The sequence below is a fragment of the Anopheles nili genome, chromosome X, assembly GCF_943737925.1.
Source record: "Anopheles nili chromosome X, idAnoNiliSN_F5_01, whole genome shotgun sequence".
Lineage (NCBI taxonomy): Eukaryota > Metazoa > Arthropoda > Insecta > Diptera > Culicidae > Anopheles > Anopheles nili.
In genome coordinates this window covers 5,912,698-6,035,856 of record NC_071293.1, presented here as the reverse complement: position 1 = coordinate 6,035,856, position 123,159 = coordinate 5,912,698, and the positions used below count along the sequence as shown (strand labels likewise).

Below are 123,159 nucleotides of genomic sequence, written 5' to 3'. Positions count from 1 at the left end.
CGTGCAGGCCAGACGTCGAAGGGCTGGTTGACAGGAGATAAAATCGTTACCAGAACAAGCAACGCACGAGAAACGTAGGCGAGGGTGTGATGATAATGTACGATGCAGTTGTCGAGCACCATGGAGGTATGGTACGAAAATACCTCCCCAGGGGGCGCTCGAGAGCCGGCCGGGTTCACAATGGCGTTCTTCTTGGTACGCTGGAATTTGTCCTGCCCGTGATGCCACCCTTTTGACGCTAACATGCTGTCCTGCTCGAAGGGATGGCCATGACGATGTGTTCTCTCACCTTCTGCTTGTTGAGGAACAATCGATCGGCACATGGGACCGGAACGTTTTGCAGTTTGCCTGCGGCATGTTAGCTCTTAGGTGCACGCGCCATTGCAGGGGTTGTCAACATGTGTGTGGCTTTGAGTGGCCGTTCGTCATACTTTCACCGACGTTGAGCAGCCCTGAAAGGGTGAGAATCAGGGCGGCTGCATGAGGAGTCCGCTTACCATAGCGCCCCGAGATAAGGACCGCGTGTTAATGTGGCTGTGTGCAACACCCGCGAACCAGAGCATAGAATGTGCCGTGTTGCGGGTTTGTTATCAAAACTCGGCAATTTCCAGTTGCACGGAAAGGTTGGGACCCTAGGAAGCCTTAGATTAATTTGTTGAGTCAACAACGCCACCAGTGACTGAGAGTCCGTGCTCAGTGGATGCTGTGACGTGCCGCCGGCACTACTACAGCAGCACGAGTTGGCATGACTTCTACACCAATCAATCAGCGAGCGGTGACGCTGTAATCTCGCTGTTCTGATCAGAAATCAGTGGCAATGCAACCGATCACAAGCCGGTTAGCAGCAGCCGTCTCGTCCTGTACGCAAACACGACGTACGAGTGATGTTTACGCGTTTGAATTGCTTCTAGATTGAGCACGAGTTGCCAGCGGCACGGCCATTGCAAATCAGGGTCACACTCAATGAGCGACTCGCCAGTAAACAACCGAATGTCGGTCGTGTTATTTCCCGCCACAAAACGCACCACACCGTGGTGGTAGTACAGCCTGCACAGTGCGCATTGAACGATCGAAGCACGATGTACGAATTGTCAAAAGGCCACAGAATGGTGCTGTCGTTGCTGCTGGTGTCCGCGTTCATCTCACTCACATCGGCGACCCTCGTAGCGTCCGAGCAGAACAATAGCACATCCATTCAAGACAGGCTTAGTGCACTCGAGAACAGGTAAGTGAAGGTGTACCGCCCAGTAGCTCTTCTATCAACTCACCCATTCTGCTCGCATTCTTCTGCTTGCAGAATAACACTCCGAGATGAGGAGCTCGCTAAAATGCTTCAATTGTTACTTGCGAATCAGAAAGAGATCCTACGGCTTCTTCAACAGCCAGATCCATGTGTGGAGACTTCGTATGCCACAGACGGTACACAAAAGTTGAGTGGATGGCGCAGACCCGCGTGTCTACGTGAGCCCAGATCGAATAACACACAGTTAACAAGAGGTTCACCGGTATCATCAGATGGTGTGACGCATCCGGTTGCGTCCGCTTACCAAGATGTCCGAGCGACAGATGATCAACCACGCAGCTGTCGCGAAATACCTGACGGAATGTCAGGTGAGGAGACGATCTACCCAAGCAGCGGTCCTGCTGGTCCAGGTGAACCAATCGAGGTGTACTGTGATCAGGACTTCGAGGACGGCGGTTGGATCGTTATCCAGAACCGTTTTGATGGGTTCGTCAACTTCAACCGTAGCTGGGAGAAGTACCGGGATGGGTTTGGTGACATCGGCACCGAGTACTGGCTGGGATTGGACGAGATCCATCGGTTGACGGTAGCAGTACCTCACGAGATCGCCTTCGTCGCAGAATCCTTCCGAGGTGAACGGCGCTGGGCTAGGTATAGCTTGTTTGAGATCGGAGGTGAAACGGACCGTTATCGACTGCAGAAGCTCGGTGTCTACTCAGGCACGCTTGGAGATGAGTTCACCTACAACCGAGGTATGGAGTTCTCGACCTACGACCAAGACCACGATCAGTACGCCGATGTGAACTGTGCGCTTCGAACAGCTGCAGGTTGGTGGCATCGAAGCTGTACCCGTATCAATCTAAACGGCATGTATGGGAACGAATCCGGTGTTCGGTTCGCGTACTGGCTCGATTGGCTACACCTGCAGGGGCTCAAGCGCACTCGCATCATGATCCGGGAGATCAAAAAACGCCGCAAGTGAGCGAAACGTCAAAATAAACCTCTACTGCTGCTGAGAACCAATCAGACACCACGATCAATCAATGGCAGCTAGCTGGACGAACGTGCCGAAAGAAACCCGCATACATCTTCGGAAGCTCGCCTTTAACCCTAAGCAACCCTATCTTCATCTCCAAAACCACCTACAAAGCCACAACAGCGCTATAACAACCGCGCTCAGAACACAGCGAAAAAACAGAGCTGTCATATTTGTTATGCTCTAATTATTTTGCCCCACACCCCGAGTCGCTCCGCGAACCTCTCATTCCACGCTCACGCCCCATACCAGAGGAGTTGCGCTTGTTTTGGAGTGCACTGTCAAGCACATCCGCTTGTTTTCTCGCCTTAACCCCGGTGCCACAGGGGATACGAGCGGCTCGAGGGTGACGTTTGGGTGTGTTGACCCGTTCGCACGTCCCCGCGGCTCGAACACGCACACGAACGCGAACATGCAGGATAACTTGTTGAATGACTACCACCAAGCTATCCACCACCAAAACCTTTGTTAATTCCTTAAGGAGGTCGTTGAGAAGTACGTGGCTGTTCGCATGCGACAATACTTCTGGCGGCGAAATCATCGGCAAAAGAGATTGCTGGTAGAGGGGATTTAAAGAAAAATGCCCAGAACCACGAGACGCTGCAAATATGCTTTCGTGCAACAAACAACACGCCAAACAAACAATAAAGGCCCCAAGTGAGATGTTATGCTGTTGACGTACGCGAGTTCATGCACTTTGCCCGAGCTGATATGAGAGAAGCATCCGTGATGGAGTCCAAAACAATGTGTTCCCTACTAAATAAAAATGTTTTCTGTTTGTAAAATGCTTATAAGCTCGAGTGCAATATATTATTATTATGCAATGAAGTGAAGCTGTCAAACTATTATGGATGCCATATTGAATTTATCGAGCCCTAAAGTCAAGATCATAAATCAAATAATGTAGATTCCAACGTGGAGTCAAAGCACAGAGTCAAAACACACGTGAAACCCAACCTACCAGCCATAATTAACAGATTCGCACTCGTGCGTAACCCCACAATCTCTCGTGCGCTTCATTTACGCTCAGTGCTGGGATCAAGACCTTCTCGTACACCTATCAAAGCTCTCCTGCAGGTAAGTTATGGTAATCCGTTGACCAACGCCGACCATCCGCTCGGTAGAATCCTTCGTGAAGCCATATTAATTCATTCGCCTTAACCATCGTTTTCATCCTTTTCTCTATCTCTCTCACACACACACGCACACTCGTTGCGTTTATTCTTGTAAATCTAGGGGCTGATTACTTCCTCCACATCGCATGTTCCGCAACAGTCTGACGGGTTTTACCCGCGTGTGTGCGCTATCACCTTCCCACGGGTCGTGCGTTTGCACACGCATCGCGCAAAATGACTTCATGCAAAATTAATTTTCATTGTAATTGGAAATTTTATTAAAACACAAACGCCCTGCTTCCACGCGCCGGCAAACAGCGAGTGTGGGAATGGTTCGCAGGAACATCCCACCAGCTGCGGGAACGTCTGGTTTGTTTGCTTGCCTCGATGTGCGCTCGTGTTCTGCTTGTTAACCAGGCTTGGGTTGAAAAGGACTTGCCACTTGCGCACACCCTTGCCAGGAAGGCCAAGCTGCAGTGGAAGCGGGACGAAATCGAATGTAAAATGCAAATGCACAAAAGCCGCCCGCCCCTTTTTTGCCTTTCGTTGGTGGCTTTGTTTAACGACGCACCACAATGCACGCGGGGCAGTGCAACAACACCCACACCCGCACACGAAGCAGATGCGAAAAGGAGTAATGGAGGAAAAAAAAAAGCAAACAATCGTACGTGGCGAAAGGCTCGTGCGATGGATGTGCGCCTGAAGGTAGGCAAACCCGCACAACGGCACGGATTCAAGCTCACTCTGCACAGAATCGGGGGCAGGATTGAGCCTGGAACGGGTTTTCTCGTGTATCTCGGATCGCTCCATGTGTGTGCGTGTGTGTGTGTGTGTTTGGGTGAGATGGGAGAAGGGTGGCGATAATTACGACAAAAGGGCTGGCGAGAAAAGACGCCCCCTGACGGTGCGTTCTCTTGAGGGCGAGTTCTTGCGTGGAACCGAAGGCGCTCTGCGAAACGCCATGGTTGATAATTGAATGCCTTGCGCCCAGCTGGAATCTCCTCGGGTGGTGTGTGCATGGGTGTGTGTGTGTGCAGCTGCAGCTGTGCCGGAAAATGCGACCGAAGAACACAGCGGGTTTCGGGTAAAAGGACTGGAGCCGTTTGTTTGCCAAACTGACCATGGCGACAGGAGCCATGGTGGCAAACACCACACAAGCGCAAAAGGGATAAGCCGCCCGTTATCAGCTTCGAAACCCAACGGACCGAAAGGGACACACACACACAGCCTCACAAATGCCCAGGCCAGAATCGGGCTTTTGCTAATTCACTCGTAATAAATCACTTCGCCAGCGTCACCAACTCAACACGCAACTGGCACCGACACCGACACGTGTTTGGGCAGGTAGGAAGAGAGGAGGTGTAATGGGAGCTTTTCACTCACCCCACCCCACCCCCTCTGTCTCTTTGGGAGGAGATGGAAAAGCAGCGACAGGACACCATTTGCCCGATGGCCATCGAAAGCTAATTATTGTTCGCCGAGTAAGCTCGTCCAGTGGCGTACACGAGGAAGGTATAGAGGGTGAGCGGGGGAGGGAAGGTGTCCTTTTTCATCCCGTCCCTCTCCCTTTACCCCCTCCCCCTCCTCCCTGGTCACCCTCCATCGATTTACTACCTTGCAGGACCTTGCTCCCACTGCAGCTCTCCATCACAAATCAATCGATTGATGGCCGTAGATTTATTTGGCTCTACTCCTTGCAGGCTTCACCGCACCCGTGCATTAACATCGAGAAGGAGGGGTAGTTCCCCCCCCCCTCTCCTCTCCTCTCAACCTCCACTTTCCATCGCTCCTACCGAAAGTAGCGGCAGGAAATCGATCGAACGTCACTCGACGGAAACACGCCGTGGGCTCAACGGCCACTTGAGATACTGATAGACTAATGAGACCGATAATCTTGTCCCCAAACATGGACACGAAGCGAGGGTGGAAAGGAGGGTTGGTGCGAGGACGAACACTGTTGCACGTGAGTCACATTGAAAGCGGAGACCAACGCCGGGAGACTATGAATAACTATTGCCTCGACGGTCTTTGATTGGAGTTCGTGAGCTTTCAAGAAAGACAGCTCGCTAACGGACGCCATTTTACACGCGTAGTTGTGTGAGCTAATGTGAAGCTTCATCTACTCTGAGGCTGCTTACACCGATTCCCAACTCTCACCCGCTCCGGGGATGATTCCTTCATTAACATCCCTTTAATATCACAAAACAATAACTACACGAATCGCCCACCAATATGGCGCCCGCTTTTACGCGAAGCTTAATTTCAAGATGAACGATTTATGCAAATGCAGCGTAATAATCTGCACCCCGCTCGCAGCCCACCCCAACACCGCTCCTCCCTGCGTCAGGGCATCTCTGTGAGATGTAATTAAAATTTCCCACCAAAACTTTCCCTTCTCGAGGACGTGCTCCCTCTGCTGCGAAGGCGTTCGTTTTTGCACCCACGAGAGTAAGCCGTTTGGCACCCTTTTGGGCACCCGGAAAACGGTGACGGAAACTCTACCGTCGGCAAACATTTGCCCAACTAACACACCCCTGCCCCGCCAATGGCAGCGTGACGTCACCGTTCCTGCAGCTGCAGGTCCTGTGCGGTTTTCTGGCGAAAGTTTCTTTCCGCAAAAGTTCGCCTCCCAGGACAAACGCCTTGCAACGGCGTGGCAATCGAGATCGATTGGGAAGGAGGGGGGGAGGGGGAGGGTGAGTGGGTGGTGTTAAATATTTGCACCCCCGACACCTTTCCACCGCGCGACCCGCTGCTCCTTCACCTGAGTGGGGTTTTTCCTTTCGCGAGTCGGCTAGAAGCTCACAAAAGGACCCGTTTAAGAGCGGACAAAAACGATGCTGGGTGGATGGTGCAGAAAGGAAGCATAGGAAAAAAAAGATGCACCGTTTGGTGGACTAAGGGACGGGGGGGGGGGGGGAGGGCAAAAAGGGGTCAGTGAAAGGTCAGCGCAAGGGCAGGCCGAGAAGCGGATGCGCAACCAATACGCAGTTAATAGGAAATTAAATATTTATCTGCACGAAAACGAAATGGATCCAATTTGTTGGATCGCCTATCAGCCACCCCTATTCCTCTATTTTCCCCCTCCACCGTTAAGCTCATCGTGCTGGCTTTTTTCCCGGAACCCCTTTGCATTTCATTTCCACTCCGTCTCCACGGCCGGTTGTCATTGTTCTTTCTCTCTCTCACTGTCGTTCTCTCTGAAACCCCGAGAAAGGACTCATTCGAGGGAAAGCGCATTTTTTCCGTGCACCAAAATCCCCCCTCCCCCCCCCCCCCCCCCTCTCGTCTCTTCCACCACCGGAGGGTCCTTCGCCTGGGGTCATCAAAAAGGATAGTTAATTGCTGACGACCTGCGGGGCCTTTCCCGGGAGGCGCGTCATCTCCCACCACCCGATCACCGGCGACGGACAGATAATTCCATTTGCGCGGGTTTTTCCCGATTCCCATCCACCCTCAGTTTTCCACCCCCCCCCCCCCTGCAACCCGAACCGTACCATCCGAAACGAGGAAAAGCCCGACGAAGAGTGTGCCGAAATCCGAATCGGAAACGGGATCGACATAAATAACGTTGACCCGACGGGCAAACGAGCATCGATACCTCCCGGGGACCTTTCGTTTTTCCTTCCCTTCCCTTCGACAGGCTCAGTGACATAAAAACCGAGCTCCTTTCGATAGTATCGGGATCCTTTGATGGTGGCAGAAACGCTCCCGAGCCCATTTCAGCATTGGCATGGGGGCGCGAAAAGAAAGTGAAATAACGAAACAAAAAAGACACACACACACACACACACAGGCGCGCGAGCCGGCCAAAAGATGCCGAGACACTACATCAAGGTGCCGAAGTGGATGTCGTATATGTAAATAACTTTTTCTCGCCTCATAAATAAGTCCTGGCCCGGGGTTTCCGGTCGCTCGGTCCGGCACGAAAGTTGGCTTTTGATTCGATCACTTTCGGTCTCTACCACTCTCTCTCTCTCTTTCAGGATCTAGCCTAAAAGGACTTGTTGAGAGCAGCAGGACCCAAGAACCAGGGGTTGGACAAAACGATAGCTTTGGGGTGGGGGAAAAAATAATAATAAAAGCGGAAATGAGGGAAAAAGCGAACCAAAAAAAGGAAAGGGATTCGCTTTTCGGAGCACAAAAACAAATTGCCATCAACCTTGGGTGGAGTTGAGGGTGGATGAGGTTTAGCAGGAGGCGAGCAAGGACGAAACCCCGGAAAACCGCACGCAATGGAAAAGCGGCACCAGAATAGGAAGGAAATGGACAGGAATGGCTTTCCCGATTGGGGAAATTCGAACGCGTTCAGCTTTTCGATCGCCTACAAGGGAAAGCGTTTCTCCGTGCGTCCCTTCGCTTCTTCCCCCCTCCTCCTGAGACCGTAGTCACACAGTGAGGACGGCTGCTGTCCCCTTATCGATGGTAATTTTTCAATCGCCTTCGCCGACAGCTGATAAATAGGACCGAACGGTACCGATCCCGGTCCCAAAAGGCACCACTCGGTTAGGTTGCAGTTGGAAGAAAAACGTAGGAGTAAAAGGAACCTCAAGAGGAGAGGAAAAAGGGGTTGTCGGGGAGGGATTGAAATGGAAAATCCGCCAAGAGACGTGACCGTGAGTGACGTGCCAAATCAGGCACCCGCTTCGGGGACGATTCTTGAGTCGATTTGCCCAAATTGAATCCCGATAGACAATGCCGAGTTCGGTCTGGTGGTGGCCATTATTTTGAATTTTCCCATTGCGGAAGCGTTTTGTTAATCGTAGGCAGGCAGCCGCCGTGTTGCGAGATCCTTCGCCCCTAGAACAGGGGCGCAGTTGAGTGCTTAAACGAAACCGCTCGCAAAAAAGGGCAGACATCCTGGGGCGGAAGTTCGCAAACAAATAGCGAAAGATACCGTCACTAACGAACGCAAAGATGGGCGAAAATAGGGAACCTCGGAAGCCCTCACGCTTGATTAGGGCGAGCTGGCTGCCGGTGGTAATAGAATCATCGCTCGATCGCCGGGAAAAGTTGAACCCGGCTGCAAATCGATAATGTTTACACTTTTGCGAGCTGTTGACACGCGAGAAGTTCCCGCGTGAGGGTGTTATTGAATTGAAAATTGGGCAAGAACATGTGCGCGGAAAGTTTTCTGCCAACCGTGCGCAAAAAGCCACCCCCCCAACGTTCTGTTAGAACGAACTTTGGGCGAACTTCCGCGTGAATGTATGCAACATTGAAAGTTTTTGCTACTCCCCTAGCCAAAGTCGGTATGTTTTAGGGTGCCATTTTATTCGCTCTAATGCTTCTTTATCCATGGCTCTGCGTTGCTTTTTGCACCATACATTCCGCGCGCAAGGTTGCAACTGATACGCGTCCAATTTGATGTTGCAAAAATATACTTTCGATTCACGTTAACACTTCCACCCAAATGCTCGCAAATTTGCTAGACTAAAATCGCATGAACGGCATTTTTACGAGAGACTCCTCCACGAGATGCCCAGGAGGATCGAATTTTCTATCGAGGGTGCTAAAAATAAACCAATAAATCATCGCAAAACAGCAGAAAATAGACTCCTGCCATCTACTGGGCCGCATAAAATGTTGTCGTGATTGATTCTCCACACTTAAGAAAGGTTCATGAATATAAAATTAAAACGAACGATTCAATACGCTCAAAAGTTGAAAAATACACACCCACACGGTGGATGTTTCTACATGCGAAATGTTTGATCAAAAATACATCCACCAACGCTAACTTCGTTCCGGAGACAATGAAACTTTTTTGTTCGCATTCGATTTCATGCGTTCCATTTGATATGTGCTTTCGAGCGTGAGAGCAAATTGGAACCCGGCGCGGTGCGAATGGAAATAACTTTCCCGCACAGATAGCCTTTCCCCGTTCGGGATCCTTTAATTGCTCGGTAAAATGCGATACTATCCCTTGCACGCGTTGCGAGTATGCGTGCGTTCAGCACATCGGGCACGGAAATGCTAACGTGTGAAATCACATTTCCTAAGCTCGGTGCACGCCAAACAATGAGCGGGAGGATATTCGGAATAAACAAAACGCTATGGAAGGGCGAAAAACGGACGTTGTGGGAAAGCTGGGCTGCACGCCTCGCTGGCCAATTTATCCTTTTTAGCTGGGTGTGGGGGTTGGCCTTCGTCAGCCTTCTTAACCTTCGCTCTGGTCGCTTGGCAGCACGGTAAATACAATCATTAACGAGCAATTGAGCCTCTCGGTCGAGCCTTGTGGAAGGATGAATTTACCAGGGCGTGCGTAATAGAGCTGTTTATATTTTCGGTCACCCTGTCCGGACCGGTACGTTGTTTAAAAATATCCCATTGTTACCAGTGGTTTTCCCACGAAGCATAAAAACAGGCCACACAAGCGTGAACAAGAGCAACTACTCAAAGCAACACAAATCCGTCATTCATATTTGAATAGAATTTGGACCAAACTCTTCCAATATCACACATTTTGTGATTTTTATTTTGAGTTTTTTATACAATATTATCTTTATCGGTATTCAAATAATATCTGTATTTGTACACCAGTTTGGGGAAAATATCTTACAATACTTTTTTCCAATTTCAGTATCGGATTTGACTTCCGCAAACACTCCATCTCAAATAATCTCACCCTCTAAAGACACTTCTCTACCGAAGTAACACACGCCAGCAGTTAATTTACACCACCATCCAAACCAACACGAATGGGGCGAAGAAAATCAACACCAAAATGAAGAAGCGAACAAAAAGTAGGAGCTAAATCTTGATTTGATTTCAAGATGGCATCGGACACCGAATCCGGGTGTCCGTTTGTGACGCTTGCGTTCTTTTTTCTATTTGTTCGCTCGGGTGGAATTTCACCCCATTTGCGCTGATGATGGGTAGATAAAGCAAGGCCCTAAGCTGGCGGAGAGTGCAGCTCGTAAGAAAACGCGTAAGAAAAGCAGAAGAAAAGCGCATGCAAACGGACTCCACAAAACGTGCCGGATAATCCAGCTGCGCCGTTAAAACGGTCTTTTAACCAAACGCACTTTTAGGCCAACGACCAGTCAATAATAGCTCAATGTTCGTCTCGCAAACGGGGTGGGTTTTTCCGCTCATTTTCTCTCCACCATTTTACGACCAACCCTCCACGGGCGCTGCCCATTTCCGAGGCCCATTTCCGGGTCAATTTAGCCCGTGCCGGCGGGCGGCCTTCGGAATTGGTCCGAGATTAGCCACCCGATTCGGAACCGCTCAAATAGCCACGGGCTGCAAGGTGGAAGGATGCGCCCTACAAGGGTTGATGACGGAGACGGGGGGGAGGGTGGAATTTCCCACGCACCACATCTCAGCATCTCGTCCCCTCCCGAAATGTCAAGGTGACGGTCGCAGGGATTTCCACTCGACTCGAGGACGGAAAAATCAATACTCCGCTTCGCTTTCCCGAGCCGGTGTTGCAGCTTGGCTGGAGGCGAAAGTTTCCCGTGCGATGCGGTAACCCGTTTTTCCTGCCCATCCAGCTGAAGATGGATCGCCCGAGCTGTGCGACGTCACGGGAGATGGCTTTTCCTGCCCCTTTTAGATCACGCTTTATCGCCAGCGCTCCGTTTTTCCGAGCTCCTCCGTCGGCTGATTAGCGGTGGTTGGTTGGTGGTTGCGGGAGAGGCGGCTAGCACAAAATCGTAATCCTCTTAGTGTACGCGAGAAGGAGAGAATGACCGAGAGAGAGAGAGAGAGAGAGAGGGTGTGTGTGTAAAAGAAAGCGAGAAAGGTAGTTAAAATCGATAACATCTTGCGTGATTCGTTCGAGTTTGGGCGAAAGGATCGCGAACGGGAAAAAGGGATGGAAAGCACCAAGGCAAGTGTTTTGCACCCCTTTCCTACCTCCCCTTTCGTAGTCCCAACCCTTCGGCGATGATAAAAGAAAGTGGAATGCGACGCCAACGCGGGCTGGTCCCGTTGAATGAACGCTGGAAATAATTAAACTCCTTTCCGGTGCCTCCTTCCGGACCCGGCAATCGATTTTCGCTTTTCCTCCCTCACATATAACGGGGAAGGGGTGGCCGGTTGTGGTGAAGGACGCGCTCACTTTAAAGAAGCCCTTCCAGCACCCAATTCTCGCTCGGTTTTCCCGGCATTTTCCCTCGAGTTTCGCAACGGGAGCATCCATTGCGGAGCCCAAATTGCTCGTGCTTCGGGGCAGTGGATGTTGGTGCTGGTAGACGCGCATTTACACACTCTCTGCTGTGCAACCACCGCCCCCGTCCTCTTCTCTAGCAACCCCGCGAACCCACCCACTGACTGGCGGTGGTTCCACACAAGAGCACATTAATATTCCACCGGCGGCGCGGCGTTTCGTGTGGGAAGCGGTCCAAGCGCTTACATTCTTAAATACGCACTTAGTTAGGTGGGTTACTATACCGCATTCGGAAATGAGCACTGATGAAATAGCGGCCATACTTTGCGGGAGTGTGGGACCGGATCTGGCACGTCGTTGAAGCACGGGGCTCGCAATCTGGCTGCCTGTTGACTGCGTTGTCAATGTTACAAGCATTGGTGTACGTAAGTGTTGTGTTGAAAGGAAATCAACATGAGCGTCACAACGACTTATTCAACTTCATTTTACCTTTATGCATTTTAGTTGAGTCCAAATAGTTGAACAAAATGTGAAAAATTAATGAAGTGGATTTTTGCAAAAATATTTTTTAATTATTTTATTATTATTTTATTTAAAAGTAAATGTAATAAGCTTTTCATGAACAACTCATAAAAATTTTGATAGCGAAATAGAACCCGCCCGTAAGTTGTGTGCAGGTAAAGTTTTCCCGTCAAGAATGACGGCACATTGACGAAGGCTAATTTTGCTGCCAAAAACCGGCCTTTTCTATCCAAATTTCAACCTGAAGATGACACATCATCACGTCACGGTGCTAGTGGGGGACTTATTTTCGGGCATGATCAAACGCGAATCCCATCCATCATTCGGTGGACTTGCTCTAAAATGAAACGATGGAGACGCCTGGTCATTCATCGCGGATGGAGACGCCCAGTCGTTTATCTCGCAATGGAGACGCCTGGTCGTTCTCGCTCAACCGACGAAGCGATGAGTCGGCAGCGCCTCTAGCCCTCACCCTCGCAAACCCCTACGTTTCATTTTCCGGCTTTTCACGCGCACTAAAGCACGAGCCGCGCCGTTCTAGCCGTTCAGGTGGAAAATTCCTCCGCACAACCGTGGTGGGCATCGATGCACGTCGGCATCCGAAGCACGCTCTTCTCGCCGGTTGGCGCATTCCCCGTGACTTCAAGGTCTGTGCCGATTAAATGCCACTCGCCGGAAGTTCTAGCCCAAACCCCAGTGAGCCAGCTCAGCGGGACATTCCTCCAGCGGGGGCCCTTTCGCTTGCTCATTCGATATTAGTTCTCTTATCCGCGCTACAGCCACCTCCTCCACGGGCTTCATTCACAACCGTTCGAAACAGTATGGCGGCCAGTCGGGGGCATGAACAATTCGCACAGAATTTGGACCTCAAGGCTTCGGGAAAAAGGAACTTGTCCGGTGGCCCTAAGGGAAGGGCAAATAAATACCCGATCTCGCTCGTATTCTCGCTCAATTCGAAGTTGTTTCAGCTAGTGGATTGAGGAGCAGCGTCCAAAAAGGTGCACCATTTGCGCTCGCGATCCCCCAAGGCTCCGCTCAACGCAAAGATGGCGAATGAGCCGGGTAAGGTTGCTGCGTAAGCGTAATAGAACCATCGGAGCGCTGTCGGGCGCGCTGTTCGAAGTATGGACTGTTTTTATTTACTTCCCAAACTTGTTAACAGAGGCACGGAAAGGAAAACAAAAACAATCGTTTTTCCCTCAAACCGGGTTTTTTGTTTTGCTTCTTCAAACAACAAAAATAAAACGATGGCTCATCGGCCAGCACCGGCCCGACATTAGAGCCAAGCGGAAAGACAAACACATGCCCGAGCGCGAGCCAACCAAAAGCCCGAAAGGCCCAACGACGGTGCAGCATAAATATGTATACATTAGACGGGGCCTGCTGCCTGCGAATGGGTTGCGCCACATTTACATCTCGTTTAGGGCCGGCGGGCCCAAAAATTTACATCTACTCTACCAAACCCTCGGCCATTCCGTTGCGCCGGCCGACTTCTGCCCAGCGCAAGAGTGGCGCTTCCGGTTCCGTAGCCCGAGAGTTGGCATAAATTGGAAAATAAAATAAAACACGCCCCGGTGCGGCTTTATTAGACCCGCAAAGAGGGGACGCTAGGTGGTGAAGCAAGCTGGAAGGAAGGCATCAAGAGACGTGCTGGCTGATGGAGAAGGCACAAGAGCTTTCCGACTACGTTCGTTAACTTCTTTTCAACGTCGCTCTCTTCTTGATGCGTGTTTAAAAATTTGTGCTTCTGTTTTCATTTTTTTTTCTTTTAGTTTTTTAGCTGGAATCAGGATCTTCTGGCCGCCCTTTTTTCTCTACGCTCCATTTTCGGCATAATTTTCCATTGATTGGACAGCTCGCGTTGCCTGCTGCATAAATCCCCGTCGGCCATGTTGGCAGAAACCGCACGAGACTTTTTTTGGGGTATCCGCAAGGGTGAAGTTTTTTCGAGGGTCTCTAGCGGGATTCTAAACGATTCTCGAGCTCGCGCCTAAAAGCTGAAGTTTGATTCATGTGTCGGTGGAGAAAAATCATGTGAAAAAGCTAGCTATGACAGAGGAAAAGCAACCCCTCGCATGTAAAAACGTGTTTCTAAATTTCTATTTTAAATATAAATAATCAACCCTCTGTTAAACACTTACTCAAAGACTGGTTTTAAGGTTATGGAAGGGCTTTAGAACGTATACTATTTTGTTAATTTTATTTCATCCCTACTCTGCATAAAATCCATAGATCAATTGATCAAAAGTGGTTTGCAGCTATGCGCTATACCAATCGTTACTTTTGGATGATCGATTTTATCAATTTTGGGCTTAAATTCCAATCAACTATCGTTGCATCGAAACCGATTGCCAGTGAGTTCCATCACAAGTCCCAGTACAGGACGCTCTTCTTTGATACATTGCCTCCCTTTATCCTATTACTATTTGTTGGAAACGAATCATTCTACCCACTCGGTCGTGCTCTGCCACATGCCACATTTTTACTTCTGCAACCGCATCATGTATCGCCTGCCATCGCATGAGGGAAAGCTTCACATTATTACACCCTTCGCATCGTTGCGGTAAGTTCCCTCATCACCCAACCCAGGGCGAATGATTGCAATTCAATTTCACCGAAATCAAAATGCAAATATGCAAGCGAAATGGATGGAAATTGAACGAAATCGGTTGTAGAGGCGCGATAGGAAATCGAGCTTGCAGGAAAAACGCACCACAGGCACAGCGTTTCGTTTTCCATCCCTCTTTTTTGCTACCACCCTTTCGATCGGTACACACACACACATATCTGCACGGTGCGAACCGCGGACCGGATGATAGGGAGAGAAAATTCACCAAACCCTACGCCACTGCAACTGTGCATGGAATGGCTTTGAGTGTGGCAAGAAAGCGAGCGAACGAAAAAAAAAATCGAGCGAACGCAAATAAAATGCACATGCCTCGATGCCAACGCAAGCCTCGAACAAAGGGAAATATTTTCCCGGGAATGAGATTGAAAAATGAGGTTTCACTAGCGTCGGACGCTGGCTCGTTCGCTGGCGTGCCGATGTGATGGTTGATTTCATTAGCACCGGCAGACTAGCGTTTCGAACGAGGACATGCGCCTCAGGTGCTGGTTGCAAACTCCATTACCGTGGCGAGAGTGCAGCCTGCATCCGGGGAAATTTGTCCCACTCGCAGGCCTGCCGGATAATGGGCGAAATGGACGAGCTGGACGTCTAGATGGTTTCCGGTTGCACAGTGGGTTGGTAGTGATGAGTTTATAGGTAGTTAAGCACATCATATTTATCAAAAAATTACTGCGACAAACAATATGAAAATTCAAGTCAAAAAACAATATTAAAATTCAAGTAAAAGAAAAAAACTATCAAGTCTGACAGTGAGTAAACAGGTTTAGCAGCTGTAAAACAATAGCTACATAAGACTCAAAAACACTACAATAACTGATTAAGAAATTGTAGGTCGTAAAACAAACAAAGTATATAAAATCACTATTTAATTCACCGAAAATACTTCAGCTATCGGTTATCACCTCTAATGAACCAGCTACTAATGAAGTGTCAAATCGGTAACTACGATAAATGTCAAACAATCTCGTTAACTCAAAACCCATCAGGCTGAGCTCATGAAGAAAACACATACACATTTATTTCCAGCGAAAACGCTCCAACAGCTGACAATAAATAATCTGATCTGACAGGTTGCCAAATAGTAGTCACGTTAAAAGTCGAAACAACCAACTGACAGTTTCATCAAGCATCATAATCAGCCGCACAATGTCAGCGCACATTTACGAAACATTATTTTGCTCCAGCTTCATTCCACGCCCGTTGTCCAGCCACCCGGCCCAAAAAAACCGGAAGCCACCCGAAAGTGACAGGAAGCGAACGGTAATGCGGAAAATCACGAGCACTTTTGCTCTCTCGCAACGCGCACCGTACGTTGGCGTTGATGAAGCGCCCGGAAAAGTTGTGAACCATCCCTCCCACGGTGCAACCGAAAGTCCAGCCACCGGTGGCACCTGCTACCTTGGGGACACAAAATGACATTAATTTTCCAACCCCAAACCCGGCCAGCACGGGCAGCGCCAAATAATGGGGTGCCGAACGGAAAATGGTCGCCCGCGTTGCGAGAAAACGGCAAGGGAAAATTGTGTCCATCGTGCCCGGGTTTCCATCACACGCTCACTGGGGCTTGTGGTAAAATTTGAGCAACCACCGGCTGGGGCTGATTACAGGTGCGTTTTTCATTTCGCCGCCAGCTTTCAGAATCAACCGGCCGCGAATCGCTTGCGCATTTGGGTCGCATTTCGCATCGATTAGCAAACGTGTCAAGTGGCCCGCTCTAATTGCTTCAGGGGTTGATACATTCAATTATGCTAAAATGCGACGCCCCGAGCCGATGCCGATGCTCTGTGTGGCGCGTTTCACCGAAAGGGAGTTGGGAATTGGAAAAATCGCCCACTCAGCTATGGCTCGAGCCTAATTGGTGTTGGTGCATGCAAAGACTTAATAGGAATTCGCTGCTGTGAATGGATTCGTTTGAAGTGTTACAGCAACGCAACGATGATGGAGTTAGACAACCTTTTTGCTATGGTTCACGGTGTTATTCATTTTGCATTCAATAATTCGAAAATACATGAAAATTCCACAAACATTTAAATGTGACTTTGAACCAAAAAACACAAAGTATCATTTCGAAATAATTAATTCATCATTCTTCACAAGAACAAACATTTTGCTAGTTTTCATAAATCATTATTTTAGGTCTCCTTTCTCCAAGGACCTTTCTCCGTTTACATCCCCATAAATGATACTCCTAACTTCAACCCTATTTGTTTGCTTGATCAAAACTACTCCAAAAACTACATCAAACTAAGCCCCGCTTTCTCCGTTCTAACACATTCTGACGTTGTGCGAGGGCTACTACGATGGTCCGGTCTCAAATATCTGCATGTAATGGAGCTTATTATGATCATTATCATTCCCATTACCATCATCATCATGAGCTTGCGGTAAACACCCGCTCTAAATCGCTGCCATTAGCGTCATTTAATGCTGGGCTATATATTTCAGCTCTCTATCTTAATTTGATTGTACGTGATTTTTTGTTTGCTGTTTTGGTTTCATTTATGCATCCACCCTTCTTCTAAGCCATCCATCTCGGACTGCTGCTTCGCTACCAAAAGCGTTTACTTCTAATACAGCCGTTGACTCTTTGACACCGGTGGAAAGTGTTTGCGATGAATATTATCGCCTCTCGAGTGGCAGCGATTTATTTGATTCAATTAACAAACGAAGCCACCAGAACAAGCGTACTAACCGTTGTGTTGACGATCCTTCATCCCATGACACGCAAGGATACAAAATCGAGCAACTACGCGACGGCTACCGAAATGGTGATGGATTTTTCTCCATCGATCCACTTCCACAAATCGCAGGTCCCAAATTGTCACACGCCTAGTCTGCTCACCAAATCAGCTTACGGTCCCTTAAGAACAGCTGCCGGCGAGGTCAATTAAAATCGGCTTGCCAGTGTGCGTCGCTAGAGGGTGTCGCCACCACCCCCCAAGAACGAGCCACGCGGAAAAGGGCGAGCATTCGCACCCCGGGATGAGACGTTTGTGAATGCCGGTCCCATTTTCGTCTTGTTCTATCACGCGCTTAATGCTGCTCGCTGGATCGCTTTCCTTTCAAGCTGCCCTGTGCGCGTGTGAGTGGTTCTGAATGTCGCGAGCTTTTCCACCGAAGGGAGGGGAGATGAAGCTCGCGCGATTTGGCGACGGGTGGGTGTATAATTCAATTTCGGGCCACTCTCGCCGGCTCGCAATCACGCTTTCTTTTATGCTCGCGAGGAAGCCAACGCCAACAACGGCGGCACATGAATCCGCACGATGCCGGCACAAGACACAATGCTCCCGCGAAATGATCGATCGAGGAAGCTCGGTGGCAGTAGATTTCAAGCTAGGAGCGCTAAAAAAAGGACATTCTGCAGACCTTATTGCTTGAAATGGGCTCCGTACGAGCAACTCAGGATATGGCAAATTAATGGGGATTTTTCTTTCGCCATCGGAAGAAAGCAAGTTTAAATTTAATTCACTTTTACCCAACATTACCTTTTTCCCAATTAGAAAAAAAGCTAAAAACCTGAGAAGGAAATTAAATTTCCCAAAAAACAGCACACGAAAAAGTAAAGTATATTGATTGAAATGAAAAAATAAAGAGTAATTGAACATATAGTTTCGCAAGGATATAACAACTAAATCACTCAAAACCACCAGTAGAAAACAGACACGAAAATAAAATCCCAAAAATGTTGCAAACTATTAGCTCTGACGAGTGCTGTTTTTCCTGCAGCAGCAAGACACAAAGCAAAGAATCAAAAATTTGCCCACTCACGGTGAGCTGGCGAAAGAAACATGACGTAAATTGTATTTCCCACCACGCTCGACCAACAAGTGACGATTTTCCCTGCCCAGCGTTCAAGCCACCATTCGCCAGCCTTTTCACCGCCTCTACATGCGAACGTGTCGACGGCAGAAACGATACAAATAAGCCAAATTGAACACGTCCACCAATCAGACCGGCCAGGAGTTGATTACTCGATCGTCGCTTGTTTCCGTTCCATCCTTTTCCGTTCCGTTTATGTTTTCATTTTATTTTATTTTTTCTATCCAACCCCTCCCATCAAGTCGTTATGATTTCTACAGCCCCGTTTGGCTAATCGAACTGCCGTAAGTGATGGAAAAATAAATGGAAAGCTCAAACAGGTACCCAAGCCTCGGAAAAGCGAAGAAATTGACCGCGCTTACGCTGACACGCGATAATGTTCGAATCCCGTGCTTGATCCCGGGCCACGGAACCGGTTTGCTCGAGTTCATAAATTATTTACCGCTCACCGGAATCGAGGAAACAAACGAGATAAAAAAAAAGCACAAACCACCACGACCAATCGGCCACCGGGCGATCGTAAAAAGGCAGGTGTGGTGGTACTTCACGATGAAAAAACATCGCGGTAAGAAAATGTGCGGCACCGACTGTCAAACGGTTCGGGCTGCCTGACAGCTCGGCCCCGAAGCGAGGGAAAATGAATTACACGTAATTAATGGTAAAATATGATCATCATTAAAAATAATTATTTCCCCATTGAGGATTTCCGCCCGCTTCGTTCCGTGGCCGAATGGAATGCCGACGGCGAGTGGGAAAATAAATAATGAAAGTGAACCCACACACACACACACGCGCGCGGGCGCCGGGAAAAAGGCCCGCCTTCCGGGCTCAGTGGGTGGCAGGTGGGAAATGATGCCGGATTTATTCGTACGGACGATTTTCGCCGAACCGCAGGACACGCGAAAGACGTGTCGCGGCAATGACTTCATGCATCATGCCGGCTTTCCATAAATCTTTTCACGCTCCGCTCGTGGGGGGGGTGGTTTGTTTTCCATCTTGTGGGAATGATCAAACGGGCGGACGATGAAAACAACGCTAGACCGAACAGGCTTTCGTTTGTCGAACATTCGGGATGGGAGCTATTTAGATATCTATCGCACCTGAAGACTGATTTGTTCTTGTAAAGAAATAAAAGAACAACTCAAGAGATTTGAGAGGAAGCCGATTTATTTTACGTTGGTAGGTATTTTGAAACGTACAAACGCATGAAAAAATGTCTCCATAAAAAACCTTAATTTAATACAAAAACAATATCATTTTATTTATTTTTTTGAACATCAGGCTTTCAATAAAATGTCCAATAAATGTTCGTTGAAGAATTAAGCACAACGAAAAACTTATTTTCGCTTAATTTAAATTTAAACTGTTTTACATCTCTCCAGCGCCTTTTGTAATGCATTAATATGTCATCTATAGCAACAAGTACATCTATAAAATGCTATAAAAATATGTTCTTTGAATGTATATTAAATAAGAGCTAAATTATGAATTTAAAATAAATAACGAAACTCATCATGAAGGAACAGATTTCAATGTATTCAGAAATATTACCAGCAAAATCAGGAACCCAGCGTAACAACACGAGGAAATTCAAAACATTCTCTTAAATCCACACACACATTCGCTCCTACACATACAAAAACACCCCTACAAGCGCTGCAAATAACACCGCACTCCTATAAATTAGCCCACAGCAAAAATAGTAGCCCCACGTGTGCTGAAATCGACCATCGGGTCTGGCGAATAAAATTCACCACTCGCGCGGTTTGCCATCCGCTCGAGGCGTTCGTGGTGCCGATTTGGAAATCGTAATGCACATGTAACGTTACTTCAATGTCCCCTCACCGACCCACCGACCTTTTCCTTGCCCCCCCCCCCCCCCCAGTGCATCTACCGGCGCTGGGAAAATCTGCTTCCAATTTGTCAGCCGGCCGCCCGGGACGTTCCCGGCGCAACTTTTTCCGCTGACATCGGTTATATTTATGCTTTAGCCTCCCTTGCTCTTTTTTGCCCAACCCCCACAGAGAGCACACATTACTCACACACTCACACGCATACACACACACACGTACGGAGCGACGGGTACTATGCGCCAGCTGGGGCGATCAAAAAACGAAATAAAAGCAACATGTTTAAAGGAAAAACAAAACGGGAACAGAAAAAGACACTCCAGAACAGTTTAAACGGGCGCATAAACTGCTGACGTTACGGTGGATGGGGGCTAGAGAGGGGTGAAAGGAGGGTGAAGAAGAGGAGGACCAGAGGGGGGGGGGGGCAGAAATTAAACTCGGAATTGAAATGGACGCCAAACGCGGCGAAAACCCCAAGCGAGGATGAAACCGAGAGCGCGAGGAAAAAGGCGAGCCAAAATCCGAGCACTGTTGTGAAAAGAAAAAGGACAGCAAATAGGGTAGAGGGTCAGGCCAGCGAGGGGGGGGAGGAGAGGGTGGAGGGAGGTTGAAAAGCGAGGCGCAGAAAAATGGAAACCCGGCACAAGACCGAGCGCCATGTGCAGCACACATTGGAAAGTTGGTGAAACGCGGCCCATGATATGCCGCGCTTTTCCACGCGGGAAAACCGAGCGCTGGTGAGCCGTGTGGGGTGGCAAGTGGGGGGCTGAGCCCGGGCGCAATATAAAGTAATATCAGCAGGACCTCAAACCCTCCAACCGGACGCTCAAACCGGCGGACTCGCGCATTCCTCGGATCCGTACCACACCGGGAAATGGCGTGGGGTGGCGGCTGGGTGACGTTATTTTATTTTACTTTACTCCACTGTTTTTTCTTCCTCCTTTTGTTCCTTTTTGGCTCCATTCCATTCTCGTCCTGTTGCTGTGGCCCCGACGGGTGCGGGATGCGCACAAATTGCAAAAACCACGCTGTGACACCGCGTAAAAGTGCGAACCTCCATTATGGCGTTCGAGAGTGGGTTAGTGGGGTAAGGGGGCGAGAGGGTTGGGTAGGGAGACGCGCGTGTGGAAAACAGAAAAAAAAGTGGACAAGCGAAAGAAGGGCACTCCTCCTTCATTAGGGGCACATTAATTTCCTCCGGGTGTTGAGTGGCGGCGGGAAAATGCTCATTGCCTGGACCAAGTGTCAGTTGTTGAATTGCGCCAGTCAATTTATACGTTACGTTCTTGATTTGTCCTGGCGGTGTGAAGGGTTTCCCTTTAGTAGCACGAAAACGAAGCTGGTGGGCTTAAAAAAACGTCATTAAGCTTTAAAAAAAATGGGAACTTATTTGTGAATATTGTTTTAGTATGATTGATACATCTCTACTGGGAAGAGAGAAATTAGAGGAGATTTCAGTACTCAGCTGATCTCTACTTCTTTACAATCAAAGTTACTTAAGAAGAGTTGATATGAAAGCCCATAAGAGCATCTATCTTTTGTAATCCAAGGACGTTTCTTTTACACGACGACCCTGAATAAAAATTTGTCTGGAAACCCTGCGACGACCTCACTTTCCAGTGTCAAGCACAAAAATAAAGAAAAACTGCATCGCATCGAGAAGAAAGAGCAAATGGAATGAATGACGCGGGCTCAAGATGGAAACCGGACACCGCCAGAGTTGGTCGTTCGAGGAAAAAGATAGACCCTCGAAACCTGCCGCTGACAGACAGGGTGTCGCGCGGTGGTGGGTGGATCGTTTTATTTAATTCAAGGCGCAGCGCGATGAAGCGCGATAATGAAATCGCAATGTAACCCAATCTGCGCGATCCCACCATTAGAGCGAGCGATTCGTTACCCTTCTGTTACGACCCTGCTGGGCTCCTATTCTTCTGCCATCAGCGTCTTGCTATCAGTCGGAAAATGGGAAATAAATAAATCCCGTCGCACATCCGAGGGTGCTTTAGAAAGTCAACGGCGAGCTGGAATCGATCGGAACCGGTAAATAAGGGGTAGTTTCACCGGTCAACATCCGACACATCAGAACAGGTCACTTAGCGGAGGCGATCGTTGCGAGGCGTATCCTGGCAGTCGACCGGAGGACGAACGAAAAAAAAAAACCTCTCCACCGAGCAAACACTTCTCCAAATCGATATAAAGGGTTCCTTTTGGTCCCCGAGGAGTGAGCAAAGACGCGTCGTTAACGCAGTGACATTTTTTTTTCCATTCCAGCAAGCGGAAAAGCGGCTATTTGCATTGGTTTGTTTCATCGCAAACTCGGCATCTGGTTCGGGATTGTTTATTTGTTGTTGCTTGTTTTTTTTTTTCTTTTTTTTTTGTTGAGTCCGATCCTTGAGAGGCTGCTTTGCTTTGCGAAAAAAGAGGCGAAAAACGACTTTTCCGAGTCGCCTAGGGACGTCGCCGTGATTGTACACTTCAACAAGCACTTGGAGCGGAAGAACACGAAAACACGCACGCACAAACAAGCGCTTGACGGAACGCAAACGAGCGCGTTTCGGCAGTGCGAAGTGGCGTTTGGTTTTTTTTTTCGACCGGAGGAAGACGCGTCTTCCTGTGCCTGAGTTCACGCAATCAGCTCAACAAACCTCTACTGGGGAGATTCAGAACAGTCAAGGAACGTAGCAAACAGCTTCTACTTCGCTAGAACTTCTCGACTACCTTAAGACGGGCCTACTTCGAAAACGGTAAATTGGAGTACTTCAAAGGAACAAAGAACATTTAACTGGAACAGAGAACATTTCCAAGGGTCGGCGAATATTCGCTAAAACACTTCCAATAAAACCGCTCGCCAATTGAGGAGACTCAAAAAAAAGTAAATGAAACACTCGTATGCCATCAACATCTTTGTTTTGCATAATAGAATTCTATTTGTGTCAAATTCGTCTAATCAATTCAAAAAAATACAAAAAAAAGCTTTGAATGTAAAATTTAAGCTTAAAGGTACTTCAGTATACCAAAGGTTTGTAAAACACCAATACTTCGAATTTTGTGGTGCCTTTGAAAGGTGCCTGCTATAGTAAAAGTAATAGTAATGGGAGCCTGCTGTTGAGTTTTGATTTGTCTACTATTAGTCTAACTCTCTAGCTGTGACTTTACAATTCCTGCCTGATTTTAATATAATCGTACATGGAATTTAAAAGCTATCGTTGGAAATGAGAATCGTATTTTACAGCATGAGCCATCACAGCCGATCAGAAACGCGCCATACTCGAAACCAAACACGCGATCTCGATCTTCACGTAGGACTTCAACTCCCAGGTGCAGTTTCTTGCAGATTACTTTCAAGAGAAATAAGAACCAAAAAAAACGAAAAGAAAAAGTCTGCTTGCCGGAGAAGAGCTCTCTGGCTGCTATAACTGGTTAGATTGAATTTATATTCAGAGGAAAGCATAAAAAATCAATAAAAATGCAATTATAAGGTCTTCTAAGTTCTGGATGAACGTAAACTTTCGTATGAGCATCATCATATTAGCTTCAAATATCCACGACCTTTGCGCCAAGCGTATACGTTACGCCATACCACGGTTTTACCACGTGCCTCAAAAAATCGGACCTGACACAAACGGTCAGTAGTCCGTTTACCCCGGGGTTCGACGACAACAACGACTCCACGATACCTACTGCAGTTGTGGTTGTCCTTCTTGATCCGATCGCGCACCTCCGGTTCTATGAACTTCTCATGCTTAGATCCTTTCTCGGCGGTCAAAGCAGGCCTCAGCAGATACTCCGGATCCGAGACGGCCGCAACCGTGGCTTGCTGTGCTGCCCGCGCCGCTCGATTGCACTCATACGATGAGATCTCGTCCTCGAACTCCGACACCACAAACACCCACTTCGGAATTTCGAACCGAATCAATCCAAGCAGGTCCCGCACGTAGTCAAACTCGTCCACGAACGTTTGATAGAGCTTGTTGCCAAATCGGCTGGACAACTTCACCTCCAATCGCCACTCCTGCTGCTGCTCGATGGTCGGTGTTGCTGATGGCGTTCCTGTAGATACTGTGGACATTGTTCCCGAACCGGTCGAGGTGAGAGCTTTTCCTTGGGTTGTGGTTCCAGACCCTAGCGCTGGAACACCTCCAGTACTACTGCCGCTAGATGCGGTAGGTCCAGCTGCTGGAGGTGGTTGCGCTCCGAGCTGTGAAGGTTTTGTACTGATGAACGAGTCGTACAACCGACCCAGGATCATGAGCCGCGTGTGCCGGCACGACTCCCGCACGAGGTTCTGCTTCGTCAGCTTGAGAGCAGCCGTCACATACTCGCGAACCTGCGTCTTCTGCTTCTGGATCACGTGGTACCGCGTGGGGTTCTCGAGTTTTGTCTCCACCTGCAGCACCTTCTTCGGTAGCTCGATGTCGATGTTCTCGAGTGGCAATCGGACGGAAAGAACCGGCGGTTCAGGTGAGGTGACCATCGAACGAGGGCTTGATTCACTGTTCTTGAGCTGCTCGCGGAGCAACTGCTGTTTGAGCTGTGTCCGAGAGGAGATGTTGAGCTGCGGGAAGCGGGTCCTTCACGGAGGGCAGTAAAAGAAGCGTCGTGAGGGCACGTGCCAGCAGGCGTTAGTAGAGAAGCACAACCCATCACCATCGCGCAGATACGGACAACCGTGAACTTACTGATCAAACACCGACACGGTCGATGAGCGCAGGTCACGCACGATGTTGACATCACGCGACTTATCCAGCAGCGAGAACGCATCCTCCTCATACCGGCTGCAGTCGACATCGACCAGTATCCGCTCGAAGTTGTCCATTTTTGTGGCACAGCACTCGTTACGTTTGCTTTTAAGTTCGTTTCTAGAAACACCACCGTACTACACTGACTAACGAGCGTTACGTCGCAGACATTGCACTTTCCGCTAGAGGTTTCGGTAGGCTTCGCGGAGTTGAAGAGATAAATGGGAAAAACAGTTTACACAGAGTTTCGCTCTTCAAAGGTAGGTGTCAGTAAGCTAGTTGTCAGTGACAGATGACGGACGTAGATACTGGCAAACGTGATCCATTTCAGAGGAGAAAAATTACCACCACCGATATAGGAATGACACCAAGGTCAGACAAAACGAATGGATAAAGCAATCGAATCACCTGATTCGTGTGCAGACATCTCTGTGGAATTACTACCAAAACCAAGGTATCGTTTCTCCAAACATCTCTCACACGTGTTCCAAGATGTCTCGAACAGCCAACTCTCGCAGCGAACAGTAGCTGATGGTCCCAGAATCAGCTGATTAATAATGCGAGACCCGAAAAACGCCACCTTTCCCGAGTAACGCAAAGAGATTCTGACAACCCGAGCCCGAGATGACAATTGATGACAAAGCCAATCGAGTTGGACAGATGTGGTAACACCCACTGGCGTCGGGATGCGGCTCAAAATAGACGAACAAATATCACCCCAAGCCGGCAACCGGGACCAAGGATCAAGAACAAGGCAAACCATTAACCTAAGCCGCCATATTCGTCATTCGTGAGCCTTTCGCTCATCCGTAATCGACATCCCGCAGAGGACGGCTAGTGAAGGGAGTGGCGAAACCGAACGCGGGTCCTCACCCCCTGGGAAAACCCCGGGAAAACCCGGGTCGGCAAAATTGGCTCCTCCAATGCCACGCGTGGACGTGGATTTGTATCGTCCCGTCGGCTGGTCCTGTCAGCTTTTCCAGCAATCGGTAATCACATAATCGCACTCCGGTTTACTCACACGCACGCACACACACCACCACCACCACCATCGGAAATCATCTCCGAAGGCGTATAAAGGGCGAGAGGACGACAGAAAAGTGATTCGAAGTGTCTTTCCGAAGCGCCGCGGCCAAAATCGACCGCCAGAATGATGATCGGTTGTGCCTTTTTCGACACATCTGCACACGATGCAACGCGGTGTGTGTGTGTGTGTGTGTGTGTGTGCGTCAGTGCGGGTGTGATTGTCGTGTGCGTGCGTTGCGTTGAGGTGAAGCCCCATCGATGGCCGACGGGTGACAAAATGGAGGCAATGGCGATGGTGGAAGAATTTGGAACACCATCGAAATCATTTCACACAATTCCGCTGTCGGTAGTGTGGCTTCAGAAAGGAGAAGTAAAAAAGGAAAAAAAGCAAGCACGCAAAAAAAAGGAAAAGTACGTACAATGGTTCACCGAGATGGCGTATTATTCTTTCGCTAACACACGATTTCACATTGGCCCCCAGGGAAAGGCGCCATCATTCACCCCTGGTAATGTGCTTCGATTCGATTTTCCCGTTCTGCTGGGAAAATCGAGTTGAGAAGGAAGGAATCCTTCTCGTCCTTGGTGCTGTATGTCTGGATTGAGTTATGTCTTCAACTCTTCAGCATCTGTTTCCTCGTTGTTGTAACTTTTTATTAGGTTATGAATGTTTTTATGTGTGTTTTATACCTTCTTTTCATATCTTCTTTAAAACTTTATTCTCTTACATCCTTAGTCATTTTTTAGTAGTTATCATTTACTTTTACGGTTAATAAAAAGGATACAAATTTTCCGCTATTTTCCACAACTTGATCTTTCTTTTTCACATTGTCCTGGCCAATACACACATGCTTCATCTTTTATTCTCTTAATTTCTGTTCTTTTTACAAACATTCTCATACGTTGTTGTCTTTCCTTCTTTCTTTTTTTACTGTGCTCGATTAACCACTCCAATATCTCATTCATTGCATGCTCTTCTCGCCTCTCCCAGCGCACTCCCACGTGTTCCACACCTCGCACCAATCTCGACCCACCAGCGTGTGTTATTTGTGGCTCACTTTTGTTTGCGCAAGGTTTTCGGTTTCGTTCACCGGCCCCGCAATAATCCATCGAGACCGTAAGCATCCCTCCCGAGTGTCCTGGCTCCATTTGCTTCATTTTCGATTCACCCGCTTCCCCCGAAAACGTCGCCCGAAAGTGACATCCCACCAGATGTCGACAAAAGCAGCGGCACAAATGCGGCGGAGGAAACAAGCAGCCGAACCGGCTGCAAAGGCAAAAAAAGGCTCCGGTCCGATTTTCCCAACCAAAAGCACTCCTGCTGTCGTTCGCTTCAATTCTCAATCATCATTCGTCAATCCCGCTGGGAGACTGGGACACGGCAAGCGAGATAACGCGACCGAGAGAGAGAGAGGGAGCGAGCGAGAAGGGTACGTGTTTTGTTCTACGGGTTGGAATTCTGACCAGGAGCTTGCTTTTTAAGGGTGGAAAACGCCAGCAAAGGAAGCTTACAACAGGAGGCAGAAAAAAAAGGGAAACAAATTGGAACGCCAACGATGGACGACCACACAATGCCGTCGAGCGTACGCTTTGTTTCCTTTCCATTTCGGGAGTTTTTCATTTTTCCCGACCTCGTCCTTTCCGGCACGAGCTCGGCCCAATTGATCGGACAATATCATCAAGCTGGTGTGTGTGTGTGTGTGTGTGTGTGGAGGTGAGGTTTTTCTTTTTCGAGAAAGCCCTCCATTCTGGGTTCCAATCCGGGCAGCGCACATGCCCACCGGTGGGCAGCCAATCATACAATGGGAAACGTGCTTCTTCCCTCACTGCTACCTCACCCTACCCTCCTCCTTCTTCCATCCCTACCGCTCGTTTCTAGCCCCTCGAGCGGCGAGTGACATGGTTCGGGAAAACCGATCCGAGAAAAACACGGCCCACTAATCAGCGGATCGAAGCGGATTTCGTGTCCGTAGCTCGCCACCGGTGAGACATTCCCGAAAGGGCGCGCCCTCCCCCCCGGAAGGAAGCCAACCTCCGTGGGGAGGATCGTCCCGGGAAAGGGGGATTTCCCAGGGATTTTCCCAGCCTCCAGCGGCTTCATCGAGCGCAACGAAAAGCCTGCAATAAAAATAAGCTTAAAGGTGCGCGATGGTAGGAGCCACATTACGCCCCCCCATTTTATGCCCCCGCACCCTCTCCCATCCTCGTCCGATTCTCGACAGCCCCATCCCCCCTGCTCCCCGTTCCAAATACCCGGTTCCCGCGACGATCCGCGGAATGTGGCTTTTGAGGCTTTTTGATGGTTATTGATTTTCGCCGCTCGGTGCCGGCCAATGTCGGGTCGCGAACATGCACACCCCTCTTGCTTCCCCATCCATTCACCCCCCCCCCCCCCGAACCCCTTCTGACCGCAATCGGCGCAGCTTTCGGACCGGGTGGTTGTTTGCGAGCCAAAGTTCGCGCAACTTTTCCAAACCCACCCTCAAGACGCTGGTGTGTGGGTTGGAAAAGTGACGTTTCCCTGCTCCGCTATCGCAACCGAGGCCAGCCCTTCGTCCGTGCCTGATCGACTGGAGGGGATGGGAGTATTTTTTTTCTTTCTCCTTCATCCCCTATTATGCGGCAACGGAAAAGTTGCCAACGAAGGAGACGTGCTAACCCCTTTTTCCACCCTAGGTAGGCTTAACGCGACCAGCACAGGCCCGGTCTATATTGGAATTGTTTCGAGGATTTCACCCCCCACCCCCCCACCCCCGCCTCTTCCACCGCCGCATTTCCATCGCCGTCCTTTCGTGGCGTCTTATCACGCCAGCACCATACCACACGGTCGTCCCCGTTTTCCTTCGCCGGGACGTGTTTTGTTTTCCACCGAGAGAGCGCCCCCTCCACCTCCACCACACCCTCCCCCTCTCCCTCCCCACCCCTCTCCACCAGAGCATAATCACTCCCCCACGAAAAACATCGGCCACTCCGGTCGCGGCCGATAACGATGACATAACTTTAAACCCCACCGTCGCGTCCATCACCACCCTCGGGCTGGGCTGGTGGGAAAAGAAGCGGGGAAAGGAAGGCAGCCGCAAGTTCAAAATTGCACCACCACCAGTACCTGTCCCAGGGATGCAGATGATGAGAGACGTTCAGCTCCCGCTGGGGCTTCCCTTTTCGTTCGCATGAACGCAATCTCACCCGCTGGCAGCGGTGGCGAAAGGAGATGGGCGTGGGTGGACGCAAAATTGGCTTCATTTCCCCCCCCCCCTCGCAAGCAGGGGGCAACGACCTGGCGGCGGGGTGGAACTTTCTCGCAACATAATTCACACGCGCACGAGGGTTTCTGTTCACCGAAACACCGTCATCCCAAGGGCAGAAGACGCCAGCGTTCGTCACCGGCTTGCCGCCTCGTCAGTAGCCCGTAATTTCATCCGACGGTGTTGTTTGTATGCGTGACCGTGTGCGTGTGTGTATGCGAGAGCCTCATGCCTGTAAAAACGCGTGCGGCTTTCGGGCCACATAAACTCCTAATAGAGTCTCCCGTGGTGCGCTTCTCCCATTCTACGCTCCGAGCATTTATGAGGCGAAACACGGCTTTTGGGGCACGATATTTTCACCCACCCAACGCACACACGCACACTCAATCCCAGCACCGGAAGCCCGCACCCTTGGACGTGCTGCGGGAAAATCGTGGCTCATAATTTCCCCTTTTTCGCAAACCATTTTTTTTTTCTTGCTTCGACCATTTTTTTTTCCTTTTAAATGTAACGAAAGATAGAGAGCGAGAGAGAGAGAGAGAGGGTGAAATTGGAAGACAGCACGAAAAGAGGAAGAGGGAAAAGTAAACCTCACCTCATCCCACCCACCATCCTTCGTCTCGCATTCCCCGACGATGGTTTGTGGAACATATTTCCATTATCCGACCGATTGACCGAACCGGATGCGGGAAATCGGAAGCTGGGAAAACCCCGCCAGCGAAAAGCTACACCGAGCTGTTGCCCGGTAAGCCGTTTGATTTCCCAAACCTCTCCCCCCCCCCCCCCTCCCCCAAAACCTCTTCCAACACCAGCTTGCTGTCCACTTGCATGCCGACCTTCGACGGGTTTGAAACAACACGTACGAAAAATAAACCATGGCAAAATATTACACACCAAGCTTAGTGTGTTTGCTCCTAACCCTCAGCCAGGCGTGGACGGTGGGGTCATGAGGGGGAGAGGGGGAAGAGCAAAAAGAAAAAAAAGAAAAAGAAAACAACATGGCCACCATAGCAACCCGAAGCTCGCAAAAACCAAGAGTCGCGGCTTAAGCAATGCAATTTACGTGCATTTCATTGGCACAACCAAACGTAGGGAAACCCAAGTGTAAGTGTGTGTGTGTGTGTGTAGAGAGAGAGGTCAGGTGAGGAGCGAGCAATAACCAGCCCCATGATGTATAGCGGATAGCTGCAGGCGTTGTGCGCGTACGTGAGCACCATTACAAGCACCCGCTAACCTTTGGAAGGCTCAAATCGGCACGTGCGGTGTTGGCACTATTCCAAACTCCGGTTCTACGCTTTTCCGAAGGGTTTTCCCAGCGAGCTTTCAGAAGCTGGGGTTGTGGTTAATTTTACACTTCACTGGGCGCGTGCCACCGACGACTGTTTGATTCGTAATTAGCACCGGATTGGGGTTCTTTCGTTTTTTTTTTGCTCAACTCCCGCAGCATTTCAGCAAATAACCCACTGCTAAGAGCTTTTTGGCGGTGCTGGCAGGGTGTCTGCTTTCTAGCATGCAACAACAAGACCCATCGTCTGGTCAATCACTTACACGGCAAGTCGGGAATATTCTCATCAAACGGGTTTTCATGCGGGCTTCGTCCCATGATGGCCGGTTTGCTGATAGACGTTTCTTCCATGTCTCCCTCGGGACCTATTCTGCACGCCCTCAGCAAGCAGAGGCTTTGAGCAGGGGCGCTTTTCATCTCCGGGAAATTCTGGGAAGTAATGACCGGCTGCTGGGAGACGCTTGTGAAATCCACTGTGAGATGCTCTTTCGGCAGAACTGATTTGATGCGATTTTTGGCAGTGCAATGGCCGTGAGTGCTTCTTTACTGGTCTAGAACCCCCATGAGAAGGTTTCATCGATAGTACATGTGAAACAAAAGTCTTTAAGCGAAGATAAGGGAGTCAGTAACCCGAGACACACTCTCATGTGATTCGAGAAACGTGAATCTCCAGCAAAGGTTTTTGTGTAAAATGATCTGCTTTGATGGATTTCTGAATGTAGATTAAAGAATTTCTTATAGTGTTAGGCGTTTCTAGGTTATAAAAGACTGAAAAGAGCATCAAAGCTCATTCACCTGGCACATATTCTCCCTAAATTAAGGACACGTGTGTTTAGACATCGAATTTAAGCTTTGGCAGGTAACTGATACTACAGTTTCTGATGGACACTTGACGTATTTGCTTAATTTATAGAAGATCTCGCATCATAACCTCATCATGTCAAGTACATTCTCACACCTGTTGGTTTAGCATCCATACAGTCTCATTTGAATTCGATTCCCAAACCCCCACATTGACTCAATTTATCTTCCAATCTAAACGCCCTAAATTGACAGCTGTGTAAGCTAAAGATGTCAAACTAATCAAATCGGAACAAAAGCACATGTAACCGTTAGCCGTTAAGCTTCTTTTTTTTGTTAGCTAATATTTCCTGGCTTTGTAATGAGTGCGCTTCGTTTTGCTCTTCCCTCCACCAACGAGCTGCGTGCTCAGTCAAACACAGCCAAGACATCAGTGGCTTCGACACAATGACAAGCCACTTCCGTTCGAGGAGCCTTCCAATCGAGTGCTTTTCGGACGCTTCAGCCAACAGCAGCCATCTTTCGCCCCATCGAATCGAGCACCCCGTTGTGCGATTTGGATTTGAATGACACGTCCTTTTCCCTTTTTCTTTTGTATTTTACTTTCTCCCTTCGCATCAGGACACTCGACTCGCAAACGGAGAGCCCGAAATCAACAGCACTCTGGGACCGTGCGGCAGCGCTTACGTGGCACAAAAATTCGTAAGTATCTTATTTTTTATTCATCGCCCAAAGGAAAACCCCCCGGTCTCGGAGAGCATCGAGGACGTATCTTGCCGAGCGCGAATTGGCCTCTTTTGTCCTTGCACGGGGCTTCACGAAAGGACGAAACCCTGCTTACGGCTGAACGCGCCAAAAGAAATAAAGTGCGTGCATTTGCACGGGAATTTCCACCGGGTGGGCCTGCTAGCCGTGTCGCGGAGCCAGAGGAAAAAGCCAGAGGAAAAACCGAAACCAAAACTGCACACACGCACACATACAGACGCGGTGAAAAGCCCCCGTACAGCGCCACGAAAAAAGGGTCTCACGAATTGCGAATAAATTAAACAAAAACAAGCGCCCGTACCGTGGGCGGGAAAACCCCGGGAGTTGGTAAACAATTTCCCGCAGCAAACCACCCCCACGGCCGCAACCTGCCCTTCCGAAACCACCCTGCGAACACGAAGGGTGGGGGGAAGGGGGCGAAAAAGTGTAAATTTTTCAGTGGCATTTACGCTTCAATTGAACAATTTTCCCGCCCACGCGTCGAAATCGGGACGAATGCCGCGCTCGAGAGCTAGGCCCGGATATTTGCATCGCGTTTTCGGGAGGTTTTTCCCCTCTCTTTTCGGGTTTTTCTTTATGTACATTTTTTTTTTCGTCTTTGCCCAAGAAACACGCCTAGCCGCCGCAGCTGGAAAACAAACGAAAGCGACGCTGCAAGTAAAACAAAAGCAGAAATCCACGAAATTACCGTCGGCGGGACACGGCAAACGGCAAACAACGGAGAGTAAAATTCAATTTCGAGAATTTCGTTACCATTAGCGAAGCAGGGGAGAGGGAGTGCGGCGGATTCGGACCCCGAAACACGGGTTTGGCAGAACCGCACGCGGGCCGGATGTCCGGGTTTTCTTGCTTGCCTTCACATTTCAGTAATAAAACTTTTTTTTTGCAAATATTAAATAAATCACGGAGGAATTGCGAAGTGAAATACGTCTTGGGCTCGAACTCATCTTGCTCAGCTCTTGAGCGAGAGGCAGACCCGAGCTGCTGTTAACTACGTAATTTTTGTGACCTTTTAGGACGGGCATATTTGTGACAAAATATAGGCATTCGCATATGCGAATGAGAAATTGATAGTGGGAGAATATTAGAAGATTTTCACAAGCGTTGATTGCTGCAAAGTTTGCAAATCGTAGCTTACAAACAACAAAAATGAGTGAACAAAAATATACATTTATACGTGTTTAACATAATATACTTTTCTTAAAATTATTTTTAAAAAACATTATTAGTCTACAGAAATTTTGTGACAAATTTTAATCATATAATTTATCAATACACATTTTGTATCACATTATGTAAAACTTAAAAAATTGTAAATATGCTTAAATCTTTGAACTTTATTGCAAAAAGAATCAATGCAAACAGAACTCAATGATAGTAAAAACAATCCAAAACAGTAAAAAAAAGAATGACAAACGAATGGTAAAGTATCTCGAGTACCAAACAGACATAATTCACAAGAGACTCTCATCTCCCTACATAAAAGAGACGCGCTGTCACGATGTCACCGCCGGATCGAGTAGAAAATACCCACCGAATAATGGCATCCAGGTGAAGGACGGATGTGAAAAAGCGCTCGAAAAATCAATCTCATAAATATCCCACCCAAATGGGAAAAAGCCCGTGGAAAACCTCCGGCAGGTGCGCACCTTTTGAAGAAAACCCCGATTCCGGAAGCTGCAAAACAATCCCGACCAGTGAGTGCACTGAGCATCGATGTTGTGGTTACTGTTCCGATCAGAAGTCACCAGACTTCTCTCTCTCTCTCTTATTCTCTCCCTTTCTCTCTTTCAACACCTACTAAACGATATTTTCCTCTTCACCGGAAAAACCGCGAAGCCACAAATCATTCCGAGTCGCTTGCTCAAGGTGGCGCAATATTCGATTTCAATTTCGATCGCCTGGAAAGTAATGGAAAACTTAAAGAAAAACCAACAACCGCCTCGCCGGGGATCGGAACCCCCCCCCCTTCCCCCCACGCCGGACAGGTTTCGAGAGCAGGTGTGAATAAAAATTCACTTAACCTAGACGACCCAGGACGCGGTGCCGAAAGATGTCCTTCCCGGTTTGTCACGCTCGCCACGTAGCGAACGATGAGGTCAGTGATGATGGTGATGGGTTATAATAATTTTGCCCATTTGCTGTTGCGTGGATAATAAAATTTACGACAATGAAGATCACCTATACACCCAAGGAGTGCCTACCATCGTGCCAGAGTGTCTATATACAATGGCTTGGCGTGAAGCTGCACGGAAGGATATCGTGAGATGGGAAGCAAATGAGAGAGAAAGAGGCAGATAAGATGAAGCACGAGAGAGAGAGAGAGAGTGCCAAGCAAAGTCGTGGTCATAAATAAAGCTTCATCTTCGAACATGCGCCTGCATCGCACAGTGGATATAGCACTCTAGGACATGCCGAAAATATAATCCATTCGTTAATGTTGAAAAATTCTAAAAAATGTAAATTTAATTTTCAAAAAAATAACCATGCATAAGTCTGTGCTAACAAAGATTTTACAAGGCTTACTTTAGACATACTTTGTGTATACTTCGCCCCGTCTCTTCTCAGTCCTGATTTTGATAAACTTTGAGCTTTTCTCGGAAAATCTACAGCTTCTCAGAAATTCAAACAAGCTCTTTGAGGTCTATAATTGTCATAATATTATTCCTGAACCCTCGTTCGAATGTATCACAAATTGTTGATATTAAAGGCAAGCAGACAACATTATTGATTACGATTCCAACCATCAAAGTGCCATCCATTTCTCGACTTTCGAGATCACATCCTTTTTATGACGAAACATAAAACCACCCGCGTGCACTTCAAAGACCGCAGCAACACGGCACTCGTTAGAAGAAAAAAAAACACGCGAAGTATGATAATTCATTTTAAAACCCCCTCACCAAACAAACATTGACCATTTCCCGATCGGCTCCATCCGTCTCTTCGACGTCACGCTACCGTTCCGCGTGCTCGCAAGCTTCTCGGAAACGAATCCTTCAATTGACGTTTCCGAACGCTTTTCCTCCTCTCGATTGCCGCCAGCCCACTGTGCCACCCTCGGGCATCAGCGCACCTCCCACTTCCAAAGCGCGTCCGTTAGCTTCGGCTCGTCGGTGTTGGGGACGTGACGCCGCTAGGAGCGAACGCTGGGGAGATTTATGCATTGACATAAATTTTTATGACAAATCACTCCCAGTTGATGACCGGGCGAAATATCAACAACAACAAAATGTAAAAGAAAACAGCAGCCCAGCCCGAAGGATCTACGGCTTTGGGGTGGTTATTTTTTCTCTCTCTCTCTCTCTCTCTCTCCTGTGTTTTCCTTCTGTATTTTCGCCAACCAGGCAAGGCAAAAGCGTAAAGAAATGCTCGTATATACACGCTCGGGTCCCGGTCGGGGGTGGGTTTGATTTAAATATACATGCGCCCGCGCCATGCATCCTTGCGAGCTTATATTGTCGCAGGCTGCCACCAGGGAAGGCCCGCTGACGTGGGATTTTTATGCATCAACGCAGCGGCCTCTCATGGGCACGATTTGCACAATTTCGTTTGATTGTTTTAGCGTTTGACCTTTGCGCCGTGCCCCTGTCCCGGTTGGGTTTGGCGTATCGCTTACGGTGGATATATGCACATATATTTTAATGCCGCCTGCTTTTTGCTGAATCATTTAATAGTGCGTTTGATTATTGCTAATGTTGCGGTAGGAAAACACACACATGTAACACACGAAAATGGCTGTATTAACCGAGTTACCTTTAAGCGTGAGATAAAAAAATGTAAGTTCCTTTTTCTTGTCGCCGGAAAAATAGGTGCTCTGAAAAATATGAAAGAGATAAAATGGATGTCAAATTAAATTAAATTAAAACAATTTTAAGCCCTTCTAGAGCTATAACAGCAAGCTGCTATGAAGTAAGGGGAAATGTACTCAAAACAAAACATTATTGAAGTATAAAATAACTTTCTTTGCATTCTAATTATTTATCATTGAGAAATTTTAAACTTACAAAATTTATAATGAAGAAATGTACTCGTATAGACTGAAACCATTGATTTTATTTCATCATTTATTTCATCCTACATCACAAAGAGAAGATACACCTTTATAACAGGCAATCTATGCATTACTTTAGATAACAAACAACCACTAAAGCTAATTTCTCGGAAAAACTGTTCGAACTTCACGCTGAACAAACTTCTGGATTAAACTGTTTTCAGTTTCAGCGCTGCAGAAAAGTTATCCATTGGAGAGAAAATACATAAAAAATACAACTCGGCTGCGAACCAACTTTTAAGCCAGATATGACGGCAACGGTGCTTCTACCAAGCGCACCTAGACGCGGTCCCCTTGAGATAGAATAAAAACAGCGACGAGAAAAACCGAAACCTCTCCAACTAAACGGCGATCCATTTTCATCCACTCGTGACGAAATACCCTGCCGCGAAGGGGGGAAGGGGGGAGAGCGAAGAGCTCGTCCACCACCCACCCAGAGCATAAATCATGCTCATCCCGAAAAGTTCACCCGGTTGTTGCTCCGGTTAGTCGATCGATTGTTCAAGCGGATGGAAATATATTTCCACCTAAAAAGCAGCACCTTCTCAGCTCTCAAAAATCTTCAGCTACCTGATGGAGCCTCAACCAGGCCCAAGAAAGCTAGTGACGGTACAACGCTAGCCTGCGTGCTGTCGGAAAATTCACCCGGGGAAAATTGGCACTGATCGGTACAAAAGAAATTTAGGCGAAAGAAAAAAATAAAGCCAAAGCACGCTGGAGCATCTTGAGATGGAGGCCGAAAAAAAAGGTATATAAACCACCCCACGGATGGGGGCGGGTGCTGTCACGATGGCAAATTAGCAATCATTTTTGCCAACTGTTGCTGCGACCAACAACGGCACGCCGGCGCGCTCTGAGCGTAGGAAAAGCGCGCGGGGTTGAAATGAAAAATGAGCCGCCAAAAATTCGCATCCAAAAACATCACCCACCCGGGAGGCTTTCGGCCTGTTGGAAAGGCACCCTTAACCGGGGGAAAACTGGCACACTTGCTGCGAGGAAAAACGCTGGCCGGATCAGGGAAAGCCCTTTTCTCTCTTCTTGCTACGCTAGCATTTCCTTGCTGGTGCTTCGATTTTTGGGCTCTCGCCGGAGCGCGCAACAACCAAGCGACGAGACATTTGACACACTCATTAATCATGCAAATTTTCGACTTACGATGAAATATTTTTCCACCCTTCACGCCCGGGGAAAAGCCCGGCACGAGCGGGCTCAATCAAGTGAGCGAGAACCGGCGTGCCATTTCCAACCCGATCAAACCGGACATAATTCGAGCCGTTATTTGTTCAAGCGTAAGCGAATTAACCGACCGCGAGCTGATGCAATAAAAGGTGCTCGATCGTAGCGCAGTTTCTCACCGAGATCTGGCCTTCGATCGTTTCAAACCCACGCTTCGATTGCCACGCGGATTCATGGATTAAAATACGCTCATAAATCGTCAGCGGAATTGCGCTCGGACAGAGAAATGGATTTGTGGTGGTCGGTTTCCAAAAAATAAATAATGTTAAAATTCCAATCGACCACAAAGGAACGCCACCTTGCCAAACGAACCGGAAAAGCGCTTTCGGTGGGGTGGGCTGGGAAAACTCACACGTTTAGCCCCGCGCTCGAACGCGGGGCTTGAATTTATTTATATTTTTAGATGATAAATTCCACGGAGAGAAGTGAACTGACAGGCGGGTTGCTATCGCTGAAAGGGAAAAATTCACACCGCGAGCGGAAAAACGTCGATGGAGATGTTTTATACCGGTGTAGATTGATTGCAGAATTCATTCCTTTAAAAAATAATAGAAAACAACGCCTGTCAATCCTATAGGGCTAGCCCTTTCGGCACGGATCGCTTATCACCGAAACGTTCGATTTTCACGATCACGATGATTTTCCGACGCCACCCACCCTAGTGAGCCGTTCCGCCACGGTCGGCTGTCGGAATCGGGATAATCTTATCTGGTAATTGAATTTCACCCCAAAACCCAACCACCTGGTGCAAGGCTGGGCCGAATGGGCGTCTACTCGCATCAGGCTCACATTTTCCGGCCTCGAACAAACCAAACGCTCGCCTCGGAAAAGGTCACTGCAATCGGGCCCCGAAAGCGAATCCTTCCTCGGTTTATTATCCTCCTTCTTTTCTGTTTCTTTTCTTTTTTCTTTTGCTCGTGCTTCCCAATCTTAGCGACTTCTTTCTTTCCACGCAGCATTTCATGGCGAGCTTGGGATTTTTCGTGTGCTCATATCTTCACGGTGAGGTTTCCTTCATTTTTTTTCTCCTTCTTCGCTTTTCGCCTCTGCAACCGCTATTAGCACCCTTTCGCTGCCCTCTGGGAAGGGTCAGGGCTTGAGTTATTACTCCCATCCACCCAAAAAGGAAGGTTGGTTTCAATTTCCAGCGCGCTCGAAATTTATGCCGAATCCGATAGAAACTTCCTTCCGGCGGGCGCGCGCGCGCGCGAAGGGCAAACAATTTAATTATGAGCAATCTTTCCCGCACCTCGGCGTGGTGCCCTTTTACCCCCGGGGGGTGTGAAGGAGGCACGCGCCTTTCCCCCACCCAGTGCCAATCGATGGAAAACCCTCACCCGACCTAATCGTTTCGTAAATTGAGCGCACCGGTAGAAGGCGCTCGTTGCACCCGAACTGTGCGAATGCGCGAGTTTGAACTGGATGTAGATCTAATTAAAAGTTTTGCTACCTTGGACGAAATGCAAATACCACCCGAGGGAAGAGGGATGGGAGGGCGTGCACACTCCAGGAAAAATGCTCGCGTACGTTGGCTTTTCGCGGGAAATGGCTGGATGGAAATCTCGGCCAGTGCAGCCTAGGGCTGGAATTGGGATGGTGGTTTAATTACAAGTTTATCAGCTAGCCGATCCAGTTCGCGCGCCTTGGAGGTGCTGATGTTGAAGACTTCACTCAAATAGGGCGTTAAAGGAGGAGAACTTGAGCTTCTGGGAAGGTATTGCAGCAGGATGGTCCACACTGCAAGAACACCCGGGAAACCGGAGAGCTTCTAGTGCGAGGATGTCCAGAAAGTCTCGAGAATCTGAATGATTCTTATTTAACCATTCATTAGCTTTTACTTCTTGTATACGTTCTCGTGATGCTTGGATGGTCTACAATAAAAACTGGGAGACGATCATATCTTAGTCTAGGAACTGTGGCAATATTAGTTCCAGTTGCACAGAAGTTATAGTATTTCTAGGCAAAGTTTACGACATTATCGAAAAATGGCTCGGGCTTAGACAGAACTAATTATTGGCGTTTTGAGTTTTAGAAGAAAATTCCTTTTTTTATATTACGGTGTCCTTCCCGATGAATATAGCCATCACTGATCCTAGTGAGGTTTACCAGATTAATGTGCAAATACTCTGAAATAAACCATGTTTAATTAAAAACATGGCAGTTAACAAGCTAATGAGTGTTTCGTAAGTACGTGCGCAAAGCACTCACAGATGTGCTGTGGCCCAGAAAGGCTAATTGATGAGGATTTCATCACCATTTACAACACTTAACATTATGATTTTATTGCACGAGGCGCAAAACCGTCACGCAAAAACGGCATGTTAACGATAGTTCGCAACTATATTTCGCTAAACCCCACACACCCCCTCCAAACCACCGGGCGGAAAAAAGGGGGTTCGCTTTTCTTCCGTGGGAAAGTAGAATTCACAACCCGTACGCGACCCCAAGCAGCGTGGAACCGTGAACCCAAGCTTCCGAAACCTGAAACCTCAAAAAGCCGCCCTGAAACTGCTGGTGCGTGCTAGTAATCCACACACACACACCCACACATGGGCGCCATTTTTCCCGGGAGCGCAAATGGCTACCCCCACGGGTGGGTGGAAAAAGTTCGAAAAGGTAAGCTTCAGCCACCGGATGTCCTGCAGAAGGTTTACAGTCCCGGGATGGCTCCGGACATCCGGGGTATCTGTTCGTTCTCTCTTTATTGCTCTTATTCACTCCTACACACACACACACACACACACACACACACACACACTCGGGGAGCAGCGAGATCAAAGCGGACAGGTTATCTGAAGTGGAGGATTGCGGAAGATGCGCCCCGGTTGGGACATAAATTATCCATGTAGGTCAACATTACCATCATGCCTGGAGATGGTGTAACCTTAAGACGAGCTTGACGTGCTTTGGGTGTGCCTCACAGCAGGGTTAGCTGTTCAGCACTCAAGGGCAGTGGTGGGATGAAGAAAAAGAAGAGGAACAAACCCACTCAAAGGATGCATCCTCCGGTGGGCTTTAATTACACTCCACGGTTGAGCTGCAATAGAAGGGAGCAAATTAGTTCACACATTCGTTGAACACTTCTGGAGGTGAGTTATGTCTGAAGACAACGCTTCCATGATGGCGCATTTATTCCACAAAATAATTTGCTTAACTCACAGCTCAAAATTAACCCGTAACGTGTATTGGTTCCAGCTATTCGAGTGTTTTTCCAAAGCAAGAAATTCCCACAAAAACCCCCAACAGGGTCTGCTGAGTCAACCGATGTTGTGTTTTTCTCCGCCTCTCAAGCTTCCCACACGCACCGAGCTTCTAAATTACCTGCTCGCACCTAAATATCCCTTCCGCACGAAGGATCAACACATGCCGGGTCGACAGCCCTTCCAGAGCTGTGGAGATTTGCACATCTCGCGATCGATATTTCCTCCGATTCGCAGCTTAGATAGCCTCCGCTTTTCCGAGGGCAAACCTCCACCCCTAAGGTGGGTTGGAAATGAGGGTGAGGCGAAAAACCCGAGCCAGGATTGACAATAATTAAGTGCCAAGTGGTTCGAGGCTGCCAGCCTGAGACCGGTGATGGATGATTAACCCACGGATTAGTTCAGATTTGGGTTGGGTTCCTGGGAATGGCGCCGAGGATAGGCTGCAGCAGAGCAAACGGAAGCAAAGCGGGGAATAAACGGGGCCTCATTTCACCCAGCCTCCGATGCGAGTGGGAGCAGCAAAATGTGGCACAATATTGGTTTTAAATTAATGTTTCCATTCCCTGCCATTCGCCGCGCAGGTGTACTCAGTTCAGAGTTGTGCGGCTTCCTTTTCCGCGCCGAAAGGACGACAGAGCGTCAGAAACCCGTCGCCGGTGGTGAAGTGAAGCGAAAAATTGACATTTTATTGCCATTATCAACTGCCAGCCGCAGATGCGTACCGGGCAGGTTCACCCGGATAGGCGTTTTCGTTCGCCTGCTGAACTCTGCGCCTTGCTGGTTGCCCGCTTCGGGTCACTTTTAAACCCAAGAAACCCTCAATCGGGCCTGGCTCACCGGTGAAAGCGAAACCAGTATCGATTTTAGGTGTCTTCAAGCAAGCGGGAAAGGAAAAACGGCCCGTGCCCAAGATGAGACCTTTGATGGGTGAAATCCACCAACCGAACGGTGGCAGAGTAATTAGAATTTTATAAGCTTTCCACCGGGTTCAACTCAGACACGCAGGGGGTAATTTATTTTCACTTAGCCCCGGTACCAGGGGCTGTACGGTTAATAAAACATTTTACGACCACGGAAGGTGTCGGGTTTGTGTTTTTCATTGCTACTTTCCCAGCTTCCTGGGTTATCCCCCACGCACCAGGGTTTTCTGCGGTTTGTACGCGTGTGTGTGTGTGTGTGTGTATGTGCAAAAAAAACCAAAGGGCCAATGCAACCTCCCAAAATGGCGCTACCAACCTCGCAAGTGAGCACTCGGAGTTATGACAACTCAATTCATCTCCATCACGAGACGCAGTCCCCTTTCCCGGGCGGCAAATGGAGTTCAATATTGATTTGTTCCCCCAATACGTATGTGTGTGTGTGTGAGGGGGTGTGCTTTCCAACCCTCCCACAGTGGCACGAAAAAACCGGGGACCCATACGGCGGAAGTTCAAGCCCTTCTGCGTCATGCCGAAACCGGGAGCGAACAGTTTTCCGAATGCGCGACACGTTTCCGGGGCGAAGAAGGAAAATGAAAACGAAAAAAAAAGAAGCTGAACATGAGCATGTTGTCGCCGATGTTGCAGGGTTTCACATTATGTTGTAGCTGGTAAGCCGCGTAGGGTTTGTGCTTTTTTGTACGCGCGAGGTGAATATGATTAATGGAGCGGATTGGTTTTCTTTTTTTTTTTTGCGAATCGCAAACTGGACACGTCCAGGACCGGGTTGAGTATGCGATTAATTCACGCTTTCGCACGGGATTTCTCCCACCCCCGGGCATGGGTAGGGTTCTTATCGCTTACACAATATCTGCTTAAGCAATTATCACCCCAAGGAGTGAGTATAATGGGTGTAATCGGTAACAATGGGAACAGCAAGAAGGTTGGTGGTATTTCCAAGCGGCTTGTTTCAGAATGCTAAATATAGCGATCATCACGCCAATGTTTGGGAGCGTGCCGTGTTGCCGAAAGACAACAGCCCCATAAAAGGTGATGGCCAGCGTGGAAATTTGAGCTACACAGAATTTGCCCTCCAAAATCCCACGAAGGTAGCCTGTGGAAAACCCTGCAAACAGCTTTTCTTTTTGCAACGGGACCACGCCAACTGCGGGAAAGTTACACCAAAAAAGAGTGAAAGAGAGAACGAGGGAAAGAAGCAACAAAAAAAATGAAGAGGCACAGGAAAAAAGTTAGCTAGCTTCTCAATTTGCCGACTCAATTTAGCCCCACGGTTTAGACCTGGGGCAACGTCAATGAAACATGTTTGACTTTACGAGCGACATTGCTAGCAAACCGATTCACTCACAGGATGCCCTTCACGCGGGCTACGCTCAGTACCGTGGCCCGGTATCATCTGTTGAATTATTCAACGTTCCTTCGAGCGACCACGAAATGTTCCTACCGTTGCCCGGGCATACGTGCACACGTGTCGAGATGAAATATACACACCGGCGGAAGAGGCGAATAAAAAAGAGGCATTTGCCTGGATGGATGGGGAGAAAATCGCTCCAGGAGATGGCTCACTTTTTTTTGGCATATTTTTTAATGTTTTTTTATTTTGCAAAGAACCTTACGCAAGGTAAATGATATATCTGCTTTTAAAGTGCTACTATTATTGGTTTAATAATGTTATGCGTAACAAGTGCGGTTTTGAGCACACTTCAAACACTCTTGGTCACTTGGTCCTTTTAAATCTGCGCTTCTAAGGAAACTCCACCAGTGCAATATATTTAGAGCTCTAAATCAAACATCTTCACCTCCGCGACATAAACTCTATACCTACTGATGTTCAAACTAGTCATCGAAAAACTAGATACAGATAAAAAAAGGTGATACGTTCCATTAAGAGCACTGAAAGTTAACCCTCCTACAGCACATTACATCGTAACGGAAAACATGTGTGAAAACAGAGATTCAACAGCTGGAGGTGATCATTAGATGAGCTTGCCATACGCTAAAACCATTTCCCCCACCCCGACTAGCCAGTGACCAAATCGCTAGCGGTTTAGAGAGGTTATGTTTAATCCAGCATGGTTGGCAGCACAATCGCTATCTCCCTGCACTGTGTGCGCTATCTACCCACTCTCTACCGAACGGTAGACAATTTCCGATAAGTGTCAAACAGATTGCTCTCGAACGCAGGAGCAGCAATCGTTGTGGCTTTGAAATACGACCTTATCATGGTTTGAAAAACGAACCGAAACGTCACCGCGGGTTATCGCGGGTAAGAAAGAGAGAGTCATTCCCCACGCGTTTTTTTTACATCCAAACGGTTTGTGACCGGGTTGTAAATGGAGCCGGATGAGCAGAAGGCGCCTGCTGGCGTCTTTTACGATTTGTGGGGATTTTTAGTTTTATTTTTCACGTTATCCAAAACGTGTTCGTCTACCATGCGGTGATTTACAACCCAATCCCTGGCTCTCTTACTCTCTCTCTCTCTCGGTCTCTCTCTCGCTTGCTCTATCATAAACATTTGCTAATTCCAAGACTGACGTCATCTCTCGATCGCCTGATAAAAAAAAGCCACAAAGCAGCGTGCGAGAGATGAGACTGTTGTTTGCAAGCGGTAGATCAAACTTGATCATACTCATCCTTGATCGCTCCACCAACACACGCACGTGGTAGCATATACGCTCCGACTCACGCCGCTGGAATGTGATAACCAAACGGGCGGATGTGAGCCAAATGGAGATTAAGTGGATGAGTAAACGGGCAAATAAATAAATGCACAATCTCGCGGAAATGGCGCGAGCGAGTGGATGAAAAAAAAGAACGGAAAGAAATCCCAAACAAACCCCGGTGATGTAAGCGGTCTCGTGTGGCTGGTGTATTTAAGATAGAACCACAGCTTCCGTTTGCGCAGGTCCACAAGGATTTGGTATTGCCCTGTGACACACGCCTGTCAATCTCGCCGCACATACACATCTGCCAGCTCAAGCAGTGCGCAGATTCGTACAGCATTTTCTGGGGCATTTGTGGACGCCAAACTGCGATTACGAAACACCTTATCTACGAGCTCCCAACACCGAGCGATGGCTGACTCACCTTGCACACACACGCGCACTGCACACGATGGTACGAAAGACACGCCTGACTGCAGCTTCGGTCAATGTTGAACTGAGTACCGAAAACGAATCAAACAAACACCTATCCCGCACACCTGGATTTACACCGCTGTCAAGTGTATGAGGGTTGATCGAGCACTAGCACTGATCGTCGCACTGATCTTCTAAACGACCGGGTTAAGAGATGATCCAACTAACACTGGGAACCCGCCGATGGCTCGCACGCACGCGCTAATGGCGGTGTATGCGAGGATCGCAATAGTACGCTGGTATCGTGCCGTTGGACCGACGTTCGGCTGGGTTTGGCTCGAAAGTTTGCTGATCATATGACCTGGTCAGCTGATGCGCCGGTTAAAAAGGGATGGCACGTTGTTTGTTATCGTTGGGCTTTGTGCTACGCGTATTTTTAATGCTTCGCGCGGCCGCTATGCTTCCTTGCGATGATATCTCATGTTGTGATGTCACTTACGTTAGGCGTCGCACTAACAGTTTGATCAAATGCTCTGCCGATCGTGTTCTGCCGCATAAAATTATATTTCTCCATTTGGGTTTTATTAGTTCAAACATATCGCGAGAGCCTTTTTTGATGCAGCGGGAAGGTCTTAAAAGGATGTTATCTATAAAAGATGCTTATGATGCTGAAAAGATACATATGTTTCCGTGTTTGATTACTTTTATAGTGAGTTTTTAGAAAACTCGATAGCATCATACGTAGGGTAATTTTTGTTCCATACATTTCATTCTATTAATTTTGATTCATTTCTAATCACAGATGGAATTGGTGTTCATTTACATTTTATTTTATCCATAGCGCCTTGGTTTATAACACACCTCACCAGTTCAATAATTCAGTTCATCACTAACAGTAGCCAGTTTGGTATCCTTTAGGATTCCCACCTTTATCCTACCCTTACACTCGGGTGCGTTGGATTATTTTTTTTTACAGCAACACCAATTCCAGGGCGCGGTGTCGGCTGTTTGAAAAGAACATAGGAATTTCATTATATCTTAACAAAGAACGGGGGGTAACAACTAATAGAAAAAAACGAAACTATCTTCACACAAAAATAGATCAAATGTAGCTCTGTCGCAGACTGTCACTAAAATAGACGGTAAGCGAGTGCAACGCTTCCAGAAGCGCGACAAGCATCAGCGATAGCGAGAGTGAGGCGAGTTTCTGGCCATCGGATCGCATCTCAGTACCCACGACACCGGCCACCGGAAGGACACCCAACGCTGCCGGTTCCATACCGCACGCCACACGCCCAAAGCTCGCCGACTGGAGCTCGCATTCCGTGAGAAGTTTAGAGCTCCACAGCTCGCGTACGAATGACGCACGCGGTTTCGAGCGGCACCGGCCAAAGAGATTGAGATCAGTGTCGCTGTACGATCGGTTTCGGAAGCCAATCGCAGCCCGCTGCCTGCTGTCCTTGCTGCGACTAAAGCTTCTGCTATGTGGAGGGATACTTGTGGGTTGTTCCGGACTGCCGAGCTCGTCGTAATCGCTGATGGTAGTGAATCACGAGATAACGGCCACGGTTGGCTCACTGATGACTGGCTCGTACGAGCGTGATGATTCAATTTCGAGCAGTATAAGCTGCAAAAGGGAAGAAAGCGAATGCGTGAAGTAAAAAGAATGCGTGGGTGATAATGGGATAGGAGCGGAAACCTACCGGCGGGTGGTCGAACTGCATCGTGCGGAACTCGTCCGTGAACGTGAGCACATAAAAGCAAAACGCAGTAGCCACGATCCATTCCGATATCGAGCTGGCCACGTGATATTCCCAACCACCATCCGAAGGGTACCATTTGCGTGGATCCGTGCCACGGAAGAGAACGTGCGATATAATGCCGGTAACGGCGACAATGATGAAAAACACGGTGCATATCACCGAGAGGGCCATGCGTAGATTGGCTTTCTGCATTGAGCCCATGTATGGCTGGATGTAGTACGAGATGTACGACTGAATCCAGAAGTACACCGTGCCGAGCCCAAAGCTGAGAAACGCCCCGACATAGTGCACGATGCGGACATTCGTCTCCTGGAAATTACCCACGATGCTAATACCGAAACAGGAACCGATGCCAATCCAGAAACCGATGCCACTGTACCGTCCTAGCGCCTGCCGGACGTCACTGTGTCGATAGGATAGCTCTTGAATCTGCCGGTAGCGCACGTATATCGTTATTCCAACTGTGAATGAAAAATATCCCACCGTTTGGGTGAATAAATGCCTCGTTCACCTTCCATTTAATGTTGTTACTTACGCAGCACGCATCCCATGTTGATGAATTGCCCAAAAACGCAACTCTCGGGTGAATATGTGGCCGCATCGCTGATGTACGGTACGGTTGGAACTACATGACCCTGCAGCACTGCAGCTATGTATCTGTATGCCCCGCAAGGAGCGTGAAAACATCATTGTGCCTTAAATACGTCGCAATTTCCCTGCAACACCTGGTACTTACGTGCCAATGAAGGTGAAATTGAAGAGCAAAAACACACAAATCGGAAGCAAATAAAGCTTGGACATGTTGCGCAAAGGACGCGAGTGGTGCAGGATGAACACAAACAAAGAAAAAATGACCCGTGGAGTTGATTGCCGCACACGGTTGGCGTTTGCAAGACTAAGTGAACACTCCGTTACTTGTGCACTCTAGCAATGCGGCTCGCAAACGTGCACTGCCTCATTGCCAATCGACCAGCAGCTTCAACTATCGGTGGAAACCCATTGTGTACGCAATGGGAATCACACCCGAGCGATGCATATGAATAGCTTGCGCTTGATGAAGCCAATCACTCGTTCAGCTTGACCGCACGGGGAGCTGTGACGCAAAATGCACTTTTTGGTTCGTATGACTTATCGGTGGCTAGCCGCTGACATGGACAAATACCGTGTGGTTAGTGCGCGGTCGCGTCATCTGCACCGGTTTTAACCTTTTCGCCAATGAGTCGAGCGATGTTGGCCGTTTTGAGATATATATTTCGATTAGATACTACAAACGTCAAAACATTATGCACCCCATCGAGCACCTACCGTGGCAAACGTCAAGTAGGGACAGCTAGCGCTTAATAAAATGTACAAACGTTTACAAAGAAATATTATCAACAAAATAAATTTTCTTGAAAAGAAAAACATACGATGAATCAAGTTCAAATCATGCACATAGATAAATTTTTTTTTGGAGAATTTCAAAACGGGCAATGAGAATGACAATACAATTCGTCGATTCGTCAATTCGTCGATTCGTCGATTCGTCGATGTATTTGATTTTGACAGCGCTTCGAACTGATCGATGTACTTTCCATTTTTAAATCACGTACTCACTGCACCGAATTTTCATTACTCACTGAACTTTGAAGAACATATTACTCAGTTCACGGTACTGCAAGCATTTTCAGAAGAACTACTGTTAGGGAAACCTCAGTATAGCTACTGTTATCAAAATTCAAGGTATTAAATTCAAAATCAACTTAAAACTAAATTCAAAACTAAGGTATTTCAAAATCAACTTAAAGCAGCTACTACAGGTAATATATTTTTCGGATACCCATTTTCAACATGATGGTTTAACAGTCTATTATCTTTTTTTATGTTGTATGTCTCATATACAGAAACACTATGGTATTCTACAAATTTATGTGTATGATTGAGAAAAATGATTTTGAAGGTGCCAGACAAATAATGCATGAGAATCCAGGCGATATGATACATATGATCTGTACACCTCTATGGCTGCCTTATCCGATCTTGTATTTGCCAGTGGTGCGTGGATGCAGAGAGTTAACTTATGAAATTATGAAATTCCTGCAAACTGCTGAGTCCCACGACCTGTCGGATTATCATAGAAGAAATAAACCCCTCGATATTGCTCTCATTGATCACGAAGCCAATGGGTTAGGTTGTCCCAAGGGTAATACAGTGCTCCATTTAGCAGCAGAATACGGACATCTTGATATTATCGCGGATTTACTGGAATTCTGGGAATGCAAGATATTGCCCAACGCTGAAGGAAAATATCCACATGAAGTAATTTGCAAATATGTGTCTGACGATAAAAAAAACGAACAAAAAATAAGTGCCATGTCGGATCTACTTAATCGAACAACTCTTGTACCACTTTTGCGATACAAGAATAATATGTTACCTGCAGTTGTCGGTGAGCCCATATTTCGCAATGATATGTTGAAATATTATGGACCAGACACTCTACCATCTGACTGGGAACTAAAAGCATTTATGTTAGCAGATCCAAACACGGCAGATCGCTTATACAATCGCTGGAAAAGTACCTCGGAGAATCCTTCTCTGGATAAACATCTATTCTCCTATATCGTACTGAAGGAGCCGAGCAAGGCCGATCCGCATGTTGAAGAACAGTGGCGGCAGGATGATCCAGAACGCTTCATACGGTTGACTGACGCAACAAAGGGCCTTGAGACAGTTGGGCGCTTACTTGTTAAAGGCGAAAAAGCCAGTTGGTATGAATATTGGGAGTTTTGTGATGGTTTCTGTGAACTTACTAAAACGAACAGCTTAAGACAATTGGAAATTTTTTTCAAACATCGAATCGAGCAAGCTGTTGAAGCCAACAGACAAAATCCCAAACAGATCCCTAAAACAACAGAATACTCTCAGGACTCAACTATTGACAGCATTACAGAAAATCTTATACCTGTACTATCTGAAACTAATCAGCATATTTTGAATGCCCTGGAGAAATTAGAGATTAAAAAACGAATCGAGAAAGCAAACTCCCAAGCTGTTGATGGAAATGTCAGTAAAAAAGCTCCGAATGATCACTCTGAAGCAACAACATCATACTTTCTAACACCTGTCAGCTCGATAGATCAGCTTATAGCTGCAACTAAACCATGCATCTTAACTAAGGAATTTTGGAATGCCCAGATGAGAGTGGAGATTAAACGTCGATTCAAGCAAGAAAAAGCCCAAGCTGTTGAGGACGCCAAAGCAAACTCACCCATACCACCTGTCTGGTGTATAGTAGAGCTTATCGATCGAACTAAACCATCTAACATGGATACGGACATTTGGAATGCCCTGGACGGACTTGAGTTTAAACAATCCGAATATCCGAACATATATTTATGGCATAATACGATGAAGCGGCTAAAGCCAATTTTCTGCAAACTTCGAAAGCTGGAAAATATCTGTTTATTGGAGCTGTGGAAATGCATTTATGCTCACTCGATAAATCCTGGATCTACCGATTTGACAATTTTGGACGATTTTTTCAAAATCCGAATCGAGCAAACATTTCGCAACGAAATCGCAAATTTGAAAGATCCAAAAGCATTAACCACGCTACCACGTGACATCACGATCGTTGAGTTTATAAATGAAACTAAACCATCTTACGACGATGTGGACATTTGGCATTGCTTTCTCGGCTATGAGATTGACCAAATCCGCTATCCACATATTTATTTATGGAAATCAGTTATGGACAATTTTATGTCAAACCCTTATTTTACTACCATATAACGATTCATTAGTTCACCAACTTATACTTCAAAATTGAATCCTACCTTCGGTTTGGCATATGATAATTCAAAATTTTCAGCATAAAACATATTGAGATGCCGTTTTGTTTTAACATATTAAATAATTTGTTAATTAACACAGCATATTTAATAAAAAATAACTCTTGAAACATTCGCTTCTCTTTTTCATTTTTATTATAAGTCCTTTAATCTAGCCAAAGATTCAGTTGAGGTTGTAAGCGCTTTATTTTATTCAAATTTAAAGATAGTTTAGATTGATACACTCCTTCTGATTAAAATTACATCAAACAATCCTAATTAACACTACTTTCAATTTTATCAAAGCATTGATCCGGCCGCCAATATCTATGAACTACAAAGGGTGAAAAAGTGTATATACGCGTTGTCAAATTTGCCATTAAAATTTTATGAAATATTAATGATTCGTTGCAAATCGATATCAACCCAAAACAATCATCTCTGCTACCGTTTCAACTTGTTTATGAACGTTATATTAACGGTTGATGCTAAGAATGCTAAATCTTGTAGCCAACATGCATTTAAGAAGAGCTGATAATTAATAGATCCCACTCATATTATTTGCATTGCTTAACACTTAAACCATTATACACTTCGCATGCATCTACTGCACCTAAAATCAACACAATGAACAACGAACAACCATTCGGAGAATGTGTCTTAAACATAACGCTTTTTTTGAACACTTACTGAGGCTAAGTGTTCACTTTTCTATATGATAAGTAATAGAACAAATACTAGCGTAGTATATGAATGTATGAGCGATCATACAGAGGAGATGCGCGTGAATGATTTGCATAACAGTCGAAGATCGATCTTCAACTAGATGATCGTCTAAATTCTTCCGTAGCACCGAATCCTAGCCGACAGGTGTACCGATGGCTTATGAAGTCGTATTAGAGCTCGCTCTCGGCAGCTTAACGTACTTGCCATGTGGACACTGATGCAGATCGGCTTTGACGCAGTCCGAATGCAGCCGCTGCTATTTTGTCGCGATGCAATTCTTGGCTATCGGTGGTAGCGATGTTGTACCGTGTCCTCCTGCTCCACCGGTTGATCCACCAGCTGGTACCGTGTGATGGTGATGATGATGATGCTGATGCGCTTGCTGCTGATGGTGATGATGGTGCTGCTGATGTTGCTGCTGCTGCTGCTGTTGCATGCACTTGTTATGGCGGCAGATCTCCTTCCGCAAATCGGCCAACTTCTTTTCCATCTCCTTCTTACGCTGCAGTAGGGTTAAAGCATAGACAATTGCATTTTGGACATTGTCCGGTTAAGAAAACTTCTGGAACAACCTGCAATCAGGCACAGATAATCATCCTCACCGCAACTTCATGCTCCAGCTTGTCTTGGACGATGTGGATCTTTTTCCGCAGGTCCATGATGCCACGCACGAGATGGTCAGCAGTGCTTTTCATGTTTGCCTGGGAGGTATCAGGAGAGTACCTTACGGTTAGTAACCAAGACAAATGCGGTGTGATGACTATACTACCATAATTTTCAGTTTTTCTGGGGAATGCGGCAGACAACTTGGTGCGTCGCCTTTAAGTGGGCAGTTTTCTGGCAACCGTGCCAGGCAGGGACGACGTCGGCGGCATCCTTCCAGATGCCAGGTGACATGCTCGATTTGGTGCTGCAACTTTGCTTTCTCTCGACAGAGGGCTTCTCCCTTCGCTTGCAGCTCAGCTAGCTGCTTTTTGCGTACCTCATCGAACTATCGGCGGGGTGTCAAAGAGCAAATAGGCGGTACACGTTATTAGCAGCGTTATTTGATATAACGGCAGGTGAGTTAAACACATACACTACGTACCTTCGCCCGGCGGTGTGCCTCTTCCTCCTGCATCTCCTTAAACTTGAGCGCTAGATTTTTGTAATTCGATTCTATTTCGTGTCGCTCCTTCAGCACGTTATTGATCGCCTGGAGAACATTGATTTCTAAAATGAACCAGCAAGCGATAAAATTCATCTTAATTATACTCAGAAAAAAATACAACTCAAGTGTGACATATTTTCATGCTATATGAAACAGCTTATGGCGTTAAGTTTAGCTTTAGTGTATGATAGTTTGATTCATAGTTTATCTCAAAAATGAAGCATATTTGAAGTTACTCTATCCTTTTTATGTAATTTATAGGAAATGCATGGAACTTTTCTTTTCAATTCAAGCAATATAATTCATATAACAAAAGTTTATATGATCTTTGGCCATGCCTTAAGAATATAATATAATAGAATCGATTTTTAAATCCATTGAAACTCTAATAAAGTAATCAAGATTGCTTTAGAGGCTTAGAACGAAACGATCATTATCTTAACATGGCTTCAAATGTGTTCAAGATGCGAAATCATTTGTTTTGTTGATAACAATCACTTGTGTTGATAACAACCATATTGATATACGATCATTAAAAATTCCTAAAAAAGCAATTGAAACAACAATTTTGCCAATATTAAAGTTAATAAAACGTTTAGCGTGCCACGGATAATTTCGATTGTGTGCTTTACCGTTTGTCATTGACCTATAGCAATTGCTATGATAGTAACCCAGATCTGTGACATCCATGTCCCAATTTCCGCTCAAATTCATAAGCCAGCCCCACGCCTACAGCTCGGCTTCTACATCCTCAGACGGAATAGCATTGGTTATTTTTAGGTCATAGCCCTCTTCACAAAAGGAATCCTTTCTCACATCTATAGAGAGTAGTCGCTGGCTCAATGGCTGCTTTGTCATGCAGAATAGTCTGTTCTGTAGTTTTTTTCTTTCCTCTTCCTAGCCGAGGTTCCTGCTCCTGACGAAACACGTAGCGCGTATGACACAGGGGAAACAATCAACAACCCCAACCTTTGGCGCTTTCCAAGCCATTTATTTCCTCAACATTGTTACTCAACGGCTTATTGACCTCGTAACCTTATTTCTTACCTCCCGTTTGGCAAAAAAAAATTACAAACGGTTTTGGAAATGCATTTACGCGAGGGTATACGTCAAGATAATCAAGATGGCTGAGAAGGATAAAAACTTTCTAATGTCTGCTGGAGTGATTTAATCAAGATTATCAGAATAAATTTCCCATTCCCCAGTAGTTTACACAAATAGCGGATATCTCCGCATAACAAAAAGCTTATAGGAGGCGCTTCGAATTCCAAGTAGCTTTGTCTCTGTGCGGAAAAACTTCCTAGTTTATGATCCTCCACGAACAGGAACGAGAATGCGATAGTGGTACGTGAATAAAATACTACAATCTTTCGTAGCAGCGACACGAAAGCGCGACACGGTGGGGAGCTTGAGGGAATGTTTGTTCAAACATTTCATTCCTTGCCCGATCTCAAGCCACAACCGTACGTATGGCTTGGTTGGTCCCAGCTCCCATCATTTCCGGGATGCCCCTGGAGGTTTGTTGGATCAATGACAAAAGGCAATAGATTTAACTAAGGCAACACACTGCTGCTGCATGAGCTTTACTGCGACAAAACTGGGACAGAAAGGCAGAAAAAAAGCTCAAAACACAATTACTCCTTAAATGGGAAAAAAATAATAATACAAAAGTCTGGAAAAGTCGCCCTTTAACAGTACAACATTTCTTATTTCCTCATCATCTACGAATACTTTTTTATGGAGAATTTGGCAAAATACATGGGGAAAAAATAAGTTTAACTAACAACAATTTTACTTACTCTCTTCATTTTTGCTGATACGTTCCTTGATTTCGTCCAGATTTGCGGGTGATAGCATGTCGTGATGTACTTCCAAATTGACCGTCGTGCGTTTGGATAGGTTTTGAAGATCCCACGATCAATGCGGGCCAAATGATTCCTTAACCCAACATCTACAAGCTCTTGTCTAGTAATCCAACGGAATGCGAGTTAAAAGAAATCGGGTTGATAGATGATCATCTGTATTCCCATAATTTTGAATGTGGTTTTCAAATTCTCCCCGGGATCACTTCAACTGATTGCACTTTATACGAATCAACTTGCACTTTGGGGCTCTAGACACCATCTGCCCCCAAAGAAAGCAAATAAGCTCCACTCGATGTTCTCCGTGGTAACTCCAACGTCTGCTGCCAAGTTTCGGCTCAAGCGCTCCACACAGACTGAACGAGCTGAGGCAGTAGTTGGATGTGGACTGGCTGAAACTGAGTTCAAAAGCAGCACAAAACTGCTGGTGAATAAATGCAATCGTGTCATGGCGATGGCGGAAAGCTAGATTCGTGGCCTGTTGGGATGTGCCGGTAGAAGGGGTAGATTGTTTACATTCGTTGCTGGGAAAGCCCACCCCATACGCTAGGACAAAGAAATTCAGCGGGAACGACGCAATGCTGGGAAAACGGTGCAAGGCGCAATGATAGAACTTGGTTGTACCTAATACATTGATACAGTCCATCGAAGAAGATGTGCAGGCACGTGGTGTAGAATCTTTGAACATCTGTGCCGATTGTGGACGCCTCAAAGCTAAACTTTGGTTTACTATAATTTGTGCTTAAATTGAGTTTGAATTTGCATGAAAATCAAAATCGAAGAAGCAGTGAAAAGGATAGGAAATTACATGGAAAAGCTGAGCAATGTGCAAATGTGCGCTACGGAACAAAAAATCACAAAAACGCACCCTGAAATGTGTATCGTGGTTAGTTTTTTAAACGGTCTGAAATTGGTGAAATTATAAACTACTTTTTTGCTACTTTTATATATATATATTTTTTTTTTAACATGAATTTGCTTTAAGAAAATTCAAGCTAATGACAAGGATATCTACATACAGTTCGAAATGCGCTTTAGGGTGAAAATTTCCTAATGTTACTATTAACTCAACATGACTACAATTGATTGTAATTTATACCATTTAAAGCATGCTCCTTTTTGATGCGTTAAGCGTCAAATCTTGTAGCAAACATCTTTATCATAAGCAGCTGTTTAATACGTGTATATCAATTTCGCGAATGATAATAGAAATAATTATTCGAATTTATAACCATTCTTCTACATGCGCATGCGTTTAATATCTATTGCTTTTATTAACTTTCGGTTTTGCTTTGCAAATTTCACTGTCTTTAGTTCATTTTTTTGTATTGTGTAAGGTATATCGTTTAACAATTCCCATAAACCTTTCGTACAACATTCGTAAAAGCAGTAGTATCCGTTAATCAAAATGATAACTGTTTGGACGAATGTGAGAAGCCTGATATGATGCTAAATAAAATAAATTGCTTATCAAAAGCTTTTTTTTTTCTAACCAGTTTCATTATTAGTTGATTTTTTAATGTATTCTAAAGCACTAGAATATTATACAACCAATGTTACTCGAGACACGATACGTAATATTTATAAGCTCCACTCAGTCTTGGTAATATCGTATATTCCTATCGAACCAGTTGTAACTTCACCGGAGGCTCGTCCTGGTTTAAACGGATCCAGTTACCGTTCTGGCAACTGTTTTAGCATGGTAGACAATGTTCACCGTTTCGCGTCAGAACCATCCATCGCTGATGGTTCAAGCTGTAATTTTAACCCTCGACCTACGATGCCCTCGATCAATAGAACCCACGTCCCTATATTCTGACCAGGTTAAGAAATAAAACAACATTGTATGCAAATAAACCATTGTGGTTCAAATGGAACTGACCATCAATGATTTTTAAGCTACTCTTTAAAATTATTCTCTGGTGAAAATACAATTTAAATCTGTTTACTTTTAAATTTGTTAGGATTGTAAATGATTGAAAAAGTAAAAAATTCTTGCATGTTAATAAAGTAGAGTGTAATTATTACAAGATGCCTAAACTATTTATTCCAATAATTATCGGGCTTTCTGACGAAAAATCCACTTCAAATGGCTAATCCTTACAAATTAGAGATAATGCATCCTATGTTCCCATTTGCTATAATATCGCTGTTACAATATGATGGCTTTCACTATAACTTCTTGGTATGTGATTCATGGCACAATAGATGAACGATAGTACGCTTTAGGGGTACATAAAAACTTTCAATACATAGAAAGCCCTAACAACACAGATCGTTCAAAGGAGGTTGAGCCATTTAAAATGGTGAAGATGTGATCTAAGTTCTCGCAGTTGATTAAACTTTCTTTGCTCGAGATCCCAAATCGCAGGATTTAGCCTACTTTCATTGATCTTGTCCCATCTCCAGTAGCTTCCCTATACCCTAACCCCACCAGCAATCCCGAACCGCACGTTTATACTTCTTCTATGGACCGATGACAATGGTGTCAGTGCGGATAATCAAACATTTGACGGCATATTTACTTCGGGCTTATCGGTCTGGCCTCGAACGACCGTGCGGTCTCCAGGGGCAGTGGATTAGACCAAAAACCCCTACGGGCAGCTCTCTGAAGCACAGAAGCTAATGACACGGTTCTGGTTTGCCGCTCCAGGACCCCACGACCCTTGCACGTGGCTCTCCTCCCCGAAAAAAACAAAAACCCTCATGGAGATAATTAGTTCTCAGCGCGCGAAGGTGAGTGCAAATCGATAACCCAAAGATCATGCCACCGGTGGAGAACTGCAACCGGACGTGGATGGTTAGGATAGAAACAGGGAGCCCCATTTCAAAGTACTTGCCGCCCAAGTGCCTAAAGGCCGATACATACACGTGGTCGCACGTATGCACGTCATAAGTCTGCAAGAATCCATGCAACTGCCGTTCCGAGAATCGTTCATGCGTTTTTCCTACCTTTGTTTTTTTTCCCCCCCGCAAGCTGTCACACCCACACACCTTTTCCAGCGGAAAAGCCATTCGCCATTTGCCGTTTATGTTTCGTTTCTTTTTTGGTGTCATTCCAACGCTACACCCAAAGCCCCATTTTCGAGCCTGCTTCACAATCGAGCAGCTTTCGCACACGGTTGCTCGTATCCCCATATCCCCGTCGTGCTCGGTTGAGAGCGTTCGGATTTCGGGTATACTAATTAATCTGACACCATCGGCTTAGCAGACTGATCCCTTTCCCGCATCGCTCTCCCTAGCGGTGCTCACGCGTCGAGACAATCGGAGGGAGTTCGGGATTTGGATTTATGTGTCTTTCCCTCCTGTTTGCTCACCAAAAGTGCCCATAGCGAATTGGTTTTAGGGGTGAGGGAGCCCGACCACGGCAGTATCGGAATACAGACCAATGGTGCCGGTGAAGTACGATGCGTGCGCAAATAAACCACTCAGCGGCGAGGCCAACCGGGTACCGACGAACTTTAGGTCACCTTAGTCGCTGGCTGTTCGACCTCGCCAACGGTTCATCGTTTACGTGCCCGTGGGAGCTGTCATCCGGCACCGAACAACGGATCGGGCACTCGCTGATTATCTCGGGCTGAGCTCCGCCGGTTAGTCGACAAATTAGATCAAGCTCAAGTGCTCGCTGGAGTGGTTGGAGGCATTGATTAGCTGGACTCGAGTGCGCGCGAGAGCGAGAGAAAGCAAGCTGAAGAGTGCAGAACAACGGCCCCCAGGGAAAGCGCTTCTGGGAAGAGATAATACAATATATTGATCCTCGCGTGCGCGCCTGTCACTATCGGTTGCGGTTGTCATCCCTTGGGGAGGCTCTAAACAGCTACCAAGTGGGTGATGATAAGCCTTAGCCATACGACGGCGCAACATCCCGGGAACTCTGCAACGGCTAACAATCAACGACAATTGAAGAAAGTATGTGATGCATTATTTTGCGCGAAAATACGTTCGTAAATTTGTTCGAGTTATTGTTCAGTGTAACGGTCTCTAACGGCTTCATATAAAGCAGTATTAATAACGAACGAACGCTAAAACACCGTCCATCGTTAGCAAACAGTGCAATCACATTTCCTCCATCGAAAGTGCAATAAAACATTACAATAAGCAATCAACTCCGACCCTCAACCCAATCTGCAGCCGGCTTAGCGAAACCAGTTTTATTCGGTACCGGTGAAAGCTCAACGATACAACCATGCTGGATGCGCTGAAATTCTTCCTCTTCGTCATTCTACTGCTGGTGACGATCATGCTTAATCAACACGTAACCTCCAAACGATCCGCCGAGCTCGATCTCGAGCTGCTGTGGCAGATACAGGATACGAAAGGAGGTGAGTGTGCACCATATGGTAGCTGTATGGGTGCAGTGAAAGTTGGCTATAACATGCAACTGATAGAGAAAGTTCATGCTGAAGCTTTCTGCTTTTTTATATGTCCTTTATTATACTTTTAGTGTATATTATACCGAATCAGACTGTTCCTTCCGGTGTGTACACGGCCCTGGAGCAGAGCATGATCATTGGATCGTTGTTGGAAGAGTATAACGATGTCAACACCAGCTGGGTTGGCGAGACTGATTGGATTTACCGGACGAATCTCTCATGTGGGTTTGAGATAAAATGAGATTTTTTGAGAATTGAACTAACCACAAAAATAAACCCTTCTCGGGGGGTACAAAATACTCCACCAGGTCTCGCGGAAGACTACCAGTACGTATTGCTGACATTCCATGGAGTAGATACATTCGCAAGTATACATCTCGGCAACCAGCTGCTCGGTACAACGGAGAACATGTTCCTGCGCTATCGATTCGATGTTAAAAACCTGGTAGATTAAGAGCTAGCTCAATCAAACCACCCTCGTGCGCGACCTACTACTGCTATTGTTCTACTTCCAGTGCGATGGCAGTACCCACGAGCTGAGGCTCCAATTCCGTTCACCTGTCGTGGAAGCACGGGATCGAGCACTAGGTCGAAAGCTCCCTATCGTACCCGAGTGTCCCCCGCTGGTGTACCACGGCCAGTGCCACGTAAACCTTATTCGAAAAATGCAAGCCAGCTTCGCCTGGGACTGGGGATTATCTGCACCGTCCATGGGCATATGGAAACCTGTCAAGCTGGAGTACTACAGTTCTGCGCTGATCCGGGATCTAACGGTGGCAATCAGCGAGTCAGACGATGTCGGTGGTGAACGATGGTCAGTGATGGTAGGCGTTCATCTCGAGACCGGACTGAGCAGTGCCCGTATCAACGGAATCTTAACGTTTAAGATCATGTACTAGTATCGTTCCCTAAGCCTCAGGTACACCTTCACTCCTATAAGCTTTACTCGTTTCCTTTTGGATAATGCCTTTTTTCCAGAGGAGTACCATTAGCAGATGAAACCGAGCAGACGCTTTCCATCGCGAACTCGACGGATGAAAGCGGTGAGCTGATGGTCGAACATCGGCTTACAGTACACAGAAGCTCAGTCGAGCGTTGGTGGCCAAATGGATACGGTAAGCAGGCACTCTACAGCCTGTACGTTCGCTGGGAAGATGCGGCCGTGAATGGCGTTAAGCTGAGAAACCCGGACACGATGATCTCAGAGAAGGTGATTCGCATCGGATTTCGGACGATACAACTCAGCCAGGAGCGTACGGCAGATGGATTGATGTTCTACTTCAAAGTTAACGACGTGCCAATGTTCGCTAAGGGCTCCAACTGGATTCCTTCTTCAGTGCTACCCGAGCGTTCGTATGACGTGAACTATGGTAAGGTTCCCGCGTGTGAAATTGAGCAATTGCTTTAGAATTACTTAACCTTATACATCTTCTGGTTTACCGCATTTGTTGAACAGTTAAGTTCCTGTTGTATGCTGCCCGAGATGCTCACATGAACATGCTGCGTGTGTGGGGAGGTGGACTGTACGAGAGTGACCACTTCTATCGTATGGCGGACGAGCTGGGTCTGCTTATATGGCACGATCTAATGTTTGCCTGCTCGATGTACCCAACGGATAAGGACTTCCTGCGTACGGTACAGGACGAGGTTCGGCAGAATGTGCGTCGCATTCAACACCACCCGAGTGTGGCCGTATGGGCCACGAACAACGAAAACGAGGTGGCACTTCGCCAGAACTGGTACAAAACGGAAGCAAACTTCAGCACCTACTTGGCGCAGTACGTCGAGCTGTACGTCCACACAATCCTGCCGGTGGTGGAAGCGAACGATCGGTGGCGTACGGTTTTGTTATCTTCACCATCGAACGGAAACCAGTCCGTCAAGGAGCGGTATGTGGCTACAAACCCGCAGGATCCGCTCTATGGTGATGGTACGCAAAAAAATCGTCTCTTACGTTTACACCTCTTATTTCGTCACTCAACCGACTCTTTGTTCTTACTTTCAGTGCACTATTACAATTACTTCCTGGATGGGTGGAATGCGGCCCAGTACCGTGGTGGTCGGTTCGTGTCTGAGTACGGGTTTCAATCATTCCCGGCCTTCACCAGTTGGCCGGAAGCACGCAGTTACGGGCACAAAGAGCTTGGCCAGTTGATCAACCATCGTCAGCACAGCCCTCTAGGCAACACGCCCATCCTCACGATGATAAGCTACAACCTACCGATGCCCTCCAACCAAACAGCCGATAGCTACTGGCCTGAGCTGATCTACCTCAGCCAACTGTCGCAGGCAATGATCGTGAAGATCGAAACGGAGGTGTACCGGGCGCATCGGCTCGATCACGGGACGATGGGTGCCCTTTACTGGCAGCTGAATGACGTCTGGATTGCACCGTCTTGGTCCTCCATCGAGTACGGTGGAACGTTTAAGCTACTTCACGTGTGGCTGCGTGACATCTTCGCCCCGGAACACCTGGTGACGTTCATCAACGAGCGTCGCCTGCTAGAGGTAGTTGCTGTGCGGGATACACTCGGAACCGATGATGAATTGTGGGACGTTGAGCTACGAATCCACCGGTACGGCAGTTTCCGGTTGGTTGATCGTCGTAGCTACAAAGGCGTACGAGTGCCACCGAACTCAATTGCACTCGTCGATCGATGGGACGTGTATGGGCATCTAGCAGCGAAAGGACTCTATCCAGCTGATCACCTAGTACTGGCGTACGCGTACCGCCACCAGCAGGAACCACCGCAGCAGATTGCAGAGAACTTTGCGCTGCTGGATAAGCTGAAAAACATACGCTCTGACCAGCGTGTAACACCGGAAGTTGCGATCAACGTCGTGTCCGCGGTTTGCAGCGACCGTAGCAATCTGACGAGCGTCAGTTTGGAGGTATCCGTTAGTGTACCGGCACTATTCGTTTATTTGCAGCTAACACCCGAAAACAGCACCCTCAAGCAGTGTCAATTTTCGAGCAATGGCTTCCTGCAATTCCAACCTGTTCGTACCGTACAGCTGAGGTGTGTCGATCCGGGTTGTCGCAATAAGATCCAGGCGCGAGACATTACCGTGCGCACCGTCAACGAACTGTTGGTACGCTGAGGACGCGATGACCAGCAGTGCTTCCGTCTCCGATATTAGTACCCCATAAATTGGCTTTATGTTTACACAAGCTTTACTGTTCCATTAAACAACTTTTAATTTATCCATCCATCCACCTACAATCACGTGTAACCGACGGTTCATTCATTTTCCCGCCACAGGTTCCCTTAACTTTCGTAAAGCAACAGGACACACACAGAAACACGCAGGAACAATTAAAAAAGAAACGAATAATCATATTTATATTTATATATTAGCTACATCTAAACCAACAATGTTAATAGTTAATTATGCGTGATCATTATCATGAATTTACACAGTTTTGTTTGTTTCTTACGCCTGTTGCTTGATGTTTTACAATTTGGGTTTTAGTTACATTATGCTGAACGGACTACTACTATGGATTGCTTTTACCAAGTTGACTGGTTTCTTCGTCCTTCAGAGACTAGAATGGTAGGACTAAAGGAAAGTAATGGCGGTAAAAGGAGACAGAGTGTGGGAGCGGGGAGCGAGAAATAGGCCGGAAAAGGGCGTTTGATTTGCAGAAGTTTGTTCGAGTTCTACATGGATGGTACTATATCGTATAGCAGCATCGTCCTACCTAACAAAAACAAATAGTGCGATCGAATATCATCGATCGCTTGAATTAAACTTTCATTTTCCGGTGTTTTGCAAGGCTTTTTTAATAAACTATAAATTAAAAATACGATTACAAAAAAAATACGAGCAGCTCATAAACGTGTTAAGCATCAAAGGTGCAAGATGAAGAAAAACAAAGACAAAGAACATATACAAATTACAATCGATAAACGAGACTAGTGATTGTTATCATTAGATGCTATTGGGAACATAAAATATCGTCTCTCAATAAAATATTCTTCATAACCCGAGAAGCTACACCTCACCGTGCATATTAAACAGCACATCCTTGTCGTTTGTCCACAATCGTATTGAAACCAAAAAGTAAGAAAACGGAAAGAAAAACATGGACACGGTACGGCCAACGGAAACTACAAACCAGCTGTGTCCTCTCGTAATCGTGCCAGTACCCTAATTTTACACAACATATCTATAACATTATAATTGCGAAAGTGAACGCTAAAAATAAATCTTCATCACACTGCTGGTGGCTCGGTCGCTGCTTCTAACAACTCTGCACAACTTGCTTACGTACGCTATCTACTAGACGAGTGTGTTTCCCAACAGCTCCGAAGAAGGTGTTTCCTCGCTTTTTGTGCAAACAAACATGAGGTTGTGTACTTGGGGGGGGATGCTTTCGTGATGCAATCACGCAGGAATTGTGTGTTTCATGTGCACGCTGGTAAACTCACCAGGCGGAGTAAAATAAAATAACAATCCAACCTGACAATAACTTGCAAAACGATCTCATTTAGCGCTCCTGCGGGCTCCTGTCTAAAGGCATAGCAATATCAGTTGTCCTTGCAGTTTTGTTGCTGCTCTATATAGCTAATATCTAACCGTTTAATCTCTATTCCATATATTTGGTGTTATACTGCTCGCTACCTGACGACCGTACCAATGCCAATTTGATGGCGCACCGTGAGTGGCAAAATTATTCCGATTGCATGATTGTTGCACAATAAGCTGGCTGGCGATTTCGTAATCTCATCGCAGCACTCCCTGCGCTAGCACTTTGTTTCTTCCTCAACAGAGTGGTTTCGAAAATACAACGTTTTAATTTAAACACAGTAAAAATAGTACAGGAAACATTCGGGACGCATTAAAACAAGCAATCTTGTACATTGTAAAACGATAAACATGAAACCGAAACGAGGATGACTTAGTTGATATAAATGAACATAATTTAATGATTTTTCTTCTAAAAGCTTCAGCTTTACGCTTGCTAACAAAAATTTAATTTTAATGCAACGTAACCCGCCTTTTTTCAGACAAAATCAGCTACTTGCAATCCAAAAGTCCAAGCTAATCGACGACTCAAGAGTCCGTTTAGTAGCTTCGCAAATAATTTAGTGTAAAATTGCACGAAACAAACCTTATGGCAGTAAAAGCCAGCTATTGTTTTGTAAAGCTATGCATAAAATAAAAAAAAATATTCAATATAAATAGAAATAGAAACTGCAACGGGTCGAGCACATCGAAACAGAATTTCTAAAAAAAAATTATGCTGCAATAACCGCACGGTAGCCAGCATTTAACAGCTGCCCATATCACTCTGCAGTGCGTGTTCGAACCATTCCGGAAGACCCTCCGAGTAAGCTTCGAATCTGACTAAGCGCTTTGCGTTCTCCTAACATTTTCCGCCCATCCAACTTCAAACACCTAACTCCAGCAACAGCCCCCTCCCTAGCTATTGTCTATGTACCTTGGTATTGCTGTACAGAAACGCGAAACAAAAAAGAACCGCACCCCTAAATACCTATTCAATCACAATCCTCTCGCCATCACCGCTCTCCGGCCGTACCCATTCACCGGTTTTAATCCGCTATCGCCGTATACGGCAGGCTGCTGTGCTTCGGTTTCGTCTTGTTGATGAACACCTTAATGCAGCCGGTGTAATCGGCGCTCACCATGACGTGGCTTCGGCAGGCCTGCTCCACAAACGACTGGTTGATGGTCATCTGGAAAGGATTCAAAAAAGGAGAGAGAGAGAGAGAGCAAAGTGAGCTGATGATGAGGAGCAAGGAGCCCATTGGCTCATGGAGCGTGGAGGAAAAAGCTAGGTTACGTCGGAGGAGTTGGCCTCGTCCGGTTCCGGTACGATGATGGCTTCGGGCTTAGGAGCAAAGATGGCACACGTCACGGTGGCATTGTGCGCCTTGATACCTTCCCAGAAGTCGCTACGATCGCGGCGAACCTGCAGTATTCCAGTGTCGAGCGTGTTAAAAAACGGTAAATCCTTCGTTAGCTTCGAGAACATCGACAACTTCGAGAACTTCGAGAGTATGACGCGCATGCGCGTTGATTCACTTACAGAGCTGAGCTTGGTGTACTCGTGGTGCGTCTTCCAGATGTATATACACTGATTTTCGGACCCAGATATGATGTACTTGCCGTCGTGGCTGAAAGACGCCTTAATTTGGGAGGAAGAGTTAAAGTAGCCCTTGTACTTACAGCTCAGGTTCAGATCCCGCAAGTCGTACAAGCGGATGCGGCTGTCGTTGGATGTCACTAGAATTTTGTCCTCCCCTGTGAACGCAACGTGGAGCAACGAGTTAGCGCCAAACGGGGTCAACACGCGGTGGAACCTCACCCACAACGCCCTACCTGGCATCGGCTCAATGCCGCTAATTTTCCGCCCAATTGCGTTCCGGCCGCGGGTCGAGCGGACGTGAATTTGCGTGTGGTACTTCAGCTGCTCGGTGTTGTAAAAGATGCACCGCCCATCGTACGTTCCGACGACCGCAAACTTCCCATTCGCACAAAAGTTTGCCGCCGTAATGAGCTTTGTCTGGCCGTCCACCTCGTTCCACAACGCGACCTTCTTCTCCGGGATGTTCCACAGGCGCAGCTTCCCATCCAGGCTGCCGCTCAGGAAGAAGCGATCGTCACGCGGGTGGAACGCGATCGCCGTCACAAAGTCGATGTGCTGGAAGCAGCACAAGCACTCCCGCCGGGAGATATGCCACAACCGGACGGTTTTGTCCATCGAGCTTGACAGGATGAAGTAGTTCTTCGACCAGGACACGTCCAGCAGATCGGACGTGTGGCCGGTGTACGTGCAGAACGCGCGCGGCATAAACGGTCCCGGGGACGCATCATCCGGTGGCACGAAGCTGGCCGCTTCGTCGGACGAAATGAGCGACGAGTTGAGGGTCGCATTTAGCGCTTCCTCCGAGGGCGTCGGGGAGGACTTCTGGTCGGCGTTGTACTTCGTGCGCATCGTCTGAAAGAAGAGGTACGCGTCCTTCAGCACCCAAATGCACAGCACCCGATCCTGCCCGGCGGTTGCAAGGAGTCGGCCACAGCTGCTAAACTTCATGCACCAAACCGCGACCGTGTGCTCGCCGGAAAGGTCCTGCACGTGCTGCAGTTTAGCGAAATCGTACGGCCCCTTATTCGTGCTCGACGCCTTGATCTTAATGTTCTGCTCCGGATTGCTCACGTCCTGAATGTCCGCCACGTCTTCCTTGTGCCGCGCGTGCGACACTTCCGACGCGATCGATTTCGCTTTGCTGACCGTTTTCTTTGCCGTCGAGCGGAAGAACCGCTTCAGCTTGGCCGTTTTGCGCTTCAACCGGCCACCCTCGAGACCCTCCGCTTCAAGCTCCTCCTCGTACCCGGGCTGGATCGAGTCCGAGTCCGGTTGTGGTCCAACCGACTCCTCGTCCGTCTCCGGGATGTGGCTGGTCAGGCGCATGATGTGCAGCGACAGCGGGTTGATGCATTGCGGGAGCTTTTCCTCCACCGCCGACAGCGGGAAGTTCTCGCCCGTGTCCAGGTTCTTCACCGGCACCTGCTCGAGGATCTCCATGTCCGTCAGCTGCTTGCCGGAGTTGGTGCGCGTTCGCACGAACATGTTCATCTGCTTGAACTGCTCCTCGTCGCCGGCGGATTTGCGGCGTTCGCGCAGGTGCAGCTGCTTCGCTACGAGACTCCCGCGCATCCCACCCTCGAGGCTGTTCGTACCGGTGATGGAGTAGTTCTTCCGGTGGCTGCCGATGCCACCGATCACCGAACCGGGCCCGGTCATGCCGCCTACGTTCCGGGGGAAAAACTCCCGGTGGATACGCTCGACACGCGCGATCTCATCCCGTGACGGTCCTTCGGCTTTGTTAAACGCTCCATCCGTCGGTTTCACCACGTACTGGCCCTTTGTCACCTTGTAGATGTTTAGTCCTTGCGCGTTATCCGTCCAGCTCACGTGGGAGGGTGCCGAGATGCTCTTCAAGCTTCCCGTCGGGCTTACGTGGGTACATTTCGGTTGGTGTGCGATCCGGGTTAACGAACCTCCTCCACCCTGCCCGTTGCTCAGGACACCAGCAACCGGTGAAACGCCACCCGGTCCACCGAGGTTCGCCACGTTACTGGCCACCTCGAACGAGCTCTCAATCTCCCGGGTGATGGACTCGAGCGTAGCCGGCGAAGGCAGTGTCTGACCACTGCAACTGTCCGCCCCGGTCGTCGTGACATCAGAACCACTCGCACTGCTCATCCCATTACTTCCGGTACTGCTGCTATGCTTGGTTAGGGTTCCATCCGCCTGCCCTGTGCTGGTGGAGCTGCTCCCAACCACCGATGGTAGTTTCACCAGCAACACCTCACTCGAGGAACTATCCGTTGGTGGTAGCTTAAGGCCTTCGTTCATGTTGAACTGCTCGGAGGAGCTGCTCGAGAGTTTGCGAGTTTTTTTCTTCCGCCGTGGCGGTGCCACCGGTCGCTCGGGGACGACCGCAGGGACGGCAAAGGCCACATCGGTGGTTTTCGAGTGGGCCATGTGCTTTGTGCTGGTGATCACGTCCGGATCTGCAAACGCGACACACGGTAAAAATCGTTAGCCACGTGCACGTGTAACATATTCCGCCGGCGTTTCGGGGCCGGGAAGGGTAGGGTGCTACCTGAACCGGAAGCCTTCGAGCCTGTCCCGGTGGGGTTTTGCTTTTTGCTGGCCTGCTGCTTAACCGCTGGCAGCTGCTTTCCGGTGGACGAATCCTTACCCATACTGTGTGCTGTTTGGGGGGGAGGCGAAAAAGGACATGTGTGAGATCAGGAGCAGGTGGAATAAAACCTCGCTTACTTACCGCTCGTGTCGATGCTACCACCGGCCATTATTCGCCCAACGATTCCGAGCGAGGAAATACTGTGAATGCTGGCAACATCGCTCTCAATCACGCGAAAAGGATAATTCGATCGGCTCGCTGCTATGTACACACCCTCGACGGAGCTATTCTGCAATTCCGTAGCACACGTGTCGTGCATTGGCGGGAAAACAAATTAACACACGCAAATAAGTTTGAACAGCGGTGCGCAAAACACGTGGAAAAACGCCCAAATTAATGCACCATCCTATCTGCGCTACTGATGGCACTAGATCGAGGGTTCTGAACATTGAGAAACAGAAACATCGCTCTTATCTAGCAAAGAAATATCTAACGAAAAGGTTAACGCTACTAAGTACGCTACGGTCGGGTGTAATAGCGATCGATTTAACGTAGAGTGAAACAAATAAAGGACACAATTCTATCAATCCTTACACAACCAGACCCCGATCCCCGACGGTTTTACAAACAAGAATTACAATCAAATTACACACGTAAGGGAAAAAGGAAAAACGGGAATAAAATGGTCTCTACCGCGCAACGAAACCGGCCCGGAAAAGACGGAAAGGACACGGAACGGTTTCGGGCGTTTATTCGAGCGAATTCTGTGGCAGAAAAAATAGGATGAATGGGTTCGATTGCAACGGTGGGTTATAATACCTGCGAATCAGGGGTCAGTATATTTCCCGAATTTTCGTCTTCGTCGTTTTGCATGCTTTGGCGCAACTCGTGAAATCGCTGACTACGATGCTACGGTAAAGAAACGAAAACAAATAGAAAAACGGTAACGGATAACGCACGTTATTGAAGCGAAAGTCTAGTATTACGGAAGCGAAAGGAGGAAACAACACGCCTTCTCGGGTTGGTGGTTGATCGTAGCATCTGATTGTTGGCAGGACATCGTTGACTCGTCGCATAATACTCACGATTAACCATTTTTCGGATGTCGTTGCGCCCCCTGGGGGGTGGCGCATACATTCTTTAAGCATTGCATAAACCCTTCGCGAAACCCTTCGTGGATCGATGGAGTGAATTGTAGGCAAACATTAACACGCAAAACAAAAAACGGGAAATCAAACTAGGCATACACGCTAGCGGCAGAAAGGATGTTAGAAAGCGAGCTGGGGTTATAGGGATACACTACATGGCCACTTGGGCGTATTTGAGTATTAGTACCAAAGGGATAAGGCATGCCACCAAGATACGAGAACGAGAAAAACACAAAACCACTCGATTTGAGCAGGACACGAGGTTGTGAATGGGAAAACATAGCAAACGAAACACGTACCGATTTTGGATCCTTAGACGGTTGATCGGCAAACGAGGACGATGTGGTGCCCTTCGAGGTCGCCTTTGGGGGTCCTTTCTGCGAGCAGGCATCGGCGCCAGGATGTCCTTTCCCGGTTCGGTGCTGTTGCTCCATCGAGAGGAGCTCTGCGTACGCCAGCGCATTGCTTATTGTGGCTCCCGTGATGTGGTTTCGTGCGGGGTGAATGATTTCATTTGCTTTGCTAGAACGTTTTCTACGAGACGGTGAGAAATGACGTGAGAATGAGGCACCATTAAAAAACATTCGAAGGTGCACTCGGGCAGACGGAGCGAGCCGCGCCGAGAGGCGTACGTATGAAGGCGGAAATGGGGCGCGCATCCGTGATACGGCAATCGGAAAATGGAATTAAAGATCATCCTACTTGCTGGCGCTGCTGCTGCCACTGTTGCTGCCGCTGGCTGCGGGAGACGTTCGAACCGCGACGTTATCCTCTAGTGCATCATAAAATTCATCCGAGCTCTCACTTCCGCTGGCCATTCTATAGGGAACGCAACGACGGCAAGGAGATTTTGGGGTTATCGCAGCAAATTTTCGACCTCACTTCTGTTCCGTTGTGCTGCGACCACTCTATGCAGTTGTTGGTTTTTTATGGTAGATTCTGTACACGAAGCGATAGCGATCAGGCCATAGTCAAAATTTTTCATACCACATATTGACAGCTGGGAAACGACGACGGCTGCTAGATTTTTGCCATGTTTATATCAAGCGATGTCGAGATTGCATCTTTAAGTGCACCATTTTGAATGCAATAAAATTCATTTTTTTAGGGACATTTCGTAAGAGGAAAAATTTAAGCTGATAAGAAATTATCAACCCCGAATAAATAAAAAAATAATTCTACATCTGCTCGACACTCATGTATGCAATACGAGCAAGATTGCTTGATTTTCACACTCGAAAAGCAAAACCAAAATTTGTACGAACGCCTCGTGCAAACGTAAACACGTGTTTGATAAGTAGTTGATTTTTTGCTAATTTAATGTGTAGCACGCATTTCAACCTACGCGCGCTGATTTATTCAGTAGTCCAACTAAAAGTCCGCTATAAAGTCAAACTTATCGTTCGTAGGAGCATGAAAATAAATCGAGCAGAATTTCTGTCAACCACATTGGCAGCACTGCAAGCCATAAAGCAATCTTTACCTGCTGCCAACGGCGGTGATGAATTCCTCAGTCCAAGTTTCACTGGAGAAAGGTGGTCACCTAACTAGGGTTCACGGTGCGTAAATTGAGCAAAATTCTCTTTTTCGATAGCATTTTAAGTGAAAACGAAGTGAAATACATTGCGTGGTGTTCGTTAGCATAGGTTTAGTCACACGCTTGGGGTTAGAAATCCGAGCGATCGATTATGGGTTTCCACTGAAATGGCGTACAGTTGAGCGAAACAAGCAAAATTTCGGCAGCGCCTGAGCGAGCGTGTTGTTACAGCTTGGCGTTGGTGTGAAAGAGCACACATGACGCTCCACAGAGAGAGCCAGTGCGATCGCGCGAGCGAGAAGGGAATGCACGGCCATGCCACAGTTCTTGCTTGGAGGCCATTGCAGTAGGGCCCTTAGCTGTTGAAATAAAATATTAGCGATAGAGAATTCCGGGGGCGAACGAGCAAAAATCGCATCAAATGTAAGTCCAAGCTTTTCTAAGGCGGAAGCCATTGCATGACACTACGCTTCCGGAAACAGCGGTATGCGGAGCTTGGTGTGCTTTTGAATTGGTATTCAAAGATGGCCGCTGCTTCCAAAAAACCGTTGACAATAACAATCGCCCTTTGTTAACGAATGTGTCGGTAGAGAGGGTCCGGCAGCTATCGCCCACTAAAACGCGTTTCAGCTCCGGCTGGTGTGAGTGTGTGCCGTGAGGGTAGATTTCTTGAGAAAAAGAACCAAAAGAGAAAAAAAAAAGCTTCCGCAACAAGCAACCTTCGCATCGAAAGGCGCAACCATTATCACCGGTCAACTCGTGAGCGGTAGCGTCTGTCAAACGTCAAACCAAACCGAACCGTCGAAGGTAGATGTGGTGCATGTTCGTACAAGCTCCGTCCAGGTAGATGAAAATACGTTGCCAAGCGAGCACACTCGTTATCCAGCCAGACCCAAGCGGTCCAGGGCGGTAAGTCTCATAAGCTATAAGCGCCTCTGGCAGTGCTGCATCGGAACGCGAACAAACGGAAGTCTGCACTTGCCGCCGCCATGTTGCAACAGTGTCGCTGCCTGTGAAAGCATCGCTAACCGCCGAGAAGTTATTCGCGTTTCTTTTCTTTTTCTCTCTTCTTTCTGTTTCAAAAGCGAACGAAGACAAAAAAGAACACAGTTGCGTCTGGGTTTGCACATTCCGCTTTGATGCTTGCGAACGTGCGCGCGTGTGTGCGTGCGGGGGCATTACAAAAGAGCTAGTGATAGATGCACCACCGATCCAAGCCAGGAGCATATGTGTGTGTGTGGTGAATGTGGCCTGTGTGAATGCATTTGATAATTATTGGTTTGTGACCGGAGACTGGCTTTGAACTCTGTCGCAGAAATGGGTTATGGTTCGCAGAAAATGAGCTCGCACAGACAGCGGCGGCCATGTTTTGCGACGTTTCGAAAAGAAGCCCCGAGAAGATGGGCTGCACTCTTCTCGCAAACTGTCAGTGTGTGCGTGTACGTGCGTGTTCGGTCTTGTTCCACTTGGTTCGTGGGGGGGACAAGACCTCACAAGCAAGCGATATCGGATGTCGAAGGGTTTTTTTGCTCGATTCGCGGATATATGGCTGGTGCAAAATGGGAGCTAGGGTTTTTTTTCTTCTTTCGCTCAACTTTCGCCTTGGCCCTTCTTGAAAGATATACTTATTGATGTTGGTTTTTTTTTCCGTTTCATTTCAGCTCGCCTGCCGGTTTGTGAAGGCGTGACAGAAGAGTTCAACTCCCGGACGGACGCTGTTTCGGTGTGATTTAAGTGAACGAGATAACGAAAAATATTGTACAGATCTTCTTCAAAGAGCGCACCAGGTGGTGGGAGAGAGAGAGAGAGAGAACTCGAGGCTGTAGTGAGGATTGAGGGGGAGTTGGGGGGAGGCAACTCCCCCATTTTTTACATCAATTTCCGGTAGAACCACAAACATCCCACGCGCGATTGAACACCCGGGGGAGAGCGTGTTAGCTACGCAGCAAGTCAGCTGCAATCGCAGCTGATCATTGCGTTTTCATAAATTCAAAAGAAAAATTTACTTAAAATAAAAACCCCCGATTAAACTTCGGACCGGGCGGAGAAGAGGGCCGGCGATTTGCTCTCCCGGCAGGCGGGTTTTGCCCGGTCCCGTATCGAGAGGTGTTCCGAGTAGTGAAATAAAAAAAACGTACAAAACAGCCAGTAAAAATGGAGGTCGAATGTCCCGTTTGCACGCTCTACCTCCGGTCCGGCATGAATTTGGCCGAGCACCTGGACACGCACCCGAAGGAGAAGGTCATCAAGGCGCTGGTGACGATGTCGATGCGGCAGGGTGCGATGTCGGAATGTGCCATGGGGTACAACGAGCTGGATATGGAGGAAGCGGACTCGTACGAAGCGCCAGTTCAGTCGTCAGTGCGTTCCACCGACCGGGGAACGACCGCGGCCACCGGAACCGGGGACACAAGCTTGCGGATCTACGACACCCAGACAGCGCAAGCCGTGATCGTGGATCCTGCCGTCTTGACCACATCCAACACGGTGCAAGCAGCACCCGGCACATCGTCCCAGCTCGCGCTGCTGCGGACGATCAATGTAAACGGGCAGCCAAGCTATCAGTTGAATAACGTAACGTTTGTAAAGCGGGAAGCTGTCCAGCTGCCTTCTACGATGCCTCCATCAGCGGCACCGGTAGTTCAACAGCCAGCAGCATCAGCACCAAGTCAGCTGGTGGGCGCTACATCCAGTAGTGGACCTATTTCCGGTGTACACACCGAGCTAGCGACGGTTACGGTAACCACAACGGGTGCGGGGGCGGGTGCGTCTACCTCCACCACCGTGTATCCGCGTTACACCAACGAACTGTACTCTGGACCACCGCCTCCGTACAGCACCGCCATAACGTCCTCGGTTACTAATCAGATGACGCAAATCCAGCAGGAACCGCAACAGTATCAGCTACAGCAGGTTCCACCGCAACAGCAGCAGGTTCAGCCGCAACAGCAGCAGATTCAGCCGCAGCAGCAGCAGCAGATTCAGCCACAACAGCAGCAGATTCAGCCACAACAGCAGCAGATTCAGCCACAACAGCAGCAGATTCAGCAGCAGGTTCATCCGCAACAGCAGCAACATCAGGTGCAACCGGTGCAACAACAGCAGCATTTTACGCGCACTTCAGCGGTTGATAACCTCGCATCGATGGTTGGTCATGCGCCACAGAAAATCCAGCTTTCGACCCATACAACTGCCACCCTGCTACCGCCGGTCGTCCCCACAAGCGTGGCCGGGCAAGCGTCCTCGGCTAAGCCAAGCTACAACGAACCATCGACGTCCGCGTTTAAACATTACGCAACTCCACCGCACCGGCCATACGATCAGGTGAATCGATTGACCACGCACATCCCGCAACCAGCTCAGCTGTCCGCAACCTTCGGTGATACGCTGCACGATGGCTTGCTCAACTCAAGAATGCAACCGAGCCGTCAGGTGCACCCGATTGCGTACACCACTCAGAAACCCATGTACGAGCAGGCGAATACTAACCTTCAACCGGTGGTCAATGCCAGTGCCACCTCCACACCGAAGCCGAACGATGTGAAGGTGTTGAGTAATGTCAAGCTTCAGGATGGCACGAAGGGATTCCCCAAAATTCTTATGCAACTCGAGGCCGGTGAGATGTCGATTCTTGGCGATAAAACGACCATAATTCCGGGTTCCTCTACAGTTCGCGCGGCAGCATACGCTCAGAATGCATCGAATCGGATTCTCCTGCCGATGGTAAAGCCAGAGTATGTGGGGGTGTGTGGTGAGGGTGTCCCTGACCACCAGCCGAATTCGGTTTTCGCATCCGCTCCGACAGGACAACCGTTAGCGGGTGTGCCAGTTTGTGCCACATACGAGCAGGGCATGGAGGAAGCCGAATTGCAGGTGATGCCACCGATGCAACCGATGCAATTGATGCAGCCGATGCAACAAGAGCATGAAGCGTTGTACGAACAGTCACTTAAGCGCACACGGTATTATATATCGGATTCGAAGGTTGAAATCTTGCCGGAAAAGCTGCCAGTACCCGGGACAACGACGATGACCGTCCAGGGGCCGGTAGGGGCTCCACCAAAGCGGCCATCCTCATCAGCGGGTGGTTCCGGAAGCAGTGCAATGATGACCAGCGTCATCCGGTTGACTCCACAATCACCGTCTGGACAGGCGGTTATCGGTTCGCAGCGTCTCGCAAATGCGTCGGATGTTGCTGGCCATCACCCCCACACTACCATCAGTGCCACCGGGCATGTGTCCGGTACCCCGAAACAGGCCAAACCGAACGATAAAGCGTTGTTTTTTCCAGTCGAAGACAAAAAGCCGGGCACGCCGCTTCACACCGAACTGCCCCTGACTGCCGGATCGGACAATACGGCATCGCAGGGTAAAGGACAGCCGATGAAAATGGGCCGAAGCGCTGCGGTGACGTTTGACGAGCTGTCACCGAATGATGCCGGTACGAGTGGCCTTTCGCCTGGTGGTGACACCATCACCGGACGCCAGCCGAAAAAAGCGTGCTTTCGGCAACCGAAAAAGCTCTCCGTTAAGCTCCGCCGACCGCTCGATAATGCGGCCGCCCAAACGGCACCGGGTGCAACAGGTACGACCCACGCGGACGACGAGTGCGCCACACCAATCGTGTCACTGACCGTGGTGTCACCGAGCAGCGCGATGGCGCCGGCAGAACAACCGGCGAACGTTACGACGACGGCCGTAATTCAAAAAACGGATGCCAATCGCCACGATGCCAATCGCCACGAAGCCGGTGCGGATAATGAGTCGAAAACGGGCCTCCCGTACACGGTGCAGGACGTGAAAGGGGTGCTGATGAGCGGAAACCTTCCGCTGCAGACACTAATCAAGCAAGAGCACGCGCAGCTGGGTTTTCACAAGCCAATCCCGGGGTTGGCTTACAGTGCGGTGCCACCACCGGGGTTTCCCGGGCTCCCGGGAAGCTCGGTCACGATTCTTCAAACGAACGTCAGCGTCGGCTCACGCCGGCTGTCCGAAATCGACATCGGGGGGTACAACATTTCGTACTTAAGTGAAACCGGTCACACGCTGTACCAATCGCATCCGGTGAAGCCCGAGATTGTCCGTCCCCAGGACGTTAGACCGAAGGCATTGACAGCGGAGGCGGCACCGGCGGCGGTGGAGTTGGTGAAAAAGGCAGCCGCGCTGGCGGTAACCGTGCCGGAAGCGAACGCGGACGATTTCCTCGACGAGCAGGAGGCGGAAGAATACGAGGAAGCGGAACCGGAAGAAAAGGACGATTTCGAGGAAGAGTACGACGATGAGGAGGAAGATGACGATCCGTACGATGGACCGTATGCGGATGATGATGCTGACTTTGAGGATGAGGAAGACGACGAAGGTTACGATGAGTTCGCCGAGGATGCCGGTGGCCGCTCGACAAGATCCCGCTCGCGTTCCCGTTCACCGCATGCGGGCAAGCGCCGCACGTTGCTGGGCGAGCTGGCAAAGGCGCGGCTAGCGAAGGAGGGTTTCCGGGCGATTAGCAGCGAGCAAGTTGAAAAGGTGGACAGTTCCTCGGATGATGCTGCAAGCGAGGGTAAAATCGATCGGAAGCGGTCGAGCTCGGTGAAGGGTCCGCTATCGCTTCCACCAACCGAAACAATCGCACGGTCCAGCTCGGTCACGCCGGATGAAGAAAAGGATCTCCTTGAGGCGGGTCCGTCATCGCGCAATTTGCCCCAACCCGCCATTCCGGTGCCGAAGGTGCGCATCCGTCCGGCGGGAGATTCGTGGCGGCGTGAAAATTCGTACCCCCGAAGCACTCAGCAGTTGCCGCTGAATGAGGGTAGCAACCACAGCACACGATCGGTCAGTGGTGGGACGAGCTTGCGGCAGGATTTCCTCGAAGCTGGCCCATCGTCGCAGCCAAATCAGGCGGCCACCGGATGCTTCCTGCTGAAGACGTTCCTGCGCGAGGAGCAACAGGTTTCACGCACGGAACCACCGCCCGGTGTTACCCTGTCCTGGTCGCTGGTTGGTGGTGCACCGAAGGGTACGGAAGGGACGGCACCGGCGATTCCACCCACCATTGGGAAGACGGAACGGTGTGATGTACCGAATGATGACAGCTCGTCGTTGTTTCTTGATCTAAGCACGCGCAAAACGACACTCCACACCTCAAACGAGGGTGGTGGGGGGGTTTCTTGTCATACCACCCCCACCAGTTCGTCGCTTTCGTCGAGCGCCTCCGCCAGCATGGAGCGGGCACCATCGACGGAAAGCCTTAACATCCGTACGGACGAGAAAATGCCCGCGAAGGGGGAAATTTCTGAGCAGGAAAGCAACGGCGATATGGACGTGACATCGTGGAATCGGGTAATCCACAAGCCCTCCCCTCTGCTGGTGGGGTGTGTGTGTGTGTGTGTGAAATATATGTCCTTTAACGAGCCTTTTTCTTTCGCTCACGTTTTGCAGCAGCTGTACGCCGCCGGAGAGAATATGTCGATTTATCCCAGCTCGTACGACCTTTCGACGGCACAAGAGTGCTGGAATTTGAGCAGCCGCAATCAGGCACCGTTCGCGTCGATCGCGGATTCGGCCGTCCAGCTCTTTCATCCTCACGCCACCGGTGGTAACGCTCCACACGCGCCCACCAACAACCAGTACGTGATCCCGCGGATGGCATTGTAGGTGTTTTCAACCCCCCCCCCCCCCCCCCCTGTTAAAGCGCTTTTTAGCACTTTTCTCAATTCATAATCTTCCATGTTTTCGGTGCAGTCAATTCGCGTCCGGTTCCCACCAGCAACCGCAAGGGCAACCCGCCGATAGTGACACGGACGATGAGGACGAAGACGCGCAAGCGTGCACGATGAAGAACGCCATCGCAAGAATGTCCTTCGACGTCGTGTGCTCGCAATTCCAGCAGGCGGATGGCACATTCGGGGAGCTTGATCTGCTGGGTCGGCAGCAAGCGAGTGAGGCGAAGTACACGGACACGACATGCGTTGCCGGGACGTCCTACTTCGGGATGACGGCCACCGGGCTGGCGATGGTGCCCAGTGTGCACGGTGGTCGCGATATGTTGCATGACCGTGCGTCAACCCCGAAAGCATCCGGCAGTGCTGGACCGCGTCCGTACAGTTGCGCGGTTTGTCCACTAACGTTCAGCACGCAGAAGCAGCGCCGGTTGCATTTAAGCCAGCACTCGGATGGGCTTGTTGAGCCGTACGATCAGGAGCCGCAACAGCGCCTGGAAGGTGCACCATTGAAGCGGCTAACAACGGCGGTGGTGATGAACTACTTCTGGGTGCGAAGGGAGATCCTGCGAAAGTACGGGCCGGCGATGAGAGACGCCAATGCGAGCACTTCGGCGCTGACGAGCAGCTCGACGGTGGTGAACATAACCTCAACAAGGACGACCACGTCCGAGCTGCAGGAGGATGAAATGGTTGAGGAAAAATCGCTGGTCGTGGCATCGATGGCGGCATCCGGTAGTGGGGTCGAATTTGGCGAGCTTACGCGGTTCGTGGCCACACGCTATCGCATTTACGTGTGCAACGAGTGCCGAGGTGAGTTTAGCCGGTTCATTTCGTTCAACCAGCACCTGCTCGTGCACCCGGTCGAGTGTTTCGCGTGCGGGCGCAATTTTAAGCAGTGGCGCAACTTTACGCTGCACGTGAAGCGCCATCTTGGCGTCAAGGAGCACCAGTGCCGAACGTGCGGCAAGCAGTTTGTCATCAAGCAGAAGCTGATCGAGCACATGCGCATCCATACCGGGGTGGCACCGATCAAGTGCGTGCTTTGCAACCGGATGTTTAAGCGCTTTTCGAACCTGGCGCAGCACCGCAAGCGGTACCACATGAACCGTGGGCTCCCGAGGGATGAGTTCGTTTGCCAGCTGTGCGGGGAGGTGTTCTACACGGCCGCCAAGATGGAGTGGCACAAGGAAACGCACGAGAAGAAACCGAAGTCCTGCCCGTACTGCCGGGAGAAGTTCATCCACCGCAACAGCCTGACGCGCCACATCCGGCTGTCGCACACGGATAAGTACGCGAAGCTCGAGAACAAGACGGAACCGTGCACGGTTTGCCAGCAGCCGTACACGAAGACGAGCATGCGCCGGCATCTGGAGACGCACACCACGGAGCGGATGGCGTACGCGTGCGGCATCTGTAACAAGCGGTTCACGACGAACTGGAACCTGAAGCAACACAAGTGGACGCACGCCAACCCGACGCTGAAGCCGTTCCAGTGCTCGTACTGTCCGAGCGCGTTTGTGCGCGAGGCGGACTTTGTCACGCACGTGAACGCGCACCGTTCGATCCGGCCGTACACGTGCAACCACTGTGGGCGGCAGTTTATCCGGAAGTACAATTGGATTCGCCATACGCGCGAACACGAGCTGGATAAGGGCCATCGGTGTGATGTGTGCGGGCGCCAGTTCCACCGGAAGTACTATCTCACCGAGCACAAGCGCATTCACACCGGCGAGCGACCGTTTTCGTGCAATATCTGCGGAAAAACGTCCGCGACCAAGACGAACCACAACAAGCACCTGCGCATACATCACGCCCGTGATCCGCTGACGGCGGAAGGTTAAGTGGCCGATAGTTTTCCGTGTTCGTTAATTATGGGGAGCCGCGCCCCTCGCACTTTATTGATCTTCCTTTAATAATACGTTTTCTTGCGTTACACACCGATCCGAAGGATCGCAAATTTTCGATAGCTTAACCATTAGTTCGTCGGTAGTTTGCAGCTGTGTCTTGTTCAAAATAAGGCACGCGTTATTTTTTTTTCTTCGCTCTTCGAGCGTTCACATCTTATTCATTAACGCTCGAGTAGAGAGGTAGAGTTACTTGACGATTTTTTTCCTTCCATTTCTCATATAATAATTTCGGTAATTTGTATGTTTGTTTCTTCTACCCAAAGATACTAGCGCAAAGGTAGGAAAAGAGACATGTCTGTAAGCGACGAGTAGGGTAACGAAGCTATAACGATAGCTTGTTGATTGAGTCTCTTACACACGTGGCTGCTAAGCCAAGATTAGCTTGCTTTTCCTTTAACGCTCTAAGAAGCACAGCACAACTATTGTTTATAACTGTCTTCTTATTCTCTTGTACTCGAACACACATAGTACAATTTTTGAAGACACAATACTAACAATTACTATTATTTATGATTTTTGTTACGTACAATTTAGGTTAAGTGTGGTTTAAGTTCTGCAACGAAGCTATCATTCGTTCGCAAAAGCCCCAAGCAGCAGCTTAACGCGAGTAATTTACATCAGTTACAGTAAGGAACCTTTTCTTTGGAATAGGTTTCCGGGTGCCATTCGGCGGTTACGGTGGACCGCAAGAATTTCACCCAGCGAACGCGGAACTAGGGCACATTATTAGTTTGGTTGCAATAAAACGCCGGCAAGAGCTTTGCCGAGCATGGTTAATATATTAGAAACGAGAGCGAGAAGAGGATGAGGGAGATTCATATCCAATGGCCATTCTATTCGACCCAAGCTAAAGCCAGTTTGGCTGGGGAAAGAAGCGAAGGCCAAGTGCCCCTTCTAGCTAAAAAGGATGTACACTAAATGTACACAGGAATTCATATAAACCTACCGTATGCAAGATTAGCATTAATATCAGTAACATTTGTAAGGAATTTACTATCGTTAAGAACGTCGAACATAGCGTTTAGATTTAAATCATATAATCGATATAAATTTCATAGCAGCTCTCAAGATTAGTAGCAGTAACGGGGTTGCACCAAGCCGTGTGGATTGGTGCAAGTGTGTAAGATTCAACGGAACAGACAAAGTGCTCTCCAGTTGCATTACTTCTTCAACCGAAGTGCTGCAGAACTATCAGCACGGTTGTGGAGAAGAAGTAATGTGGCCTAAGACATTTGGCTTAGTTCAGGATGAATCTTTCAAGTACGTAGCGCAGTGAGTTTTTTTTTGATTTTATTGATAGACAACACAAATTGGTAGTAGACAGTTAGAGTTATAGAGGAACAAAAAAGCTGCATAATTTCCATTGCCACACAAGTTAATTAGAATGGAATCTATTGGAACAAACACACTGCATGTGTGAACAATACTTCCTGTTTTGTACAACTACTAGAGTAATGTTTAAACGAATAAGAGTTGACTATGCAGGGTGAGACAAATAGAGTAACGAGTACGAACATCCTTAGGTACGCAGATCGGAAATCCTTTAGTGCGCCAACAAAATCACCTGCGCACCGTGAGCGTTTTATAATTATCAAATATAACTTCACAGGCTAACGGAGCCGATATTCATTTACTATAATCCTTTAATTTTCCGTAAGACGTTCCTTCGATAGCTCCCGCTGGGGAGTAAGATTTTTTTTCCTTTTGGCTCCGACTTCGTAGAAGCAGTAATTTAAGAGCGAGAGACACCAGGGACAGAACTTATCACATAATGCAATTTTCCATCTTTATGCATAAACTGTTGCCCTGAATTGTAGACGTACGAAAAATCACCGTTTGTGTGACACAATCAAATTTTTCCATTCTTAAAAAAACATTAAATTTTTGTTAAAACGAACCGTAAATGGTTGGGAATTTAGAGGAGCTTTTTTTTTTGATGTTTCCCCATCAGTTTTACTCTCCGTTGGAGCGCATTGACACAAAACAGAACATCGCGATCGGTTAATCGTACTCGGACATGATAGTAGGGTATCAATTATCGTTTTTCTATAGCTAGGCGTATATGAGATAACCACAATCAACGGCAAATTGAAACTGTAATTAAAGGTACACAGCGCATCCCAGACACAGCACATGCGAAGAGAACTGAACTAACGGCCTGCCGAGACGGTGCCAGGCGCAGAATTATCCGGAGATCCGTATCCTTGAACGAACTACAACAAGGACACCTACGATGCATTTGAAGTGTAGGACAAAAACGGCCGGAAATTATCCTAAATCACAATTAGATTGTTAGTATGAGCACGTGTGCGTGTGTGAGGGAAGGTTTTGCGCGTGACCATGTATATATATATATATACATATTTATACGCCTAATATTCATATCTCACTTTCTCGTTGTTTGTTGTGAAAAATGTCACATCTTTTTTGAGCTACGCATAGAGACAAAGGGTCAACGCAGGCGAAGGAGATGGAGGTTTGAGAGAGGGTGCGTGTGAGAGAAGACAAAAGAAATACGGAACAGAATTACAGCGAAAAACCTATGTACCATATGCATGCAGAAAAAGACGACACACTCAAACAGAGCGAGTGGGTAGAAGAATGATTAAAAGCGTAATTTAGAGGTATCTGAATTAAAAGACAAACCGAACTACAGAGAATTTACTAGTTCGCGTAATGAAATCAAATGGGATCGTCGAAACGGAATTACAGCCGACAAATAAAAATGTATTAAAATAAAAACGCGTTCAATTTGTTTCTTTTTTTTTGTGGCTGTTATTCTCTCAAGACTGTTCGCGGCTTTATTAGCGTAGGTGCACGCAAGATGGCGCCAAATCGTACCCTTGGCGGAATTTCACCATCCAGAACGGGTTTTCCCCGGCCACCGAAACCACACCAACTCAACCCCAATCGCACCCACACCAACAGCGAGCCCGATCGCGAGCACATAAAACGCAAACTGCAAGTCCTGCACCGTGAGGACCTTAAAGTTCGACTCCATCATGCCCCGGACAACGCGCCAATCCCGCAACGTCCACTCGTAGCGCGCTTCCTCAATCCAGTGGTCCACCAAACCACCGCCAACCATCCGCAACAACACCCGGCTGAATAATTCTCCAAACACCGACCGGCGAGGGACAACGTACGCCAGGTTGTACGTCCGCGGACACTCCGGAACCATGTGTAGCTGGCGTGTGGTCATGTAGATCGCATTGTCGAGTGCGAGCGTCGTCCGGCGGGTTACCGTTGCGATGTTACCGAGCCTTGCAACCCGCGCCAGCATCGATTCCTGTGCCGGTAAATGGCGCATGCGACCACGCAGGGATTCCATCAGCCGGCTGTAGTTGACCGGAAACACGTCGTCGAGAAATCCGCGATATTTCACCGGTATCAGCATACCGGTCGCGTCAAGCTGCTGGAGAGAATTGACGTCCCGGTGGTACAGTGGGTTAACGAACACGGCCGCCAAACCGGACTGGTACAGTGACACGAAGATGAGGCTAACGAGCAGCAAACCGGTGAGAAAGAGCCGCTCAACACCGGAACGTGTGAACCGCAGGTAGGGTGCGCTCACGAGCAACACGAACGTGTCGATGTACAGCTGCCAAACCAACCGCCCTGTGGTTGCGTCACGGCTCAGGTTTCGTGGGAGGTTAAAAAGAACCGCGAGCCGTTGCCGGCGTGACCAAAGCCCACCTGCCGGACCTGGACGGAGGCGGCAGACAAGGCAACGTAGCGCACACCAAACGCCGGCAGAAAACACCCCGAGCAGGCACAGCAACGCCCAGATATCACCGGGAAAGATGTACAGCGGTAACAGCGCCTCCGGGATACGGCTGGCTTTCTTCACCAAGCAGCAAACCGCGTCCGAGTACACACCGGGCGTAAAATCAACGTCCCGGGTGGCGTAATCCTTGATGAAGAACCCCGTGAAAACGATGTCGACTTCACGCCGGATCAGCCGGCCAAGCGCACCAGAGAAGCTACCATTTGGGAGCCGATCTCCGAACAGATGTCGATCTGCTGGCACGTGCAGAACTGTGGGAAGAAAGCTCGAATTAGTTTCCCGGTCACGAGTTCTGTGGTGAGCTGGAAGGTGATAACTTACCGGTGACGTTTAGCGCACGGGAGAAGACATCACGAGCAGTTACATCCGCACCGTGGTAGAGTGGTCCGTCGTCGATTGGGTTGCTATACACGGAACGGAACACTTCGATTCGAAGCGGATAACCAGCAAAGTCGGCCGACGGCACACGGGGGAAAGGTGTCCAGGACTCGAGCTCTACCAACACACCGTACTCAGCGGAGGTTGTTCTTTGGAAGGGATCGTACGTGTACACTGCGTCACGTATCCTAACGTACACGCGAAATGCGCCACGTTCGAACCAAACGAGCTGGAGGAGTTCTAGCAGTTGGGTTCTCTCCACAGGCTCGGTTGAGTGAGTCGCCAACAGGTAGGTACCGGCGGGATCAAACAAACAGGAGGACTTCGTTAGGATGGTCATGTCACCATAAATTACGTAACCACCCTGTTGGTTCTCATCCCACCAAGACCGAAGTTTGTGCGCATTCTGTGGCAGGTAGCATGCTTCTTCCAGATTCCTGTTGCAGAGTGTCGACAAATCCACGTCGTACCAGCGAACGGTGTGATTTTTGAAGAACTTTTCGAGAGATCTTCTACCAGGCGTGTCCTCGTGGAAACCATTCACAATGTCAATGCGGTTGATTGTTGCAAAGACGCTTTCAAGTAGCTCATCAAACGGCTGCACATCCTGGGAGCTGTCTCGCACGTCCGTTAGGTCACATCCTGCTAAAGTGCAGATGTACAGCAGCGCAAGGATCGCAAGGAGCCGGTGTCGGGTGTGGGTGTGTTCCACGAGCCGGTCAAAACGTTGGAACATTGCGAACTAGCATCCATTCGCTTGACTGAGTGCCTTCGGACTCCCTGAATGCCAATCGACGATTGGCATTTTGTCGATACGGTAAGGACGAAAAGGCACGTATCCTTCCGGCGTAAATCTCTAGCTAGATGTATGCAGAAAATAAATACTCGTTACGACCGAAAATATGGCGGTCCCATCAATCATGCAGTCGGCAAACAGCGTGCCCAACTCGCAACACCCAGGAATGGCGAGGATGTCCGTAGCTGGGCGTTGATTCGTGGTCTATGTTGGTTTAATTATTCACTAAGGCACATTCGCTCTTTCTATCGACCGTCATTCACCCGGCGACGGTGCTGACGTGCCATTAGGTAGCCGAAATGGCACCATCAGTTGCCTGCGACAGCTGGGAAAGCTTCTCACGGTGGGTTGCATCGTTGCAGCACCTTGATTTTGCTCGTCACCGGCATGCAAGGACACACCGAATGGCGGGTAAAAGCGTGTTCGAATGGTAGGTGCTAGGGTTTTCCATCGCTTGCGTTCGATTTTATCGCCCGGTGCCACTCCCAGCTGGCCATGTCACACCCAATCGGACCGAGTTTGGTTATGGTTTGGTAGATATCCAGTGATTCACCGTCCGGGATCTCGTAACCAACGCGCAATCCGTGTGGGTTTGAGGGCGTTCGGCAGTCGTGCTGGGATTCCTTCCGGAGCACCCGGTCGATCTCTACCGACGAAAAGAACGCCACCGACTGGGGTAGGTCACGGAACCCGACGCTGGAACAACAAAAAGCAAGCATTAGAAGGAAACCAACTGCCAGTTAATCATCGCGGAAGAAACCTACCGATGAGCGCAAAACGCGCGTGTGAGCAGATTCGTCACGTGCATGGCCAATGCCGCGTGATTGGCGTACACTTCCGGCACCAGATAGCGTACCTCATCGTGGAAGCTTAAGCAGAATCGTAACCGACCACCGGATTGGCCACCCATCAACCAGCGCATGCACACGAGCATCAGGTGTAGGAAGTCGACGGCACCGCTTTGAACGACCCAATTAACGCGCGTTGGAAGGAACCGATCCTCACCACCCGGTCGAGGTTCAAGGGCTCGACTCAACCGACCACCAAGGAAGGGCGTAACCGGTTGCTCACATCCGGCGATCTCTTCAAGCCGGTTAAACATCGCACTCTCCGTACCACCGATCCAACGCGGCGGTTCAAACAACTCCCCAACCGCACGGTTGTAAACGCGCGCTAACCGAAGCGCTTCGTACGCGGAAGAATGCACCGGATGTCCCGCGTGTTGTTCCCGCACGTGGTCCCGCATCCGGAACACCCGGCGGCCCTTCGTAAGGGTGAACATTTTCGCCGCTTTCGAGCGTGCCTCGGCGTCGGTGAGCGTGGGATTGAATTGCTTCAGCAGCCGCTCAGAAAATGGCTGACCGGCACCGTAAATGCGCGCGTAATTCAGCACCTTCGCGTGGTCACGTGAGATCCCAACGGCTTGTGCCGTGACGCTGTGCATGTCCGTACGGCTCGCTTTAGTGCCACTTAGCGTCATCCAACCGAAGGGTGTTCCACCGTGCAGCTGGCCACTATCCTTTCCCCGTTTTGCTAGGGTTTCCGCAACATCCGCATCACCCAGGACGGACGCAATCCAAAGCTCCTGACTGTCGACATCAGCACCGACGAACCGAAACCCATCCGGAGCTTGCACCATCGCGCGGAGTTCCGATCCAATGCGTTCCCGTTGGGCATTACTCGCCGTCATCCAGGTTGGTTCCATCGCACGGCGAGTGAGCGTCCCACACACGACCACCTGCGGCAGGATCGCACCCATTCCCGTGCCGTACCACACAACCAGCTGGCCACGAATCCGGTCCCGATTGTTGCGCCAATACGACAACATCCGGGCGATTTCAACGACACGTTGAGCCGCACGTCCGTCACCTGCGAGCACGTTCTCGGAGAACTTCGCAAGGAAGTCACGCGAAAGCGGATTCCCAACACGATGCCCCGCGCCGTCCTTGTGCGGAAGCTTCAGGAAGTGGCAACAACCGGCCAGATCGACGTTACACCAAACACCCGAACCGGTGTAGCGGTTTTGCGACCGTTTGGAAGCCGCTCGGTAGTAATCTTTCCTGCTGATCGTTTGCTCAACGTGTTGCGCGAGTTGGTGCAGGGCTTCCGTACTCTCGTTCCGCGTGGCACCGGGTTGCTGGAGTTCCACCACTGGACAGGCAGCGATTAGCTGCTCGAGCGGAAGTTCCGGTTCCGCGTCCGTTGCGTTTTCATCTCGCTCGTGTTTGTACGGAACCAAAAATCCCCAACCATGACCACGCACGTAATGTAACGGGTATCCTTCCCAACTGAGGGACAGCAGTTTTGGTGCAATCTGCATACCGGTTCCAAGCTTCCCGGCAGGTCCCGGACACCAACCTTCCGCGGTTGGTTTGGAGCAGAGATTACGATACCATGCCGGGTAACCAGGTAGCAGGGGTCTTCTCGCAGGCAACCGATCTGCCAGCTCGTAAAGATACGCGAATTTTCCCGCCAACCGGTTCTCTTCACTGTCCTCCGTGGTTTCCGCTGGTTGTTCACGTTCCGGTGGCTGCTTAACGGGACGCTTCGTTTTGGTCGCCTTTAGTTTGAGCTCCTGCACGCTCCAGTCTTGATCCCACAGCCACAAATCCTTCCGGTAGGCGGCATCGTGCGCTAGAGCACATGCACTATCGGCTCGCTGTGCCAGCAGGTGTTTCGCTTCCAGATCAAGATCCTCGTACGCGAGGTCAGCTTCGGTTAGGTACCGGGACCAGTTGCCGTTTACCGGTAGATACGCGCTGCCCATCTCAAGCATGCCGGCTAGTGTGGCCGGATGTGGGAACCGTTCGAGGAACAATGGCCACAGCTGCAGGAGTACCGCTTTCGTCGCTAACACGTCTTCAGCGCAGTAACTCATTAGACTATCGAAATCCGCCCGCACATCCGCTAGGGAACCTTCCACGAAAGTGTCACGTTTGGTTTTTGTTAGCTGGCCACCACAGTAAAGTGCGTAGACATCAGCCAGGTTGTTGAGGGCGCTTCGTTCGCTCCAGTCCGTGTCCTCTGGGAGTAGTTGCTTGCTGGATTTCAACATCGCACGCTGGTAGCTCGTAATACCGCTAACGCACACGTGTAAGGACATCGTGTCGAGGAAACGGACTGCCGTCGGTTCCAGCCAGTATTGTTCGCGTGTCCGTGCCCGATCGTACGACACGTTGTGACCGATAATGACACGTGGCCGCTCGAATTGACCCGCATCATTAGTGTCCAGATCTGGCTCAAGGGGTATCAGGTCCCTTAACTGGTAATGCGCCTTCTCTCCAGTGTGTTCTCGTTCACGAATGTTCGTTGTCAGCGAAGCACTCGTCCAGGAGTACCAACAACCGCTGGTGCCGGTTGCGGTTGCCATAACAGGAGCCTGTCCTGCGCGTACACATACTTCCACGTCGAATACAAGCGCAGGCTCGTCGGGGTAGGGAACCGCACACGGTTCCCCCGTTACCGGATCATACCGCGTCCAGCCGGGTGTTCGCAACCACGTGGTTGGGATGGGTGATGTTGTTGCCGGAAGCTGGTCGATCGTCCTTCGATAAGGTGCACACTGCTCTTCGGCAATGGAATGAAAGTGGTCTTCTATGTTAGCACCACGTAGCGGTGGCAGTTTCAAATCCACCTCGGGTAATAGCACCGGTTTGGAAACGTCAATACCGTGGCGTAACAGTTCGTCTCGTAATGGCTGCACTAGCGCTGGATTGCTGGAAGTAGGTTGTACGGGATAATTGGGAAAAACTTGACGGTATAACGCCGCGGACAGCATCTGAATGTTCATTTCGTTCATTCGTGCACCATTCTGTTGGTCGTTGGTATGTGGATTCTCGCGGGCAGGTTTGTTGGCTGAACTGGGTTGTTTTATTCGTCGAATGGAGCTACGTGGCAATATCTCTTGATCTGATGCAGCTCCACTGCTGAACCATCGGTAGCGAATTAATGAACGCATTGCATAGAAATTTAAGCGCTTAAAATTAATTATCTAATGTTGACGCCATATAATATAGGTTATAATTTGTTTGTTTTTAAAATAACTGTCAGCTGTTGCCGGTACTGAATGGTGCATCCAAATTGCATTCACGGTCAACATTTTGACAACTCGAATCAAAACAAAACAAACGAAGCAAACAAAAATACATCTTTATTTTCTCGATTGTACTAGATTGAGATATAAGTGAATATTTAGATCAGACAGTAAAAAATATACATTATAGCAAATCAATTTATTTCTATAAGAATTCATAGCATTTACTTAAGAATTCAGCTGTAAAAAAAAATCATTTGCAAATGATTTGACATTGTGCCGATGGTCTCAATTGACAGCAGTTGGAACAAACTTTTGAACACTTCGCGCGTTTTCACAACAACTCCAAATCAAGCGGCTTCAAAGTTAAACATTCCAACGTAAGTTTTTCATTCTAGGCTGGAGAATATCGTTAACAGAGGATAAAATGCAACTATGATTCTGCTTAATATTCACAGGTCGTTTTATACATCGTGACGTTATTCTCTTAGTGGTCGGTATGGATGAAGTAATTCAGAATGTTTCGTTTCGCTTTCCTTGCCGTGAGAAGATAATTCATAAATTGTATCAGTACTACTGTACGGACGATCCGTTTCCACCTGCACTGTACATGTACGGCCAGACATCGACTGGAAAATGGTCGATAGTCAATGAAGTGCTGGATGAAATATCCTATTCTGGCCGGTGTAAATATGTTACACTGAACGCAATCAGCAGCTACACGAACAAAATCCTGTTCGAAACCATTGCGATGGGACTTATGGACTATGAACTTGGACCAGAAAATGATTACAAATATTGTCGAAAGCTTGAGTACATGAAGGATTTCCTGGCTGAGCTGCAGTTGCTCGATCCGTTAGTCTCGTACATCATTGCCATTAAAAACGCCGAGCGTCTTCGAGATATGCGGCACAATATATTGCCAATGTTTCTGCAGCTTCCTGAAGCCACCGGACTCAACATTTCTGTGGTGCTAATTTCATATCTTCCGTTTGAAAAGTTCTTTACCAAAACGGGTTTGCCACCTGTTGTGAAGCTTTTTGTTCCTGAGTACACTCGCGATGAAATGCAGCGTATTTTGCTGAATGATTTCAACGAGGTAAGTGCGATAGTTTTGCTGGTAGGATGCTTACAATTGAGAATACACCTAACGATCGTTTTTTATAAACCTAGATAATACAAGAGATCACCACATCTTATCGTACGGATGATACTACAGAGGTACAGCCTACTGCAGCGCTGACTGAGTATTTCTACAAAAACTACATCAGTATCTTTCTCGGCACTTTCTGGAAAGTGTGCCGCGATGCCAAAGAGCTACGCTTGGTAGCAAAAGAGTGCTTCAAACCTTATTACGCCCCGGTCCTGGATGGCACTATTGACGCGCACGACTCAATGAAGCTGTGGCACAACATATCGAAGGTAATGAAGACGTCTCTCGGCATTATCTACATGCGAATCGGGACGGTCAAGCCCACCGAAGGCCAGCAGGGGCTCGCACAGAACATTGAGCTTCCTTACTACGCCAAATACCTGCTGATTGCCGCCTATCTGGCCAGCCATAACGCTGCTAAAGAGGATCGCCGTTTGTTCATGAAAAACCACGGCAAGCAAAAGAAACGCCTCCAGTCGGTTAAGGCACGCGCGAAGGTGTCGGAAAAGATGGCTACGCAATTGGGACCGAAAACGTTCAACATCGATCGTTTGCTGGCGATTTTCTATGCCATTCTGGACGAAAAGGTGGGCCTAACATGCAATTTGTTGGCGCAAATATCCACGCTGGTGCATCTCAAGTTTCTAACGTTTACCTCAACCGACGCCGGCGTGCTTGATGGTTCGGCACGTCTTCAGTGCACGGTCGGAATGGACTTCATACTACAGATTGGCCGCATGGTGGGCTTCAATGTACGGCAGTATTTGTGTGATTTCTTTTAAGCGTGTATTATTTGCAATAAATATTTTGGTAAATCCGACACGTGAATTGTTTCGCAGAGCGTTGTATCACGCGAACGAAGCTTTAACAGACCATTCTGAAGCGTTTGGTCTTGGACAACGAGGGCGTACGGCACGCCGATAACGTCCAGGAGCTCGATTTGTTTCTGGAACCCGGTATCCGGTTGTTGATGCTGCTGGTCAGACGAACAATCCAGGACGGAGAACTTGCCTGCACGAAGCACGTTGGCGAGGTGTTTCGATAGATCGGCCATATCCTGCCGCAGGTTTTCATCTATGTAGAAAAAATAACCATAATAGAAATAAGTTATGACAATGAATATAATAAGATCAGAAGTAATTACCTTGCACGTGGCAAACAATGCCACACTTGAACGGAGAAATTTTGCGATGAATTTTAACGCATTTTTCTAACGGAGCACACTCCAGTGCGTCCATTAAAATGGCCAGTACAGCACGATCCAAGTTATGTCGAACGCGTACAATGGTAGGCCAAGTTTTCTCCTTTAAATACGCTTCCCGCACGAAGACGGTACGTGAAACTTCTTCACCGAGCTCACCAGCCTCTAGCTCTATCTGCTCAAGTTTAAACTCCGTTTCTGCCTCGGATCGTTCGAGAAACCGTGTGCATATCGAAACCGTTGTTTGCTTGCGGTTCTCATCACGTCGCATGTCGGAGATAAAATACCGACCGGGATCGACGGACAACCGCATCCACCAGATCTTGCGCTGGCGTTGCAGTTGATAAATGAATTGATTGGCCGTCTGCGATGGTACGAGATAGGTTGCGCAGAGCTCTGCTGTCACAGGAAGATTTACGGTAAACGTATCACCGAGCACAGCGTTATGGTCTGTTCGGTTCTGTTCTATCAACACACCCACCGGTATGTTAGCCGAATAATGCTTGTGAACGAAATCAAAATTTTCCGCTAAACTAATATTGTTACTACCGTTAAATATGGGAATGCTGGCTGTGCCAGATGACATGCTACCCATATGGTTCCATTCCGAGCGTAAATTATCGCGCAACATTTTCCCGACCGGAGTCAGGCTTAACCCATGTACTGTTTTATCTTCTATCATGAAATCTACAAACCTACTACGCTTACATGCAAGCAACAAGTCCCCAAAGCTTTTATACATTCGCGCCATCTCACTCTTGACGAAGGCAGATAATGTAAAGGGAACCAAAGATGATGCAATGATGGAATCTAAAGTTATGCTTGTTCGTGCTGGTCGAGGGGAATATTTCCGGGTGGTGCTACAAAATATTCTTCTTCTGTTAGGGACGCGTTCCGCAAAATATCTGCTTGGCAGTCGCCATCAGAAACAGTATCAGATCTCAGTACCAATTTTTCCTTCTCTAGCACACAATACAGCGGTTCTACACCCTCGGTTTCAATAGGTAGGATGCGCGAAGCGAACTCAATAGAGTCTTGGAGCGTTTGAAGAGCCTCGCTAGGGTGTGAAAAAAACGGTGAAATGTTTTTACTTTACAAATACCTACAACAGCGGCACTTAAACTTACCTGCTGTCCAGATCCACTAGCGATAACCGTTCTAAAAGCCGAACCGTTTGTTGATCGATGATTATTGATGCAGCTCCTTTTTCACCTCCACTTTTGCTCACTAAGAAGGTCCCATGCGGTTTTTGGGGCACTTTTGTTGGGTGTTGCAGGCGCCTTTCCGACCAGAGCCGGTCCTGATTGTTGTTTCCCCGAACGGGAGGTTGATGAGTGGCTTGAATCGTAGAGAAGCGTTTCAGTCCCACCCGTGACGCAATTCCACGCAACATGTTCAGTTTAACGATTTCGATAAACATTCGGCAGTCTGATTTTTTTTAACAATCCACTTTTAACTTTAGGTTAACTTTACTTGCTCTTGAAAATTATTTTTGGAAAATATATCATTTCCGGTTGGGGTCGGATTTTTTGTTTTGTTTTGAAACTGTCAGCAAATGTCAATGGATTCTGCTATGTCACATATTCGTCAATAAAAGCAACATACATAATATTTTGCATTTTCGTCAGTGACATAACTCTGCATATTTTGTGTTTATAAACAATCGACGAGCTCGGCCCAATGACACTAATCTAGTGAAACTACACCCAATAACATAGCTAGTTTAATTATTGAAAAAAATAATCGATATTTCCATCATTTATTTCTAAGAAGGAAAGATCACGTTAACGACGCATATCACAATCGATCAAATGCTCCAGCAGAGGGCAGTGCGACAGCTGTCAGCGTCGGCTTTTTCATTTTCTGTGTATCACCAACAGTAGGCGGTTGTGTCAAGAGTACCAATCTCCGACGCAAAAAGTTTTACAACCGTAACGGGATTTTTCATTTGTGCCTCTACGATCAAGTTGCACGTTCGTTTGGAAAGCACTATCTGTGTTCCTTGTGTATGGTGCTGTTTCTCTATAAATTTTCCGAAATTCATCCACAAATCAAATCAACAGTTGAGTGAACAAAACAAACCATTATTCTCAATCAATCGGTGCACCGTTGAAGATTTTACGAAGAGTGTCGTTGGTAAGTTTCGATTGTATTGTATGTAAAAAAAGATGGATGCCGGTTTCCTTTGTTCGGTATTCCTACATTTACTGGTCTGCTGATGGGGACGTTTTCTCCCTAGGAAAGGGCCTGTTTCTAGCGGTTCCCCTCCTCAAACCGTCCATCAAATTGTTGCCTTGCACGCAGATGTGTCGATATTTGAAGCGTAGCAAGATCAAATAGCTCCGCCATGTTGCAGTTTGCTTCCAAAGAAAATAAAAAGACGCTACCCATACGTTAAGGCGTTCTAAAATTAGCTGACTGCATCCAAGCGATATTGAAGGGAATTGGAATGATGAAGGGAATTGAACCTATGGGAATGATCTCTCATGAGTAATTCGTTGCTTGTTAAATATCATTGCATTTTTTTTACATTAAACATATTTAGCATTCGATAATTTTAGCTCCCCTACAATCAATTAATCGTACAGGTTTAGTATTAACGATAAGTCATGACTAATTGATCGTAAAATAAATGATTAGTTATCTAGTATAATAGATAAGTCAATAATAGCAGAGCGATATCCGTTGATTGTCGTATACATCGGACAGCAATTTCATAGATATCTTAACTTAAAAGCGGACTTAGCAGGATCTCCGAGCCCGAAATATAAATTGGATCAGTTCAGATAATGTTTTATTTTGCATGGTCACAATTCTTTGTCACTTTTCAAGACACACCAACGCTTCTACGTTAAACGTTCACCCACGTTCATCACTTGTTGGCAGTTTTTCACTGCTTTTTAGAGTACCCCTTTCGTTTGCCACAGAAATTACTCATAGAATAATTATTTGTTCAGGAGAGGTTAGAAAATGCAATACTTGCATGAACACTCGCACTGCTTTTGACACCTACAGCGAACGATAAAGTTCGTAGGTGAAGAAACATTCCAAAAATCTATTTTTGACTGCCTCGTATGCCAATTGTTTTGGTTCTGCTTTCTTTGGTTTGGCTGTATAATTTTGGTAATCTCAAGTATGGAAATGGCGTACTGCAGGCTACTAACATTATACACATACTTTACTATTAGGATTGTATTTTTATTTCACCTGTCGATCTGTGTTTTATAAGCAAGGTATACTGATTTTTGGCATGAGCCACTCAAGAACTACGTTTTAATATTTAACCATCGTTCTCTTTCTTTTGCAGTTCTTGTTTCGTATATGTTATGTGCTATATATATTTTATATAACATAAAAAATGTCCTAGATTGCCATAATTCTATCTAAGCCCAAGCAGCTGAAGACAATCTGGTCGCAGGCTCCAACGTAAGCCGCGTGCTTTTCTGTGAAGTAAGAAATTAAAGCAGTTTTTGAAAAAAGAGCCACGTGGGGAGTTAATTTCTCAGCCCTCCCGCAGAATAGTTACCGAACAAGGCTGCAACATGTCGGGTTCGAGAAAGCGCAGCTTATTTTACGACATATTCGATGGCCCGAGTTCGCAAGACGATCGGTACAGGACTCGCATGTCGATAGATGCGAAAAATTCGCTCGAGCTGCTGCGCAAGATGACGAAACCGGTAAAGGTTGAAGGGCACAAGGGTTGCGTTAACACGCTCTTTTGGAGCGAGGACGGTCAGATGCTGCTGTCGGGCTCGGACGATCAACACATCGGCGTATGTAATCCGTTCACCAGCACGAGAACGATACACCGCGTAAGGACGAAGCACCGTGCGAACATCTTCAGCGCACGCTTTTTGCCACAATCTAACAATAGAGAGGTGGTGTCCTGTTCGGGAGACGGTGTCGTACAGCACACTAATCTCGATATGGTTGCTAATGCACAGTTGGATGTGAACGGTGGATATTGTACGACTTACTTCGCATGCCACACTAGAGGTACGACGTATGAGGTCACGACCATACCGAACGAGCCTCGGGTATTCTTATCCTGCGGTGAGGATGCCACCGTTCGTCTATTTGATCTGCGCTTTGCGACGAGCTGCTACCGCAGCAATTGCATGGAGAACGTCCTGATCTATAGTCCAGCGGCAACAACGGCTATGGCGTTATCGCCCACCTCACAGAACTATATCGCTGTTGGCAGCTCGGGTAGCAACGTACGGATCTACGACCGGCGTTATCTCGCTGTGAGGAATTTTGCAGCGACCACGGATTCCAGCGTGGATCTGTACACCGTCCCGTTGAAGCTGTACACCAACCCGACGAACGAGAAGCGTCCGTTCCGTGTCACCTCGATCGAGATTGATCGAAGCGAGCAGCAGATGCTGGTGAACTACTCCTCCGATCATGTGTATCTCTTCAACTTGATGCATCCTGGCCTTATGTCGTCCCTTCGCGTGCCACTGGTATCCGAGTGGGAAATCGTCGGAAGAATACCGAAGCGTAACACGAACCGACAACCGACGTCCGGTGAAGGACCTACACCCGTGCGTCGGCTCCGTTTGCGTGGCGATTGGTCCGACACTGGTCCGGAAGCGCGCCCGTCGCAGGAAGCTAACTCCTCGAATCTGCTCGCGAGTCAGGACCGGCCACGTTTGCAGGCCACTATCATGACGCGTATGGCGGAGATGATGGCTCAGATGCTGGCTGATCCGCAGCTTCGCGAAGGTTTGAGAAGCCGTGCGAGCAGAGATCGGCTTGTGTTTGATGCTGAGCATGCGATTTTGGTCGCTGCTACTAGAGGAGGTACTGCTCCTGTCAGGCGCCTTCCGCACGCTGACCAAGACGTGGCGGAACAGGAGCCTTCAACGTCTGATTCACCGCAGCCTGAATGGGCTAGACCACAAGAGCGGCCCTCAACATCGGTTGTAAGGCCTTACTTCCGTAACTTACGGCCAAGACCATTGCAGTCTTCAACATCCATAGCATCGCAGTCTTCGACATCACAGCCTGCGACGGCCAGAGTTCAAAACCGTTCGATGATCAGAACACAACACTCTTCGCCGTCCAGAGCTCCACAGCCTTCGACGGCCATAGAATCGCAGCCTTCGACATCCACAATATCGCAGCCTGCGTCTTGCACAGTTCCACAGTCCTCGGCGTCCAAAGCACAACAGCCTTCGACGTCCAGAGCACCGGAACCTTCGACTTCCAGAGCACCGGAACCCTCGACGTCTAGATCACCACAGCCATCGACGTCCAGAGCATCGGAATCGTCGACGTCTAGAGCACGTGCATTACTCGCACCACCTATATCACTGGAAACTGAAACTGGCACGGCCAGACGGAATCCTACGATTGAGGGACGCAATACGTTTATCATACAACACAACTATTGCACCTGTGGTGATCCCAGCGAGGAAGTCATAACCTTCGATACCTTCGATTACGTCGTGCAGAAGTACGTCGGTCATCGTAACGCTCGGTAAGCAGCTTTTTCCAGCTGTAGTTTTGCAGCAAAATGCATTTATCAAACGTTACTCGCTTGCTTGCAGTACATTAATGAAGGAGGCCAAATTTTGGGGCGATAATTTCGTAATGTCCGGTTCCGACTGTGGTGGGATATTTACGTGGGATCGCAAAACCGCCAAACTGGTCATGCTGATGGCCGGTGACAATCATGTAGTGAACTGCATCCAGCCACACCCGACTCTACCGATACTGGCCACGTCCGGTATCGATTACGATATCAAAATTTGGGAACCTACCGCCGAGGAAAGCCAATTTGATGAAGGCGTTGCTAGTAAAGTATGTTTATTGTACATGATAGTTACACTTTCGTATGTGTGATACCGAAAGTGTACTACACCTATTTATACATGTTTTTCTCTTCTCTAGCTTATGGAGCGCAATGCAGTGATGTTGGAAGAAACCAGGGACATCATAACGGTTCCTGCGTCGTTCATGATTCGGATGTTGGCGTGCCTTCATACGCTTCGAAACCGACCGGTTGACGAAGACGAAGCAGAATCTAGCGGAACTCCACAGAACAATGAACAGAACTCATAAAAACCGCTTAGATGTTCCTTCCGCTGCCAACTTAGTTGAAGCGGCTGCTTAAAACGGTTCCAAGCGTTCAAGAACGCTGGATCGTGGGTTTGTTCGTTGCAAATGATTCCACTCACAGTGGGTCCAATTGTTTGTTGGATGTAACAGAGCGTACATCAAATTAATAAATGCCGTAATCAAAATTTTTGCTCGTGCATGACACCAGCTTATATTTCAACTAACACACGAACTAATTTCTTTTTTAATTATGCATCGATACACTTTACTTTCACTTTGAATTTGAATATGCCACGTGCATGGATTTTGTTCATAAACACTATTTTATTTATAAGCGCTAATATATATCACTAATTTTAATTATTGCAATTGTAACTAACAACTTTTTATCATTATGTTTTTGGCTTTTCGGCCCCATTTTCTTCGACAAACTAGCACTTCATACAAACAAATAAATTACTTACAGCCGTTAGGCATTTTGCGGCCATCGAATGCAAATTGTTGGCCAATTTGTGTCTTCAATTTTTTTCAATCGAGCTAACAGTTTATTGTCGTTATAAATTGTTTGGTTGTGTGGCCGTATAACGACCGGCGTATAAAAAAAATATCAATAACCTTAAGGCGTTTTGCGGCCATCGAATGTAAATTCTAGGTCAATTTTGTCTAAACGCCTTTTTTCAATTCAAATTAACAGTTTTTATCATTAATAATTTTTTGGCTGTTGGGCGGAATTTTCATCGTCAAACTAACACACAAAAACAAATAAAATGTGGAAATAACTATTTAGTTACATTATTTATTAAAAGTGAAAGCGCCATAACATGTCGTCTGGTAACCCTATGCAATCATCTGTACGGTCCGTTTCTAGGTCGAGGAGATAAGTTTTTGACAACTCGTGACCCACATTGCGTATATTCCTGTTGGTTCTAAGTTCGGCCAGTATTGTATCGTGTGCGCTGTAAAATAAAACTAAATAAACGTATTCGAAACGTTCGCAGCCATGCGTTTGTTGGTTTTAAGATATTGTGTTGATATAATTCTTCACTTCAACACGTGGGTTATAGGTAATTGGATCACATTTAGTTTCGTTCAAGCCATTGTGCTCTCGTTTTGAAGCTTACTTGAGAGCGCAATAAAATTCGCTCGTTGTCTCTGTTTTGTGTTCTTTACGACAAACGAAGAAACAGGTGCGAGGAAGCAGCATAAACAGATTGGTATTCAATCATTATATTCCAGTCTTAAAGGTTAGAAAATACGCTTTTGACGACAAGTTCGTCCCTTTTTGCGTGCAATTTCGAAGATGCGTGCTTTGTGTGCCAAAATAAAGATCCAATTACCATGACGGAGCAATAACAATCCCGTATCGTGTCAGCTGTGCCTCCTGGTGGTGCTGATGGTGCGAGAGCGAGAAAGAACACCATCCACATAAATATTGCGTAGGGACTTGCAAAGAAAAAAAAGCAGCTTAAGTTCTAAGTACGACGACATAAAGGCATCCGCCACCAAAGGCGCTTGGTTCGTGGTAGGTACGATTTCAGCTCAAAGTGCCTCAAATTCGCGCTAAACCAATCGTTTAACAAAGACCGCGTTACGCAAGCTGCTCGGTAGCGCAGATTGGGAGGGGTGGAAGTAGTGTAGCAGAGGATTCTTTGTTTTGCCGCGAACAAAACCCCGGTGGTAAGCGGAAAAGTGCCAGAAAACATGGCCACCACAATCGCCGTGGTCGAGCTGGTGCAACTATTGCTGTTGTTGCTGCTGCCCGGACGAGCTAGCTCGGATGGTTTCGGTGGAACGCATGGTACAGGGGGTGAGGCGCCCGTCCTCATCATCGTTTCGTACGACGGCTTCCGGACGGAGTATCTGCAGCGCAACAGCACCTCCTATATGAACGAACTGCGCCACAATGGGACCACCAGTGCGTACCTACGGAACGTCTTCCCGACCAAAACCTTCCCGAATCATCACAGCATTGCGACCGGTGTGTACCCAAACGTGCATGGCGTGCTGTCCAGCACCCTGTACGATTCGCAACAGGGTGATCTGAACTACTCCTACGAGCTGTACCATTTTAACCCCACCATCATGCCGATCTGGGTAAGTCTGCGAGCACCTTTGAGCTATTTTTATCTTTCATAATAATCATTCTCTACACAAAACCGAATTGCGGTCTTTCGAACAATCAAACATGCCGCACCATCAATTAAACCAAATTGCCCCATCAACCACGAAACGACCACGGAAAACAGGCCCTCAACCAACTCGCGGGAGGCCACAGTGGCTGCATGATGTGGCCAGGATCAGACTTTGGGTATGGTCCGAGTAATGCCACCTGCAGCCACGTGCAACCACTGAACATCTCCATCCCATGGACCGATCGCATCAACACCATCTTCCGGTGGATACGAGACACCGACCGACCCGCCAACCTCATCATGCTGTACATCGAGGAACCGGACTACTACGGACACGTGTACGGTCCCGACTCCGACCGTATCGAACAGCTGGTGGTGAAGCTGAACGACCTAACGCGCCAGCTGCACGCGAAAATCGCCGACCTGCGGCTGCAGGAACGCGTCAACGTGGTACACCTAAGCGACCACGGCATGGAACCGGTAATGCCGAAGCATTTTATCAATCTCACCGCACTGGTGGCGGACGAGCTGAAGTATGACACGTACGGCACCTCGCCGGTGCTGCAAATCGTGCCGAAGGTGAAGCAGGAGAAGTCGGAACTGTACCGGCAGCTGCGGAAGGCGGCTGATGAGGATGTACGGTTCGATGTGTATATGCTGGAGAACTTGCCAGCTCGCTGGAGGTATAATAACTCCCGTCGGACTGGTCCGATTACTGCCGTGGCGCAGCTTGGGTACGCGTTCGATGATATGTGGAAGACGGTCGAGTACTATCGTCAGCATTTCGGTGTCGTAGGTAGGTGTTGGAGTAGGAGTTAAAATGAATTTTTGTATTTTTAAGGTATATCATTTTTTGTCCCCAAGGATAAGAGACCATTAGCTCAATTACTCGAGCAATCTGCTATGGGAAGAAATCCATTTGGGGTTTTTCATTTGCTGCAATGGCTTCGTTGGCTGCTTGCGTGCTATTTTCAGTAAAGTCAAACGTTTCATCAGTCACATGAAGTATGACCCGCTTGCTGAGATAAGCAAACGCTTCCTGTTGGCTTCAATATTTACCATTGATACTGAATCGGTAACGTTGAAACATACACACCGCTTCGCCTACTATGACTAAGCTTCTGATTAGCAATTGCAACGACAAAAAATCTCCCCTCTCCAATCTCAACCACGGTCTGATTATATTTCTATCGACAAGAAAGGCTCTGATTAAAGTGCTGAAGCAGTTGTTTAGCATATCCAGATAACATGGAGTTGAAATGTTTCTCACATCGTAGAAAATTGTAGATAATTCCTCTACTCAAAATATGATATGTTTAACCACGGAAGTAGGCAGATTTATTACCTCTTTATATCTATACTTTACGCCTGCAGTAAATTATTTGATACTCTTTATTTGTGGCATATTTTCAATGGTTTTAAATGTACGATTCAGTTGACCATTTCGGATTATTGTACACATAGAAAAAAGGACATTTTTATTTTTAAAACATTGTGTAAACTCATTATTAAATGCTTAGCAATATGATTGAAAAAATAAGTCTATTATATAGTTAAAAACTTACATATTTCATTCAAACAGGTATTAAAACACTTTTTTCCTCCTGGAAGTGGTGTAAAAACATTCTCCCCTAGATGGTTGTAAAAGAGAAAACGCTACACTGCTAATATTCCGTTTTTCCATTCACCACAGTGACACCAGACACACAGTACGGCTTACACGGTTACGACAACTTCCTGCCGGTAATGAACTCGATCTTCTTCGCGTACGGACCCAGTATCCGTGAGCAGCTGACCGTCGAACCGTTTGATACGGTCGATCTGTTCTATCTGTTTTGCGAGATACTTAACCTGATGCCACCGACTTACCTGGAAGGCAACGTGAACCACATTCAGCACATTTTGAGCAACAGCTCCCGCGACGATGACGATGATGATCCCAACGGTGGCAATAGTCCGGATAGCTCGCGTGCGGAAACAATCGCAGGTGAGTAGATGCGTTCGAAATCGAGCCCGTTTTCTAGTACTAAACAAGCTTCTTTTAGTGATCTTCGCCGGCAGCCTCGTGGTTTCGTTTGCCATCGTGAGTTTGTTTGCGCTAGCCGTCATTTACCAGCGACGAAGACGCGAGCACATGGTGCCACCTTATCTGTACGAGGAAACGGAAACGTTCATCGACGAAGGGAACAAGCTGTTGCACACGAGCACCACCAACTCGTCGATAAACGGGGACGTCGTGTCGGTGGACGTCTGAAAGTTCCCCATTCAGCCTGACACCAGTACCGGCTGAAGGGCGAAAGTGAACGTAAACCCAGCAGTACAGGTTGGCCATTTGTTACTACAGAGTGGGGAATCCGGCGTGCTAAGACAACGATAGAGATTATGTGGTACATTCCGTCGAAAGCTTGCAGCGAAACACTAGAACGACGCGGATGTTCGATCGATTTATCGATTTATTACAATGTTTGATCGTGTAGATTGATAAGAGCTCTTCCTAAAGTTCGATTATGTTACGTACGTAAAATGAACCGTCTGGTAGAAGACTGTAGGCAAATTATTATTTAAACCAACTCGCAACGAGTTATGTGAATTATAGTAGATCATAAGCTAGATTTGTTTTTGTTTCAAAATTGGAAAGCAACCGTTAACAAAAACATGTTAACAAGTGCAAAACGTGCACGGTTAACAAAACCCATACCATACGAGGCCGTCTATCCTAAATCGTTTTGTTTGAATTTATCGTATAATCGCCTGAAGGGGCTAGTTATGGCATATTCTACCAACAGCTAGGGTTCTTCTACTCTAGCTATCTGCATTATTTCCCGAGCTAATGCGTCGTTTAAGTCTGACAGAACTAATTTTTAAACCAGAATTTTTCATCGCAGTTTGCTGGAATTTGCAGGGATATTTTTAATTTGTACATTACGTCAAATGTTGCTTGCCTAACAGATCTCACAATTTATTTACGAAACGCTGAAGTTTACTGGCTGTGGCAGGAATTCATCACCCAGGCCGTTTGTTCTAGCTTTTAGAGGGTTTCAGCTGTAATTTTCTTGTGTTTTCCCCCTTTTGCACTGAACCAACACTACGTATTTGAGTGCGTCCTTTATTTCGGATAGCTGCGGTTCATACAATCACGATCATATTCATCACACACAAAAAAAAAAACAAATCATTCAACGCGTTTTGCGGTAGGAAATATTTGAACATGAATTTTACGCGACAGAAAGTCCTTGAATTAGAAGCGATTGAAGCAAACATGTAAAAAAAAGGGAAATACCATAACTTAATTACTGTCGGAAGGGCTTCGACGCGTCGAGTTCCGAGCCATAGAGCCGTAAAGGAGTGGCCATAGCATATTTGCGATGTGAAGCAGGCAGTTAGAAGAAGGCAGCAGAAGAATTTTCGATAAAGATGCCACAAGGAAATATTTAGTCGGTCATCATGCGCCACCTTCCCCAGAACGCAGAATGTAAGGGCACGATAACGTTATTAAAGCGAACAAGAAAAGTAACATTTCAATAAGATCTATTTAGTACATAGGCATACATACACACATCCATACATAGGTTCTAAATCGTCGTATGCAGCGGTTTCGTTGCGCTTAGCCAGTGTCAGAGTTGTAGATGGTTTATGTCCACTCTTCACAGTTTCCATCTGTAAATTCGTCAGCAGACAACGAAACGGAACAGGTTCGACCGTACGAGGGTGCCGTGCAAGTACGGCAGGAGCAAGACAATGATCCCGGTGTGTTCCGCCGCGTTTGCGTGCACACCACTGGAAACCTATCGTTTAAAAAAAAAGGTTAAAGCTATCTCTATTGTGATATTTTTCTATGCAGATGTCTAGGAGGATGGTAGCTATAGGCGTAGGTCGGGAGAGTTTATAAGGGTGCAGATTCGTTGGAGCCTGGCGCCTTTAACAGTGTATTTAGAACGGTCTGATTGATCTGTACCTAAGAAATTCGACCTACTCTGTTCGGTATTTCGAGCACCTTTGAGATCGCGCAAGAGCTCACGGGGTACTATATATAAAAAGAAAAAAAAACACGAACGCATCATTTCACCAGGCCAAACAATTATAGGGAAACGAAAAGCTAAGAGACTTGCGGTGGGGGGAAAAAAAGACGAAACTTTGCGGATCGATATTCAGCGGATTTTCTGCGACAAACGACGGGCTCCCAGTGTAACCGACACGACGAGAATGCCAAAGCCATATCTAGTGGAGAGAAACGGATGAGTGAAACGATCCCCTTCCCCTCCCCCCGCCCGCCCCGCCCAGCAAGCTGGACAGTTTAAGATGGTACTGCGAGCAGATCCTGGGCCTGTGCCGAGAAGACAGTACACCATCGTTTCCGCTGCCAGGATGCCGCGACGCGGATAAGGGGCAGCAAATTCTTTATATTTTTATTCTTTACTTCTACTTTGAATTCTGATGAACAGATTTATGGAAATAAAATTTTGGGAGAAAAATGATCAGAAAACACTATTGTTTCCTTTGGAATGTAATAATCTCACAACGACTATAGCAAAACTAATTAAAAGAAACGCTCGTTAATCGTATTTGCTGAAACTGGAACGTGATTAATATTGCCTTAACTGCAACACTTGAGAGCCGCCTCTTGCATTTAATGGAAGTTGACAGTAAAGGCATCAATTTTGAGTGCCTTTGTAGATTTGTTTAGTGGGTTAAGGGTACGGAGGAAGAAGAAAATGAAAGGAAATAACTCATAAAAGAGTTCCTGACAAATGCCTTCGCTGTGCATAAGATCGAAAAAAAAGGTTCTAGTTTTAGTTCTGTCAAAAATTCCAAGCGCTTACCAAAACACAGCGTAGCTTTGTTAAACTACAGCATAAAATTGACGGAATTTCGACTATTTATTTGTGCAGTGAATTGGTTTTACGATGGAAAACCTTATTATTGATACTATTGGAAATGGATTGCGGAAAATGGGTGATGAATTTTGGAGTAAAAAGCAAGATATTGTTGAAATTTTGGACGCGATATTGGCAGGCTTTGATCCGGGAATGTTTTTCGAAAACCGCAAGTTGTCGGAAAAATCAAGGTAACTATTAATTTTCTAACTTTTCACTTCTCATAAGCACGTATTGGATGGCGTCATCTGGCAACGCCGTTTAGTGCAACGTGATAACACTCTTATAATACACGTATGCACCTACGCTCGAAACCATATGCTGAATCATCAAATGAGCCCCGAGAATGATCCCTACGATACCTCTCAATAAATAATTTTTATTTTCTGAATATCAATTTCACCTCAATCACCTTAAATTTATAACGGCTGTAAAGATGCAAATTAACAGCACTAGAAGCGCAGAATGTTCAGCTCAGGAAAACACCTCTGAACAGAGCTGACTCACCAAAATCTAGGATATTACTCTTTTTATAACACCACACGTTTCCCGGCATATCCCAATGGTTAGATAATTGCTCAATTTACAGCACCACGAGAACGGTGTTCGTCCCTATAGGGCTCCGCTGATTGGCAATTTCCGCATCGCTTGAAATTTGCATATTAAAGCTGAGTGGTTTCTATAAATACCTCCTCCAATAAAACCAAGGACTGTTCTCTCGAAAATTACATTATAATTTTTTACAACACTCCAGCCTCATTTCTCGGTGCATCCTTACATCATTAGGCATTTCCGCATTGCCAGAAAATTGCAAATTAAAACTGAGCATACGAGTGGTGTCTGTAAATACCTTCTCAAACAAAGCCAGGGACGGTTTTCTCAAAAATTCCATTATAACTTTTTAAAACACTGCAGCCTCATCTCTCGGTGCATCCTTAAGTCACGTCTCAGAACGTGATTAATTTCAAAAATTTTCAAATAAAGTTTTACACCACCACAGCCGTATGCACGGTGTTAATGAAACCTTCCCATTACGGAGCCTCGAATTTCCGGGATCACCAATAGCTTTATTGCGCAAAATTGCGATTTAATCAAATATTTATTGGACACAACCATCTACCCTTACCTCGCGAGGAAGGAAAACGGGTTGAGCACGTACGTGCCTACGTCATAAGGCTCGAATAAGCCTCCCGCTTTTCCATTGTGGTGTTCATCCGCGCTGTTCATTTGGATGACCTTCCCACATTGGCTGCGTTCAGTGCGTCACCAACGCGATCGCGTTCATCCGCTCTCCGTCGCATTCGTGTTTTAACCGTTGAGCCACACGGACGCAGCCTACGATCGCAGTTGCGCGTCGAACCGTCTCCGTACCAGATCTGTGGTGTGCCTTTCGCGCTTTTCGAGTGTGCTTTATTCGCTTGCATTTTCGCGAATTTCCACGGTGAAATTCAGCCGTTCTCCGTGCCGCGTGTTGCCTATATATTCCAGCTAGTTTTCGTGTGTTTGTGTTTGTTTTTTTTTTTGCTCTTTATTTTTTGCTTCCAATTTTCCGGGTCGAGCAGCGTCCGAAGAAAACTATCGGTCGGTTTGGCCCTCGATTCGGAAGGGTACGCGCAAAGAGGGGCACTCTTTAGAGTGCCCACCTTAACCGGACGATTCCAGGTGCGTTAAAAAAAACCCGTTGCGAGAAAATACAACCGACCCTCAAAAAAAAGCCGCGAACCAAAACCGATCGAGTTCGAGTGAAGTTTGTTCCCAAGCTCCCCAAAAAGGACGACAAAAAGCCGATACCTTGTGTGGCGAGTAGGGGTTTTGAACGCTTTTGAGCGTGTTATCGTTGTCGGTTTTCCATTTCCATCTTCTCGTGTGATCGTTTTCGTGCCCCTGCTCCTGCTCCGAGTGTTTGCGAGTCAGAAGAGGAGAGCAAGAACAGAACAAACTTGCGCCCAATTACATTACATTGAACAACTTCGTCTTCGTCGAGCTCAACCACCCTCAACGTGCTCAACCGACGCGTGAAGGATCCTTCTTTTGCCGGTACGGCAGCAGACTCACATGCACCTCAGCAGACAGCAACAAACCGCTCTCAGCATGCTAGAGGTAAGTGTGCCCTCCACTGCGTTTGTGTGTTTGTTTAGGAGCTTGTGATATCTTAGATTTCTCGAAGGACAGAACCGGAGTTGCGACTCTCACGACTCCGAAGGCGAAAGTTAACGAATGTCTCCGCTGTCCTTATCTTTTTCGCTCGATCCTGTCGTTTGGAGTACTTTCCCTTGTTTGTTTGATTTTTTTTCTGGCTGTGCACAAGGCGCACTTTCTAGCCCTTTCTCTCTGGTAAGGGGCTCTTTTTGGGTTCGTAACGGTACTGATAAGGGGTTTTTTTTCTGAGTTGCTAAGAATTGAACTCGTTGCGTGTAAATACGATCACAACACCGTTTGTTTTAAGTGTCCTAACGTTCGACTTAGCACCCGAAGAGTGATGATCCGCCGACATCCTTTTCCCGACGGAAGTGTCGAAAGAAAACTCACCTCTCTCTCTTTTTCTCTCTCTGGGGAAAATAAAGCAAGCAGCCAAGAAGGCCGCTCGGGTGTGGCCAATTAGCGAATTTGTACCCCAAAGTGGGTCAGCGTGGCTCGCCTTCTCGTGGCGGATCTGGGCGCTCCCGTTTGTTTTTCTCCACTTGCTCGCCCTTCATCTACCTCTTCTTGGGCTTTCATCGTCTTATCGCGCAGTCACTTGCGCTTGCGGTTGTCTAATTATTTCATTTTCGTTCGATTTTTGCCTCCCAGTCGGGAGCCGTTTCGGTTGGCTTGTTTGGTTGATTGTTGCTTGCTTTTAAACGAACGCAACGGAACAGCTGGTTCGAGGTGGAGGAGTCGCTAGCGCGATTTTCTGATCGCCGATGTCGGGTTGATTTGGATACGAAAATCAATCCAACCTTCTACCTTTTATTCCGCCCAAGCTAACCTTTTGCACGAGAACGAGCATCGAAGCAGAGGGAAAAGGTCGGTTGTTGGTGTCGAAAATCGCTTACCAACCACTCTGTACCTAAGCCTGCTAGAAGTTAGCTCCCCATCTATTGGATTGCGTTATAAACTCCAGCGGTTTTGAGGAGCCATTTGTTGCTTTTCATACGCCAACTTCGAGGTGAGAAAATATGAAAACGAATGTCGGAATAATCGCATAAAAGTAGCTTAAAATTGCGCGCATTTGCACACACTTAACTAATAGAACAAATTCATCGAACTGGCGCATCCGGTATCGAGCGCTCCGTGTGGTTGACCCCTGCTGGGGGAAGAAGAAAAAAAATGGCGGAAATCTACGGTTTGCAAATGGGTACCTTCATTTTTCACCTTCCCCCTGGTTTAATCAAACTAATTCCACCGATTTCCCTAATTATTGCGGCGGAAAAGGCTTTTCTCCGAAATCGTTTTCCCCTGGTTCGATTGGTATCGATGGCTAGAAATAAAACACAAACAAGGAAAAAAATAACACACAAACATAACCTAAAAGAAGCGCATCTGACCGCGGCGTCAAAATGATAATTTCGTGAGCGCGTGCGCCCCCCCACCCCAGCTTTCCCCGGGCTGGTTGAAGCATTTGCAAATTTTACTGACCCCTCTCTACGTCCCCGTTCCCCCCATGTCATCCTGAGGCAGTTCGAGGGCAGATGGTTTGAGTTTGCGAGGGTTCGTGTCTTAAGCCAGCGTTGAAGTCTTTCGTCGTTCCACTCGACAGCCTTGGCCAATATCGGGATGATCCGCACATCCTGGTGCTCTTCCGCGAAGGACGTTCGAGTTTAACCCGGCTGGGATCGCTGTTTAGCTCCTTTAGGGACCTTTATGGAGCATAATTTGCACAATTTATTCACTCGGGGTTGTTGCGCGTGCTCCAGAAAGACGAGTGAAATGAAATGCCTCTAAAAAGGTAAAACATCCTTCTTTGTCCTAAAGCAAGGATGCATAAACACTCCCTTTTCGTGCATGCACCTTTCGAAGCTCCGTTTGATGTATGACGTAGGTATTTTCGGTTGGGAATTTTGAAAAAAAAAACCCCGCTCGGAACGGGTTGCCAAAAGTCAGTGAAACAAAACAAAATCAAATCACCGAGCGAGCGCGTTTCGTTTCTATTTATTTCTACTCATTGCTTACCCGCTTTTTTTTTGTTTCATAAAGAGAAAAGTGAAACCGATCATCTCCGCACCCGTGGCTGTTTGGGGTGGGCTTTTCGAGCGCTTTTTCCTCAAATCGCAACCCCCAAGACGCACGTGCGCGCGCGCGCACAATTTAACCATAAAGCAACTCACACACAGAAGAAGAAGAAAACGCATCTTTATGTGCAACATACGCACGTGCGTGTGTGCACCGTGGGGCAAAACGCTTTCTGGTGGCGAAGTGTCTCAGCTTTCTTTTTTTTCGGTTTCCATCGCGCGTATGCACGGCAGAAATGAGAGTGCGAGCAAAATGGATCGGTGTGGGCTTTTTTTTGTGTTGTTATTCCCTCTTTCTTTTTGTCTTCTACAAACACAAAAAACAGTTGTGAAGTAAAAAGGCCTTACCAGCCTCCGAGGCTGCAGAAAAATGGATGAGCCTTGCTGGCGAAGGGTTCGTTTCGGAATCACGCGCCCAAGGGGTCAATGACACGGTGGTTTCCAAAAAGGCGGTTCTTGCAGGGCCCGTATTTATTTCTCTTTCTTTTTTTTCGGGGGTTGATTATGCAAAACCCCCATGCCGGAGAGCCCTTTTTTACCGCCGACCTTATGATTTATGTGGAGTACCGTTTTTTTGTTTGTTTCAACGCCACTGAGCGATGCTTTCGTAAGCGACATGATGGACGAGCGAAGGATTCGTTTGCGGTACAAACTAAAATATCCCAAAATTAACATCCTTCCGAGAAGTTCCCTTTTCTTTCTGCGTTACCTCACTTCAACCCCTTGGTGCAGTTTTCAAGGGGGTCAAGCATAATTACACCCTCACCGAAGTTCGTCCTTTTTCGACGATCTAAACGTCCGGTTTGGAGCAGCACGCGCAAAAAAAGTATGCCATAAATTTCGCCCCCATTGCTTGGCGGGCTTGGCCCAACATTTCCAGGGCACGGTCGCAGGGGTTGCTGGGTGGGGAAGGGAGGGCGAATGCAAATTGGCCACCCTTTTGGGCGTGGGACCAGAACGTGGTTGCGATCGTGCGATCGAGGTGGGGCGAGACCTCGGATTCTAGCCCCGATTAATCGTCGAAGTTGATGGTTGATGTATTTTTTTTTCTTTTCTGAGAAACAGATTGCAAGCACACTCACACACCCTCCAGAAGGGGGTGGGATGCTGTAAAAAAAACTAAAATAACAAGAAACCACAGGGTCACGCTTGGGTTAAAAAAAACCATAAATCATACGGTTTGATAGTTTGGAGATGGAGAAGTTAATTAAAATTGGATTTCGTTTTTAGTGCTATAGGAATGTTTGAAAAATCACCAAGATATAAATAAATATCTTTAGGTTCTATTTAGTAATAAAAAGAAATAATGTTGATACGATTGCTACGTAACGAAAATATGTTTAAAATTAAAGCCAAGAGGGGTCAATGAAATTAATTGGAGGGTGAGAGATATTTTTAAAAAATCCCTACTTAATTTAAAAACAGTTGAATGTTATTCAACTACCTATAAAACCAATCTTTTATTGGTTTTGCAAATTTTAACAAATGATTTTAGGCTAATTATTCGATCATTAATATGTTATTTTTATAAAGCTACATCTTCTCGAAGACAAGCTGATAGTTAATTTGAGCTCAACCGAGAGCCTTTACTGCAAATTTGTATGAAGTGATCTGGCACGCAAGGCTCCCGCATGATGTCTCGCTAATTGAAAGAGCGAGAGTACATTTCCACACCGTTACCGTTACCCGGCGCCTACCGGTGGTGGTTTTCATTTTAATTTTCACCCCATAGGAAGCGACTGATGAAGATGAGATTGATTTTTGCCTTCTCCTCCAGCTCCCTGGTGAGTTGTGGATAAAAGAAAAAAGCACAACCAACACGCGAGCCACCGCTATCGATCCCTCTGGAGTCCCGGTTTCACCCTCGACTCAACCACTCGCCGTGGGGTTCGTTGGCCGTCGTGCCGCTTTCCGGAAAACCGGTTCCTGACCGATCGGAAGTGTGTCACTCGCTCGCGTCCAAGGGCGAACCGGGGCTGGCACCCGCGGAACGTATGCAGGAACGCAAAAGGGGTTAAGGGGGAAGAAAAAAAAAGGGAAAGTTCCTGCTGCGAGAATTGCGCGAAATCCGCGATTGCGCTTCTGTCCCCAGGGAAGCGATCGTTTGAGCGGTTCATCTCGTTTTTTTCGTGAGCGTCTTTTTTTTCTACCGCTTTAGGGGATGCTCGCGAAAAATCCCTCCAATCTCATCGTTCACGCACGATTCTTGCGCGTGGTTCGTGGTGAAGAGATATAAAGTGGGTTCGATTGGGCCCTTCCAGGGCGCTTGCATCGTGCAATGCAGGAAAATCACCAAAAGCAACCCCAAAAAAGGCCCCCAAAATATCGATGTTGGCTCTTAACAAGCCAGCGAATGAAGGTCGGTCTCACGATCGAGTGAGTCAGCTGTTTTTTTGTTTTTTTCGAACATAAAATAAGAGCATTGAGCAGCCCATCGACGGATAAATCTCAAACGTGCCCCCTAAAAAGGTTGAGAGTTTTTGTGTGTGTCTCCTTCACGCTTACCCGAAAAAGGGCTACCAAAAAGAGTAGAAAGAGGGCGCACGAGACCGGTATTACGAACCGTGGGTGGGCTCGATCGATTGATCGCCCTAAAAGTAAAATTGTTTCGTAATTTACCGCTTGCGGAAAGCGCTTTAATGCTAGCGCGATCGATTGCACCGAGCCCGTGAAATGAATCATCCTTGTTCAAACACCCTTTTTCGTTTGAAAGGGGTGAATAATTACGAATTGCCACCCATCGCCTAAACGGCTCGTGATCGTCGCAGAAATTAGCTTCCAGTGTGACGAGACGAAGCAACCCACGAACAAGCCCACTCTCAGGGTCAAATGCGGTGTTTGGGTGGCTCAGCAAATGTCAGACTTTTGCAATTACGGATTTGTCGGAACCGACAATCCTCCTTGGGTTAGGATATTATTTGTTTAGGAACCAATGCCCTTGTACGGAAGATGCCACTTGCGGGCGTGCGTTGGACGAAACAGGTCGTGCAGTAGCGTAAATCCTCATCCCAAACAACTCACCAGAAGCTCTCGGGCCAACGCGAATCCCATCGCCGACGCGTGCACCCTGTAAGGAAGCGTTACCAAAGTCGCCTTTCCGGTGCAGATGCGTCCCAAACGCCGTGCCAAGGCCCTTTACGAACGTTACATCATGCAAGCATTACGAATTGTTCACGTGCGTCTCCGAGGAAACGGCTGGGTGCGATTAATTAAGTTGCGGCATTAAATTGTTCGATTTTCTCAACACGCCAACGGTTCGGAGTATGCTTTTCTATTCGCGTCTGAGGCAGCCATTTTGACGAAGATACACACGCATATATGTGAAAATTAGTGATGGGATTATGCCTTGAAAAAGGTAAACGAAACGGAACTGGATCAATTTAAAGTTGATTTTTTTTATCGCGGAAATCGGTTAAAAAATCTGGTATGAAGGAATGCAAAGAAAATACCATAATTTGAGAATATTTCTAAGTTTTTTTTATTAACAACACAATTTTAAGCATTTTTCTTTAAAGTAATAAGGTGCAAACACTGAATGCCACCAAAAACGGCCATCCGAAGCGCAAATAAATAGAATTTCTAGCGCAAAATCGATTTTCAAATCAAAAGACTTCAACGCGTCGTATGGAACGGTAAGCGACGAACCCTGCGAGTCTCTCGGTAAGCGCTCATCGCTCGTCACAACGCACCGATAAAGAAATCGATTTGTGGCCTACTGATGATCAATTTCCTCCAAACCACCATGCAAACATGCACCCGAAGATGTTGAAGAGGAGAAACAAAACAAAATTGAGCGTGTGCATCAAACGCCCCAGTCCGTGAGGAAATCGATGAATTTATTTAGTTGTTTTCACTCGCCTCCCCGTGCGATTCTTCGTCTCTGGGACGAGTGGGCAATGAATAAACCCTAGGATGTGTTTGCATTTCATAAGCATAATCTTACCGGTACCATCTCGAGTGGCCGCACTGGTGGTTAGTAGTTAGTAGGTCAGTTGGCTGGAGACGAAGGCGCACAAAAAAAAATAAATAAAGCCACACTGCACGATGAAGAGAACGATTCGGTAAGCACACACAAACAGACCGAGGAAACTCCCGTCTGGTTACCGCAAAAATGCAAACAGAAAGCTGCCTTAGTGCTGAGGCACGAGCCTCGGCTTCTCGAGTTGGCGCTCTTTGAGGCTTTTGGGCTCAATGCTCTTTGAGAGGAAGGTTGGGTTGTTGCTGAAGCCGGTTGATGTGATTTGCAAAATACATAAAACAACAACGGTGATATTTTCCCCCTAGAAGCTATTGCGAATTTCTATTGCAAAGGTTTCTCTTCGTCACAGCTTCAAACCAAATTAAATTAAAGGTAACCTTGCATCATGAAAACTCAATATTGTTCTTAAAATATTGACCATATTTTGAGTCTTTGTTGAGTTGGATAGCAGTGGTAAATAATCTAAATAAACAAAGGGTACAATTTCAAGTAAAATCTACATTTTAAAGGCTTCGAAAGATGGTTTTCGTGACGTTCGATTCGTTCCTAGTTCTGGTTGGAGTTTTTTACTGTTTTCTTTGCTATTTCCATCTTGCCAGTTATTCACTTTCCCTCGTTTTAGAGCCCGTTTGTGTGTTAGTTATTTTTTGTACCTTAAATGCTCCATTCCATTCTGCGTGCGTGTTGTTTTCCCTTAAAGTTGTCATTCTCATGCACAGTTGTACCAACATAGCGTTGTCGCCAAAGCGCTTGCATCAGCTTTCACTCGCCGGCTGGCACGAGCCGGAAGCGCAACCCCAAACCGGGAAAAGGAACCGCGATGGCGACACATTCCCAGCCCCGAGGCAACAGTTTTTTTTATTTAATTTCTTTTTCACAAACCTCACCGGTACGCAAGAATGTTGTTTGTTTGCAAAAACGCAACCGCCACGGTTGGTGGTGGACGCGTTCTTCCTGTATCTCGCTGGTTTTCACCTTATCAGGCACACCCTGAAGGTGCACCGTGAAATCACGCCGGCTCGAGGCTTTCCCCGGGAAAAATCGACGCATAAGCCTTCGAACCGCTGCACGGGAAAGTGGTCCAGTTTTTCCGCGACCGTTTTCACGTGCCCCCTAGCGAAAACCGGACGTCCGGATAGCCATCGGTGCGAAATCACGCATGAAAAGGATGCGCGGAGATGAAAATGGCTGTGGAAAAACAGGTAACGTAAACGCATGTGACCAAACCAGCACGCCATTAACGGCAGACGAGCGCGAGACTGAGTGAAGGTGAAACGCCTCCGTGACGAAAGATGAACATTTTTCTTCCATTTCCCGTCCACCTGGCAGGTTGGGATCGCTTCTGGTAAAGAAGAAATATGTTTGCTGATGCGGAAATGTTAAGTGAGAGCGATTTTTCCTTCCCGCTGGGTGATTTTCTCCATCGAGCTAATCGAAGGCGACAAAAAGTGAACCCCTGCGGAGACGTACACACCTGTTGGTGGTGTTTGGCGTTGGCTTTTTCTCTTTTTTTTCACCAATATCAATTAAAAATAGGAAATAGTACCCATTAAAGGCACAGAAAAATGTCAGAGCACGATTTTCTATTTATTGCGCAACCTTTAAACATGCTCCGAAAGGTGGTTAGGAGCAAACAAATGAATTTATTTGTAGAGCTAAACATTCAACCAGTTGCTATAATTGTATTGGTACAAATGTTTTGTTAATGTTAAGTGTTTTACAGCGTTTTGGAGTTATGCAAAATATCTCCATCAAGCTTTAGAGAGCACAAAAAATAAAAGTACTATTTTCATCAATTCTAACTCGCAACGTTATCGCTCCCGTCGGCCATTCGTCAGCTTCCCTGCTGTGGCCCGGGAAAGTGAAGCGTGTCGGAATGAGGTTTTTCCACTCACGCATGGCTTGCGGAAAATTAGCAGCCCTCTTCCCGGCCTACCCAAGGGGGTGCGATCTCTTTGTGAGTTTTCCTTTCGCACTCGAGCGCGCCGTTCGCGTTATTATGCCACTCGTTTTGGAAGGGCGGCTTTCCCGCGGGTAGTTATCGAACTGCCGCCTTGAAGATTCTTTTGAGTGGGTTTATGTGTGCGTGTGGTGTTGAGGGAGGTTTTTTTTTTAATTATATCAACAACTTCAGCTTCCCTTTGTGTGGTTTGCATCGGGTTTATTTTCTCATTAGCGTCCCGTCGGTGCGTTTATTTGTTCTCTCACAACGCCTTCCCTTTGCTGTTTCTCTCTCACTCTCTCTCTCTCTCTCTCTCTCTCTCTCTCTCTCGCTTCCACTTAAGGGCTGCATAATTGTAAGCCCCCAATCGTAAAGATGCACCGGGCGCGTGTTATGCGGCGTGGTACGAAAAATCACTCAGATAAGCAATTAGGGCTTCGCGTTGAGGCATTATCCCGTTTTTTTGCAGGGGATGATTTGAGAAGCACATAGGAGGAGGCAAACGGGGGAGGGAGGAGGTGCAAAAAACAACACACACACACACACAACCCTTGATAACGTGACGTATAAGCATTACGTGATTTGCGGGAAGCGAACCGTTTCGGTTGAATATGGGTTTAAATTTTTCGCTTTCTTGTGCCCGTTTGCTATCGGCTCTAGTTTTTTTTTGTGTGGATACTTCAAACGGTTTTCATCTAAAAGATTACTTTTTAGATCAGCGTTCAGCGGCAGGAAGGTGAAAAGTAAACGCCAATCAAGGTGCACCAAATAAGCACACTTTAAAATCTATTTTTTCTTGTTGTGGCCGCACCATGGATGCCATGTTTTTGCTTTATTTCTAGGTTTTTCTTCAGTTTGTCGTGGAAAAAAAGAGGTCGAGGAATCAATAGGGTTATCTCATGTTTTCGTTATGTAAAGGAATTCACACGAACTTGTTTTTTTTTCTGGCAGCGACATAACAAACGTTAAACGCGAGCTGGTCGCTGAGAATAGTTTGTCGTATTTTTTATCTTAAATCTATGAAATTTCACAAAGCTCATCTAAGATTGGGGAAAAAATAACTCTAGGTAAAAAAACGATGACGATCTTCAGCGTAAAGACATGAAAATATCTGTTTAACACAACGAATCAAACAAGATAATTGCCTTTTAACGGCGTACTGATCGTAGCGATTCGAATTAAAATATTTCCATAAGCTTCGTTACGAAACACGCACCTCTCGAACACGCTTTCTGTTACACGCTTGCGCGAAAATGCATCCATCACGGCTCATTAACTAATAGGATTTGTGTTTTTTTCCGTTGTCTAATATTTTTCTTCGCATTTTTGTTAAATGTTCATTCATCGTGAAAAATCAACCCTGTCAGTTGCACTTATAATGAACGCACAACGAAAAACTAAAGCGCCATTTAAGATGCTGCTTAATTGTTATGAGACGAGTTTGAATACATTTTCTTTAGGAAAAATGCAACCCATTCTACCGGTACAAATATTTAAGTTGTTCGCATCGTCGCAAAATGTTGGAAAGAAGAGAAAAAAAACCAAAAAAGCGAGACCCAAAATGCCCACCCAGCTCCGGCTGGATGGTTCATCCCATTAATGTCTGCTCCGGTTCCTTCCTGCGCGGCTCGTTTGCTGCTCATTTAACCATCGTCAGCAGCTGTTCTCAAGATCCATTTCAGTGGCGCTGACCAAGCATAATTAGAACCCACCGCGGTTGTAAAAGAAAACCCCCAGGCCCGTAAACAGTTAGCTTCTCGCGCGCGCGCGCGGCGTGGAAAGCCGCCTCGTTTTCGTGCATTTTCCATCGGCCCATCTCACCCGGCAAAAGTACCGATCTTTTCTAGAGGTTTAGGAGAGCTTCTTCACCTCTCATTAAAGCGCTATTCAACCCCCATCAGAAAGGGTTTCGCGATGCGAAGAGGAGTTAAAATAGCGAAAGGAAAAACAAACAGCGTTTTTCATAATTTTCTCATACGCTATTACGTTCGAATATTTTGTTTTCTCGTTCGAGGGTTTTTTTGTGTGTACCCACCCGTATGTGTGTGTGTGGTTTTGCCCTTTTGCTACCACGCAGTGGGAGACACCGAATGAAGAAGAATGGTCGTTATGCAGAGCGCAATCGTTAGATAAATGGTTCGGGTGCTGCGTTGAAGGGAAAAACGACAACCCACGCGCCTCAGCACAATCACATTCCCAAGCATCGCATAATTCCAATGCAAATGGTGGCCTTCTCATGCGCAGGAAGAGACACGATCGCGTTGTTTAATCTGGGAGCATCTTTTTTTTTGTTGTTGGTAATGCTCTTTATGATTTTATCGATATCTCACGCACGTGGCTTGGTTGCATAAATCCAGCCGTCGTCCAAACTTCGATCGAGATGTGCATATTTTTCCCGCTTTTTTCATTCTCTCCGTTGGTGAGGAAAAGGGTCGCCTCATCCCCAAACGCGCACCCCTTTAAGACCGGAAGCATTTTGGGGTATACGGGCGTGGGAATACGGGCATACATTAGCCCGGGTCCAAGCGGTAGCATAATGCTTCATTTTCCGCGCGCGCCTTCGCGGCTTATAATTACACGGGTCTGGAGCCTCATCAGCTGCCTACAGAACGAACCGGGGGGCTTAAATTCCTTCCACATTTTCCCCAATTTTCGGCATTTCCCTCCCCAAAAACCCAGAAGCCCCAAGGCGCCCTAAGAACCTGTGAGGGCCATCTTGGCTTAATGATGGCACGAATAGAATGATTAAAGCAATGCGCGTTTACGCGAGTGGCTCGAATACTTCCCACCCCACACACACGGCGGGGGGGGGGGGGGGGGATTTTTCATATCGCGCAATCATTTTGGCTTAATTAGCTAATTATGATGACGAAGCGGGCGTCATCATGCACGGTGGGTGGGAAGCGATGGGCTGCGAATGACACCCCCTGCGCTTGGGTTTTTGGGGTGGGGGGGGTGGTTCTGGGAAAACCGCATAGGGAGAAAAAAAGCTCGAGCTGGTCATTTTCCCGGTTGAGTGCGGGGAGAGGAAAAAAAAACAAGCAAAAGATGTAATAAAAAAACCCAACCATGAGCTATGCTTTTTTTTGGGGGTAAATTGGGCAAACGTTCGTTTGTGTGTGTGTGTGTCTTGCTTCGTGTTTCTTCAAATTCGAAACGGTACAACATTTTTCCATGCTGCTCTGCGATCCCTCCACCGTCTTCCTGCCACCCCTTTTAACACCCATTATGAGACCGTTTGGTGGGTTTTCATTCTTTTTTCTCTCGCTCTCTCTCTCGCTCTCTCTCTCTCTCTCTTAACCACAATTATCACAATCACAACGGGACGGCTGTGGGTCATCGAGGGCTCGCAAAGGGAGCGAATGAAGCAATTCGTTCGTAAAGGGCCTTCCCTTCGTTGGCACGCTCCGACGAACCTGCCGCCCTGTACGGTAGCCTTGTTCGGTGGTTTGATGTTGTGCAGGGGCAAAAAAATACGAAAGAAACATGAACCTCTGCGCCCGGTTTGACCGAGTGACAATGCCACCCAATCTACGCCCCATTTTGACTCCTTTCCAGCTCATGGTAAAGCCAGAGTAGGTCAGTGAGGAGTCGTAACGCTTCCGTGTGGTGACTCGAAATGATTGGGATGAAAGCCATTGGCCGGTTTCGAGGGCGTTTGTTGGTTAATTAATGTTATTTCGATTAGAAATGCGGCGTGTGAGTTCCTTTTGGGGGTTGCGTTTGGAACTCTTCCCTCCAAAAAAAAAGGAGTTTACTTTTAGGTACATTTATCTACACCAGGTTTATCTGATTACCTGCTCGAACGAGCGCTCAGTTTGCGAACACTTCTCGAGATCTCGTTGAAGGATAAACCAGCGAGATATGAGCAGCTTATCGTTCCCGTAACGATCACACAAATGTTAATACGCTCGACTTCACGTGCAGCCTTTGCGCGTGAAGAAAAAACCCACCCCTAAATGGAACCCCCCCCTGCGAAAGGTGTTGAACCTCTCGGCCAGCTGAAACATGAGCCCAAGGTTAGATAGCAGTTTCAATTAGTCAGCTTGGCTCCCAAACGAGCGGTTGCTTCTCACCCAAACAGCAAAGTGTCGCATCTGCAATACGTCCATTCGTCCGAGCGTTGCTTCACAATCGGTCTAAGGGGTGAATGGTGCACCTCTCGAGCCACCCTCGGGGTGGAGGGTGGGCCTAAAAGCACCCTTGTGCGGTCATTTTTCTCTCTTTCCGCGCCCGTTTATCATCTAATTTTCAGGTCAGCTAATTACTTCATAGAAATTAATTACCGCACAAACTTCGATGGCGCTGCCAGAGGGTGTTCATTCTTGGGTTGTTTTTTTTTTCTATCATTTTCACACCAAACCACCAAGAAGAAGAGTGAATTCTTTTTCATTCGGCAGGAATTTCTTCCCGTTGGTCAGTGAGGCCAAAACAAAAAGAGGTCGGAAAACATAATCCATGGATGAATTGTTACGCACGGCTGCATAAATTTGTTTCACCCAGCGAAGAACGAATGTTTTTGAGCCCTTTCCCACCTTGCCTTATCACCAGTCCGCTGCCACCATTTCGCCACGAGATCAGATGTAGTTTAGCAAGATACCGCGCGTCTTCTTTAACTTTTAATTTATAAATATATTTCATACCAGCGGCCGGTCGCGTTCTCACACTCAAACGGCATGTTCTCTCCTGCGGAAGCGATGGCTGGAATCGAATAGGAAAATAACCATTGTTTATCCCTCCAACCAAAAAAAAAAAAACGTTGGTGCCGCTAACATTTTATTACCATTCTCGCCGGAATGTCATTTCTCGAATGGTCCGAAATAACATCATCATTACCGCTGGCATGCGCGTACGCCTTGGTTTTCGGCATAAAAAAAAGCCGGCAATAAAATCGCGCGATTCCCGCGCACCAACGAAACCGAGGGTTCATCGCTTTGCCGCCTATCGAGATCGATTGATCGCGTTTGATAAGCCGAAAATGCACGGCCTACGAGCCTGTTCCCACCGAAGTGTTGGCTTACCTTTTTTTGTTGATGTTTTGCTCTCACTCAGCAGATTAGAACTGCGCCCCGCTACGCCAGGGGGTGGTTTTATTTTTGGCTTATTTCACACGGAACCGAACCTCGCGGCGTTCGTTTAAAGCCAGCACAATCTCTTCCCTTTAGCAGCGTGCTAAATGGGTTGCCAGAGTGGTGGCTTCTAGTGGTGAATGAAATGAAATAAAATAATGAAATCTCGATTTTTTGTTTTGCTTTTCAATCCACCCGCGAAGGGGTGGATTTTTTTTTGGCATTTTCATCCCAATCTAAGGTAGGGGAAAGAGCACAGGGAGGGAAAAAGGGCAGGAAAGGCCACACGCGTGCCGCTGGGAGCGGTCCGGAAGAAAATGGCCGTTTTATTACGCGATTGAGCCCGGAAAAGCCGCGATTTGGGGAGATTATTTTGCCAGCGACGCATCTTGCGAGATGCGATCGAAAGAAAAAACCTCCCCCTGGGTAGGGGGGGTGGACCGAGGTTTTTGTTGCCTTTTTATCATCCCTTTTCATTAGCTTCAGCATCTCTTCAACCAGGCTGAGTTGGTTTTTTTTTGCTCGGACGGATTTAAATTTATTTCCTTCCCATCTGATTATCGCACGGTGAAGTTTTCCCGGCTGGCCGGATTATAGACGAGCCGGAAAATGCACGTAGCCGGTGGCACGCAAACGGTGATCTTTTAGCCTTCGCCTTCACATTAGCCACCCTTCCGCCATCTCCCACCTTGCAATCACCCTCGCGAAAACCCCTTTGCAAGCCCACGTGCTCCGTACAACGCTCCTCGAATGCGCTGTTCGGGGTGTGGATGGTGCGACTTTCAAATCCGCGTACCAAAATCAAGATCTGCTAACCACATTGTTGCATGAGCCTCCTTTCCACCCCCCTCCTTCCCCCCTTCTCCTCCGGCCATTCCCTTAGCCACCCACCGCTAGAGTGCCATGTTCCATTTTCTGCCATTTCATTATAGTCGGTATTATTACCCAGTTTTCCCGCCAGTTGCCGTTTGCCTCACGCACCCCCGCGGGCACTCTCTCTGGTATCTTTCATTTCATCTCACCCGTTTGCCCCCCCCCAACCTCACCGCTGTCCGTCATGTTCTCTTTGGCTTGGGTTTTTCTCTCAGCTCCTCTAATGGAAGGTTGCCGCTTATTTTCGCGTTTTCCTCGGCAGAAAAAAAAGGTGCCGATATTAGCACGACGGCAAACGTGTGACACCGCGGATGATACGTCGATGGGTTTGCGTTTCGGATCGTGCTTTTGGTTCCGCCGCGGAAGAACCCCAGCGAGGTGCTGGCGTTTCGTTGCATTTTCACCACCCTGGTGGCATCTTGTGGCGTAGCGGGAGGCAATTTTCCGGCCGAACTGTGGGCAGGTAGACTATCACGCCAAGACTGGAGCGATGCGCGGAATTGGAGCAGACAAACGGACGAAATAACGCATAATTTCCGTGACCGCACGCGTGCTCTCGGAGCTGGGTGTGGTTTTTTATTATTATTTTAGACTCGGGCTGTTCATTTGTTTATTCAAGAAAGCTTCTTCTTGTGTCCGAGTTAGCTTGAATCAATATCAATTTGGAACGGTACCGTGGAAATGGAACCCGCAAACCGGGAGTGTTTTTTTTTGAGAAAATAAATAAATAAACCATTGGAAAACATTTGCCAAACCAGACGGAACAGCAACGCTGACGAGACACATTTCGCACACCTCAAAGGGCAAGACGGCAGGAGTTGAATTTATGATTTATTCGATTTCGATAAAGCTGGGTGTAAGAGAAAAAACGACGATGTGGGTTCTCGCTAAATTGAGTAATTTATTAGACATCATTTTTATTTTCCAATTTCACCTGAAATTGTGTAAGGCAATATAAATTGAATTGAATTAAAATTGTTGCTATTTCATGGCATGATGAACCGTTTGCAACAACCGTAAAATCGAACTCTCGTACAAGAAAATACAAATCAATTCATAAAAGCATCTTGCTCCGTTCGCGGGTTCGCCGCTTGTGCAGCATTCAAATCACCCTGCGAAATGGGAAATTTACCCGCTACCAATCGGGGCTTGCTCCCTAGCTTCTTTTTCTTTTACTCTTTCTCTTTCTCTCTCTTTCTTTCTCCCTTTGCTAACCCCCCAAAAAGCCACCCGAGGCCAAACAATTCACCGCCGTTTTAAAGAAGGGCGTGAATTTTCCGGCTCCCGTTTTTTTCTTTCTTCGAGCACACCCGCACACGAGTTTCGCGCTTTCCCGGTTACAGGTACCGCACGGAACAGGTGCGTGGATGGATTCGAAACACGATTGATTTATATCGCACAATTTGTCTCGCACGCGGCCCGCGTTGCGGAGGTCGATTGTTGATTGTTTGATTTCAATAAAAAAAAACCGGCTAAAGGCACAATTTTCACCCCTTTTGCCTTTTGTCTCTCGGTCGGATCAGGGGGTGGGGGGCGGGGGGGGGGGAGGTATAAAAAGAAAACGAGCGGGCTTTCTAGTGATTGGTGAGGAGAGAATTTCGCTCCTACCAACCGGGGCGGGCCGCAGCTTGACCTCCAAAATAGAGAGGGTGCAATTTAAAGCACATTCCAACCCCCTAGCTTGGGCGGGATTTTTCCACGCTCAAAAGCACGGACGAAACGGGGGCTGAAGCCGCCACCGCCGGAGTTGATGACAAGTGACGGATTTCGATTCGTTTCCCTTCGACCCCCTCTTCCCCCCTTTTTTCCGGCCCTTCGATGGCCGGGATTCGGTTGATTTCACTTTTTCTTTGCCTCCTTGGCGATCGAACGATCGTCGGATTTCGCCGCGATCGGCCTCGACGAGGGCCACTTTTCGTGGTGTGTCAGCACACGGTGCATGAGATGCAGCAACACTTTCCAACCGTACGCTTCCCTTTTACCCTTTTGCAACCAACTCGTGCTGACGCAGGGGTGGCGTTTTTCCTTGAAACCGTTTCTTCGCTTTGTGTGGGAAAAACGGGGGCAACTGGTGAGCGGTGGGAGGAAAGAGGGGGGGGGGAAGGTGGGTTTGGGAAATTGCTATCGAATCAACATCGGTCGGCTTTTATCTGCCTGCTTGCCTTTTCTCCTTCAACCGCGAACTCCACCGGTGAACTTTGACGTTCGAGCGCGCGCATCCAGCGGAAAATCGCAACCGATACGAGGGTGAAAATGAGGGCGGTTTCGGGCGGGTGGTGGGCTGATGAGAAGGGAGGGTGAAGTGGCTGGAGGTAGGGAAACTCGTTTCGATGTCAACAGCAGTGAGTTTTTGTTTGCATCTTGCTGCTAATAAAACTGACTCTTGTTTCTAGAGCACTTGTTTATTTTCAGAAAAACGTTGAGAAGGTCTCTGGACATTCAGACACCTGTCAAAATTCTAGACATTCTCCAAAATACCTAAACATGATGTAGAAACTCGTGTAGTATTGCTGCTATAAGAAAGCGTTACGATAACCGTTATGATCATCCCCAGCTCTGATCGATAAGTTATGTGATTAATTCTCCAAACATGCCGAAGAATTTTAATTAACGCAGCTCACTGAAGGACCCAATTCGTTACTGGCTCTATTCGACACAAAGTGAGATCGCTTTAATCCGAATCGGCATTAGCATTTCTAACGATCGATTGTGCCCCGTAATGGGGCACGATCTTTTGACACAAATTTTTGACGTTTCCTCGAATTTCAGCCTGCCTATCTCTTCGCAGCAGCAGATCAGCTTACTATCGGACTCACTCTAATTACCCATTCTGCCTAATCCCGCTAGGGCGCCCACTGGTGAGCCTGATTGTAGTGGCTATCTCACCATTACCTGTCAGCTGTCAGGTGGAACAGCTGATGTATACTTCTTTTTTTGCTGCGAACCTCTATTCACCGCTGTAGCCAACCGGAGGCACCTGTTTGTGCTTTCGGACACTTTGCGGACTTCGCGAACTGGCTGCCCTTTCTCGATTTGCAAAAGCCTTGCCCCGCTCTGCCACCAGAAGCCTTTCGTTGCCCAGCTCCTCTACTGCGATACTGCTACACGAATTCCGATAGTACCTTGCTGCTCGACATGAACACACACCACGAGCCGGTTATATTACAGATGGCGGCACGTTGGCTTGTCGATGGGTCTACGAGCACGGTACTGGAGAAGGTACTCGAGGTAACACCACGTTTACCGCGGTGATCTTTGGGTCCACGTTTTAAATGCCGCTAACTCGAGGCTAATTCGAGCGACCGAAGGCTTGGCGATGTTGCAGACTGAGGCTCGGATTTCAAGGAGTGCCATCGGCGCAGGTGTATGTGTGCGGAAGAGGCGAAGCATGTCTCGGTGGTATAGCATTGTACGTTCTCAGAAATTGGGAAGTAAACGGTTCGGCGGTGTTCTCAATCCGCTCATCTGATCACCTAGAGAAGTGCTCCAAAATCACGCCACAGAGGAGGGTTTTAACGTAATAACGACCATTGCCTGAGGTGAAGGTGTGTGCGTTACCAGCGTGAAGGTTAAATGCTGCGAGACCTACACTCTTTGGTAATTGTCCCGCATTCACATCTGAACGACATTTCTCCACTGTACCTACTCGTTGTAATTTGACCAATTAATGGACCTCGTTTATGAGCACTCGGCATGATAGTCTGTTGTACTTTTCCCTGGTAATGATTAACATTGCAGTTGGTCCGAGTATGTCCTCTAGCGGACTGAGCTGTTTGAGGTGATCAGTTCAAGTAGTTGCTTTCACCACACCTTGCCAAGAATCTGGAGAATTTTCCGAGCGAAGTAAATACATCTCAATCTCGCGATGCATTGGTGATCGACTTGAAACACGTCCACAGGCACGTCGGCACCCAACACAAATCGTGCAGATCGAACAGCTCTGTACAACGCCATTTGCTCAGTAACGTTTCACCGGTATAGCTCAGTAACGAAGGATGGTGCAAGATGTTGGGACGCTTATTTCTACCTGAATCGAATTGTTCAACTGCCAGCCAGAAAAGTAGAACACCCAATCCACGAGCTCTCTTTGTTTGCGCTTACCCGATTGCCAGTCGGTCTGATTGGACATTCAACCAACTCGAGTGTTGTGTGGAATTTGAGCCGATGTTGAGACCGGTAAATAAGGGAAGCCAACGATGGAGCTAGAGGAACGAAAGATTGAGCGATCCAGCACGACGGTGTTTGGTTGTTTGAGCGGTTGTTTGACATATTACACCGTCCCATTGTGGACTAC

The 123,159-nt window shown here is 47.7% G+C and overlaps 13 protein-coding genes across 13 annotated transcripts; 5 read left to right on the top strand and 8 right to left on the bottom strand.

Annotated features, from left to right (window-relative positions):
- Positions 1-1,043: 1,043 nt before the first annotated feature.
- LOC128728838 (fibrinogen-like protein A) lies at positions 1,044-2,225 on the top strand. Its single transcript, XM_053822487.1, has 2 exons — positions 1,044-1,225; positions 1,298-2,225. The coding sequence occupies exons 1-2, from the start codon at positions 1,080-1,082 to the stop codon at positions 2,223-2,225; spliced, it is 1,074 nt and encodes a 357-aa protein (XP_053678462.1). The 5' UTR covers positions 1,044-1,079.
- A 21,092-nt stretch (positions 2,226-23,317) lies between these two features.
- Positions 23,318-35,981, bottom strand: LOC128728634 (uncharacterized). The gene is made up of 3 exons (XM_053822263.1): positions 35,945-35,981; positions 25,010-25,268; positions 23,318-24,901 (listed from the first exon to the last, which is right to left on the bottom strand). Exons 2-3 carry the CDS (start codon positions 25,144-25,146, stop codon positions 23,854-23,856), a joined length of 1,185 nt encoding a protein of 394 aa, XP_053678238.1. The 5' UTR covers positions 25,147-25,268; positions 35,945-35,981; the 3' UTR covers positions 23,318-23,853.
- A 9,384-nt stretch (positions 35,982-45,365) lies between these two features.
- LOC128728445 (DNA damage-regulated autophagy modulator protein 1) lies at positions 45,366-47,648 on the bottom strand. Its single transcript, XM_053822073.1, has 4 exons — positions 47,193-47,648; positions 46,992-47,113; positions 46,397-46,917; positions 45,366-46,320 (listed from the first exon to the last, which is right to left on the bottom strand). The coding sequence occupies exons 1-4, from the start codon at positions 47,255-47,257 to the stop codon at positions 46,243-46,245; spliced, it is 786 nt and encodes a 261-aa protein (XP_053678048.1). The 5' UTR covers positions 47,258-47,648; the 3' UTR covers positions 45,366-46,242.
- Positions 47,649-51,250: 3,602 nt separating this feature from the next.
- Positions 51,251-54,001, bottom strand: LOC128729183 (ERC protein 2-like). Its single transcript, XM_053822840.1, has 5 exons — positions 53,944-54,001; positions 52,073-52,206; positions 51,764-51,985; positions 51,597-51,695; positions 51,251-51,496 (listed from the first exon to the last, which is right to left on the bottom strand). Exons 1-5 carry the CDS (start codon positions 53,999-54,001, stop codon positions 51,251-51,253), a joined length of 759 nt encoding a protein of 252 aa, XP_053678815.1.
- A 4,191-nt stretch (positions 54,002-58,192) lies between these two features.
- LOC128728797 (beta-mannosidase) lies at positions 58,193-61,481 on the top strand. The gene is made up of 7 exons (XM_053822443.1): positions 58,193-58,328; positions 58,451-58,600; positions 58,688-58,824; positions 58,895-59,271; positions 59,358-59,749; positions 59,836-60,309; positions 60,385-61,481. Exons 1-7 carry the CDS (start codon positions 58,193-58,195, stop codon positions 61,479-61,481), a joined length of 2,763 nt encoding a protein of 920 aa, XP_053678418.1.
- Positions 61,482-63,937: 2,456 nt separating this feature from the next.
- Positions 63,938-69,026, bottom strand: LOC128728545 (uncharacterized). The gene is made up of 10 exons (XM_053822173.1): positions 68,911-69,026; positions 68,508-68,742; positions 67,880-67,969; positions 67,202-67,349; positions 67,019-67,129; positions 66,694-66,926; positions 64,728-66,663; positions 64,435-64,649; positions 64,189-64,317; positions 63,938-64,081 (listed from the first exon to the last, which is right to left on the bottom strand). Exons 1-10 carry the CDS (start codon positions 69,024-69,026, stop codon positions 63,938-63,940), a joined length of 3,357 nt encoding a protein of 1,118 aa, XP_053678148.1.
- A 2,873-nt stretch (positions 69,027-71,899) lies between these two features.
- Positions 71,900-78,305, top strand: LOC128728544 (uncharacterized). Its single transcript, XM_053822172.1, has 5 exons — positions 71,900-72,679; positions 72,911-73,496; positions 73,551-76,081; positions 76,181-76,392; positions 76,484-78,305. Exons 1-5 carry the CDS (start codon positions 71,900-71,902, stop codon positions 78,303-78,305), a joined length of 5,931 nt encoding a protein of 1,976 aa, XP_053678147.1.
- A 2,920-nt stretch (positions 78,306-81,225) lies between these two features.
- On the bottom strand, positions 81,226-83,272 carry LOC128728542 (uncharacterized). The gene is made up of 2 exons (XM_053822170.1): positions 82,480-83,272; positions 81,226-82,409 (listed from the first exon to the last, which is right to left on the bottom strand). The coding sequence occupies exons 1-2, from the start codon at positions 83,270-83,272 to the stop codon at positions 81,226-81,228; spliced, it is 1,977 nt and encodes a 658-aa protein (XP_053678145.1).
- A 497-nt stretch (positions 83,273-83,769) lies between these two features.
- Positions 83,770-87,290, bottom strand: LOC128728540 (DNA polymerase subunit gamma-1, mitochondrial). The gene is made up of 2 exons (XM_053822168.1): positions 84,097-87,290; positions 83,770-84,028 (listed from the first exon to the last, which is right to left on the bottom strand). The coding sequence occupies exons 1-2, from the start codon at positions 87,288-87,290 to the stop codon at positions 83,770-83,772; spliced, it is 3,453 nt and encodes a 1,150-aa protein (XP_053678143.1).
- A 440-nt stretch (positions 87,291-87,730) lies between these two features.
- On the top strand, positions 87,731-89,300 carry LOC128728651 (origin recognition complex subunit 5). The gene is made up of 2 exons (XM_053822283.1): positions 87,731-88,464; positions 88,539-89,300. Exons 1-2 carry the CDS (start codon positions 87,865-87,867, stop codon positions 89,298-89,300), a joined length of 1,362 nt encoding a protein of 453 aa, XP_053678258.1. The 5' UTR covers positions 87,731-87,864.
- On the bottom strand, positions 89,297-90,470 carry LOC128728652 (DNA polymerase subunit gamma-2, mitochondrial). Its single transcript, XM_053822284.1, has 2 exons — positions 89,663-90,470; positions 89,297-89,592 (listed from the first exon to the last, which is right to left on the bottom strand). The coding sequence occupies exons 1-2, from the start codon at positions 90,468-90,470 to the stop codon at positions 89,297-89,299; spliced, it is 1,104 nt and encodes a 367-aa protein (XP_053678259.1).
- A 25-nt stretch (positions 90,471-90,495) lies between these two features.
- On the bottom strand, positions 90,496-91,139 carry LOC128728650 (glutamyl-tRNA(Gln) amidotransferase subunit C, mitochondrial). The gene is made up of 2 exons (XM_053822282.1): positions 90,847-91,139; positions 90,496-90,776 (listed from the first exon to the last, which is right to left on the bottom strand). The coding sequence occupies exons 1-2, from the start codon at positions 91,137-91,139 to the stop codon at positions 90,536-90,538; spliced, it is 534 nt and encodes a 177-aa protein (XP_053678257.1). The 3' UTR covers positions 90,496-90,535.
- Positions 91,140-93,261: 2,122 nt separating this feature from the next.
- On the top strand, positions 93,262-100,171 carry LOC128728539 (DDB1- and CUL4-associated factor 6-like). The gene is made up of 8 exons (XM_053822166.1): positions 93,262-95,204; positions 95,275-95,527; positions 95,618-95,728; positions 95,824-95,875; positions 97,590-97,879; positions 98,032-98,713; positions 99,611-99,904; positions 99,963-100,171. Exons 1-8 carry the CDS (start codon positions 93,262-93,264, stop codon positions 100,169-100,171), a joined length of 3,834 nt encoding a protein of 1,277 aa, XP_053678141.1.
- Positions 100,172-123,159: the final 22,988 nt, after the last annotated feature.

What these genes read in the sequence shown, in the direction of transcription:
- LOC128728838 (XM_053822487.1), top strand. Translation starts at nt 1,080, where the DNA reads ATGTACGAATTGTCAAAAGGCCACAGAATGGTGCTGTCGTTGCTGCTG. An exon ending in CTTAGTGCACTCGAGAACAG is followed by an intron (nt 1,226 to 1,297) that starts GTAAGTGAAGGT and finishes TTCTGCTTGCAG; the next exon opens with AATAACACTCCGAGATGAGG.
- LOC128728544 (XM_053822172.1), top strand. Translation starts at nt 71,900, where the DNA reads ATGGAGGTCGAATGTCCCGTTTGCACGCTCTACCTCCGGTCCGGCATG. An exon ending in AGAGTATGTGGGGGTGTGTG is followed by an intron (nt 73,497 to 73,550) that starts GTGAGGGTGTCC and finishes CCGCTCCGACAG; the next exon opens with GACAACCGTTAGCGGGTGTG. An exon ending in ACGTGACATCGTGGAATCGG is followed by an intron (nt 76,082 to 76,180) that starts GTAATCCACAAG and finishes CACGTTTTGCAG; the next exon opens with CAGCTGTACGCCGCCGGAGA.
- LOC128728634 (XM_053822263.1), bottom strand. Translation starts at nt 25,146, where the DNA reads ATGGACAACTTCGAGCGGATACTGGTCGATGTCGACTGCAGCCGGTAT. An exon ending in ACCGTGTCGGTGTTTGATCA is followed by an intron (nt 24,902 to 25,009) that starts GTAAGTTCACGG and finishes CCCTCCGTGAAG; the next exon opens with GACCCGCTTCCCGCAGCTCA.
- LOC128729183 (XM_053822840.1), bottom strand. Translation starts at nt 54,001, where the DNA reads ATGCTATCACCCGCAAATCTGGACGAAATCAAGGAACGTATCAGCAAA. An exon ending in TATCAGCAAAAATGAAGAGA is followed by an intron (nt 52,207 to 53,943) that starts GTAAGTAAAATT and finishes GGTTCATTTTAG; the next exon opens with AAATCAATGTTCTCCAGGCG. An exon ending in CAGAAAAACTGAAAATTATG is followed by an intron (nt 51,696 to 51,763) that starts GTAGTATAGTCA and finishes GATACCTCCCAG; the next exon opens with GCAAACATGAAAAGCACTGC.
- LOC128728540 (XM_053822168.1), bottom strand. Translation starts at nt 87,290, where the DNA reads ATGCGTTCATTAATTCGCTACCGATGGTTCAGCAGTGGAGCTGCATCA. An exon ending in CGCGCGTTTTGCGCTCATCG is followed by an intron (nt 84,029 to 84,096) that starts GTAGGTTTCTTC and finishes TTGTTGTTCCAG; the next exon opens with CGTCGGGTTCCGTGACCTAC.
- LOC128728652 (XM_053822284.1), bottom strand. Translation starts at nt 90,470, where the DNA reads ATGGCGCGAATGTATAAAAGCTTTGGGGACTTGTTGCTTGCATGTAAG. An exon ending in CATTGTTTGCCACGTGCAAG is followed by an intron (nt 89,593 to 89,662) that starts GTAATTACTTCT and finishes TTTTCTACATAG; the next exon opens with ATGAAAACCTGCGGCAGGAT.
- LOC128728445 (XM_053822073.1), bottom strand. Translation starts at nt 47,257, where the DNA reads ATGTCCAAGCTTTATTTGCTTCCGATTTGTGTGTTTTTGCTCTTCAAT. An exon ending in AATTTCACCTTCATTGGCAC is followed by an intron (nt 47,114 to 47,192) that starts GTAAGTACCAGG and finishes CGGGGCATACAG; the next exon opens with ATACATAGCTGCAGTGCTGC. An exon ending in TGCAGTTCGACCACCCGCCG is followed by an intron (nt 46,321 to 46,396) that starts GTAGGTTTCCGC and finishes TCCCTTTTGCAG; the next exon opens with CTTATACTGCTCGAAATTGA.
- LOC128728542 (XM_053822170.1), bottom strand. Translation starts at nt 83,272, where the DNA reads ATGTTCCAACGTTTTGACCGGCTCGTGGAACACACCCACACCCGACAC. An exon ending in CCGTGCGCTAAACGTCACCG is followed by an intron (nt 82,410 to 82,479) that starts GTAAGTTATCAC and finishes TTCTTCCCACAG; the next exon opens with TTCTGCACGTGCCAGCAGAT.
- LOC128728650 (XM_053822282.1), bottom strand. Translation starts at nt 91,139, where the DNA reads ATGTTTATCGAAATCGTTAAACTGAACATGTTGCGTGGAATTGCGTCA. An exon ending in CTAGTGGATCTGGACAGCAG is followed by an intron (nt 90,777 to 90,846) that starts GTAAGTTTAAGT and finishes TTCACACCCTAG; the next exon opens with CGAGGCTCTTCAAACGCTCC.
- LOC128728651 (XM_053822283.1), top strand. Translation starts at nt 87,865, where the DNA reads ATGGATGAAGTAATTCAGAATGTTTCGTTTCGCTTTCCTTGCCGTGAG. An exon ending in TGCTGAATGATTTCAACGAG is followed by an intron (nt 88,465 to 88,538) that starts GTAAGTGCGATA and finishes TTATAAACCTAG; the next exon opens with ATAATACAAGAGATCACCAC.
- LOC128728539 (XM_053822166.1), top strand. Translation starts at nt 93,262, where the DNA reads ATGTCGGGTTCGAGAAAGCGCAGCTTATTTTACGACATATTCGATGGC. An exon ending in GTCGGTCATCGTAACGCTCG is followed by an intron (nt 95,205 to 95,274) that starts GTAAGCAGCTTT and finishes GCTTGCTTGCAG; the next exon opens with TACATTAATGAAGGAGGCCA. An exon ending in CCACCATCATGCCGATCTGG is followed by an intron (nt 97,880 to 98,031) that starts GTAAGTCTGCGA and finishes CACGGAAAACAG; the next exon opens with GCCCTCAACCAACTCGCGGG.
- LOC128728797 (XM_053822443.1), top strand. Translation starts at nt 58,193, where the DNA reads ATGCTGGATGCGCTGAAATTCTTCCTCTTCGTCATTCTACTGCTGGTG. An exon ending in GATTCGATGTTAAAAACCTG is followed by an intron (nt 58,825 to 58,894) that starts GTAGATTAAGAG and finishes TTCTACTTCCAG; the next exon opens with TGCGATGGCAGTACCCACGA. An exon ending in TTCGTATGACGTGAACTATG is followed by an intron (nt 59,750 to 59,835) that starts GTAAGGTTCCCG and finishes TTTGTTGAACAG; the next exon opens with TTAAGTTCCTGTTGTATGCT.
- LOC128728545 (XM_053822173.1), bottom strand. Translation starts at nt 69,026, where the DNA reads ATGGCCAGCGGAAGTGAGAGCTCGGATGAATTTTATGATGCACTAGAG. An exon ending in CGGCATTGAGCCGATGCCAG is followed by an intron (nt 64,650 to 64,727) that starts GTAGGGCGTTGT and finishes TTGCGTTCACAG; the next exon opens with GGGAGGACAAAATTCTAGTG. An exon ending in AGTACACCAAGCTCAGCTCT is followed by an intron (nt 64,318 to 64,434) that starts GTAAGTGAATCA and finishes GGAATACTGCAG; the next exon opens with GTTCGCCGCGATCGTAGCGA.